General features: G+C 44.2%; 3 protein-coding genes across 6 annotated transcripts in view; 2 read left to right on the forward strand and 1 right to left on the reverse strand.

The window, feature by feature from the left end:
- Positions 1–23,129: 23,129 nt before the first annotated feature.
- Positions 23,130–58,699, reverse strand: BDH1 (3-hydroxybutyrate dehydrogenase 1). 3 transcript variants are annotated; one of them, XM_068281147.1, is made up of 7 exons: positions 58,615–58,699; positions 46,010–46,155; positions 33,571–33,637; positions 33,368–33,475; positions 31,662–31,803; positions 29,154–29,306; positions 23,130–25,913 (listed from the first exon to the last, which is right to left on the reverse strand). In XM_068281147.1, the coding sequence occupies exons 2-7, from the start codon at positions 46,081–46,083 to the stop codon at positions 25,444–25,446; spliced, it is 1,014 nt and encodes a 337-aa protein (XP_068137248.1). In that variant the 5' UTR covers positions 46,084–46,155; positions 58,615–58,699; the 3' UTR covers positions 23,130–25,443. The 3 variants fall into 3 exon arrangements, with proteins under 3 accessions (XP_068137248.1, XP_068137249.1, XP_068137247.1); XM_068281148.1 differs by lacking the exon at positions 58,615–58,699 and adding an exon at positions 56,446–56,528; XM_068281146.1 differs by lacking the exon at positions 58,615–58,699 and adding an exon at positions 46,249–46,391.
- Positions 58,612–84,640, forward strand: LOC137571660 (D-beta-hydroxybutyrate dehydrogenase, mitochondrial-like). The gene is made up of 5 exons (XM_068281145.1): positions 58,612–59,012; positions 63,509–63,619; positions 75,230–75,374; positions 79,403–79,555; positions 83,449–84,640. Exons 1-5 carry the CDS (start codon positions 58,797–58,799, stop codon positions 83,916–83,918), a joined length of 1,095 nt encoding a protein of 364 aa, XP_068137246.1. The 5' UTR covers positions 58,612–58,796; the 3' UTR covers positions 83,919–84,640.
- Positions 84,641–100,656: 16,016 nt separating this feature from the next.
- Positions 100,657–144,179, forward strand: part of PPP1R2 (protein phosphatase 1 regulatory inhibitor subunit 2) — a 60,195-nt gene continuing 16,672 nt past the window's right edge. The window contains exons 1-5 of one of the 2 annotated variants that reach the window (XM_068281149.1): positions 100,657–100,895; positions 108,538–108,645; positions 110,361–110,444; positions 125,648–125,739; positions 128,030–128,194. In XM_068281149.1, coding sequence (XP_068137250.1) covers positions 100,777–100,895; positions 108,538–108,645; positions 110,361–110,444; positions 125,648–125,739; positions 128,030–128,194 — 568 coding nt within the window. In that variant the 5' untranslated portion in view covers positions 100,657–100,776. The remainder of the gene's footprint in view (positions 100,896–108,537; positions 108,646–110,360; positions 110,445–125,647; positions 125,740–128,029; positions 128,195–144,179) is intronic. The other variant, XM_068281151.1, reaches the window with a different exon arrangement.

A 144,179-nucleotide genomic window follows, 5' to 3' on the forward strand; every position in this document is an offset into this window, starting at 1 on the left:
CTGTGTGTGACAGGTGCACATTGTAATACCCATCACTGCACATACCTACTACCTGTTGTTCACTTCAGTGCACCCACCTACCTACATGAGCGCACACAGTGTCACTGTGACTGCTCAGTACCTGTGCGTGTGTGACAGGTGCACATTTGTAATACCTATCACTGCATATACCTACTACCTGTTGTGTTCAGTGCACCCACCTACCTACATGAGCGCACGCAGTGTCACTGTGCCTGTCCGGTACCTGTCTGTGTGTGACAGGTGCACATTGTAATACCCATCACTGCATATACATTCCTGTTGTGTTCAGTGCACCCACCTACCTACGTGAGCGCACGCAGTGTCACTGTGCCTGTCCGGTACCTGTCTGTGTGTGACAGGTGCACATTGTAATACCCATCACTGCATATACATTCCTGTTGTGTTCAGTGCACCCACCTACCTACGTGAGCGCACGCAGTGTCACTGTGCCTGTCCGGTACCTGTGTGTGTGTGACAGGTGCACATTGTAAAACCCATTACTGCATATACTTACTACCTGTTGTTCACTTCAGTGCACCCACCTACCTACGTGAGCGCACGCAGTGTCGCTGTGCCTGCTCGGTACCTGTGTGTGTGTGACAGGTGCACATGTGTAATACCCATCACTGCATATACCTTCCTGTTGTGTTCAGTGCACCCACCTACCTACGTGAGTGCACGCAGTGTGATATACCACTCCGTACATACCTGTTAACTGCACCTGTGTGACTGCACATTGTATTAGTCAAGTCAGTGTATACCTTTCACTTCATCCCCCCTGATATGGACAAAACAGACAAAACAAGTAGAGGCAGAGGTAGAGGCAGACCCAGAGGAAGGCCACCCGGCAGGTCTGTGCCAGGTCGTGCTGATGTGATTTCGTGCGGCCCTGGACCAAAGTACAGTGCTCAGAAGCAGGCATGTCCCATCAACTCCCAAGATTGTCAGGACTTGGTTGACTATTTAACACAGAACATCTCATCTTCCGCAGCCACCAGCGCTACTCCAAGTATCACATCCACTACATTTGACAGTTCGCAGGAGTTATTTGGTGTGGAAATCACTGATGCACAGCCATTATTGTTACAACCAGATGAAGGCGCTAAGCAAGTTACACCACCTCATATGTCTGAGTTAGGCGACACTATGGACGTAACGTGTGAGGAGGAGGATGATGAAGTACCTGCTGTTGGTGCAGTTTTGGAGGTGTCTGAGGCCAGCAAAGCTGGGCAGGATGATTATGATAATGACGATGATACGGATGCCACGTATGTTCCCAATAGAGGAGATGAACAGGGGATAGTTCAGAGGGGGAGTCAGAGAGGAGTAGGAGGAGATGAGTCCTGATAGAAGCAAGGGGAGCTCGTCATCAGAAATAGCTGGTGGCAATGTCTGGCACCATGTATTGCCACCTATGTACAGCAAGCCAACATGCCCTTCAACGTCAGCTGCTGATGCCACCATAGTGCCATCACCCCAGGGGGGCTCAGTGGTTTGGAAATTTTTTAGTGTATCTGCCGTAGATCAGAGCAATGCCATCTGTTCTCTCTGCCTCCAAAAATGGAGCCATGGAAAGGCCAACACCCACGTAGGGACAACTGCCTTACGAAGGCACATGGAGAAAAGGCACAAACTGCAATGGGAAGAGCACCTGAGCAAAAGCAGCACACAAAAGAAAAGCCACCCTCCCTCTACTCTTCCTCCTTCAGGTGCATCATCTTCAGCCGTTTTCTCCATTGCACCTTCACAGCCACCCTCCTCCACTCCGCCTCTGACCTTGAGCGGTTCCTGCTCCTCTGCCCACAGCAGCCAGGTGTCTGTGAAGGAAATCTTTGAGCGGAAGAAGCCAATTTCTGCCAGTCACCCCCTTGCCCGGCGTCTGACAGCTGGCTTGGCGGAACTGTTAGCTCGCCATCTGTTACCATGCCAGCTGGTGGACTCTGAGGCCTTCCGTACACTTGTGGCCATTGGGACACCGCCAGGGCCGGATTTTTACTCTTTACCGCCCTAGGCCCACTATCTCCAGCCGCCCCATGATTACAGTGAGGTTAAAGGAGTCATCAGGGAAAATAATGTAAAATGAGTGCTATTTACCGGGGCCTTCCTCCAGCCCCAAGCTCCCAGCATGTCCCTCGCCGCAGCTCCGCCCGCAGCCATTCGCCGCAGCTCCCTCCCGGTCCGCGGCGATGACGTCAGAGCGACCTTCAGGTCGCTCTGTACTGAGCCTACGCAAGCGGCGCTGTCAATCACCGCCACGTGGGCCGGAGTGGACAGCGCAGGTGCTCCGGCCCACATGGCGGTGATTGACAGTGCGCAGTACAGAGCGACCTGGAGGTTGTTCTGACGTCATCGCCGGGGACCGGGAGGGAGCTGCAGCGAACGGCTGCGGGGACAGCTGCGGCGAGGGACGTGCTGGGAGATTGGGTCTGGAGGAAGCCCCGGTAAGTAGCGCTTATTTTACATTATTTTCCCTGATGACTCCATTAAGATAGGGTTATCCGACATAGGGAAGGGGGTGGTTAGGTATACTCATAGATCAGACATATCTAAAGTTAGGCAAAGGTAACATAAATATGCTTAGTGGAGATTAGGGCCACATTCACAGTGGTGTGTTACGGTGTATAGTAATAGCACCACCTATGTTCAAATTGTGGCAGGTGCATTGCGGTATACAGTAACAGGTTGCGGTACTGTAACATACTGCATGCAGTGTGTTACTACTAAATGCTTGCAATCACAGTAACAGTGATGCATGCTTTTAATTGACTGTATACTTCAATGTATCCGACACAAGGCTAGCCTAACATGCAGCACCGCTGTCCCGATCTGTTGCATTCCTGCTGTCACAGGAAATGCAATGTCCATTGTGAATGTGGCCTAAAAGTTAGGCCCTTTGGCAAGCTTGGTTAAGGCTACAAATTTGAGAATAGAATTACGGCGGATTAGGACTCAGTGACATGTGGCTATGTAGTCTGTAATATACTGCAGAAGATGTTAGTGTTATATAAATAAATAATAATAATATGGTAGGACATTAGACTATGTTGATGGTAGGATTAGATTGTGAGCTCCTCTGAGGACAGTCAGTGACATGACTATGTACTCTGTAAAGTGCTGCAGAAGATGTCAGTGCTATAGAAATACATAATAATATGGGAGGACATTAGACTATGACTATGGTGGAGATTAGATTGTGAGCTCCTCTGAGGACAGTCAGTGACATGACTATGCACTCTGTAAAGTGTTGCAGAATATGTCAATGCTATATAAATAAAAATAATAAAAATAATATGGTAGGACTAAATCTATGGTAGGGATTAGATTGTGAGCTCCTCTAAGGACAATCAGTGACATGACTATGTACTCTGTAAAGTGCTGCAGAGGATGTCAGTGCTGTATAAATACATAATAACAATTAAGGCCCATACACATGTCGGATTTTCGTGAAGGACGGGTCGTTTGAACGTCCCGTCGTTCAGTCGTTCGCCCGCCAAATCGGGCGTGTGTACAGACTGTCGTTCATGTGATAAGACTGAGTTTGAGCGATCCGCCCGGTGGATCGCTCAAACTCTGTCTTATCACGCGAACGGCAGTCTTTACACACGCCCGATTTGGCGGGCGAACGACTGAACGACGGGACGTTCAAACGACCCGTCCTTCACGAAAATCCGACATGTGTATGGGCCTTAAAGGGGTTCTGCGGGGGTTGTGGAAGAGAAAAACGGACACTTACCTTGGGCTTCTATCAGCCCCGTGCAGCGGTAATGTCCCACGCCGTCCTCCTCCCATCTGCCGTTCTCCGCCGCCGGCCCCGGTCTAAGCGGCATGGGATCCAACTGCGGCTGCGCTAGAGTGGCCGCGCACCCGCTCGCTTCCGCCTGCGTCATCGGAAGCTTACTGCGCAAGCGCAGTACAAGGCTCCGTTGTACTGCGCCTGCACAGTAAGCCCCAGATGACGCGAGCGAAGGCACGGCAATGCGCATTATTCGTCTGTATGTCAGACGAATAATAGCCCGGTGCCGGCTGCAGGGAACGGCGGATGGGAGCAGGACGTCGTGGGACATTACCGCTGCACGGGGCTGATAGAAGCCCAAGGTAAGTGGCAGTTTTTCTCTTTCACAACCCCCGCAGAACCCCTTTAAGACTATAACTATGGTAAGATTAGATTGTGTGCTCCTCTGAGGACAGTCAGAGACATGACTATGTACTCTGTAAAGTGCTGCAGAAGATGTCAGGACTATATAAATACATAATAATAATAATATGGTAGGACATTACACTATGACTATGGACAAGCAGTGACATGACTATGTACTTGTAAAATTTGAGGGATTTACAGACTGTAAGATAGAGAATAGAAAAGAGAGCACTAGATGACAGAGAGGGGAAAGGAAAATACAGCATGTGATGGGGAGGAAAGTTTAGAGAGAGAAGGAGAAAAAGAATTGCAGTTTCAGCTGTAGAGTTTATGTTGGACATGCAGGGGGAAGAAAACAGTCATTAATCAGCAGCAGCCCCCATCCCTCCTCCTCCCTCCTGTAGGTTAACTTATCTTTATTGCAGCTGATAGTAGATAACGTTATAAGTACTGCTGCTACTTGCCTGTGATAGCTTTTCCTGTAATTACCACCGATAGCAGCTCCTGCAGTGTGAATTGAATCTCCCGGCAGAGGCTGTGTGACAAGCAGCCCAGAGAGGAAGGGGCGGGGCTGCAGAACACACAGCTCCCTACAGGGAGAGAGAGGAGAGGGGGGAGGACTCGGGGAGCGACAGGCTGCAGTCATACACGTCACTGTAAACAGCCTGCAGCGTCATCACCTCCCACTGCCTCCTTACACATCCCCGACCCTGTCCGTGGCCGCCCTCAGCTATGTGTGGCAAACTCAGAAGCAGGGCGGCCGCGGATCGGTCTGGCTGGCTGCACAGGACACTATCCAAAGCACACAGACAGGACTATACTGCAGTCAAGCAGTCTCTGCAAGGGTGAAATTCGCCCTTGCTCTTTCAGGCGCCCTAGGCCCCAGCCTATGTTGGCTAGGCTGAAATCCGGCCCTGGACACCGCAGTGGAAGATGCCAGACCGCAATTATTTCTCTAAAACGGCGATACCCAAACTTTACTGTGAAGTTGAGAGGCAAGTGGTGTCATCTCTGGCACACAGCGTTGGGTCAAGGGTCCACCTGACCACGGATGCCTGGTCTGCCAAGCACGGTCAGGGCAGGTACATTAATTACACAGCCCATTGGGTCAACTTGGTGACCGATGGCAAGCAGGGAGTACGTGGCTGTGCAGCGGACCAACTTGTGACACCTCCAAGTCCTGCAGGCAGGCCTCCTGCCACCTCCTCTCCTCCTGCTACATCCTCTTCGCTGTCGTCATCCTCCTCCTCCTTGGCTGAGTGGCAGTTCAACTCTACTGGTGCTGCGATCTCCTCTCCAGCTACACAGCCCCAGCTCCCCAGGGCCTATGCTGCATTCCATCTTAGACATGTCTTGCCTCAAAGCGGAGAGTCACACTGGAGCAGCTCTCCTGGCTGCTCTTAACAAACAGGTGGATCAGTGGCTGACCCTGCACCAGCTGGAGATCGGCAACATGGTGTGTGACAATGGCAGAAATCTCATTTCCGCTTTGAATTTGGGAAAGCTGACACATGTACCCTGCATGGCACATGTGCTGAATCTAGTAATTCAAAGATTTGTGTCAAAGTATCCAGGCTTAGAGGACGTCCTGAAGCAGGCCAGAAAGTTGTGTGGGCATTTCAGGCGGTCTTACACGGCCATGGCACGCTTTGCGGACATTCATTCAGAGAAACAAGTTGCCAGTGAGACGCCTGATTTGCGACAGCCCGACTCGCTGGAATTCGACCCTCCTTATGTTCTCTCGCCTGCTAGAACAGGAGAAAGTCGTCACCCAGCACCTCTACAACTACAGTAAAAGGACACAGTATGGGGAGGTGGGGATGTTCTGGCCCAACAACTGGACACTCATGCGAAATGCATGCAGGCTCATGCGGCCGTTTGAGGAGGTGACCAACCTGGTGAGTCGCAGTGAGGGCACCATCAGCGACTTGATCCTGTACGCTTACTTCCTGGAGTGTGCCGTGCGTAGAGTGGTGGATCAAGCTGTGGAGGAGCGTGAACAGGAACAGTTATGGGAGGAAGCATTGTGGGATAAATTCTCATCAGAACCAGATGTTTCCTCAACACCGGCGGCAGCACAGAGGGGGGGAGGAGGAAGAGTCGTGTGGGGAAGAGGAGTCAGACTCGGATGATGAGGAAGGTGTTTCTTTGGAGGAGGAGGCGGCAGCAGAAGAACAACCGCTGCAGGCGTCGCAGGGGGCTTGTGCTGCTCAACGTTCCTGTGTTATTGTTCGTGGCTGGGGGGAGGAGGAGGACTTTCCTGACGTCACTGAGGAAGAGCAAGAGGAGATGTATAGTACGTCTGGATCCAACTTTGTGCAGATGGCATCTTTCATGCTGTCCAGCCTGTTGAGGGACTCCCGTATATAAAACTCAAGGGGAATGAGCTGTACTGGGTGGCCACGCTACTAGACCCTCGGTATAGGCACAAAGTGGCGGACATGTTACGAACTCACCTGAAGGCAGAAAGGATGCAGCACTTGCAGAGCAAGCTGGCAACTATGCTTTACAATGCGTTTAAGGGTGACATCACAGCACAACGCAATAAAGGTACCACTGCCAGTAATCCTTCTCCCATGTCCACGCAGGCAAGGAAAGGACACTCCAGCGATCTCATGGTGATGTCGGACATGCGGACATTCTTTAGTCAAACACCTCACCTTAGTCCTTCCGGATCCACCCTCCACCAATGCCTAGACCGGCAGGTAGCCCGACTACCTGGCCTTAAGTGTGGATGTAGACACTGTGAGCAGCGATGAACCCTTGGACTACTGGGTGTGCAGGCTTGACCTGTGGCTAGAGCTGTCCCAATTTGCCATCCAACTTCAGTCTTGCCCTGCCTCAAGCATCCTGTCAGAAAGGACCTTCAGCGCAGCTGGAGGCATTTTCACTGAGAAGAGAAGTCACAAAAGTGTTCAGTATCTCACCTTTATCAAAATGAATGAGGCATGGATCCTGGAGGGCTACTGCCGCCCCAAGACTAAGTCAGTCCCCACACACAGCATCTTTGCCTGCACGCCGTGTGACTGCCTGTCCCAAGACTAAGTTGCTCCCCACAGACCACCTCTGCCCGCAGGCTGCTTGACTGCCTTCTCCGCCACTACCACCAGGGTCCAGGACTCCAGGTGGATTGCTGAATTTTTAAGGCCGCTGCTAGCAGTGGCCGCTATAATAATTTTTCTGGTGCATTTACATGCCTGCCTAATTTTTCTGGCTGCACTGCAGCTGCAACAACAAAACAAAAGGCATGTACATGTCCCCTTCGTGATCATTACCTTGCCGCGGTGAAGGGGCTTGCGTATCACAATGAAGCAATGGCCAACGGCTATATGAGTGTCTCGGTGGGGGGGGGCACACCCAAGATAATAAGGTCGTTGCTTCATTGTGGACAGACCAAATTTGATCAGCTGGACAGTCACTGTTGTTCTATCATTGAGCTACCACAGCCCGGCGACCATATGGGCTTGAAAACCGCCACGGCCTGCACTCTCGCCATGGTGCGCACCAGTCTAGCATGGCCGTCAAGCAAGGGGCTTGATTCACAAAGCGGTGCTAACAGTTAGCACGCTGGTGAAAAGCCCTTTATCACGCCTAAACTCAGTTTAGGCGTGATAAGTTTAGGTGTGATAAGTTTAGGCGTGATAAGTTTAGGTGTGATAAGTTTAGGCGTGATAACTATAGCACCAACTGGGTTAGCACCGCAGTGCACAGCTGATCAAAAGTTTTGCGCTAGCAAAGTCTGGTGCACTTCGCATAGAGTTTAATGGCGCTGCTTTGCGTTCGGGACTTTGTGCGTAATCTAAACTTATCACGCCTAAACTTAAACTAGCTTTTCACCAGCGTGGTGCAATGGTTATCACGCCTAAAGTATCTAACTGGGTTAGCACCGCTTTGTGAATCGAGCCCAAGGAGTTTTAAAGCACTTTAGGCCTGTAATTTAGCATTTCATGTGTTTTCTGCCCTTAAAACGTTGCTTTGCATCAAATCCAGATTTTTCCCTGGGACTTTTGGCATGTATCCCACTCCGCCACGCCCCCCCCCCCCCCCCCCCCCAAGTCTTAGACCCCTTGAAGCATATTTTCCATCACTTTTGTGGCCAGCATAAATGTTTCTAGTTTTCAAAGTTCGCCTCCCCATTGAAGTCTATTGCAGCTCGCGAAAGTTCACGCGAACCGAACTTTTGCAGGAGTTCGCAAACCGAAAATCGGAAGTTCGGGCCATCTCTAATTCTGGATGCAGAAAACTGACTCCAATGAATGCCTATAGGAAATCTGCATCAGAAAAATCACATTTAGTGGGAACGAGCCCATAGGCATTCATTAGAGTCAGTTTTTCTGCATCCAGAATCCGCGTGTAGTAGAAACAGGCCTTTTAAGGACCACTATTGCAAAAAAAGTAGGCAGTTAAAATCTGACAGAACCGACAGGTTTTGGGCCAATCCATCTCTTCTTGGGGGATTCTCAGGGTTTTCTTCGTTTTCAACAGTATTTCCTGAACAGCAGTTGCAAATTCTAAGGGCCCGTTTCCACTAGCGTGAATCCGCATGTGTTGTCTGCATGTGGATTCGAATAGCCAATACAAGTGGATGGGCCTGTTTCCACTTGTCAGGAAAACTGGGCGTTTTTCTGTGCAGGAATAATCTGCATGGTAGACCCCTCAGAAATTGCTTGCCGCATGGAACGCGTGTGACTTGCGTACAATGTATTTAATAAGGAAATCATTCGCCTTTTCGTTTACATTTTTTCATACAAAAATGCGTGGAAAAAGACATTTTTTCTAAAATCCTTTTTCTTCCTCTTGCCTGCTTGATCTTTATTTAAAAACGCCTGGCAGACACTGCAGCCATGGGGCTTGATTCACAAAGCGGTGCAAAGTGTTTGCACGCCAGTGAAAAGCCCCTTATCACGCCTAAACTCACTTTAGGCATGAAAAACTGAGCCCCGCACGCAAACTTTGCGCGCACCGGCGTGCGCGCGAACCGCACCTCGCTACGCGCGCAAACAAGGCTCACCGCGTGATGCAGCTGTTACGTCCAACTCACGCGATGTGAACTTGTGACTAAAATGGCACCTGCTTCTGCGTTGACTTCGCGCGTTAAGCAGTGCGGGCGCGCGCGCGATCGCCACTACGCGCGATGGCCAGTACGCGCCGCGCATGCGCAATCAATTAATGATGTTAATGCAATAACGTAGGTAACATCTAACAGGTGTTTTTGGCCTTTATAAGCTTGCCTTATGAGGAGAGGATTCAGAATCGTTTGTGATTGAGCAAGTAAGTACTGTTTGATGTTGTGCCTTCGATTTTGTTCCAAGGTGAAATGGTAGTTTAGTAACATATTTGTTTGTGTCAATGTGAATGAATGTGTCTTTTTATTATGAGTTGAAGTGAGTTGACTATGATGTCCTGAGGGGTCCCTCTGCTCATGGGCCCCTGATAGTGTGAATGCCTTGAGCATTGGTAGGTAAAAAAATGTCCTGTATGTGCAGTGTTAGTTAGTAAAATGTTGTTATGAATGAATGTGTCTTTTTATTATGAGTTGAAGTGAGTTGACTATGATGTCCTGAGGGGTCCCTCTGCTCATGGGCCCCTGATAGTGTGAATGCCTTGAGCATTGGTAGGTAAAAAATGTCCTGTATGTGCAGTGTTAGTTAGTAAAATGTTGTTATTGTTATTTCCTTTCCAATTGCATTTGCAGATGGAGCCTTTTGGTTGTTGGTTGAACGAGGCTCGGACTGTTGACCGCATATGCCGCTATAATCAGCGCAGGAGACAGATTCCACGTCTCATCCCGGAACGCATTGATGTTGCGTTGCTTATAGACAGAGAACTGCTGAGGCTGACAAGGCTGAACAGGGCAGCCTTTGATGAGCTGTATGCTCGTTTGGAGACCTATCTCAGGCCATTAACATCTCGAAGTCATGCTGTGAGTGGGCAAACTAAGTTGTTTGTCTGCCTGCAGTTCCTGGCCAATGGGAGCTTTCAACGGCTGGGTGGCTTTGCCTGTGGGGTGTCCCAGTCCACCATGAGCAGGGTTATATCCCAGTTCCTGATGGGCATGCGGCGGATAAGCAGACAGTTTATCCACTTTCCTCGGTCCCGTGCCTAATGGGATGCAGTCAAAGTGGCATTTTACCATCTTGCCCAAATGCCCAATGTCATCGGGGCCATTGACTGCACCCATGTTGCACTTGTTCCTCCAAGTGCCGATGAATACATGTATCGGAACCGGAAGTTTGGCCATTCGTTGAATGTCCAAGTAGTGTGTGGCCCTGACATGGAAGTATTCTCTGTTGTCGCTAAATTCCCTGGTTCGTGTCATGATGCCCATATTTTGCGTGAATCTGGCCTTTTTAATTTTTTTCATGCGTTTTATCATGAAGGCGGCTGGTTGCTTGGTAAGTTTAGCCTTTTTTTTTTTTTTTTTGGTTTGGAGTTTTGCATTTGTCATAGATATATATGTATGTCTAATGTTGCCCTAATAATTTGTTTTGTTTGTATTACATTCAAGGTGATGCAGGATATCCTTGCCTGCCCTGGCTTCTGACACCTCTTGGCCATCCAAGCAATAATGCGGAAGAGGCCTATAACAGAGCACATGTGCGTACCCGTTCTGTTATAGAGCGTTGTTTTGGGCACTTAAAAACGCGTTTCCGCTGCCTTGACAACAGTGGAGGTGCGTTGTTATACAAACCACAGAAGGTCATTGACATTATAGTGGCCTGCTGTGTGTTACATAACATTTGCATTAAACAAAACCTCCCTGGCTACAGGCTTCCACACACACCCTTATCAGTGCAATCCGATGACTTTGATGATGTCGAGGAGCCAGATGAGGCTGGCAATGTAGTGCGTGGAAGAGTCATTGTAGACTTTTTTGAGTGATTTTTTTTTTTGTTTTTTTTGTTTTGCTCCCTTTTTTGCAGCGTAGAGTAAATATTTGGACTATCAATAGTACGCTGGACATAGGCTTGCAATGCTGTTGTCCATGTATATTGTGGCCTACACGTGTATTTGTCACAAATTACTGCATAATGTATGTCATTTGCACAGTGCATGCCATTGCATGTGTCCATTGGGCAGTGTCAGGTAATGTCTACCTGTATTGGAACGACCGCCACTAGCGCAACGCTCCCTGCCCGCGGGCGATCCACATACAAATCACGCACGCCGCAATAGACGCCACCAAAATAATTGGTGTTGCAAAATGGATTGCCAGGTGCCTTTTGCACAAACTATTAGCACCAGAATAAATCACAGTGATCGCACAGTTGGACACTGTCCAACTGTGTGATCACTGGGATTGATTCTGCTCGCAATAGTTATTGCAAAAGGCACCTGGCAATGCATTTTGCGGCACGAAAAACGCCGTTGCAGGCTGCACTTTTACTACAAGGTGCAGACTTACATGTAATGCAACGTGGCCAGTGTGAACAGGCCACGTGTTACATTGTTGTGCCTTACAGGCTGCCCTAACGTGCGCCTGTAACGTCCCTGGGTGCAAGCAGCCTAAGGGCTGGAACCCACAGGAGTGCTTTTGGCAGCGTTTTGGCAGCGCTGCGATACGCTACCGCTTTGCCAAAACGCTGGGCTAATGTTAATGGATGGGGCAACTTCCACAGGAGCGTTTGCGTTTCCCAGAAACGCAAACGCAGGACCTGCAGCATTTTGGGAGCGTTAGCGCTTCAATGTAAAGTATTGAAACGCTAGCGGAAACGCTCAGCAAAACCTAAACTGAGCGGTTTTGCTAGCGTTTTGCGGTTGAGCACACTGTAAAAAAATGAAAAATAATTCACAGGACCAATCAGGATAAAAACGCAAAATGCTACGCACCCGCTGAGGAAAAAAATACAATGTTGCAAAACGCGACCGAAAACGCGCATGAATGCGCTTGCAAACCGCTCAGACAAAATGCTAGCGGTTGCATTTTGCGTTTGCTGATTTCAGTGGGTTCCAGGAAGGGCTCGTTTCCACTATCGCGAATCTGCATGCGTCCAACGCATGCAGATTCGCACATGTCATGCAAGTGAATGGACCTATTTCCACTGTAGCGTTTGCGTGGTGCGTTTTTATGAGGGGTGAAAAAACGCACAAAAGAGCCAACGAATTCGCCTGCTAGTGGAATGCATGCGAATCGCCGCTAATGTATTTAATAGGGAAATCGCATGCGTAATCGCGTAAAATAATGCGTAAAAAACGAACCTGCATGCGATTTCTTCTGCGGTGGAATCCAGGCGATTCCGCACCGCTACAGTGGAAACTAGCCATAAACGGGCCCTAAGTAGCTAATTATTATCTCTGTATGTTTACCTTTAATTTTTACTCGAGCCTCTCCTGTGCTGTGTGCATTATGCGCGTATAGCGCAGAGCGGTATGCGCGTATAGCGCAGAGTGGTATGCGCGCACCGTGTGCGTGCGGCGTTCCGTGACATGTGCATAGCGCACTACGTGCTACGCGCGCGTTGGCGCCCTTAGGACACAGGAAGTGACAGGAAGTGACTCATCTGGTGAGAGGGAACCTGACTGAACAGGCATCATGGTGCAACATTTCACCAGGCGTGAGCGAGTCTATTTGGCCACTGTAAGTATCTGAGTTTGTGCTTGTGTATTACATGTATCTGTTGTCTTGCCTGTATGTATATATGTCTGTATGTAGTTGTTTGTTGTTGTTTCTTCATTACTGTATATCAGGGTGTGGTTCCAACCTGCCTCTATCACAGACTGTTGTTTTCGTAAATGTTGACATGTCTCTAGATCTGATTGATGATATTGACTGTCTGCATTCTACATTTTGATCAGTGTCAATTTCAGCCGCATGTTTTTTATCACAGTATTATAAATGTGTTGGTTTATTAAGTTGTCATGTGCTAATGCTGGAAAATGTCTTGTGCTGTTATGTGGCATTGGGGAAGCAGAAGATTCTTTTAACAATGTTATTTGTAGTACTTAAAGGGCCAGTGCACAGTAAATGTTTTTTGATGGAAAAGTGTTGTATTGAAAGGCTAATTATGTGGAAGTGGTTAATGGTTTGTCCTTTGTGAAATGGTTTGTTCCCATGAGTGGTGTTACCCTTTGAGCACCAGAGCATTTTTCACCTTTCTGTGTTACTTCCATTCAATCGTTTACAACTTTAGCTTTACTTTTCGCAATGAAATGAACTATATCTTGTTTTTTTCACCAGCAAATAGGGTTTTTGGAGGTGTGACATTATGGCAATAATAATTGCTTTTTTAGTATATGTTGTAATGGGAAATGTAACGAAAATGTGTGTCCAAATAGTTTGGCCCTGATTAGGCCAAATATAGTAGTTTAAACAAGCATGGTACTGTATTTAAAGGGACTCCGAGCAGTGCATAAACTATGGAAAGATGAATATCATGTAAAGCTCTCTTTCTCCTTGTTTTAATGATATATATACACCGCTGCCCTATGCCTTTTATGTTTGGCTATTTTCCCGATTGAAATTGCCGCGGCACCAATTTGGCTTGCAAATATAGAGACAACTAAAAGGCGTAGAATGACAATTTCGGTGTCGTCTGAAAGTGGAGAAAGCGAGCTTTACAATCATACCCATCTTGCCATAGTGATCTTGTATTACAGAGGGCCACATTTTCTCAAAGTCAGCAGCTACATTCAGCGGAAAATGTCGCCCTGTGTAATTTTAAGTATGGAAAGATGGGTATCATTTTAAAGGTCTTTTTTTACTCTTTCTGCCGAAACCTCAATCGACATTGTATGCCTTTTCGTTTTCTCTATCTTCGGCAACAAAATTGGGGCCGCCCAAATTTCAATACCAAAAATAGTCTAAACTAAAAGGCGTAGGGCGGTGGTTTATATATCATTGCAAAGAGGAGAAAGAGAGCTTTCAAATTATATGCATTTTTCCATAGGCTATGCCCTGCTCGGAGTCCCTTTAAAGACCCCGAAATTTATGTGCACATTTGTCCCGGCTCTAAACCAGTGATCTTGATCACAATGTTTGATCCAAATATTGCATGTGGTAATTAAGGAGAATGTTTTCCCATGTGGCCTCCATCCCTATTTCCAAGTGCATAGTTTTGTAAGTAACAGTGTTATACCCTCTTGACAGAACATTTTTCAACATTCACTCCCTAAGGTATTTTTGTAATTTAATTTGTTTATTTGGTCATATGAAATCATAACATTTGGGGAAGTGTGTGAGGGAATTAGTGAATGTTTGTGTGTCACCAAAAAAATATTGGTATGTGCAAAATGCTTTAGGGTGTGGTTGGACTATTTGCCCACAAGATGTCCACACTAACTTTGGGTTGATGCGCCCTGCAAGCGTTCTTAAGTACGCTTGCAGGAAGTAGTACGATGCTGAGCATAATTTTTTAATGTCACAATTATTGCACTGCTTCTCATAGAAGCAGCGCATCATTGCAAGGGTTACATCAACGACAGGTAATAGTTTCCCACGTTCATTGATCTCCAGCTCACCAGGCAGTGTGCATGTGAGTGTTCCCATGAGCGCGTGGGAGCGCGGGAAGTAGGGATTTCTCCATCCCTGTTGGTGAAAGGATAGAAAAATGCCCTGAAAAAGACCAACACCGGGGGGTGACGTGTTTAATTAGCTGCTGACCTTGTTGATGCAGGAATGCAATGTAGCTGGGTATTTTGCACACACTGTAAGGATGTGTCAACAACTTGGTGAAACATTTGTCAATGGCACAGACCACACAATTTCCACACCATGGTATGTCGAGTTGCTGAAGGCAAGGGTTTCTAACCCATTACATTAATACTTATGCCCCTGAAGCGACCTTTAGAGGAATGTATGTGTGTGTGAGAAGGTCTTGAGGCCACTTAGGCAATTAAGTCACTGAGGGCCCCACCACCACAAACCTATTCTCCCTTGGTGTCCTGTGTTGGTAATGATGTTTGTGACTAGTAGCCTGATCGTAGTAATACTGTGGCGACAGATCACCATACCCACCTTGTACTGATGACTTGGGTTAGATTTGTGAAGTGTTATTTAGCCACTAATAGTTTGTATGTATTGGGTGTGGGCGCTGGTAATGGCACGCTTGCAGCAGCCAACATAACTCCTTATCTAGGTTACTGTATCAATGGCAAGCTAACACTGAGAAAAGGTCCTCAATTAAATATGAGGAATTGGTTGTTTGTGGGTAATGTTTGTGTAACTAAACAAAACTTCCAGTCTTTTCTCAAACAGACGGGGTGACATTTGTGGAAATGTATGTATTAACTTCACCGATTACCATTATTTGCATTAGCAAACATAAAGGATCCCCAAAGTCTCATGTCAAACATGTGTAATGTACAGTGTGTAGCATACACTCAACAATGCTGTGTTTGATGTTGTCATTCTGTGCTAGAAACATTTTTGGTTTGGTAAGTGGCTCACTCATTTCAGACTCAGACAGCAAGTGAGAGTTGCCTCACTGCAAGGAAAAAAATATTAACTACTTACTAACCAGATAATGAGTTTTAATCAAATACATTAAATTATAGTTATTAACAATCAAATCAGTGTCAGTACAGACTCAGGAGTGAGTCACCCACTTAAAATACCACATATGTCACTCTTTCAGACACAGAAAGCGATAAGGAACACAGTATAGTTGTTTTTTTGTGTGCTACCCACTGTCCATACACATGTCTATCTCAGCATCTCACTTCGGCTATACTTTAATTAGAAATGCTAATTTAATCCCAATCTTGTTTCTCTTACAGACACTCCTCCGTACAAACTATGACGGGCTGACGGACATGTACGCCAAAAGGCGTGTCATGGAGGAGCTGCAGAGCGAGCTCCGCCAGCACTTCCGGGGCCACCACACCATTACCCAGATCCAACGGAGGTGGTCCGACATGAAGAGGAGGGAGCGGACCTTCGTCCGAGAAGTCCGCCGGGAGCATGTTCCTGGTAAGTAATGTATATGAACGATCTGCATTATGATGGATGGCCGCTGGCAATATAAATATGTAATTTACAGGTCCATATGTAATTATTGTGTGTGCCATGCTTTGTGTGTTTATGTGCCCCAAATTGTGGACCGAAGGAGCCTCAATGCATATTGCAGGGGTACCTTAAGTAGGTTTTATGTGGGCTCATTACCTCCAGCACAGGAACGAGCATGCATCTCTATTAGCATTAAAGTGATGTTGAAACCTATGTTTGGTAGACTGTTGTGTAAGAAATGGAGAATATTCGTTATAGGCCACGCAGATCCCTTCATGGCTTGGACACACCATTGCATTTAACCATTAAATAGCACTACAGATATAGCAGCGAGTGTTTGTGTGATTGGCCATACACCAGTACTACAGGTGTGTTCTCTGCAGCATCATTCTCAAAACATAACTTGCTTTGTCGGAAGAAACAAATTAATTCACACACATACATGTGCATTTATAAAGCAAAGTAACAGTGGGAAACGTTATAGGCGAGGTTTGATTGATGGCTTCGCGCATGCTGCAAGATGTTGGGCCGTCTTGCTTGATCGGATGCACAGCGGTAACAGCGTGCAATTTTGGGATGATCGACGAATGCGACAAAACCCTCAGCACTGTCCCACCTAATGTGAACTGCCATGCCCAGTGCATGTTATACATTACCTCTCCACCACCTCCACTTGTCCCCACACCATTCTACATACTTGTGCACCCCACACGGTTGCCTAGTAAGGGCGTCAGACGTCATACACACGGGCACGCTACTAGGCAACCACATGGCGAGCGTGTATGTAGGACAGAGTGTGCCTGGATCCAGCAGGGATAAGTGGAGGCCGTGGACAGGTAATGTATAACTTGCACTGGGGGGGGGGGAGGGGGGCACTTAACATTATGGGGAAAGTGTTGGGGCGGTGAGACAGTCAGATGCGGCATCACAATCGGCCTGCAGTGTATGGGCAACCGACAGATCTCTCTCTAATCAGTTTCGATTAGAGAGACATTTGTCTCTTGGTCGAATCTGCCCATCATCACTAGATGTATGGCTGGCTTTATCTCTGGATAGTGTACTGGTTAAGGACTCTGACGCTGGAGACCTGGGTTTGTATCTCAGCTCTTTCTGTTCAGTAAGCCAGCGCCTATTCAGGTAGGTGCTGGCTTACTGAACAGGAAGAGCTGAGATACAAACCCAGGTCTCCAGCGTCAGAGCCCTTAACCAGTACACTATCCAGCCAGTGTGCAAGCTCTGGAGTTCAATTCAAGTTACTTCAACCTCCATTTCATCTTCAGCAACTAGAGTATCTATAGACTTGTCACTAACTGTCCCTCAGATTCAGTAATTTTAGATCTCCAGAAAGCGCCATGGAGAATGAAGCCCTAGTGGCGCAAGACACAGTAATCCTTAAATCAATCTCTCTGCTAAATTGGAATGTTAAAGTAAACCAGAGATCAAAAAATATACAGAATCAATACTTACCAAAGGGTTCCTCCAGCCCCATAAGCATGTGCGAGTCCCTCCACATCCTCCCACGGTCTGCCATTCAGCCCTGCTAACTGGTTCAATGGCGTCAATCCAAGCCTACTGTGCATGCTCGGGAGGTCCACGCATTCACAGAAGACCCAGACTGGACCCGACTGAGCCAGTTACCGGAGCTGATTGTGGCTGAACGGTAGACTGCAGGATGACGGCAAGGGCCTCACATGCACTTATGGGGCTGGAGGAAGCCCCGAGTAAGTATCTATTCTTTATATTGTTTGATCTCTGGTACACTTTAAAGTAAAGTGAGAGATGACCTATCTGGTCATTTAGGTCCACCATGATGATTTAGGTTTTATATACAGTTTGAAGCAAGAGATGACATGATCAGGGTGCTTGGGTAAAGAAAAAACAGATACCCTGCATCATGCTTCCTACAGCGAAAGCTTTGGATAGCACTAGGTCAGTCTGGATCCTTGCCTTCTGTTCTACCTGTGCTAGGGTAGAGATACATGGAGTATTCACATCCAACATCTGACATGGGTACAGGCGCACCATTACACTAATGACGTTATGGCAATGCACAAAGGTAATGACCATTATGGCGGATTGGATCTTTAAGATCCCCGATGACTCCCGCGCACAGTGTCACAGTCGCTAGAAGTCTCATTTGTGTCCGTCGTGTACCTGACGGCAGGTGGATGGATCAGGGAATGTTAGGCTGCCAGAGGACCTCGCTGTGATCCATCTTCCTGCATCAAGTGAGTATTCAGCTTTACACATCAACAGAGTAAGTTAAGTGTGCCCTCTCTCACCTCAGCCTCTCAAGAGCCCTAATTTTAAATGTTAACATACATTCCTACAGGGACAGTGTTATTTTTACTTATAAAGAGGCTGTTCTATTGCTCCCTCTGTCCCGTGTGACTTCCATGAAATGTGTGTGCACTTGGTGACATCATTGCACAGTGAGTACTTTCATGTTTCCCTCCGCACCAATCAGAGAACAGGCAACTGTGCCATGGTGCAAGAGTGGTGGGGCTGTTCTAACTGGTAGATATCATTAGTATGGTAAAACACAGCGCAGATGAATAGATGTTCTTCAGATGTAGTATATCGACTTGTTCACCATCTGTATAACCACTCAGAGTGCAAAAGACACAACAGGGATGCTCTCAGCGGTAGATTCATTGCCAGGTGGCGCAGATCCTGAATACACAGCAACCGCCACAATAAGGTGCCTTATCTGAAGATCCCTTCACTGTGAATCTGTAAATGTTTAGCAAACAAGCCACTTACAGGTCCACTACTATCTTTCACAGACAAATCAAGAAATATGGTGGTCAGAACTTTATTTTAGCTGCTGAATTGTTTTATTCCTTTATTTGTTAATAAATGATAGCCACCTACAATTTCATGTGTATGCCTTTTGGTTCCAATTAGAAAGAGTCAAATCATCCACCAAAGACAAGCACAATAAAGACAAGTTAAATTGGATACATATTTCATCATAGATGTCAGGTACAGCAGCCTTACCGGCAGGACCCCGGGGATTTCACACTAGACTAGGATTATTATTATTACCATTGTATTGATTATTACTGTGTATGACCTTTTGCCTGTACCTGTGATTACTCTCTGCCTCACGATTTTGTACCTTTGCCTATCTGATCTGCTACCGACTCCTGCCTGAATACTTACTACGATTTTGCCTAACGATTCTGTACCGATATATGACCGATCTGTTACTGACTCTGACCGTACGACCACTCTCTGCTAAAGTGATAGCCCCTGTCACTAGGGCTATCACTCTCCTCTGTTCCGGAAAATATACTGTGCACCTCAAACACGTGTGATCACACTCTTGAATAAAATAGTGACTTTTGTGCTGAAAAGAGCTAGTACTGATCAGCAGACTCATTACTGATCATTACATAACAAAAGACCAAAATCACTATGGAGGCCTTATGCCAGCAGGTCCAGGCTTTAACTACAGCTGTCGAACAGTTGAATAATACTGTCACCTCACAACATGCTCAGATCAATCTCCTGTCTGATGCTGTACGCAACTTGCAGGGGCCTGCATCAGCATTGCCTCCCTCTCGTGTAGCTAAACCTAAGATGGCACTCCCAGAGAGGTTTTCAGGTCACAGATCAGATTTCAGAAATTTTAGGAACAGGTGTATGTCATATTTTGAAATGAGACCATTTTCGTCAGGCACAGTAACCCAGAGAGTAACGTTAATAAAAACCTTACTTCATGGTGATTCACAGACCAGGGCCTATAGTCTGCCTAATGGACATGAAGCTCTGACGTCTGTTCAGGCATTTTTTGACGCCATGGCTGTTATATATGAGGATCCAGATATAGCAGCCACAGCAGAGAGAAAGTTAAAAAAATCTTCGTCAAGGTCATAATACGGTGGAAGACTTCGCGTCTGAATTTAGAAAGTGGACTATGTCGTCCAGGTGGGAGCAGTTTGCGCTGTTAGATCGGTTTCTTACGGGGTTGGCTGATTCCGTTGCTGACGTCATGATCAGCCACCCTGAGCTGAAAACACTTGATGAGGCTATTTCACTAGCTATTAAGATTGACCGGAGAATTTGGTTTCACAGTCAGGGCAGGTCTCATGTTTCTCCTAGACTTACTTTCGCCAATTCCTCATTCTCCTCTAGTTCGGATGAACCTATGCAAAAAGGCCATTCCAGGTTGTCAGAGACTGAGAAGGCTAGGAGAAGGAAAGAGGGTCTCTGCTTGTACTGTGGGAAAAAAGGTCATCTGATTCAAAACTGTAGTAAGAAGTCGGAAAACTTCTCCGCCTAGGTGTAGTAGGAGGTAGAGGCCTGCGTGGGTCCACTTTTTCATACCCGCACCCGACCCACGACCCGCTTTTTGGTGAATTTTATACCCGCAACCCGACCTGCACCCGCAGAACCGCTACCCACACCCGACCCGCAGGCCCGCTACGCTACCCGCTTTTTTTACATTTTCTTGTAAAGTGCACATTTAAAGTAACATTGGGAGCTGTAAAGTTAACAAAACCTATTTTTATACTCAAACCAAAGCTAAAGAAGGTTTTTAGCTTGCTTTCACTACCCGCTACTCGCAGACCGCTACCCGCAACCCTACCCGCACCCGCAACTCGCTACCCGCACCCGACCCGCAGTTTAAATCAATTCGGGTACCCGAACCCGACCCGCATTTCGCGTTACCCGCGGGTACCCGACCCGCTGCAGGCCTCTAGTAGCAGGTACTACCCTAGGCGAACTTGTTTTACCTCCAAAGGATGCTAAATTATTACTACCAGTTTCTATCACATGGGAGAATCAAGTGTATTGTACTCAAGCTTTTGTAGATTCAGGCTCGGCGGCTAATTTCATTGATTTAGATTTGGCCTCCAGTTCTTCCCATGGAAAGGCAAATCTATGTTACTGCTATCAGTGATTCCCCTCTGCAGAACAAGCAGCCCCTCTCTCAAACTCCTCTCCTCATTTGTCACATGGGAGTTCTGCATAGGGAAGAAATTCAATTTTATGTGTTAAATATGTCTTCCTCCATGATTGTTCTCGGTCTACCCTGGTTGCGCAAGCATTCTCCCAGAATAGAACGGAACACAGGGCAACTTCTAGCCTGGTCTCCCACTTGTCAGGAACGGTGTTTGGAAAAAATTACCTTGTGTTCCACTGAGATTCAGCTTAAAGGCATACCTCCCCAGTACAGTGTCTACGCTGATGTGTTTCGCCCTAGCTCTGCTGATAAACTCCCGCCTCATAGGGAGTTCGATTGTCCTATTGATTCAAGATCCGGTACTATGCCTCCCAGAGGCCATTTATACAATCTCTGGTCCTGAGCAAATTGCCATGAAGGATTACATTAAGGAGAACCTTGAGAAAGGTTTCATCCGTCCATCTAACTCACCAGCAGGGGCCGGATTCTTTTTTGCTCAGGAAAAAGATGGAGGACTTCGTCCCTGCATCGATTATAGAGCTCTAAACAAAATCACTGTTCCGAATCGGTACCCACTGCCCTTAACTGTTGATCTCTTCTCCCAGGTTACTGGAGCTCGAGTCTTTTCCAAACTCGACCTCAGAGGGGCATACAATTTGATTCGCATTAAACAAGGGGATGAATGGAAGACGGCCTTTAATACGCCTGATGGCCATTATGAGTACTTGGTCATGCCTTTCGGCCTGTGTAATGCTCCAGCGGTGTTCCAGGAATTAGTCAATGAGATCTTTAGGGAAGTACTGGGTCGCTTTGTAGTCGTCTATCTGGACGATATTTTGATTTTCTCCAAAGATCTCACTGAACACAGGGAGCATGTCAAATATGTATTGAATAAATTAAGACAAAACTGCTTGTATGCAAAACTTGAAAAGTGCTTATTTGAGGTCTCTGAAGTGTCCTTCCTAGGTTATATTATTTCTACCTCTGGTCTATCCATGGACCCCAAAAAAATGTCAGCTGTTTTGGAGTGGCCTCAACCCTCTGGTTTGAAGGCACTTCAAAGATTTCTTGGCTTTACCAACTATTACAGAAAATGTATTAAGGGTTTCTCCACTGTCGTCGCCCCCCCCCCCCCCCCCCCTCACCAATCTGACCAAAAAGGGGGCAGATACGTATAATTGGTTTGAAGAAGCATGTGCTGCTTTTTCTTGACTAAAGACACTTTTTTGTGCCGCTCCTATTCTCCGGCATGTGGATGTGACTCTACCATTTATCATAGAGGTAGATGCTTCAGAGATAGGAGTGGGGGCAGTTCTGTCCCAACATTCAGGGCTGCAGGGACGATTGCATTACCACGTCGGTGGACAGCAGCACGAACACCGCTTCCGCACCTGATGTCACAGAGGCGTCTTCCGCGCCCTCTCAGACGCATCACGCTTCCTCCAGCAGGACAGGGCTCTCAGCAGTGCATCAGTCTAGGTCCGCACGCTCGGAGCGACAGGACCTTTATACACTTAAGAGAAGGATCAGCTGATCTGTCGATCAGCTGACATCAGGCTGCTGGCTTTGTCAGGCTGGTCTGGGAAGGCAGTTTGGATTTGCCTGTCTGCATTTAAGCTTGGCCATGTCAGTAGCTCTTTGTCTGTTGTTGCGAATACTTCACTGTGCTAGCGCTCAGACCTTAGTCAGATCCGTGTGTGCTTTGATCCGGCAGGACCCCGGCGATTTCACACTAGACTAGGATTATTATTATTACCATTGTATTGATTATTACTGTGTATGACCTTTTGCCTGTACCTCTGATTACTCTCTGCCTCACAATTCTGTATCTTTGCCTATCTGATCTGCTACCGACTCCTGCCTGAATACTTACTACGATTTTGCCTAACGATTCTGTACCGATATATGACCGATCTGTTACCGACTCTGACCGTATGACCACTCTCTGCTAAAGTGATAGTCCCTGTCACTAGGGCTATCACTCTCCTCTGTTCCGGAAAATATACTGTGCACCTCAAACATGTGTGATCACACTCTTGAATAAAATAGTGACTTTTGTGCTGAAAAGAGCTAGTACTGATCAACAGACTCATTACTGATCATTACAATAGACCTAAGATTATGTAACTTTTAATTGCACAAAAGAAAAAAAAATAATGTTAATATTTAAACATCATTACAAAAAGTTATAAATACACCCAAAAATGTACCAAACCTAGGCAATATGTAATATGTTATTGAATTTACAAGAAAGCTATTTTAGTGGAAGCCCACCAGCATTCTGTTTGTAGGTTTCGATTTAGCAAGAATTATATTAGGCAATTTCTGTATGAATCTTGATCATGCCAATAAAGCTATCTTTGATTTGATCAGAATCATTGTACTGTTAATTGTTGTCTGTGTTCTCTTTAAGGAAATGTCACATCACTTGCTATTCCAGTAGCCATTTCATTGCTGCCTGTATGTATAGGAGACATTTTTATACCTTCCTCTCCTTATTACACCACAGTAAATAGGGTGTGTGTGTGTGGGGGGGGGGGGGGGGGGTTCCCTTATGTGACCCCACACAGTAATAAAAGCCAGACAGGTAATAATCCTCTTTGTTATGTACTGATTGTCTGACAAGCTCATAGTAAACCAGAACTCCTCGGAGTCTGCAAGGCTCGGTTCCCACTTAAGCAGATGGAAAATGGGCATCCGCTCCATTAATTTTGCATCCGCTCTGTGCCCACCTATCCGAAACAATCGCCGCTCACCTGTCCTGCTGCTGATCACCGATGCTTGGTCCCTCTCTGTACTCAGCCTAGAGGCTGGCAGAAGCATGGGGCTCTCCATGGCTGCATTAGACCAATTCTCTCTGGCAACAGGGAGAATTTTCATTGTTACATCATGAACCGATTAAAATTCTCCTTGTTATTGAGGATTCCCATTGGTCTTTTGCAGCCCAATGGAGATCCCCATGTTACCGATTCACTGCTGGATGCATAGCCCTGGGCAGATGCATAACCACCATAGGTTATATGGGGAACGCATCCGCCTGCCCGGGATTATCGCTCATTGCACAGAAGTGCGGTCTGCTTACTGCAATGGATCACGCAGACCTGTTGCAGAGTGACAAGTGTGAACGGCTCCTTTTTATCAAATAGGATCCATTCACTGTCCGTTTAGCGATTAGCGGAGAACAGACAAGTGGGAACACAGCCTAAGGGGCTGAAAGGATCAAAAAGCATTCTTATTAAAATGCTATGTAAAGCAGAATGTTGCCATCTTTTTGCATTTTTATGTACAAGATAGTTTTGTCTGAGGTTAGACTATAAGGACTTGTGCACAATCCTTTCAGCTGCATTTAAAATGTGTTTGCACTGAAGTTTTCAGGCACAGCATGTTCAGTTGAGCTGCACTTGGATTTTGTGCTTGCCACAGCAGGCGTGGTATGGTTTCATATTGTGTTTGTGCTGTCTTCTCAATGTCTTCTATGTATAAAATATTGATCATTTTCTCAGCACTGAGATCTAAAATAACAGTATGAAAAAAATAATGCAGCTGTGGCTACAATGCTTGTCTCATGATGTGGTCAGGCACACATCTAAAGTGAGGTAGGTAGGTGCTCTATTTGTTACCAAGACACATTGGACAGACTTGAAGTTATTTCTATTTCTCTTAACATTATTAATGTGGCTTGGATTGAAAAGCAGACCTGAAATACTGCCAGATTGTTATTTAGAAAAAACAATAACACAACCCTACACCAATGATCACCCAGTGGCACACACAATTATCTTAAGGCCCGTTCAGATCACAAATGCGGATGGCCATGCGTGCGGAACGCGTGCGGACCGGAACGCGTACGAACGCATGGCCATCCGCGTTTGTGTGCATTGCGTGGCTGATCCCATCACTGAAAAGTGAATGGGACAGCCACGCGTTTTAGCAAAATCTGCGTGCAGCATGCGTTCCCTGACCGCACAGGTCCGGAACGCATGGAGTGTGAACATCAGACATTGCACTCTATGCAATGTCTGATGTCGTGCGTGTCGGCCACCTGCACGCGTTTCCAAAACGCGGCTGGAAACGCGTGCAGTGTGAACGGGCCCTTACTGTATCATCTGCTATGTTCTGCCATTCTATGGAAGTGGTTGGACAGGAGAATGCATATACAGTAGTTGAGGTATAAGCCAATTATCACTAGATCTCTTTTTAGCAAAACTATCACAGGGAAAACACTAAATATATTGAGAGAAGATAGACAATTCCTGTCTTCCATTTATAAGCTGCATATAGCCAGACATAGGTACTTTTTTCCCACAACCAAAGTCACAGAACAATGATGCAGCATACTGACTATTGGTGACAATGTAAAGTGAGGTAGTAATGCTGCTGATAAAATCGGCTATTCGTATTACAGATCACATCAATCTAGCAATCTCCCTAATAAATGTAAATCCTATCAGATATAGCAGCAGGCATGTGTGTCATGATCTGCATCCTGAGCCACCAATAGTAATCCATGGGATGGTAGCGGGTATATGGCGTTGGAGCAGTCAGGGCATGGGAAACGGAGTTAAGGACAGGCGAGGTATCTGTTGCACCGCTATTACAGTAAGTGTTCATTCTCGCAACCTTCTCTTCAAAATATTTTCTCCCATAGTCATTTTTCACAGCATCCGATAATTCATCCCACATCTTATCAGCAATAGCCTTGATCCTTTCTGGGCTGTACAGGCTAGTGGCCACAATGAAATTCCCTGGTTCAACCACGCTGACCTTCACTCCCATTGGGTGCATCTCATAGCGCAGGCAGTCAGAGAAGGCTTCCACCCCAAACTTAGTGATGCAGTAAGGAGAACGGGCAGGGTTAGCCATGCGGCCCAGCATGCTGCTGATATTCACTACACGACCTGAGGAGAGGCATAACACAACTAAATTATTATTTGTGCAGATATACAGTACATCAGTACCAAATATGCAAGATTATGTTGGTCACTACCCACACAGAATATAAACTATAATAACTGATTTGCCATTAGATGTATGCATTCACTTCCATAACACTTGAAAGTACAAAGTCAATACCTCTTTCTGTGTTGCATGGCAACTACTGGGGGATATTAAGTAGGGTCTAGCTATTTTATATGGTGACAGGATCTTCATAATTCAGCTAGATGGAACATGGAACTACATAAGTAGATTATAATCAGCAATGTTGTCCCTGAGCTATTTTGGAATGAAGGCTAATATAAGCTGTGAATGGGGTTCTCACTCCGGTTGCCCTTTTAATAGATTTTCATCAGAGTCAATGTTCTATTGAATCTCACATCTAATCTATTGAGTGCATGGTATGTGTCCATTTTGACAGCTTGGAACGGAACTCAGCAGTGACAGCTTCCTGACCTCACCTGAGTCAAACATACTACAAAGAGTTGCGGAATCTGCAGTATTGTGGACACATCTGCAGAGTTGAAGAGAACCCAAGATGAAAATAAACTGATGAGATAAATAATTGTATTTATGCTCCTACTCCTAAAAATGATTTATTTTTTTTAATATCCTATGGTTTTATTTTATATTTGACCCCCTGCCGACCACTCCACGCCAAGTGGCAAAAACGCGGCGGCAGCCCTAGGACCATTCAACGCCAATTGGCGTGAAGTCCTTAGGTGGGACTTTGCAAAAGATCACGTGCTAGGAGACTGTTAGACGGCAAAACTGCCGTCTATTTACATGGTACAGCGCTGCGATTTACGGCAGCGCTGTACTGAGGACAGTCGTGTCACTCGGCTGTCCCCTGTGGAGACTCATAGAGCATTCCCCTCTCATAGGCTGATGCCTATGAGAGAGTATCGCTAGGATTGGCTGTCAGGGGGTGGGAGGGAGGGGTTAAAAAAAAAAGCAAAATGTAATTAAAAAAAACAACAACAACAGATAAACAAACATGCTGGCAGGGATCAGAGCCCACCAACAGAGCTTTCCCCAAAAACGGGAGGGGGAAAAATCACTTGTGGGCTGAGTTGTACAGCCCTGCAGCGAGCCCTTAAAGCTGCAGTAACCTGAATTGTAACAAATAGCCTGGTTACTGGAGGGTGGTGGGTGTAAACCTACGGTTCTGAAGTGGTTAAACATTTACAAAGTAGATTGAATGTTTTGTTGCCTTTGCTCAGTGCCAGTCTAACAAGTGTCCCAGAGTTAGAAAAAGGTCAATAGTTCATCCATTTTATCTTTCTCTGCTTTCAGAAATTGTATTCTGCAAGGAAAAATGTTATGGCTGTAATTTGCTTATCAGTGATATTTACTATATTCCCGACAAAGTACCACAAAGCAGAAGCTGTCACTACCATGCCTAAAAATTAACCCTTTCAGGCAGCAAAATAGATGTAAAATAGCCTGGTTATTAACCACCCTGGCGTTCTATTGATTGCGCCAGGGTGGCTGCGCAGCACTATTTTTAAAAAAAATCATGTAGCTAGCCTAGCGCTAGCTACATGATAGCCGCTGAGCAGCGGCATCCCCCCACCCCTTCCGATCGCCTCCGGCGATCAGAGCAAACAGGAAATCCCGTTCAGAACGGGATTTCCTGTTTGGCTTCCCCGTCACCATGGCAACGATCGTGATGACGTCATCGACGTTGTGACGTCAGAGGGAGTCCCAATCCACCCCTCAGTGCTGCCTGACACTAATTGGCCAGGCTGCGCACTGGTTCTCGGGTGGGGGGGCTTGGGGCACTGTTACGCGGCGGGTAGCGGCGCTTCGGAGGCGGCGATCGTCCCCAACACGCAGCTAGCAAAGAGCTAGCTGCGTGTTTTAAAACAAAAATTATGAAAATTGGCCCACCAGGGCCAGAGCAATCCAGCACGGCGGTCATACAGCTAAGCTGGTTAATATGTTTTGCGCTATACATACACGTTTATCTCATCATGTCACATATCGCCTTGGGTACCTTATCAAGACTCTTTCTGCCTAATAACAGACAATACTATAATAAGACCAGATAAACGGAATAATTTGTGTTTTTCAATGACATTCAGCCCTGCAGAAGCTCATTAGTATCTTGCTGAATTGCTAATTTTCCAAGTTCAGCTGAATACAGACTCAAAGGCCACTAGAATGTTACTGTAATGTCTGCTGGTGCACGCCAGTGGCGGAATGCCAAGACCCGAGCTGTGGTTCCTGCTTCCGGGTCTCGGCAAGCCGCTGACGGCCCTGGAGCGCAGGAGACTTCTCAAACCTCATTGGTCAGCCTGAGGATGCGTTCTCAGTACGCAATACGCCGATGTAAACATTAGCCACGTTTTGCCTGCATGTCAGCTAACTAGCTGACACGCGGATCTGTAATTGGTTTATGTTCAATTCTGCTTTGTGTTGATTGGTTAGCTCTAGTATTTAAACTTAGGCAGCGCCTCCAGTCATCGCCCGTGATAGCATTACCTGTGGCTTGTTGCTGGGTATGCGCTCTCTTCCTGATTGATTCCTGTTGCCAATTACTGCTTGTATCCTGACCTCGCTAACCTCTAAATGATTCCTGTTGCCGACTATTGCCTTGTGTCCTGACAACGCTAAACTCTGATTGATTCCTGTTGCCGACTACTGCCCGATACCTGAACTTTGCTTGCTGGCTTCCTGGATTGACCTATGTTTGGACATGGACTTGCATGAACGCTGCCAGTACTGACCTCAGCTTCCCTTGACTACGCTATCTCTGGAGAGTATATCTGGACTGCCTTGTCACTCTGGGACATCTGTCTCTGCAGCCATCTGACTCATTCGTCTGGATTGCCTTATCCCCTGGGCCTCAGGTGCCTATATACATATATGCTTTTGAATACTGTGCCCGTTGCATTGCTAAGTTACTGGGTTCTGTTGGTGGATTACTATCTGTCAGTCTGTATGCTACATCTACCTGCAGGGTGTATTGTAGTATTGTGTTAAAAAGGAGCTTGGTGCAGGTGTTACTGGCTGGGCTATAGGTCAGTCATATGGACATACAGCCTGACCTATAGTCATTGACCAGACATGCCTGACAGTTACTTTGCAACATTGTTCAATTAAACTATGGTCCTATAGCTGGGCTACACAATTGTCAATGCAGTACTTTTAAACATACAGAAGTAGGATAGCCAGCTAAAAGACTACAGTGGTCTTACCTTTGGCCCTGCGGATGAGAGGGAGACAGGCCTTGGTAACCCTAACTGTCCCCCACAGGTTCACTTCAGCTACTTCCTTGTAGGTGTTCATACTTGTGAACTCCACTTCTCCAAATGTTGATATTCCAGCATTGTTAACAACGCCCCATAAACCTTAAGAAAAACAAAAATAGTGCTGCATTCATAACACATTTATTTTGTGTCTATAAAAGCAATTGAAGCATTAAAATTAACCTGAAATTCCCCTGCACTAATTGAGGAGATAGCGTCTGTATTAACAGCTGAATTATGTAGCCCTTGCAATGGATTTTTTGTACATTAAGCTCCCATTAGTCCCCAGCTGATCATTATTTGTGCCTGCAGTTATAGGCTGCAGGGCCGTATTTGTGGGCAGGACTTATAGGCCCGGGACTAGGGTGGATTCTGGGGAGGGGTGGGTTAAAATAGAGGCAGTTAGCCTGCCAAACAGCATCCCAACAATCGCCCGTGCCAGCTCCCACAATAATGGCCATGTTTCTCCGCATCCCCCCCCCCCCCTTCCTGCTTTGCTTTGAATACAGCCGTGCATGGGGCTTTACCAAAATTGGAGGCTCCGGAAAGCCTGGCCAAGGGCAACAGTGCAACCCTTTGTATCTTCACTTCCTCCTTGCCTATCGGTAATTTGGAGGGGTGGGGATATAGGAGTTGATTCATTGAAAAGCACTTTAGCCTCTGAAGCTGGTAGGAAATGAAACCAGCTGAGGCGTATGCTCTGCCTTTCTAGATGCACATTCTCCACATAGCTGTAATGTGTTGCTGCACTCCCCAGCTTCTTGTGTAATCACTCACGCTGTCATTCCTCTTCTCCCACTGTTAACACTGGCATCTGCTATAACGACTGACGTTCCCCAGCACTTCCTCCTCAGTAATAGTGGTGGGGGTGACCAATGGAATCCCTGGGAAGAGGTGCAGACCTCCATGAAAGAAAAAGTACAACTCTTCTGGGCAGGGAGGGAGGCAGACAGGACAGCACACTGCTCAGTTGCTGGTAAGAAGGAAATGATGTGTCTGTCATAAGCTTCAGTAAATGTTCAGTGTTCCCCAGCCTGTTTTTATATATAATAAATACATGCACACTAGTCCCTTGACACTATTAAATAACTGGTCATTGCCCAGGCTTTTTTCTTTTTTATTCTGAGCCATTCACATAACATGCACCTGGTACAAATGCATTTGCAGTTCAGTCCTTCACAACTGCAAACCAGTGTGTGACCCTCTCCACCGCTGACTCCATCTTCCTACATTCAGTAAGCAGCACAACCAGTGGGAGGTGAGATCTAAACTCTCCTGATCTTCACTGCAGCGAGGCCCTTTAATGCTGCATACTTTTGTATACCTTCAAGGTGTTCTTGCAGGTCATGTGACATAGAGGTATGCTGCAGCATAGTGCCCTACTGCAGTAATGAGGAGTGTGGACCTGACCCACCACTCAGTTATTGAAAATAGAACACTCTGCTGTTTTACACTGCAATTTTATCTGACCTGCAGCTACAGGGCGGTACTGGTTGGGGGTCCCCTTGGGATGCGAGAGAGAGAGGTGCCCTCTTCTCCCTCGCAGAAGCAGCTCTGCCCCGAACATTTTAGAAAGTTCGATGGAGCAGGAGGAAGGGGTTCAAAACAGGTAAAATTGAACTATAGACAATAGTCAGTCTATATATTTTGCCAGGAGCCCACTAAAAAATTCTGATCAAGTGTGGTTGGCCGGGGGAGGGTGTGGGGTAGTACTGGTCATTGATGACAGCAGGCATTTAGTGGTAAAAAATATATATCTTCAGCCCTGATAGGGTGATGCCATCTTCCCCATCAACACAAAGGCTGCAACATGGTCAGAATTGGGAATGGAGCAAGGATAATGCTGCTAAAATCCTCAACCTGCCCCACAAAGGGGAACATCCAATGCTCAGCTGGGCTTCAATGAAGGAAGCAGCAGATGCATATGGGTAAGTAAGGCTGCTCCTAGTGCAGTTCGGGTGTGCTTTAGAATAATGTAAAAACGATATCAGTGAAACGTATAAACGTTGAAGATGTGGAAGCATTTCTGTGCTGTGATAGAGCTGGTGTACAGTTTTATTAAAATGTTGTTTACATTACACAATAAAATATTTCCAGATAACTTCCTGTATGCTGGTTAATGATGGAGATATTATTCTTATGTATTTTAATATTGCTGGCAACTTCCACAGCACTTCACACAGTCCATATCCAAGTCACCAACCACCTGTGAGAGGAGCTCACAACCTAATCCAGGCACTTATCTAAGGCCAACTGAGAGGGACCGATTCATTTACCTACATGGGGAAACCAGGGTGCCCACACAAACATGAGGAGAACCAACACACCCCATGCAGATAGTGTCCAGGCTAGGAATAGAGCATGGAACTCTGGTAATGTCCGGCAAGAGTGCAAAAACAACATCACCACCACAAATGACACACAGAAGCAGGAAACAACAAACTGAATTAGATTTACCTTTTTCGGGGTCTTTTAAATTTTCCTTAACAGTTTCTAATGCTGTATCTATCTCATCTTGTTCCACCACATTCAGTTGGACGGTCTTCATCCTGTCACTCTTCATGCTGTCCAACTCTTTCACACCAGAGCCTCCCTTGTCCTGTAAAGGTGAAGTAGTCAGCATGTACTTCCCAAAAATAGCAGTGGAGTCGCCATGTGCACAAATCATTAATTTATTGCAATCTCTTCAAACAAACACTTTTCGGACACCTTGCTATGTGTAGTGACTGACGATTGTGGCAAGATGTTTATTGCTGCTGGTGAAGTTGGGTACAAGATATTGTCAAATGTTAGATCACCAGTAATAGCTCCACATCTGACAATCCCCTCCCTCTCCATACCTAACACTAATCTCTGGCCCTGCTACCTTATCATCACCTTTCACTAACCTGTCCCTGCTACCTTATCGCCTAACACTATCCTCCCTCTCTACACTTAACTGTAACTTTTCTCCCCACTATTTTATCAACTAACACTAACCCTCGGAGTTTGGTTTTATTATGGCTTAACCAGTTTCTATTTCTCAATGCTAAAATTCCGTGCCTGACGCTATCTGAGTTTGGCTACACAATAGCCAATCTCATAACCACTGTGGGAGCTCCGACACCCAAACGAAGTACCTGGTACTCTATAGCCGCAAATTTGCATTGCAGTGTATGGAGGTGCCGATCAGCAACTAGTGCCACAGTGCCAAAACCACCTGCTTCATGTCAAAATGGCTATAAACAGACGTAAATACATCTGAAAATGTATTCAAACTGTAAAAATGAAAAGAAAAAAAAAACTTCCAGGATTTAAAGCCTTTTAACTACTGAAGGCTTGAAAATTGTAACTACTAAAATCTTCTGTTCAAATTCTTTCATGTATAATAAATAATGCAATTACTATTACAGTAGGGATGTCACACAGGGAAATTGCAATTTTCCCAGACACAAATGCAGGAAAAACACAGCAGGATCTACATTTGGCTGTGTAAAGACTTTCAGCAAAATAGCATTGTGTTTGCAGTGTTAGGGCTGGGACCCACTAGAAGCACTTTTGCAGTGCTTGAGATCACTGGCGATCAGCAAAGCCCTAGTCCAGTAGATCCCTATGGGGATGGTCCCACTAGCAGTGTTGCGATCATGGAGCGAAAAACGCTGCTTGTAGCATTTTGGGAGTGATCTCACCAGTGGCTACAGTAGCCAAATCTTGCTTGCTCTGGGAAACATGGTAAAATCGCTTCACTTCCACAGTGTGCAAAATCCTGGGCTCTTTGCGATTATCGCAAAGCGCCCATAGTGGGTCCCAGCACTAAAAGAACCCGTTTTCACTTGGGAAATGATGCAAGTGCAGCTACCTAGCCGCATTGCGTCACTTCTGCTTTGCAGTTACGTCACTTCCGCATCTCCCGATGCGGAAGTGACTGGAGGAGATGGGACGCGGATGCGGCTGTGCTAGAATCTGCAGCATGCTGCAGATTCTTGAATCTCTCCGCATAACCAGCATGCAATAGAAACTGTTTTATTGGCATGCATTGGTTACAGTTCGGCCGCGGTGCAATGCGGCTATGTAGCATACAGTGTAAACGGGCCCTAAAGAGTTATTTTATATATTAGATTTTTTATTTTTACTTTAAATTACATTTCAAAACTTTCTGTGTAACCCTAAACTTAACCTCTTACCTTAAGTAGACATCCAGCAAATACTGTGAACCCTTTATCATGCAGATCCCTAGCCAGTGAAAACCCAAATCCTGAGTCACATCCTGTGATAAGCACAGCTTTATTGCCCTGTACAGTTAAAACAAAATGTTACTGTAAGTAGACATATTATGGGAAGGGTAATAATAAAAATAACAGTACAGAATAAGGCAAATAGGACATACTGCATCTGGAGGACTTGTGTAAGATCGACTTGCAACTGAGGAAGCAGCTGAGGTTAACCTTAAAATCCTAAATAGAATAGAATGACATAAAGAGTATTGTTACATGGAATCATGCATGTGTTAGTCTGGCATATATGCACATGTGGCTTTGTCCTGTAACATAATTTACTGATCTAGACATGCCATGTGCTGTGAGTCCTAGGGGAGAACAGCCCTGAACAAATGATTTGTTTATTCAATTCCAGCTACAGTAAATTCTTTGATTGCAAGTAACTTGGTTTGCAAGCGCAAGTAAAACATTTTAAGAAATGTTGATTTGATAAGCAAGCCACGTCTTGATATATACAAACACAGAACGTGAGAGCGTGTGCTTGCGTCACATCATCACAACTGAGTCAATCAGGGGTGCCTCTAGTCATTTTGTCACTCCAGGCGAGAAAACCTGTGGTGCCCCCCCCAAGCCCCTCCCGCCCAGGAAAATAATCATAATGCAGCATCGTTTCACCAGAAAATAATCATAATGCGGCAGTGTTTCATCAGAAAATAATAGTAATTATCGTAATTCAGAATCGTAATTCACCAGAAAATAATCGTAATGTGGCAGTGTTTCACCAGAAAATACACTTATTGCAGCAGCAGTTCACCGGAAAATATTCGTAAGGTGGCAGCGTTTCACCAGAAAATACACTTATTGCAGCAGCATTTCACCAGAAATTAATCATAGGGCAGCAGCGTTTCACCAGAAAATAATCGTAATGGGGCAGCGTTGTCAGAAAATAATCGTAATGTGGAAACGTTTCACCAGAAAATACACGTAATCCAAGCAGAGGGAAAGAGTAGACAGGGAGAGGCAGCATAAGATGTAAGAGGTGGGTAGAGGAACAGAGAGGGGGAGGGATAGACAGCATAAGATGGAAAAGGGTGCAGAGAAACAGAGGGGAGAGGGAGAGACAGCATAAGATGTAATGCTGGGAATACACGTTAAGTTTTTACTTTAGATAGATGGGTTCGATAGATATATTCCAACCTGTTGGATCTGGTCGATTCTACTTTCGTTTCGATTCTCCTCATTCAAGTGAATGTAATTGATAAGAAAAGATAAGGAATCGAGAGGGGAATCGAGCAGTGAATCGAGAGTAGAATCGATCGAAAGCGAAAACGACGGCAAAAACTAACGCAAAAACGCATCGTGTATTCCCAGCATAAGAGAGTGCAGAGGAACAGATAGGGGTAGAGACAGCATAAGATGGAAGAGGGGGCAGAGGAACAGAGAGGGGAGAGGGAGAGACAGCACAGCACTAAAGCACAGGTTTACAGCTTTACCAGTCTACAGCCTAACCAGCTTTCAAAGAAAACTCTCAAAAGAGCAGGGCACATTCTAGCAGTTATAACAGTACTGGGAGTCTGCACACAGGACAGGAAGTGTTCTTAGCAGCCTGCCTGCATACCTTCTCTTCTGCCTGTGCATGCAGCTTATCATCTCTGGAGTAGTGATGGGTCGTTCGCGAACGAGCCGGCTCTAAGAGCCGGCTCTTTGCTGCGAACGACAAGAGCCGGTTCTCAGTTTTGAAAGAGCCGATGCCTCAGCCGCCCCAAAGAGCTCTGCTTTGCTCTGCAATAAAGGGCGCTGAGGCATGTTGGGAGATGTAGTCCTCCTCTTGCAGCTTGTAGGAGTGTATGGGGCAGAGCAGAGCAGTAGCAGGAGGGATTGCCCCAGTCAGAGAAGCAGTCTGGAATTGTCATGGAGATGGGGGCGGGGCTTTTACTCCGATTCTGAGTGGTGTTTAGTGATATTTAATGAAGAGCCGATTCAGAGCCGATTCAGAAGAGTCGATTCTCTGAAAAGAGACAGAATTCCCATCACTACTCTGGAGCAGAAACTTCCCTTCTCCCGGGCTGTGTTGCTGTCTTGTGCGGGGGCGGGGCTCCAACAAGGACACATCACATTCTTCTCTCTGTGACTGCATCTGTCCCCTGGCTGTCTCGCTCCAGTGTCTGTGTGCAGCCAGTGACACAGGTGGGGGGTCAGACTGTCGGGGGCATAAGCTGGCTGGCCGCTGGCTCCTGGTTTGACTGGCGTGGGGCGGAGTTAAAGGCTGGGCCACACGGGATAAACACTTTACCTGTGTGGCTACTGAGAAGAAGGGGCACGGCTTTAAAGAAGGAGCCTGGCAGAGAAGAGCAGTATTGATTGCTCTATTGGCTGGGGAGAAGTGGAGGTGGAGGCACTGCTGAGCACATGGTAGCGTGCCGAGCACCGGGGACTGAGTCGGGAGGTAATATAATATAAAAAAAAAAAAAAAACATGGTCACAGTAGCAACGGTGGGGGAATGCGCCTCACCACCTCATGGCGCCTCACCACCTCATGGCGCCCCAGGCAACCGCCTATACTTGACTGGTGGGTGAGACGCCCCTGGAGTCAATGCTTCTTCTCAGAAGGTAGCAATAGCCATAGTAGCTGCTATGGGGCCCTGGAGCAGAGGGAGCCCTGCTGGTACTTGATGTATTCACTATTAATTTTAATGTGTTCCCCCACCCAGACCTTGTCTCAGACTATAAGCAGTGTTGATTGCATGAGAATGTAAATTGACTTATTAACTCATCCACAGGGTAGGGGAAGGTGGTATTGCTAAAGAGTGCCTAAATCTGTGGGCCGCATGAAAGTTTTGCTATGGGGCCCCATGATCTCTAGCTACACCACTGGTTCTTCTCCCTTTACCAATGCAGGATTGTAATAATTTGAGTCTAAGGACTGTTCAATGTCACATTTCTGTGGAATCCCAAAAAGTAGGCAACAGCAACTGTAAGTTCCTTGGGTTCCTTGGTAAAGCCATACATTAGAAGGTTTGTGTGAGCAGATGGCAATGATTCTGTTAGTTATAGTGAAAGTCTTTTTTACATTTTTACTTTACACGGTACAGTATTTTGTATTAAAGGGAACCTTATCCCAGAAGAAAAGAAAAAAAAAAGTTTCACTTACCTGGGGCTTCCACCAGCCCCCTGCAGACGTGGAACAGCCCTCCTGTGCCCTCGTGCAACCTCAATTGTGCTCCCATTCCTGTGGCTGTCCTGCGCATGTGCACTATGCGCACTAGTACCTAGTACGCGTACTGCGCAGGGCGGCCACAGGGACGGGAGCGCAATCGAGGACGCGGGCGGCCAGGGCTGCACAGGCTCGGCAACTGGCCAGTCACCGAAAACGAAACTGAGCCACGGCGGGGGACCGGATGATCGGTGAGTGACGTTGTGGGCACAGGATGTCTGCGGGGGGCTGGTGGAAGCCCCAGGTAAGTGAAACTTTTTCCAGGTTTTCTTTAAAGGGACTCTGAGCACCTCTCATGGGTATGCCTTTAAAGAGACTCCGACCAGCACTGCAAAGTACTTAAAGATGCATACCAAAATCGTGGCTGCCATCTTGGCTATGTTATAACTTCCGGGTCACTCCTGTCTTCACTGTTAGCGAAGTGCATCACTGAATGAAGCAGTAAGAGGAAGTAACATACATGGCCATTGCAAGAGGCTCCTCCAGAGGGGTCATAGCACGACTTTGTTGGAAGTGGTCTGGCTTAAAGGCATACCCATGAAAGGTGCTCGGAGTCCCTTTAACCACTTCGCCGCTGAGGGGTTTTACCCCCTGACCACCAGAGCAATTTTCACCTTTCAGCGCTCCTTCCATTCATTCGTCTATAACTTTATTATTACTTATCCCAATGACATGAACTATATCTTGTTTTTTTCGCCACCAATTAGGCTTTCTTTAGGTGGGACATTATGCCAAGAATTATTTTTTTCTAAATGTGTTTTAATGGGAAAATAGGAAAAATGTGGGGAAAAAAATAATTATTTTTCAGTTTTCGGCCATTATAGTTTTTAAATAATGCATGCTACTGTAATTAAAACCCATGAAACGTATTTGCCCTTTTGTCCCGGTTATAAAACCATTTAAATTATGTCCCTATCACAATGTTTGGCGCCAATATTTTATTTGGAAATAAAGGTGCATTTTTTTCAGTTTTACGTCCATCCCTAATTACAAGCCCATAGTTTATAAAGTAACAGTGTTATACCCTCTTGACATAAATATTTAAAAAGTTCAGTCCCTAAGGTAACTATTTATGTATTTTTTTTAATTGTAAATTTTTTAATTTTTTTTTAATTACAAAAAAAAAAAAAAATGGGGAGTGTGGGAGGTAATGAGTTAATTTTATGTGTAAAAGTCATTTATTTGTATGTGAAAAATGTGTAGGGTGTAGTTTACTATTTGGCCACAAGATGGCCACAGTAACTTTTTGTTTTAATGCGACCTCCAAGCTTCCTTCCGGAAGCTTGGAGGAAGAATAAGGAGGCTGGACACATGAGTTTTTTCTCACAATGATCGCGCTGCCCATAGGAGAGCAGCTGATCATTGCGGGGCTTAGATCAACGAACGGGAATGGATTTTCCCGTTCATTGATCTCTGGGCGAGCGGGCGGCGGCGGTTTTACTAGCGGCGGGCGGCGTGTTTACGAGCGGGAGCGCGGGCAGCGTCGGGAACGCGGAAAGTACGTGTTTCTCCGTCCCTGGTTTTTAAAGGATGGAAAAAGGGGCGGAGAAATACGTACGCGCGGGGGTAAAGTGGTTAAATATTCTTCTATAAATGTTTTTGGACTGTGGAACAAATCAACTGAGTTTCCATTAATCCTTATGTGAAAATTTGCTTTGATATGAGTGGATTAAAAGCATGTTTCCAGAGCGCATTATGCTCACAAACCAAGGTTCCACTGTAAAGCCAAAACATTGTGAGTATTGAACGAGGTGTTAGAGGTTTACTGCTATTTGTATTCCAGCGGAGGAAAATTTCTGCCTCTGATCATTACAAACAGAAATAAAAAAGGTAAAGGAGCTTTAACATGAACATGAATAGCTATTCAGCCTGTGCTGTATGCATGAATAGTGAAGCATGCATGTATTCATTTATTAGTGTACAGAGAGAAGGAAGATGACCATGAAAATCAAGCTACAAGGGAATACAATAGAGATCAACTGGAAAAAAAACACGTGGCTGTTCATTTTTCCCGATATTGGTCAGTTGTACAGTCATCTATTGTGATGATAAACAATTAGTTATATTTGGTCTGTCAGCGGCTCCCCCCGCCCCCCACACGCTAGATGGTTCTCGACTAGCTGCCTCAGTTAAAAATCCGAGTGTGTATGACAGCCCTGATGCATCGCAGAGGGATATGCCCAGCAAGATCATATTGTCAGAGTACAGGCTGCAGCTATCGCTCTGCTCCTTAGCCCTCCCGCCTTGATGTGCACTGGCACTGCGCTGTCATTCCTTCACCTCCCCCCCTCACCGCACTTACAAAGTTGTCCGATTCTATGCAATTCAATTATAAGGAGCTAAGATACAGGGTTAGACATATTCTAGACACAGACATTTCCCTACATCTGAGTATGTAACTCAGTTTATACCCTCCTTAAAGTATATCTGAGACATTTCATAGACCTCTAATTATACTTACCTGGGGCTTCCTCCATGTGGTCTATAGCCTCCCTCGCCATCCTCTCTTCTGACGGGATGTGATTGGCCAGATTAGTGCTGGTGATATTAGGAGAACGGAGCGGCCAGAGAGGATGATGAGGGAGCCCACACACAACATGGGGTTGGAGGAAGCCAGAGGCAAGTATAAATACAGCACTAGTCAGAGTCTCAGGTATACTTTAATTAGCTTGTAAAATACCTGGTCAGGAGCTAAGACACTTGCTGTATCACATGCTTTTATTGCTATGGAGTGCAATCTTCTGCAAGAGATCCAGTCTGGCCTGCCCCATTCCAATCTGAATAGCAGGATGATGCAAACTGGTCAGCACTTCAGTCCGCATAGACTAAAACTCAGACCTTGTACTCCCCTACTTCTAGCCGAATGATTAAAAGTTTAAATATAACCTGAACTGAAAATGAAAAGTCAAAATAACTATACACAGATCATACTTACCTCTTGTGTAGTCTACTCCTTAATCTCTTTCTCCTCTCCTGCATCCCATTTGTCCACTCTGGCCTACCACCCCTCACAAGTGCTCTAAACCCGCAGATGAACTCTGGTCCCCTACCTTTCGTGTCCCTACCTCTCCCTCTAGATTGTAAGCCTTTGGGCAGGGTCCTCCTACTTTTGTGTCCTACCTGATCATGAACCTCCATTACTGTGCACCCATGCTATGCATTTGAGTGAACCTAAATTGCCTAACTCCATGCTCCATCCAGTTACTGTTTAATCATTACCTTGTACTCATACTGTGCTGCGTGATCTGTTTTTTCTTGTATTCCTGTATTGTCATATTGCTGTATGTCACCCCTAACTATTGTCTGTAACCTAAACTAATGTCAAGCGCTGCGTAATAAGTTGGCGTTTTATAAATACAATAAATAAAATAAATAATTCTCCATCCTCCATTTTAAAAATGGCCATTACCCCATAACAGCTTCCTGATCAGCACACTGTTAAACTGTAATATCACCTACTTGAGCCATAGAGAAACATGGATATTACCTGGCACATTCAGTTGTAACTGAGAGCTGCTGATATATAACGGACAGCAACTGGTATATTTCAGTTCTGACAAAATATTGTCAGAACTGGAAGGGATCACTGTAAGAAGAAAATGGTGAGCTTCTGAGAAGAACTAACAGTGAGGTTAGCATGTAATATTCATTTGCAGCTACATCATGTGTTTACTTTAAATAACTTTACTCGCTTCAGGTTCCCTTTAAGAAAGGATTCTAAGCTGCAGAACCCATATTTCACACAAAATGGTAACATCTGAGCACCCTGATTATTAAGTTGTTAGATGCTGTCTTTAGATCGGTACCAGAAAATTTTACAAAGGTGAGTGTTCAATTACATGGTTCATTTCCTAAAAATAACAAAAGGTTATCCATTATCTGCTCCCTCATACATCTACTGATTGTTGCCAGGTAAGATGAACTTTGGTTTGTACATTTTGTTTTTATCAACTCAACATCCACACCAGAAAGCATTCAAAACACATCATATAAAAGTCAACACATCTGAAGGCAAAGTCAGATGGGCATGTAATTACTTAAAAGCTGAACTTATCAGGACAAAGCAAATTATAATAGTAGCCAGAGTGACAAGTTAATATAAAAAGTGACGGCTATAACACCATTCTTTGTGGGACTTTAATGCGTTTGCATTGTATCACGGCCATCTTCCTGCCAGATGTTGATCTAGCTGGTGAGTTGGTCCATTAGGAGTAATCATATGGATCCCAAAATAGGAAGAATTATACAGAACTACATTTCTCAGCATGCAGTAAAGAACGTGTGATTTGCTGAGGCTGAAAGGGTGATATTAGTGCCAGTGACATGGGTGAAACAAGGAAATAGTTTGCACACTTGTGTGTTTGGCTACACAGTTCACTGACTATTCATATTCAATTTTCTGCACAAGAGATAGGCTGTGGCTTCAAATCCCCAATTTCTGACCATGGATTCAGCTACTGCAGGTATTTTACATCTGTGTGGATGGGGTGTACAGGTGCAAGCAAACGCAACAAAAATACACAGTTTTACATAAAAAATACAGAGCGGGGCCATACGTAATGTTATAATTTGATCAAGATGGATGTTTTAAGAATTAAACAAACTCAGTTTTAGGCTCCCTGCACACTGCAAATCCATTTTCCGATTCCATTTCCGATTTTGATTTGCAATTCTGATTTTCCCTGAATGCAATCAACAAAAAAAGGAGTCAAAAACGCAGCATGCAGTAACGATTAAAAGTCGGAATCGGATGTAAAAAACGATTAAAAATTGGAATCGGAAACGCATGCAGTGTGCAGGGAGTCTTAAGTTTAGGTGAATTACCAAGATCAGTTTCACCTGTACTTTGTGGCACATTTTCAATTGCAGAGTGCAAAAAATGATTTTAAACAGAAGATGAAAAATGATCTCCTAGGAGAAATCGCAGGAGAAAATGTTAATTGCATATGGGCCCAGGGATATTTAAAATGTAAAACTGCTACTATATGCAATTACAGTTCCTCTTTAAAGAGGAGCTGTTAGGTATAGGGTCTCAGAGAAAATAAACATATATATCAGTAGCTAAACATTGGCTGTACTTACATTACATATGCATTTCACTGTCCACGTTTGGATTTCACAGAATCTTTATATAGTATTTGCAGAGAATGATGCTCCTGACAGCTCATGGCAGGTTCCATGTTTGTCTGTCTCCTATGAAGCCAAATGTGTCGTCATGTCCTGCCTGCTTCCTGATGAATCACTCACACAAAAGATCGGTAATGTAAAACACTACTGTGCAGTGAATATTAATTAGCCATGTGGCTAGGAACAATAGCGGACTCCTGCAGTGTACTCTGCAAGGAGTTTTTTCAGTGCTGTGGGCTGCTGCTTTTGTAACACGAGCCCTGTAACTTATCACTAGCAGCCGAGGGGAGGGCCCCAGAATGCTTTGCTGCATGGTATGCGGCTCTCAGCTTCTTAAGAGCTTGGGTCTAACATCCTTGCTGATAAGCACACATCAAAACGAAGAGAGATTTTTAACTTAAGTATTGCCTTTTTGGCTTCCTTCTAAACTGTTTAACACAGGAGAATAGAGGTTTAAATTAGCTTTTGCAGCCTGACAGTTACTCTTTAAAGCCTCTGTCCACCCTCAAAATTTTTTTGTAAATAGTTCCCTCCTCTTTCCCACTAATCTTACCAAGCAAGCTATATAGCAGTTACATCAATACTTTTGCTTTGTGGTCTTTCCGATTGTTAACTTGTCTTTCATTTAGGAACTCTGGCTCTTATTCAATACACTTTTTCTCCTATGTTTTTGTCTAGGTGTTATTTCCACGCCTTATTAATTAAATGCCTTTTAAGCTGCCAGTAAGCAATAAATTACTCAAAATAACTGTAACAGATTTTTTTTTCACCTACCATTTGGTATTTTTTCAATTGCTGAGTGCAGAAAAGTTGTTTTAAACAGAAGATGAAACATTATCTCCTAGGAGAAAAAGTGAATTGAACAAGGGCCTCTGACAGCTGAGTTATCCAAACTCCACAATCTTGCTGGTGGTGCCACCACTGTCACTGATACCCATGAGAGAGGAGCTGAGAGGCAGCTGGGTCATGCTCCCACAGCAGGGAGGGCTGGTGAATAGCACAGCTTAAGTGAGCCTGCGCTGAAGTGTTTTATTCTATACTGACTCAATAGCACAGCTTGGCCATGCCTCTCCTCCAGAGGGCAGTGCAGCTTGGCAGCAGTCAGGCTGGAGGAGCGCAGAAGCAAGGGTTTTTATACTAATTCACATCCTTTGCAAGACTGGTGAAAAGCGGAAGAGAGGGGTATCTGTAAAACATTTGTGGGTTGGCAGGGATTTGAATAATATAGCATCAGCTCAGTATAGGTTTCATTGGGAGTTTCTATGGTAGTTTCCATGAATCTGGAGGAAAATCGTCCACTTACATAATTACAGTGTACACATTTTTCTGACACCGAAAGCCCTGGTCTACAATTAGGTGATGGGGCTTGGTGACTTTCACTGAAATCTATTGTAATGTGATTTATCCCTTGTACAGAATCAGTCCAGCCCATTTATTGAATTATGTCATTAACCAAACATTTTACTTTCAAGAATTATCTGTAGTTATTTCGAGCACAGTATTGCTTGCTTAAAACAGAAGGCAATTATCATTCTAACATGCTTCCAATAGTATATCACTTTGGGAGAGTGGGCAGAGGGTGCAAGTTATTGCCACATATTGAAGAGTCATTTATTTTGCAAGGTTAGCAGTCAGTTCTGGGAGGTGATGTACAGAAAAATGGGCAAGCATAAGATAAGACCAACTATGACAAGGTCCAAATTCTGTAATTCTAGAAGACTGGGTGAGAGCATTTCCAAAATGCCATGACTTGTGAGGTGTTCCCTGTTCCTAGTGGATGCTATGTACTAAAAGTGGTTCGGGTAAGGAAAACTGTTAAGTCAGTTACAGGATTATGACGCATGTGGGGAGTAAGGACTAGCCAGTCTGGTCCAATCCTATGTAAGTGCTACTGAAGGCCCTGACCTCTAGTGAAAGCATCTACAAGGGGGTAAGAAATAAGGGGGTCTTGCTTGATGAATAAAGTTTTATTTGGCCTCTAAATTCCCCACATTCAATCTGATAAAACTAAATAAAAAATACATTGCATTAAAGCCAGAATTATTTGCATCTCATAGACCATCTCAAGTCACAGCTATTCTTCCTGCCCAATAACCTGCTTCATGCTTTGTCTGTACATAGCTCCCCAGATCATCCACCAGGCAACCTAGGCAGGTGTCAAGGGGCCCGCCAGCCACCTTCACTAACCCATCTCCACTTCAGCTTACCTAAAAGTCCACAAGGGCTCCCAAATCTACTACCTTGCCTAGGGCCCCACTACATCTTAATCCATCTCAGTTGCTCCCCCTCTCATTCCAACAACTGCAATAGCAATGATTGTCCAGGACCAGAATTACAATGTGTGACAGAAGTGCAGTACAGTGCCCTTAGGGTTATGAGATTATGCATACATTTAGGCTGTTTTCACAGTGGGAAGTTGCAGGCGCACATTAGAACAGCCTGTAACGCATCCCAACTCACAGTAATGAAAAATCAATGGGCTGTTCACAGTGCCCACGTTGTGTTACAGTGTAATGCTGGACATTCAAAGAAAGTGCAGCATGCTGTGCGTTATATGTGGTTTTAGCTGCGTTAGACTGTTTGCACATGCTCAGTAAGGGGAGAGTCCGCTATTGTTCCTAGCCAAATGGCTAATTAATATTCACTGCACTGTAGTGTTGTCCAGATCATGAACAATTCGGATCTTTTTTGTGAGTCGAATCATCCGGATCATCACAATGAAGGATTCGGTTCACAGTGGATGTCTGGAAGGAACAGGAACTGCAGCTTCTGTGCACAAGCACAATCTTCCTGCTGCATCTCTCCCTTCCCCATCAGCACCCATGTGCAGGAAGTGCCTGCTGTTGGGGCACCTGACAAGGCCCAGGGTATGTGAACCAGTGAATTCAGGTAAGGTGTAGTTTCAAATCAATTCATGTTGTTGCTATACTGTATATATGGGTGTGAACTTGAACTGAACCGGACCTGAATACAAAGGTCCATGTTATACAGCATCTACAGCTGACCGCCAGTCATGTTAAACTGATGCTGAACTACCATCACACAGAACTGAAATTCCTAGGCACATGAGCCCTAAAGGTAACTTATTTCACAACAATGTCAGCACTGTATACATGCATAATAATAACAGTAACAATCGTTGCTGCATTGGTTTGCTTTCTTTGGGAATTATCCAATTAGGGTTAGAAGATGGCATTCAGAAGGACGACCCTGGAAAAAACGTTTTACTTTATATACTGCTACAATGACACACAGAAATATGCTATCATTTCCATTTTTTGTAACAATTCTACTCCAAATGTTCCAACCATCTGCTATCTATCATGCCCTGATAATAGGCTTTCATGCACAAGGAATGTGAAGAATTTGAAAACAGAACAGCTTTTCTCCTTTTGAAGCAGCCTGAAATTGGTTGAAAGAGAGTGTGTGTGAATGTGTGTATTATCATTATTATATATTTATATAGCGCATGCTTATTCCACAGCACTTTACAGAGTCCATAGTGATGTCACTAATAGTTCTTCAGAAGAGCTCACAATCTACCAGTAATCCCTACAAAAATCTACTTTTAAAATTTTGAAACATAACATAAAACTGTGTGATATTTAAAAAAAAAGGTAATTTTTTAGGATTGATGCAATTGTTTATCTCATCAGCTTATTTTCACCTCGGGTTCCCCTTAACTGCGACAGGGGAGATCAGCCATACTGGGGAACAATTGTGCACCGGAACAATAATTTTGCCCAAGGCAAATAGTCCATTTTCCATAGACATAAATGCAGCATGACCAACCAACCACTGAAAAGTTAGGAGCAGCTTAACATTTCAAAAGTCTGTGGATTATTTTATTAATCTATAGGCTGCCCTCGCTCCTATTTCAACTACTATTACAATAATTCTTTAAATTACAAAACAAACAGCTATTCTATTACATACAACATTAATTATTATTATTTTTTTTGGGGGGGGGGGGGGGGGGGGTGAAGTCAGTAACACCCTTATACCACATACACACACCAACATTAGTTAATTTTTTTGAGGGGGGTGAAGTCAGTAACACCCCTATAACACACACACACACACACACACACACACACACACACACACACACACACACACACACACACACACACACCTGTACAGATGGAAAGGAAGTAAGAAGTATAGTAATGACCTACCATAATCAAGGACAAACTATTTAAACATGTGGTGGTCACAAGCTGTGAAACGAATGTTGTTTAGAATGATGTTCTCTACAGAAAGCATACCTCATATGACAAGCATAGTCATTGAATTGCAGTGTCCTTGTTAAGACGTGGAAGCAAGTCCTGGCAGCCAGCATTGCTGTTCTATGTCAGCTCCAATTCACTGTGACTTCTTTCTCTTCTACGTCAGCTCCAATTCACCTTGACTTCTATAACAGAAAAGAACCAGACTCTCCTTTATTTGATCTGGAAATAGTTCCTGACCTCTGATATATATACTGTATTGTGAAAAATTCAGTTACATATAAAATCTTCAGCACTTTGAGATTATGTTAACAGTGGTTATCTGGTGCAACCCAGATTACAGGATTTTCCCTGACACTTCTGTACTGCAGGAAAGAATTAATTCCCTGGAGCAAAGCATCAAAATCTTGCTTGCCCCACTGCTCACAGACAGGTTGTGGGAAACCTCTTGTGCACTCTGTGCGCATGCATGTGACAATAACATCTGAATTGCATAATAATCAGTCTAGTTCAGTAGACATGAAGCTGGAAACTCTGTACCAGACCAATCAGTGTTTTATGCAGTGCTAATTTCACTGCACACCACCCTTGTTTGTACGCTGACATGTCAGGTGTTCAGAGGCCTTGCTGTTCAGAGTCCCAAAGGTAACTATGTATCTATTTTTTTAAATACAGTTGTTTCTTGTTTATGAGACATTACTGCAGCCAAATAGACCAGCAGGACTGCCAGGCAACTGGTATTGTTTAAAAGGAAACAAATATGGCACCCTCCACATCCCTCTCACTTCAGGTGCTTTAAACCCTAGTTCACTCTCCTAGAGTTTTCATTATAAGTAAAGGTGAACAGAAGACTATCCCAATACTCCAATGTTCATATTTGATCTAGCTATTGCAGAGAAATATTACCTTTGGAAAAGTCAATGATGTGATCGAGGATCCATTCAAAAAAGCTTTCATTTGCAAGGACAGTGTGTAGGCAGCAGCTCTCTGCTGAGCACAGAGCCACTACACCCACCTCATTCGCCTACTGCGTACAGAACAAAGGTACATACATAAATAATACATAAATAATACTAAAAGGGCCATTTATGTACAGGTGTCCACCAAGTCTAAACAGTTGTAATGTCCAAGCTTTAAAGCCTCATCTACACGTGTAGATGAGGCGGCGCTCCGGTGGCTCGATTAGCCGCCGGATCGCCTCTTCCGCGTCCCCGCTCGCGCGCCGGAATCAATACCCGCTCGATTCCCGCTCGTCCCTGCGCCGCGCCGCTTATCTTCCGCTCGATTCCCTGCCATTGTCCCCTCGCGGGGAGCGAGCAGGGAATCGGCAGTGGGGAGATCCGTCCTGTCGGATCTTATCAATGGAGCCGCATCAGCGGCTCGATTGATAAGGAACATCGCGGCTGCATTTACGCGTGTAGATGCGGCTTTAAAGACATTGACCCCAGATTGCACTGTTCTCCTCCTTATCCTGCCCACCAGAAGCCGCTCCATCATACTCTGCTGGTTGTTCCTCCCCCTTCCCTTACAGTAGCTGAGCAAGGTGTCTTTACAGGACTTGGCATCCCCAAGTGATCGAGTCCCCATTACTTCAAGTGACAACAATTGTGTGTGTGTGTGTGTGTGTGTGTGTGTATGCATCTTAAAGGGGACTAAGAACCTTTTTTCCCTAGAATTTTTCCTGGTTTCCAATAGCTATAGATGCTGCCATGTCCCCCCTTCTCTCCTAGCTGTTCTTATTTACAAAAGTCAAGATGGTATCTTCACATCTTCCTGGATAAACTCTTTCCTTCCATTTCCATGGCAGCATTACTACGGGTTAATCCCGCCCCTTTAACCCCTGCAGGACATGTCAGTATAAATTTCAAGACCTGCCCCCATGAAGGTGCTTTTTTTTCCTGTCCTCCTGCAGGACTGTCATTTTGTTAAATGTCAGTTATTTTTTTTTTTCTTTTTCTCTTTCGTTCCATTTTTTCTTTTTGCCCTACCTGCTGTTTTCTTGACAGCCAGCCACGCTAGTGTCTCCAGGCGTGAAGCCCTCGCGGTTTGGTTTTAAATAAACCTAGGCGAGCGGTATCCCCTCTTTCTGGCTGGTCTTTCTGGGGATCCTCTTTGTCGGCAGCCGCGCTGTAAAGCAGCGCTTATCTGGATTGGGCAGCAGAGACTATGCGGAAGGTGCGCTCCACGCCGGAGCGCTGGATGTTCCGGCGGAAGTGACGTTGGGTGTCGCTCTGTCCGGGGGGCGGGTCAGAGGAGCCTCTTAGGTCGGGAAGAGGACGCCGACCAGCGCCATAACGGAGCCTCAGCCCGCCGTGTGCAGCCGCTACAGCTGACCGCCCCACACAGCGCAACCAGCGCACAGCGCAGGACCCGGCCAGACCCTCGTGCAAGAGCAAGGTATACCTCCCTAGGGAGGTCCTGTGCAATGTCTAACAGACATGTGTAACTGCTTTACGGGGATTGTGTGGTGACTGTGAATTGCCTCTTCTTGCAGGCAGAATCTTGAAATAGAGCAAGGGGGATATTTATTTCGCGCATTCAGGACATCCACTCAGGCTTTGGAGATGTATGCAAAATTTATTTTTCTCTTTCTTTCTGCCCTCTCTCTCTCTCTCTTCTCAGTTTCTCTCAGTAGAATCAGTTACAATTATGGTATCCTATCTTTCAGTCAGCGGGGATTTAACTAAGAAGATGGAGGAGTCCTCTGCTGCCCAAAAAACAGACCAGCCAAATCGTAATAGGTAGGGCACGGATTTGTTTGATTTGGAAAGTAATTACTTTTATTTATTTTTTTTGAATTTTTTACGGAGACATGAATAAACTAACAGAAATCATTATTTCTGTTTTTTTTTCATACAGTCTCTCACAACCAGAAGATAATCCCTCCACCTCCGGGAAAGCTCCCTCCTCAAGATCAAGCAAATCACATAGAGATCCTAAGTCCCATCCACAACAGCCCAGGGCAAAACCATGCTGGGCGTGCGGACAGCAACCGATGCCAGGAAAATTAGTTTGCGTGGATTGTTTTTACTCCATTCCTATGGAGGAAGAACCTGTACAAGACATAACTGCGCTAGTTAAAGAGATAGTTCAGCAATCCTTAGCAGAACAGGCTACGTCTTCAGCTTCATATAGCAGGCAGCAGACAGACTTGGATCATGGGGAGGACACTGACACACCAGAGGAGGAGGATGGCTTAGCGGTTGGGTTTGACTTCTCACTAGTAACACCCTTTGTGAAGTCAGTTCGAGAGGCGATCCAGTGGGAAGAGCTGGAGGAGCCCCCTACAAAGAAACGCTTCTTTCCACACCTTAAAAAGAAGCCTGTAATGTTTCCAGTAATGGAGGAAATTTCGGAACTCATATTAGACGAATGGGCAAAACCCGAAAGGAAAGTGTCCATGGGTAATCGTTTTTCAAAACTATACCCTATGGAAGGGGACATTATCACGCAGCTAGATACCCCCCCCCCCCCCACAGTGGATGCATCTGTTATACGCCTTGCTAAACACATCACACTGCCATTGGAGGACGCGGTCTCATTTAAAGAACCCCTTGAGAGGAAGGTAGATAATGATCTTAGGAAAATTTATTCTTCTATTGGTGGGGCTTGTAAGCCAGCCATAGCCCTCACTTCGGTTTCCAGAGCACTGAGAACCTGGACTGACAACCTAGACGGTGCAATTAGATCAGACGTGGACAGAAAGACTCTTTCCCTGGCACTGGAGGAATTTCGTCTAGCTGCGGACTTCATCAGTGAGGCCGCAATTGATGTGATCAGAGGTATTTCTAAGGGAATGTTACTAACAGTGACAGCGAAGCGAGCACTATGGTTGAGACCCTGGAATGCTGATCAGAACTCCAAATCATCTTGGTGTAAGTTTCCCTATGATGGCAAGAACTTGTTCGGCAACAAGATGGATACAGCCATATCCAGAGTCACTGGCGGGAGATCAGGGCTACTACCCCAGGACAGACGACAAAGGAAACAAAGACCTGGCGAGAGAAGGCAGTTTCAAAGTAGAACAAGAGACTATAGAGCATCTAACCGGGGACAGTCCTTTCGGAAAAATTGGCAGGGAACCCAATCCTCATTATCAAAGTTCAATAGACAAAAGAACTCTAGTTCATCCAGTCAGCCTGCAAAGACCTTCTGAGGAAATGCCCGCCCAGCTGGAGCCGGTGGGGGGCCGACTCCAGTACTTTGTAAAACTGTGGGCGGAGAAGATTTCAGACCCATGGGTCATAAATACACTAAGGTGGGGACACTCATGGACGTTCAAGAAAGAACCCCCTGCATCAAATTTCAAAGAGACCAATATTCCCAAGACATCCCACAGAGCAGAGGTCCTAGAAGGATATGTACAGGAACTTCTACAGAAGAAGGCAATTATAGAGGTGCAAGGATTGGAGAGATTCAGCGGAGTATACTCCCCTCTATTTTTTGTAACGAAAAGATCGGGACAGTTGAGACCAGTTCTCGACCTACGTTTCTTAAAGGGAACCTTAACTGAACGGGGGGTAAAGAGTTTCACTTACCTGGGGCTATTACCAGCCCCCTGCAGCAGTCCTGTGCCCTCGGAGCCGCTGTGGAATCCTCCGGTCCCCCACTGTCACTTAGTTTCGTTTTTGACGACTCACCAGTCGCCGGCCGCCATGCGTATTATTTTACGCATTCACAAATGCAATTAGCGCTATTGCGGACCGCAACGCGTATAAAAATAATTGCATTGGTGAATGCGTCCAATAATACGCATGGCGGCCGGCGACTGGTGAGTCGTCAAAAACGAAACTAAGTGACAGCGGGGGACCAGAGGATTCCAGAGCGGCGCCGAGGGCACAGGACTGCTGCAGGGGGTTGGTAATAGCCCCAGGTAAGTGAAACTCTTTACCCCCCGTTCAGTTAAGGTTCCCTTTAAACAAACATATCACACAAGACAGGTTCAAGATGGAATCTTTACAGACCATACTACCTTCAATACAGCTAAAAGACTGGTTAATATCGGTAGACTTAGCCGACGCGTACCTACACATACCGATCCACAAATCATTCCAGAGATATCTACGATTCGCTGTGGGCAAAAGTCATTACCAATTCCAAGTGTTGCCATTCGGCATATGCACCGCTCCCCGGACTTTCACAAAGATACTGATTACGCTCATAGCGCTTCTTCGACAAGAGGGGGTCCATGTGCATCACTACTTGGACGACATCCTTCTAGTAGCACCTACAAGAACCTTACTACTGCAGCACAGGTCACAACTTCTACACACGTTGAGCAGGTTTGGATGGTTAACCTCCCTAGCGGTATGGACAGAAATGTCCGTTCAAAAAAACATGCTGTGAACAGTATAAACATGCATACACATCAATACTTTCCTGCACTGTATACTAGACCCTTGCTTGACACATTTTGGCAAGTTACAGGAAAAAAAAAGTTTTAAAAATAAATTTTATCACTGTTTGCACAGAAATCCTGGGGAAATTGAACGCTGGGTAGGTTAATAAACTGGGAGAAAAGCAAACTTCAACCCACACAGAAGATCATTTTCCTAGGAGCGGAGCTGGACGCGATTCAGAATGCGGTCAGCCTACCACAGGACAAGCTGGAAGCAATAGTTTGCAGGACCACGGATATGCAAAAAAGAGGACATATCTCAGCAAGAGACTGCCTCGCAATGATCGGAACTTTCGCGCCACTATTCCGATGGTGAAGTGGGCCAGGTGGAATATGAGGGGGTTCCAGAAAGGTTTCTTAGATCAATGGAATGGCTTAGATTACCAACAAAACATTTGCCTCTTGCCAGAGATGAAGGAAGAACTCTCCTGGTGGAGAAACAGAACAAACTTACAGAACCATCACAACTTACTGATCGAAGCACCGCTGGTCATAACAACAGATGCAAGCTGCTGGGGTTGGGGAGCACATACAGGCCATCAATATGCCCAAGGAAGATGGAAAGCGGAGGATTCTCAGCTTCCAGCCAATGTCCTAGAGATGCGGGCAGCCTACAAAGCTCTCATAGCTTTCGCCGAGACAATCAGGGGCAAGGGAGTTCTGCTCAAGATGGACAACACTACTGCAATAGCATACTTTCAGAATCAGGGGGTACGCGGAGTCATACCCTGTTGACAGAATTGGAGCCAATTATGAACTGGGCGCAGAAATATCTATTATATCTACATGCCATCCATATTCCTGGGGTGAGGAACGTGACGGCGGACTCCCTGAGCCGCCGGTGGCTGGACAGCAAAGAATGGAGCCTCAAGGAGGAGATCTTTCATCTAATTTGCAGCACTTGGGGGAAACCGCAAGTAGACCTGATGGCGACTCCCGAGAACACCAAATGTCCTCAGTTCTTTTCACGCTACAAGTTTCCGGAAGCGATAGCATGGGATGCACTGTCAAACCCATGGCCTTTCAGAATGGCATATATTTACCCACCAGCACAGATGATCCACAGGGTGTTGAGAAAGATACAGCAGGAGAGAATAGTAGTACTAGCAGTGCTCCCGTACTGGCCTCGCAGACCATGGTTCCCGCTCCTACAGAAGTTGTCGACATCACCACCAATTCTACTCCCCTGTCCGAGGGATCTCCTATCACAGAACGGTATGTTACACCCACACCCGCAACTGCTCCGTTTAACGGCGTGGAGACTGAGAGGAACAGATTAACCTCATTAGGATGCTCAGCTGAAGTTGTAGGGACACTTTTGAAAGCGCGTAAGGCCTTCACGAATTCTACATATCACAGAACATGGAATCGTTTCCTGAGTTTTCTGGAACAGAGACACGTAACATTGAACTCGGTCAAAGTAACTACTATACTGGAATTCCTTCAGGCGGGGCTTAACCTAGGTTTGAGCCTTAGCACATTGAAAACGCAAGTATCAGCAATATCAGCCCCAACACAGAAGCGATGGGCTCTAGAGCCACTCCTAATTCAGTTTATGCAAGCTACCACTAAGCTAAGACCTCCAAGGAAGGTTGGGTACCCACAGTGGAATCTGCCATTAGTGCTGAAGGGGATTATAAAAGAACCGTTTGAACCGTTATCAGGCTGCAATCTATTTAACCTAACCTTGAAGGTCGTCTTTCTAACAGCCATAACTTCAGCAAGGAGAATCTCAGAGCTACAAGCCTTAAGTTGTGAGGGCCCTCATACACAATTCTTTCCAGATAGGGTGTGTCTCAGACCAATTGACCAGTTCGTGCCTAAAGTCGCCACGTCGTACCATTTCAATCAGGAATGGAACCTGCCTGCTTTCCAAGATCCAACTCTGGATACACCGGAGTCCCTTAATATTCCAGAGCTGTTGAAAAAGTACATAGAGATCATGAAGGACATAAGGAAAACGAAGAGACTATTCGTTATTCCGACTGGTTACAGAAGAGGGGAACCAGCAACCACAAGAACGATTGCCAGTTGGTTGGTGAGGACTATTAGAATGGCTTACAGGAACATGGGAGAAGAACCACCGGAAGAGATATCAGCGCACTCGACGAGATCCATCGCAACGTCATGGGCGGCGTTCACAAAGGTCTCCCCGGAGGTCATCTGTAGAGCCGCCAACTGGTCTTCAGTGAATACCTTTATTTCCCATTATAAGATAGACCCAGGAGCGTTGACAACGCTCCAGTTCGGCAAGGAGATACTTTCCGCAGTAAAAGTGAATGTAACCTAAGCTAAAGTATACGTGGGTCGAGTGGAGTAACTCGGCACAACCATATGTATTCAAGCATTGTATTAAAGTCTACTAGCAGCAAAGACCTGTTGTCCCTCCCTTATTTCTTGTATATTTAAAATCCCCGTAGTAATGCTGCCATGGAAATGGAAGGAAAACGGAAAATTGTATACTTACCTACCGGTAATTTTCCTTTCCTTCCAATGTCCATGGCAGCATACGGAGCGCCCACCCGGTAGCTACAGTTTCAAAGGGGACTATCAAAAAAAGCACCTTCATGGGGGCAGGTCTTGAAATTTATACTGACATGTCCTGCAGGGGTTAAAGGGGCGGGATTAACCCGTAGTAATGCTGCCATGGACATTGGAAGGAAAGGAAAATTACCGGTAGGTAAGTATACAATTTTCCGTTTTGAAGCAGTTGTCCTAATTACCCACCCCCTCGGTTGCTGAAAGGTATTGTTTACTTTTGCTAATGTGTGCAATAAAACAATTAAATTAGTCCCTAGCTGCCTGAAACCTCTGCAGTTGAGAAGGCCAGCTGAAGTAGGCTAATAAAACCTCTGCTAACTTTTAAATGTAGAAATAAAAGGTAAAATGGAAGTTTTTTTTAATAACGAGACACATTGTTGGCATGCATTTTTAATGCGCTATTGAAATGCCCTGGGTACTAAAAATGGTGCTTGGTTCACTTTAAGTCTTTGTGGCCAGCACAGCACGTATAGCAGATACTTTATCATTATGAGGCCCTGCAGTAGCTGCAGTGATGGCCACATAGATGTTATATCTTCTCACCAGTAAAGCTGTCTCCACAATACAACTGCATGGTGATTTTAATAGGAAGTTGAGATATACGTCAGCCAGATAAATTGGATATGTTTACTGCATCTTATGAATCTAAAAAACAGCTATAAACAAATAAGGACATGTTGACTGATGTTTTATTGACTGATTAGATATATACACATTCTTTACTGCATTAAGTGAGGGGAGAGTGCATAAAGGTTGAATTTACCAGTGGCACACAATCGATGTTTCTGTAGCTTTGTACTGCATTGGGCAGTGTGATCGATATTTGATCCGTTAATTATAATAATAAAAAGGACCAATACAAAGCTGTTGGCAAGCCTGTCAACTCACTGTACACATTTTTGGCACTAGGATCATGCTATCGTCATTGAGGAAGTTTGTTTGTAAATAAAGGAAATTCTGACATTTCCCCATGAGGGGATGGAGTAATCCAGTAAAAGGTTCACAGCCGTCAGATTAATACTACCTGCTGTGAGCCACAGCTCCAGGGAGTGCTTTTGAAAATAATAAAGGGAATTTTGAAAACCCTTCATGAGGAGATGGACCAGTACAGAGCTGCTAGATTCAGATAACTGGCTTCCTCTAAATTGGCCCTAGACACCGTTGGACATATGACCATGGTAGGGTCACTAGATCAGAGGCGGACAAAGCCAACGTTGGGCCCTTGTGCAGAATAAATGAAGCGGGCCCCATGTGAGTGGGCGTGGTCATAAACGATCATGGTTGGATCCAAACAATGCCGATAAAAGTACAAGAACCTAGGTCACATCCTGTAGGTACAGTATTAAACTTGTATATGCCTGAAGCACAAGTTATTATCACGGTTTCTCTTGAGTTTCAGAGAGAAATACGTGGAGAAACGTCTAGGATAATCAGGCCCTAACTGGTGCAATTGCATGGGCCCTAGAGGAAATGGGGCCCCTGTGCGGCTGCACGGCCCTATGTCTGCCTCTGCACTAGACTACAACTGTGGTAGGGAATATATTGTGAGCCCCTTTGAGGGACAGTTAGTGACAAGACTATATTTATTTTATTCAAGTATTTATATAGTGCCAACATATTACGCAGCGCCAGTGGCGTACCTAGGGCATTTGACACCCGGTGCTGGGTATTATAACCCCCCCCCCCCCCAAAAAAAAAGTAAAGGGGCAAAAAATGGGTGGTGCTATAACATGCGGCGCCGCGGCAGAAAAATGGGCGTGGCCATGACCGGATGAGGGCGGAGCTAACTGTAATTTGACGTGAACCCGGGTGAAAATACACGTAATGTGTGCAGATTTGCCCAGAGAATACGTTCAATCATGTCTGCAGATTTGCCCAGAGAATACGTTCAATCATGTCTGCAGATTTGCCCAGAGAATACGTTCAATCATGTCGGCAGATTTGCCCAGAAAATACATGCAATCATGTCGGCAGATTTGCCCAGAAAATACATGCAATCATGTCGGCAGATTTGCCCAGAAAATACATGCAATCATGTCGGCAGATTTGCCCAGAAAATACATGCAATCATGTCGGCAGATTTGCCCAGAGAATACGTTCAATCATGTCGGCAGATTTGCCCAGAGAATACGTTCAATCATGTCGGCAGATTTGCCCAGAGAATACGTTCAATCATGTCGGCAGATTTGCCCAGAGAATACATGTCGGCAGATTTGCCCAGAGAATACATTCAATCATGTCTGCAGATTTGCCCAGAGAATACGTTCAATCATGTCGGCAGATTTGCCCAGAAAATCCATGCAATCATGTCGGCAGATTTGCCCAGAAAATACATGCAATCATGTCGGCAGATTTGCCCAGAGAATACGTTCAATCATGTCGGCAGATTTGCCCAGAAAATACATGCAATCGTGTGGCAGACCTGTCCAGAAAACACTTCAATCGTGTAGCAGACCTGGCCAGAACATAAATGCTACCCCTGGCTGCTAATATAAATTAAAAAGAAAAAAAAAAAAAAAAAAACACATTTACTCACCTGCAGCAGAGCTTCTGTTCCAGCCTCCGTCCAGTGCGCAGCTCCCACGATCCTCTGCAGCCAGCAACTCCTAAAGTCTCCAGAGCAGGGCTTCGGACATTTTACTATAGCCCTGCTCTGCCGCTGCGGTGAACTGATACGGCGTCTATTAGATGCCGAAAGTCAGTTCACGCTGGGGGGTGCTTGGAGAATTTTAAGGGGTGCTTCAGCACCCAAAGCACCCCCCCCCCCGTGCCGCCACTGCCCCCAGTATAGGTAGCTAGCAGTTGCCCCCAGTATAGGTAGCTAGTTGCCCCCAGTGAAGGTAGTATAGTTGCCCCAATATAGCTAGTATAGTTGCCCCCAGGATAGGCAGCATAGCTGCTGCCCCCAATGTAGGTAGTGTTGCTGCCCCCAGTGTAGTTTGTATAGTGGCCCCCGTACAGCTGCCCTCCAGTATAGCTAGTATAGTGGCCCCCATAGTTGCCCCAGTATAGCTAGTATAGTGGCCCACAGTTTAGATAGTATAGTTGCCTCCATTGTAGCTGGTATGGTGCCCCCCCCCCAGTATAGGTAATATAGTGGCCCCCATAGATGCCCCCAGTGTAGCTAGTATAGTGCCCCCCCCTCCCCGTTTAGCTGCCCCCAGTATAGTGGCCCCCAGCTAGTATAGTGGCCCCCAGTTTAGGTAGTATAGTGCTCCTCCCCCCCCCCCCCGTGTAGCTAGAAGGAGGGGTGACAGCAGGGATAGGGGCGGGGAGGGGGAAATATCCCCCCCTCCCTCACCTGGGTCCCCTCCTTTTGCCTCTCTTCTCCCCCCAAAAATGCGGGCAGCGGGCCGGTGGCAGTGGGCAGCGAGCAGGTGAGTGCGGAGTATACTCACGTTACTTCCGCGTATCAGCCTGGAATGCTGCGTCGCAGTCACGTGCCTCTACTGCGCCTCCAATGATTGGAGGCGCAGAAGAGGCACGTGACGGTGACGCAGCGTTCCAGGCTGATACGCGGAAGTAACGTGAGTATATACTCCGCGCTCGCCTGCTCGCTGCCCACTGCCACCGGCCCTCTACCCGCATTTTTGGGGGGAGAAGAGAGGCAGAAGGAGGGGACCCAGGTGAGGGAGGGGGGGATATTTCCCCCTCCCCGCCGCTATCCCTGCTGTCACCCCTCCTCTTAGCGCTGCTCTTCGCCTCCTTAGTCAGGTGTAGGGGGGTCGTGGTGACACCCCCCTGGCTGACTGGTACCCGGTGCGCCCCGCCCCCCTGCGCCCTTAGGTAGAAACGCTACTGCGCAGCGCTGTACAGAGTTTATTGTCTTGTCACTAACTGTCCCTCAGAGGGGCTCACAATCTAGCCCCTACCATAGTCATATGTCTATATAATGTAGTGTATGTATCATAGTCTAGGGGGAAGCCAATTAACTTATCTGTATGATTTTGGGATGTGGGAGGAAACAGGAGTGCCCATAGAAAACCCATGCAGACACGGGGAGAACATACAAACTCTTTGCAGATGTTGACCTGGCTGGGATTCGAACCGGGGACCCAGCATTGCAAGGCAAGAGCACTAACCACTATGCCACCGTGCTGCCCTATATACTCTGTAAAGTGCTGCTGTAGATATCAGCACTATATACATATTAAAAAATAATAATTGCATTGTCCACAACAGGTGCAGGCAAAGTACCCTAAAAATGACTGCCTTTCCCAACTGAAACCAATCAAGGATTCAAGGGTTCCTTGGTTTAACCAAGTTTTGATAAATCAATGTTTTTATCAAATCTGATGTCTCATTAATAAAAATCGTATATCCCTTCAGGAGTAGATTATGCGCGATTTCTGGTTGCTAGGAAGTTCTGCTGCTAGTCTGAGCAACCTCTATTGGCGCTGGAGAGACACAGTGCCTGAATCCTCTGATGAATGAATCCCTCGCATCCCGCCACGTAGTGATTCCTCCACATGTCCACTGCTGGACCACTACTACTGCTGCTGGCTCGTACCCTGTGCACAGGAACAGATGCTGGACTTGCCATCCTTCTATGACAACGACTGTCTATTACTAGCAACAGTGTAGCGAGTACAGTCAGGCATATGTTCCATGAAGCATATGTTGCTCTAAAATGTTGCAAAGTGTATATTATATTATTTATGCAAATATTACAATGGGATTGGGATAGATGGGTTCTCTTACAAACCTGGCCGTCCCCCGTCTTGAGAATGAACCTGCCCTTGACTTTCCAGTAGCGGGTGTGAGTTTTGCGAGGAGGGGGGCAGCGTTCTCCCTCGGAAGTGGTATACAGTCTCCCGGCTCCTCCTCCATCCATATACAATAGCAGCAGGAGTCAGAGAGGCTGCATGTGTGGAGGAATCCGGAGGAATGGTTCTGCCTGTAGTTAGCCGCAGCACGGTGCTTCTGGTGCTCCTGTCTCTTGTCCTCACCTTGGCTCTGGGCTTCGCCCTGCCTGAGATCCTGAAGCTGTTCTTTAGGGCACTGGGGTTCCCCACTGACAATGCGTCACATGCCATTGTCCTGCTGTACTTTGTATCTGTGCTGTGTATGCTTATTCCAGCCATTCCCCGAGGCACACTACCAGTGAGTACAACCAGCTTGCTTCTACGGTGGACACACACAAAATATTGACTGTGACCTTGTGTTGTGTAGAAATGTAACTTGTGGAGAAATCGTATACAATTGTATATAAGTGTAATGATACTTCTATGAAAAATCAACAAACAGAATTGTGTAGTGAAAGTTTGTTGAACTGTGTGGTGATGTGTGTTATATGGTTCTGAGTATTTATCAATTACCTGAAATTAAGTATTTTATTCCTTACTGGTACATGTGGGAGCTGGGTGGATTGCCAAATAGTGATGCCAGCTTTCAATTAATCACTATCATCTAGAGCTGGAACCCAATAGAGCGTTTTTGTGGATGTTTAGGGATCGCTAGCGATTTCCATAAATGCTTTGCCAATGTAAGTGGACTGATTCCAATGAAGCAATTGCGATTACGGGAATCACAATCGCAGGACATTCAGCATTTTGGGAGCGTTTGCACTCCAATGTAAAGTATTGAAGCGCTGGCAAATCGCTAATGAATTGCAACACATAGCGATTTGTGTGTGATTTTGAATTGCTGCAAACTAAAAAAATAAATAATAATAATAATTTGAAACTACCAATCAGAATTGAAATTGCTAATTGCAAATCACAATCGCTGGCTAAAGGCTTACACTTTTTTTTAAAATCACTACCAAAATTGCTGGCAAATGCTCATGAAACCGCTTACAAGACGGTAATTAAAAATGCCAGCGATTGCCATTTGCGACTTGTAGTCGGTTACAGGCCTTAGGCTCTTTTGACACTATAGTGTCCCTTACTTTGCAGCGCAACAAACAATATAGGTAATTGTATCTAAGTGCAATGCAATTATATTTCAATGTGGCCTGTCACACTGGTAGTTGTGCAGTGCGATAAGTGTAGAACAACATACTGCCTGCACTACTCTAATGAGCAACGCACATGGTGCAAGAATAAGGGCAACGCAATGCAACCGAAAAGACGAACTGCATGTTGCGGCTGCGGAGGGACCATACAGTGAGGCATACGGTACAATGAAAGTATGTCTCCCACTGAAAAAGCACGCGTTTCTCAATTTATGCACGACAACCCACCTTCTCGGGAGCACTCTGCACATGTGCACTACGTCACAGCTAAGTAGTGCGCAGGCAAGGAGCGCTCCCTGCCACGCAATCAAAGCGCACGTAGGCAGGCAGTGCTTACGCAGTCATCACCGACCCTCCTGCATGAAAACAGAGGGCAACAGAGGAGAACGGGAGGAGCGGTGGGCATGAGGAGAGCCCACCACACTTGCCTGCTCCCCCAGTTTTTAATTCTTTTATGGGCTAGTGTATTCTTTAAAAGAAACATCAGGCAATTAAAAAAGCAGATCTACTTACCTGGGGCTTCCTCCAGCCCTTGGCAGCTTATGAGTCCCTCACTGCAGCTCCACTCCCAGTCGGTCTCCTTGAGTTCCCTCCGTTGCAGACACCGACCCGGCAAGGTCGACGGCTTCTGCTCCTGAGTGAGCTTGGCTACGCGCAATTGCGCTCACATGGCCGAAAGGGCGCAGAACACTCCCGGGCACAGGAGTGCGACAGGCGTGGCCCTGCGCAGGTGTAGAAGCTGCCAACCTTGTCAGGTTGATGTCTGCAACGTAGACGAAAAACGCTCAGAAATCCTGACAAGTGGAAACAGTCCCATCCACTTGTATTGTCTATGCGAATCTGCATGCAGGAAACGCATGCAAATTCGCTCTAGTGGAAACGGGCTCTAAGGGGAGCTGGTACACACTAGACTCATTAAATAGTGTGGTGGCATGAGAAAATATCTGATTGCGTCAATATGTAGGCTGGTATTGCTTTGGTTTAAGAGCTCCATGCTGTCTGACTCCATTTTGGCAAAGTCAGCATGAGTTGGGACAAGGTAATAAAAGGGGATTGCGAAGGAGTGGGAGCCAACTTGTTTAATCTTTAATGAAAATGTAAAAGTTCAGTAAGTACTTTTGAAAATAAATAAAACCTTGAGAATCCCCCATGAAGAAATGGACTAGTCCTAAACTTGTCAGATCTGTAAGAATTTTTCTGCCTACTGTAAGTGAAAGCAACATGGAAGAAAATACTTCTATAGTGCATTTTACTCTGGGAGAAATGTACTTCTTATAAGCATGCTTACACGTATGTTTGTATTTTTTCCGATAGTGGTCCTTTAACTATGAGTAAGCAAAAGCAATAAAAGCAGTAATCCCCTCTGTTGCTAAGGAACACTCCGCTCTTCCATTGCAGCTTGTGTGCTACTAGGCAATAAAACACAAAGCTGATATTTTCACATAGCAGCCAATGGAAACATTGATGTTTTCTAAATGGATCAGTTTTGTATGAGAATTGCTATGATGTGCAGTCACACAAAAACCAAAAATCCACACCACCTCCATGAGATCGCAGTTGCTTCATTGATCCATAAAACAACATAGAGCAATGGTAGCAGGAAGAACTGCATGGTTGCTACAGTTCACTGTTTCAGGCTATTGCCCTTTCTGAAGCCTCCCACAGCAAAATAACCCGCAGCAACTAATCAAAACTAGCATTTTATTTTGCATCAATAAAACTTTAGCGCTAAAGGTACTTCCTTCCTCCAACAACACCCTTCAAAGTGCAGGCTTACCAGCTTTTAGTGAGACCCAGATTATAAGGTCTGAAGCATATGTATATATATGCCACCACGATCACCATTTTTTGTTTCTGTCTTCTATACTGATATGTCCAGCCTCCTTCCTCAGCAAATAGACATTCCCAGCATTTGCATGACAAATGAATAAAGATCTAAGTGTACTCCATTTAAAAGTACAAAACATTTATTCAATAAAACAGTGTATACAGAATACTCACTCCTGGGCCCTTTTGAAAGGGACCCACAGCAGTAAAGCGCATATAATCAATCAATACGTGGGGTGCCGCTTTCCCATCCACCAAACTCCGCTCGACCAGGTTTCGCAATAGCGTCATCAGGAGCTCGGAGAATCGAGTGGTGAAGAAGCTGGCATTTAAATATTTGTATTTGTATGTATTTAAATGCCGGCTTCTTAGCGCTTTAGCGCTAAAGTTTTATTGATGCGAAATTTTATGGAGTCTATTTGAGGACTTTTAACTTGGCATGCTTTATGGGACTTGTTCTGATCTAAGAAGGACATTTATATTTCTCTTGCGCGGATATATTGCTCATTCAAATAGCATTTTATTTTATCAGTCTACATACAGTCTTGTAAAAGACGAATTGAAAGTCAAGGGAACCTGCAAGCAGCAAGTCAATGAGTAAGCTAGAAATATTGTCCAGGAAATGTGTCTGTGGATAAATAAATCCAAGTTAGGAATTTATGCAAAGATACATTTACACCCCCATATGAATTTCCTGCTTTTTATCTTTGGTGGGACAGTTGCGTTATGGGAGTTGCATTGTGTACCCTGTCAAAACAGGATAGCAATGGAGGAGAAAAGTTACATTGTGCGGTGTATGTGTGTTGTGAAGCATACAGTACATGAAAAGTATGCTACACTGCAACTTTCCCAGGCACATTATACGGTACACAGCATGCATTATTTCAAGGGGGTTCCGCTAAAGGCGTAACTAGACTTAATAGGGCCTCCCTGTAAAAATAACAGCATGGGGCCTTTTTGGTCCACGAACCCCATGAGGATCACGTGATCCGAAGTAAGCAAATTGCAGCAGGTAGTGTTCTGCTGTGAAGCCACATCTGGAAGCAGGAAAAAAATTACATATGCTCCCGCTACTTGCTACTCTGCATGGGAGGAGGAAGCGGCAGGAATGTTTTTATTCTGAGTGAACGGGGAGGTTTTTTGCTATTTGGCTGCACTTGTGGTTGGGGAGAGGGAGCAGGGCCCTCAAAGCCTCCGGGCCCCCCTGCAATGGCAGGGGTCTCGGGTGATTGTTACGCCTTGGGTTTCGCCGCACCTCACTGCCAGCTCGCATGCAATTTTGTAGTGAATCGCACCACAATTCCTCGGTGTGAATGTAGCCTTAGTGGTGTGCAGAATGGTGAGGTTTCCATCAGCCAGCTATTTTAAAGCACAGCGATCTGAGAGACATTCTGGAGAAAATCAGAAAACACTCCAAGTGAAATGCGAAGGAGGGCCTGGAGCGGAGATATCATCGAAGCTTAATGAATCACTGAAATACGGCACAGCTATCTAGACATTTACATTAGAACAGGGGTTGTGTTTAACAATATTAATTGCTTACTAATAGGTGTGGTCAATGAGATGAAAATAATTGTTGATGCCGAACACTGCAAATACTTTTTGCAAATTTAAGCAGCTTGAAAATGGACCGCTTGAATCCTACCTTAGCTTCATGTGCTCGGTCCATTTTCAAGTTACATAAATTTGCATAATTCGCCATCAACTCAGAATAATTAGCATCTCACTGACCATTGCTACTTACTAATTGTGTCAAGTGCAGGTCTCAGATATGTCATTTGTAAGATTCACATCCATTTCTTTTATCTTCATCCAGGTAGAGGGGAAGGCAGTTCTCATCACAGGCTGTGACACAGGTTTTGGATTAGCCTCGGCAAAGCACCTACACAAATTGGGATTTACCGTGTTTGCAGGTTGTTTATTAAAGGTAAGTACTATAAAATAGTACCTGTTCAGTACTGTGGACAGCTTCCCTCTGGTCTGCTATGATTGATCAAGATCTAGCATAGACCCCGCAGGAATGGAGACAGTGATGAGTGGCACTGATTGGCATTGAGGCCTAGCTGACACAAGTTAAAAGAATTAGACTTGGGATTGATAGTTACAGTAACTTCTTGTAGTAATTTGCTTCATTCTAAATCACTGGCTTTAAATTACGTCATTGTCAACAAGGTACTAAGCCAAAACCTGGATATTACGCAAAAGAGCAGGAAAAGAGAAAAAAAAAACATATTCTTCTACTCAGGAAGGTTCTCTCTTGGCATACTTTTCAGCCCTGATGTGACTGTAGTGAAGATTATTAGCCATGTATTCCAAAACTGGCACCAGTCTCGTCCCTTTCAGTACTCGACTATATGGTAAGGAGGCAGCTATGATAGATTGGGCCACTGCTCAATTTCCATAGCTGTGACCTGGAAGCTAGGGTGCATGGACTTTGAAGAATGGAGACACTTGTCAAGGCCTTTTCCCAACATTCGTACAGCCTAGTGGGCATGCTGGTCAGAGAAGGATTAAGAAGAAATGGGGCCCTAGGCAAGACAGAAGTTTTTGCCCACCGCAAATGGTCACCTAGCTTTTTTTTTTGTAAGATGTGATGTAAGCTAGCATCCACCAGGCCCATAGACTCTCTCCAGGTCCTAGGCAACTGCCTAGGATTGCCTTGTGGATGATATGCCTCTGATGCTGGTGTATCCCAAAGTTAGCTCCTTCATCTTCAGTAAAAAGCCTTGGCTGACTATTATGCTACTCATACCAGAATACTCCATGTTCATATTTCCTTCTCAACTCTTAAGTGGACAATTTAAAATGTTAATTTTACTTCTTTGGAATCACTCAGGGCTTGTTTCCACTGTTGCGACGCGATTTCGCCGGCATTCCGACGCTTGTAAAAACGCATGCGGATGCGTTTCCACATGCGTTTTTACCCGCGATTTCGCGTGCGATTTCGCATGGCAGGGTGCCATGCGAAATTAACCATGACACTGCCAGGGCAAAATAAAATTGAAAAAGGTGCGAAATCGCACGCGAAATCGCGGGTAAAAACGCATGTAACAAACGCATGCGTTTTTACTATTAAATACATTAGCGGCGATTCGCATGCATTCCACTCGCAGGTGAATTCATTGGCTCTTTTGTGCGTTTTTTTACCGCTGAAAAAAACGCACCTCAACAACGCTACAGTGGAAACAGGCCCATCCACTTGCATTACATGTGCGAATCCGCATGCATTGGACGCATGCGGATTCGCGATAGTGGGAACGAGCCCTCAGTGCTTCTGACCAGAGATGGTGAATGAGATACAGATAATTCTGACTTTGCATGCAAATGCCATGCAGATTATAACAACAACAAATAACATTTGTAAAGCACTTTTCTCCCATAGGACTCATAAGCATGGCTCAGACCAATAACTGGTTGATTGGTAAATCGTGGAACAGATGAAGAATTCTTTAAGTCCAGAAATGCCAGGCTAAATAGGTGGCCTTTCAGTCTGGATTTAAATAATTCCAGGGAAGGGACTGTCTTACCTGGGTATGGTACGGAGTTCCAAAGAGTAGGGGCAGCATGACAGAAATCTGTCTCCAAAGGTTTTGAGGTGCACTCTGGGAGTGACCAAGTTTATGGAACCTGCTGATCTGAGGTTGTGAGAGTTGTGGTGCAGCTTCAGCAAGTCCTTCATGTATCCAGGGCCCAAATTGTGCAGTGATTTGAATGTCAGCAGTCCAATCTTGAAGAGTATTCTCAATTTTACTGGTAGCCAGTGCAGTGAGCGAAGGATCAGTGTAATGTGACAGTGACGAGGCTGGTTTGTTAGCAATCTGGCAGCAGCATTCTGCACTAATTGCAGGCGGTGCAGGTCCTTGTTTGGGAGGCCAGCATAAAGGGCATTGCAGTAGTCCAGCCGTGATGTGATGAAGGCGTGAACTAGAGTTGGAAGATCCTCTGGGGGAATCAGATGTTTAATTTTGCAATGTTCTTCAGATGAAAGTAGGAAGATTTGACTACGGCCGAAATTTGGTTTCTGACACTCAATTCCCCATCAATTAGCATACCAAGGCTGCGCACAGGGTTGGAGCTGTTTATGTCTGAATGCCCAATTCTAATTGGTGTTGATTTAGGATAGAGCTGTGTTGTTGGCGAGTACTGGCTTCGGACAACAAGGACCTCATTTTTGTCAGCCTTCGGTTTCAACCAGTTGTCATTCATCCACGCCTGTAGCTCAGCTAGGCAAGAATATATTTTTGGAGTAGGGTCTGTTCCACCAGGTTTGAAGGATAGTTATAGCTGCGTGTCATAGGCATATTGGAACTGAACAAATACAGATAGTGCATTCGATTACTGCAGTTCCATGCTGCAGACAATTTGCAATGAAATGATTTGCATCTCATTGACCATCTTTACTTTTGACTCAGACAGTGACAGCTGAAATCAGTCCGTGTCTCCCCAGGTCAGCAGATTTTTTTACTTTTTTCATGAGTTGTGATGTGTATTCAGAACTGTCAGTTTCCTTTGCCTTACAATGAGCAATAACTTCCCTAGGCTAACTGGAATTCGCATGGTGCTAATCAGATTCAGAAGGTTAGGGTCTTTTCTCACTGTGCACATTGCGTTGGATACCATGGCATTACTGCCGAAAAGTCCCACCACAAGTTTTACATGCAGACTGACTATGCCTTGAAGTATATACAGTAGAATTCCTTTTTAGTAGACTCCAAGGGACCAGGCAAAGTAGTTTCTTATATCACAAGTTTACTATATCAGAAATGGTTATACTCAAGCACATAAAGTATACTATAGTACTGAGTCTTTATTCAGTTAACCACATGATGACCCAGCCTTTACCCCCCCCCCCCCCCTTAAAGAGAGTTTACTATATCAGAAATGGTTATACTCAAGCACATAAAGTATACTATAGTACTGAGTCTTTATTCAGTTAACCACTTGATGACCCAGCCTTTACCCCCCCCCCCTTAAAGAGGACCTGTACTGAGTAAAAATATTTAAAATGAACACATGAGGTAACTTCAAATGAACATTACATAGTTACCTCACCATCAGTTCCTCTCAGAAGCTCACCATTTTCTTCTGACAATAATCCCTTCCAGTTCTGACAATATTTTGTCAGATCTGAAATATATCAGTTGCTGTCAGTAAAATATCAGTTGCTGTCAGTTATAGCTGAGAGGAAAACTGATGTACCATGTAATGTCCATGTTTCCCTATGGTTCAAGTGGGCGATGTTACAGTTTAACTGTGTGCTGACCAGAAAGCTGTTATGGGCAATGGCCATTTTCAAAATGGAGGACGGAAAATTCCCTTGATCACAGTGAACAAACAGGACGCGGGGCAGGAGAAAGACACTGAGGAGTAGACTACATGGAAGGTAAGTATGACTTATTTTGACTTTTAATTCTCAGTTCAGGTTTTCTTTAAGGACCAGCGCTATTTTTTGTGATCTGTGCTGGGTGGGCTCTGCAGCCCCCACCACAGATCAGCTGGCACGCAGATCGCCCCCCTTTTTTCCCCCCTATGGGGATGATGTGCAGGGGGGGGTCTGATCGCTCCTCCTGGCTGGCATGTTGCGGGGGGCACCTCAAAGCCCCCCTCCGCGGCGAAATTCCCCCCTCCCTCTCCTCCCTCTCACCCCTGATGATCCGGGCTGCACAGGACGCTATCCGTCCTGTGCAGCCAGTGACAGGCTGTCCGCTGTCACATGGCGGCGATCCCCGGCGATCTGCCTTACGGCGCTGCTACGCAGCAGCGCCCTACAATGTAAACAAAGGAGACAAATGTCTCCTACGTTTACATTTAGTCTGCGAGCCGCAATCAGCGGCTCACAGGCTATTCACGGAGACCCGCTCCGTGATCTAACTGGAAACGGCCGCTCGCGCGAGCGGCCTTTCCTGATTAATTAGGGAGGCACCTGGCGACGCAGATCTGCGTCGCTGGTCCTCCAGCTACCACTTTACCGCCGCACGGTATGAGTGTGCGGTCGGCAAGTGGTTAATAATTGGGAGTCCAAGCTAGATCAAAATGCACAGTGCTCAATATGCATGGATTTGCATTCAATAATCAGGCAACAGTTTGCACAGGTAGCATAGGTCTTACCAGTTAATGCAGATACAGTATGCATAGTATGCTCCTCTGTACACATTTCTGTGTAGCCTGGATTATACTGTAGTGTTGTAGCCATGTACAAGCAAGTCACAGATGATAGGCAAATTCCTTCAGTAATCAGTCAGCAGTTTATGTAGGAAGCATAGGTCTAACAGGCCAGTGCTTATGAGGTAATCCACGCAGGACTAGAGTAATGTAGAAATAGTGAGCTACAAGTGGCTGCCAGCCCGCCCAGCAACCACGGCTCATGGGTCTCCCGACTGATCTATGACGCAGGCGCACGCCCACTTTTCACAGAATACAGAAGGAGCCAAAAAACAGGTTTACTATAACAGAAGTTATTATATCAGAGGTTACTATACCAGGAGTTACTCCCATATACTTACAATGGGGCTTGGCTGGAACCTGGACATTTAGTTTACTATACCTAAATGTTTACTATATCAGAGTTTACTATAACGAGATTATGCTGTAGTATAAAAAAAACTGTGCTTCATTGCCACTGTAAATGTGCACATTGCCCGGTAAAAGCACAGCGTGCAGTGTGTTTCCCCATCTGACCTGCCACATCGCACTGAATGTGAAAGCACCCCAGGTATTTCATTGCATACAGTTGCTGGACACAGTGTGACAGGACCCTTTGTGTAAGTTCACAGTGGGGCGTTACCGTGCAACATAAGTCTATGCAACATTTAGAGTGCATCTGGTGTGCTCCAATGGACTAACGTGCCCCACAGAGCTTCACAGTATTAGAGTCACTGAAGATTATTTCTGTATGCTGGATGTGCTGGGCACAGTCCTCCATAGTAATGTCCACAGTGAGAACTGTTCTCTGTAAATGTCATTTTCTTTATATAAAACATGAAATAATGAAAAAAAGCATTTGTATAGCTATTTGCTAGTAATTACCGGAAATATATGCGGCATTTAGAATTTTTAGTTAACTTTGATAGTTGTCCTTTAAAATGTTAATATACTTTTATACAGTTGTATGGCATTTCAGTATTTTCTATTTTGTTTAATAAAAAAAATGTTGTTAAAAAAAATAAATGGGTGGCTGAACCAGGGCTTTAAGAAGAGAGCCCAGGATTCTGCGTAGTCACTAATATGTGCATTGTGCTTTGCATTCAGTTAGCGAAAACTGCAGACTTCTGATCAGTCTGAAGAGTAAAATCCTGGGGCAAGGAAAGAGAAAAAGGAGCTTTGTGAGACTGCTGGCCTGGTAATGAGTAGCAGCCTTGTAAATAGCTAAACTGATCTGGATTAACCTTTTCCCTTTCGTTTTATTTGTTCAATGTGGCCTTTCCGTCTGTAAACCTTGTATAAGCTTACATTATAATTCACAGTTCACAAAAAACACAACATTTTCTAATCTCTGAAATGAATAAAATAAATAAAAATAAAGCATGAAGTTTGTAGTAAGGTAAGTTAAACGGGGTAGCCCACAGCAGGCGATAAACAGAAGCATGCCTTATCAACATATGAATAAGAGACACAATATCATCTCCTCTCTATGCACCCTAAGTATTCTTTACTAGTAGTACACGGATTGAATATGTATTCTAAAATATAATATATATATATATATATATATATATATATATATATATAGCAAAGAGTTGCAGCACACTTGCTCTTGTTTATTGAAGCTCAATAAACAAGAGCAAGTGTGCTGCAAAACTTTGCTTTATTTCTATATGTCCTTGTTGGAATTGGGCCACCCCAGTTGCGTGCATACACAGACGAATTGGATTGTGACAACTGCTGATCCCTCTGGACTATATGTGTGTGTGTGTGTGTGTGTATAAAAATATAAGAGGTAGATAACATATATGGTAAATCCTGCCCTACAAAGTAGTCCATTCGTTATAGCTTTAAAATAAACTTTTATTTTAAAGCTATAACGAATGGACTACTTTGTAAGGCAGGATTTACCATTTATGTTATCTACCTTTCACATTTTTATACATATATATATTTCAGAATACATATTCAATCCGTGTACTACTACTAAAGCATGGTGAAAACTAGATATTTGCAGTATAGAATTGGAACTAATGATTAGTTACTTGACTGCTGATTTATTAGTCAAGCTGACAAAAGATATCTCTGAGCTAGAGACCCAAATGAGATGCAGATAATTGTAGCTTGCATGATTGCTGAATTTGAGCCAATCAAATACACTTCCTGTCAGTTTTGAAACATTGAAATTACAAATTGTGTACTTAATTATTGTAAATGACTATCATATACATTACAAATGGTTGGCTGATCTTGAGCCACTAAGATTTACTTATTTGAGCAGATCACCAATGAGTGCTTTGTTTGTTGTAGATGCTTATGACAGTCTTGTGTGCCCTGAAGAAGGGACCTGCGAGCCCTAAATGTTGGCAGACTGTCTGCATCAACAAAGTTCTTGAAAACTGAGGAAGTGCCAGCCTTACTGTACGGTTTATCAGTCTTCTAGACTTTATGTATTGACTTCTTCTACTACTCTTACCTGGTTGATGTTTTGGGGTCTATTTGTCTAGGTTCAGCTTCTTGTGGAATGGGGGGGGGGGGTTTCATTCACACTATGGGCTTGATTCACTAAACTGTGACAACTCATAGCACGGCCGCACCAGCGTTTTTGTGCGCAATCGCAAATTTCCGCATGTAATACTTCATTTCTGCGTGCAATCGCGAATTAAATTAGCGATTGCGTAAATTTCAATAAATGTTGTCTTTAAAAAATTCGCGATTGCGTGTGAAAATTTGCGAAAATGCTAGCGCGGTCGTGCTATGAGTTACCACGAGTGAATCAAGCCCTGTGTGTGTTGTTTGTACATTGCTACTGTGTATGTATGTTCACATCTCTCCCTTGCAATAGACTGCGTCATCCTGATGCACATTTTAAAGTGCATTTCTAGATAGCATGTGTGGCAGCTTTTATGGTGGTTAGCTTCAGCTTATAAGCTGTTTTCATTTTGGTCCTCTCCTCCTTTTGCCATTTTTCTCTTGTCGGTACTCAGCATTCATGTCCCTTTAATTTCCTATCAGTTTAGTGCCTGGTGGTGGTCCCAGTAAACTAGCCATTTCCACCCTCGACACCTGGTGCTCGGTGTGCATTCCATGGCTGGGATGTATCTGCTTGTTCAGGCAACTCGGGGCAGAAGTGGCAGCTGAGCCTTTTTTGGCCCTGGCTACAGCATAGAAACTGGTGTAGTGCATAAGGGGTCATCTAGGAGAGGTGCTTGGTGTTATTTGGCTGTTTTTTTTCACTTGCAACCTGGGATGTCACAGGTAAAAGTACTTTTAAAGGCACAGCCACCTGTATATTACCTTACAGAAAGAGCAAATATAAAAGGGCATATTTTGCTGCATCTTAAGGGCATACTCGCTACTATTCTTGGCAGTTACTCCGTAGTTCTCACAATCTTAATATTAATCACCATCTTTTTCATCTCTACAGTACATTGGACAATTCATGAAGGACAACACTGTGCCAGATACAGAACAAATTAAAGTTAATAGGTAAGAGTTTAAGAGGTAAGTGACCTCAATAAGAAAGGAACATTGGACAGGAAGTGTTCTTCCAGAAACTTGAGGTCTTCAAGCTGCAGATCACGTTCCTGGTCAAGAAGTTGCTGAAGGAGCAATTTAAGCCACAGAAGATCAAGTTCACATCCAAGAAGCCACATTTCCACGCCTTGTTATATGTGTGGAAATAGAATCATCCCTTCAAAATTGATCTGCAAAACATGTTTTGGCTACATGGCACAAGATTCATATTCACAACCAATAGACGTTTTCTCTTTTAATCAAGCAAGCAGTAGAAGAATATGTGGACAGCTACATGGCAAATATATAATTTCGACCAATCTCCCAAGGAAATTTTCAGGCAATACTGAATGTCAAGTCGGATATAAGTGACGCAGAAAAAGATGATACTGGCTGATTTTGCTTTGGTTTGCATAAAATTTCATCTAGTGGGAAGAGGACACTGACACTCAGAGAACAAAGTTTAAGATCAAATCATTATTTAGACAACATCTTACTTTTGCTGAAAGATTACAATAACATTTTTCTTCATCAAGAATTACTTATAAACACCCTGATAGGTGTGGCAGGTTATTCAACTTGGAAAAAACAAATGGCTCTCACTCGACCCAATATTTTAGAGGCACAGTTACAGACACTTCACAATGCAGTCCACCTACTAAGTCAAAAGTAACCACTATGAGATCCAAAGTTGAGATCCAAACTGCATACCTTTACGAAGGTTACAGGTGAGCTTCAGTCTTTAGCTTCTGGGAATACTTGCTTCTACAATTCAGCCATGAGGTGAGCACACTGGCACATACACCCATTTAAGTTGGGTTTTCTCTGTCAATGGAAAGGGTCAAATAGTGCCAGTGGGTAACACTAACCTTTCCAATGATGAAGAGTCTCCTATATTGGTAAGTGGACAGTGAAAAACCGAAACAACTACCAATCAGTAAGTTCCGATATTAATAGCCTCAAATATAAGCAAATATATAAATACTGCATTAATGAAATATAAAATATATAAAACACTGTTTTTTTCAAATAGTGCAAAAAATAAAGTGGGCACATTGTCTGGAAACTCTAACACAGGGAAAATAGCAATTTCCTTCAGAAGAGGTTATGGTGTATGTATTAGAACTTTGAATCCACCTTGTAGCTATAAAATTCTTGTACATTCCAAGTCCATACAACGTCATGGCAGATTTCCTCACTTGCAAGTTGTAGGACAATACCAAATCATTCCTGAGCCAAGAAGACTTTCAATTAGTATTCAATTTGTGAAGACTCCCAAAAATAGACTTCATGGCAAGCATTCACAACACAAAATGTAAACGTTTTTATTTCAAGAACATGTATGCCTCTGTCAGAAGCACAGGATGATTTGACATTCCTCTGCAAATTTTGTTTTTGGATGTTTATTCCCCTAGTACCACTGCTATTCAGACGCAAGGTACAATATCTCACCCAAGTCCATAAAAATTACATGATGGCATAGAGGTTGAATGGAAGAATCCTTGAGATCTAGGCTAGAGATCAGAACCTGCAAACTCCACTGAAAGAAAGAACCACAACGAATACTATTTAGTGTAACAATCTGATAAAAAGTTTTTTTGTATTTGCAGAGCAAAGCATATTTATGACCCTTTTGCCACAATTATAGCTAGTACTTGATTTTTTTCAAGCAGGCTTGGAGATAAACTACCAGTGCATACCCTGGTGGTACAAATATCAGCAATATCTATTCTGATTACCGTCAGGCATCTCAAACTTTGCTTGTTCAATTCATTAAAGCAGCTAACAAAATTAGACCACTATAAATTATGAAGTATCCTTTTAATCCAGGGGAACATGCAGAATATGGGATCTCACTTTGACAACACCCTTCCTTGTTGCCATTTCTTCAGCAAGAAGAGTTAATAAATAACCAGCCTTAGGTCACCATAAACCTTACTTGACTTTCTTTCCAGACAGGATAGTTCTTACCCTTTCCACAAAGTGGCTTTCACCTTCAACCAGAACTGGACATTACTAGCTTTCACACACACAGATTGATCTATCCTACATTCTTTAGATGAAGGCATATGTTTATGTGATTAAACTTAAAAAAAGACCACTTTTTAGACATTCTGTCACAACACAGGAAGGTCTAGCTGGTCTCAGCAATCTCATCCTGGCTTGTCCAAACTATTAATGCTTCCAACAGGGCTACTAACTGATCTCCCTGAATAACTGATGTTGCATTCTGCAAGAGGGATATTAGCGTCATAGAAGAAGATAAATTATTTTTTGGGGACAATCTAATTTACTCATATCTTACTAAGCTCTTAAAACATAGCTTTTATTTAGCACTCTAAAAATGTTTGCAGGAAAAACACATCTTTAATAGTCCCACAAATGACAATGTTTAAAAACCATTGGCGCACTAGTTCCTTTCAAACGCATTGTGTGACATATGTTTTGTTGTCAAAAAAAATACTTCCTGAGGGTTTTCAATATGAAAAAAAACCCTTCCTCAAAGGCTCCTGCCACTTCACAAATGCACCACTTTTATAAGAATTAAAACCTGACACTATAGATCAACTCAAAAAAAGCCTCTGCATGAAGACATGACGAGTAAGGAAACGACAGTCGTCATACTGTATATCCACTATTGTCCAAGTCCTGTATAGGACACCGGAGGGCGGTCACCGTCTCCCGCTATTGCAGTGAAAATCTTCCATGTGTGTCATCTGTCATCTACCATGCAAACTTCAGTGACAGGGGCTGTTTTTGCCAAAGTGGCAAACGTCAGGCAGACGCCCAAGTCTTAAAGCTCTGAGATGGCGAACAGCTGGCAGCCCACAGGGTGCAGACAGCCGGGGAGTCAGATGAGCCTGGCCGACGTGCTGGAGTGGGGGTGACCTGGTTCCCTGGGCAGCAGCTGGCGTGCGGAGCAGAGGTGGCCCGGCTCCCTTGGTAGCAGCAGCAACCGCAAGTGTCCTGTCCAGCATGGAGGGATGGAGGTGGACCGGCTCCTTGGGCAGCAGCGGCTGAGTCATAATGGTGCCCTGGCTGGCTAGTGTCTGGAGTCCCTTCTGAATGCAGGCGGCGGTGCATGGGTCGTGGTCCCGTCCATGTAGGTAGCGGCCATGCAGCTGATCCGGCCCACAAAATGGTGCCCTGGTGTCCAATGGCCGGTATGCCCTGCATCCCCAGGAAAGAAAGAGCACTCCACTCTCCATGGAGTAGGGAGAGAAGGACCGGAGCCTGGTGTGCCGTGGCTTCCTTCTACAGCTCCATCTTTGTCCAGGGGAACACACTAGTGCAGTCACAACATTCAGGTTCTGCATGTGATGTTTTAAGGAGCCCACAGCAAACTCCTTAAGTTACACCTGAACTGGGACAAAAAAAGTATTTTGCTTACCTGGGACTTCTTTTAGCCCCAGTAGTTTTTGAAGCCCCTCAGTATTTTCGACATCCCCTCTGTCATCTTTTTTGTCCCAGTTCAGCCCCAGAGGTTTATACCCTCCTAGTTCCTTTAAACCTTATTTACACTATGCATGTTATTTAATGTGAATATTAAAACATACACTTTATGTAATAGCCTGGTCAGTTTCTATGCTATGTGTGCAGTTTTGTGTGTGTTATTCAGAAACATGCTGCAGACAGAGAGTTAAACAAACACATTTTATTGCAATGCAGAGATGTGAATATGCCATTAAATTGTATGGGCACTAACACCTTGAAGTGACTACACAACACAATGTGCCTAGTATGAAAGGTTTGTAGTTTGGATAAATGTTTCTGATGGCATCTTGCTATTTATACATTTGTTTAGTCATATTTATTTCTTTGCATGTACATGATATGTTCTTCAGCAAAGTCAAAGCATGTTATTCTGCAATACTTTCAGGACAAGAATGGTGAAGGTGCTCAGGAACTGGAAAATTTCCAGAGTGACCGCATGAACGTACTTCAGATGAATGTGTGCAGTGATGAGGAAATTGCTCAAGCTGTGGAATTGGTCAAGAAACACCTTGAAGACTCAGGGAAGGGTGGTCAGTACATCGACAACAATGTTTTATGTGCAACTTAAATTTTTCTACACAAGTGTGCTTTGGAATTGCACCCATTTATGGAAGAATTTGAGGTGTGGTTTACATGAAACTGCGTTTAATGCTTGCATTGACGACATTTCTTGCTGACTTTTTCCTAATATAGGATTAATATATTGCTTTAGTTTCCCGTACTGTGACTGCCTTGGCATTGTGACAAAACACACATATTGCATGTAAATAAAAGCTGCAGTGCAGCCTGTGGTATGCAGTGAGTTACACAGTAGATGAGTGCATGGGAATATTTAGGTGGGTAAAACAGTGACGAGTAATTCTCCATTTTTCCTATTACCACAACTTTACAGCCAATTCCATCAGCATGCATTTGATTACCATGGATTTACCACTGTCTGCACCCCAGTGCACACCTCTTCTCTATTCTTCCGATTCTGAATTATTGTGGATTTATCCCCATCCCTGTTCCCACCTCTACTCCATTCTCTATAACGGCTGTGCTATCTCCATACACACCAGGCCTTGGCACTTGCTAGGGATGAGAATGCTGCTGAAGGAGAGTGTGTAGCTGTGACATCCCAGTTCACTGTGTCTGTATGGTACCCCTAATTTTGAATGCTGCCCTGTCCACCAAAAATGTATCTAAAGGTGCCCATTAACAGTACAGTGTTTAGTGAGCAATCATATTTTTGATAAGATTATTCTGATTGTATTGTATGAAAACAAAGAAGCTGATGGGCTCAATTGATCCTGAACAATGATTTCCTTAAAAAACGAGTCAACTGGCATGTTGGATTTTTCATAGATATGATTACAAATATGATCGTAAGTTGGCTTCACTAATGCTGTAGATCGATGAAGTACGATCTTTTGATTCAGTGGAAAATATGATTGTTTGCACCATTAATGGGCTCCTTAAAGAGACACTGAAGCGAAGATATAATGATTTGTATGTGTAGTACTACAGAAATAAAACATTATGAGCAGAGACATAAATCAGTTGTTAGCTCTATGCAAAAAAGCCATTAAGCTGGACTACTTTCAAAGTAGCAGAGAGGTCTGTCTTCTGAAGTTTATTATCTCAGCTGTCACTCAAGGATTTTCTTTTTCTCTGCCAGAGGACAGGTCAATAGTTCACAAGACTGCTCTGTAAAACATTTAGAATGCTAAATAGTGTGGAAACTGCAAATATTCAATAGTGATGCAATGTTTTAAAAAACACTATATAACTGAAAATAAAAATATGACAATATTTTCTTTGCTACTAATCTTTAAGTAATTATCCGTACTACACAACCAATTCATTATAACCTATTTTTTTCCCTTCATTGTCTCTTTAAGGCCTCTTGCACACTACATGCGATTCTGATTTGCGGTTCTTAATCGATTTTAACATGCGATTCCAATGTACGATTTTTAATCTGTTCTGCATGCTGCGTTTTTTCTGCGTTTTTCTTTTGATAGCATCCAGGTAAAATCGGAATCGCAAATTCGAATTGCAGTGAGCAGGAAGCCTCAGAGTGTTAAAAATAATGTCTATCAAGATTAATGTCACAATGGAAAACACACCTTTTCTAAATAGGATTTTCAAAGCTGGGAATATTATCATATACAATGACAACTCTGTATATGTTGTTTATAAACTGGTCAAGTGAGATGACTGACCAGAATGTTTGCCACTGTAGATTCCGCAGGATTCTGACATAATCTGTCCTCGGGCAAACAGCAAGGCTTGCAGCGTTGCACCATAGGATAATGGTTTAGGGCTTGTTGTAAGGCCTGACAGATCCCCTGCTTTCTTAATCAGTCCTAATGCCCCAATCTCTTCTGCAATCTTCACCCTGTGTGGCGTGTCCCAGCTCAGCTATAGGAAGACCGATACAGTACATCGTCCCTCAGTTACACCCAGGCCTTAAAGTGCAGAAAGCAAAGTTACTACCAGAACTCACTTGACAGGAACCAGACAAGAATGGTTGAACAGTCCATGATCATACATGTGAATCAGATGACTATCAAACAAGGGGTTAAAGCAAAAAGGAAGTCCAGACAAGCCAATGGTCATACACAGAAAATTCAATCCAATCATCTGACCAAAGGGATAATCTGAAGAGTAGTCTAAATACAGGCAAGGGTCAGACTGGCAGCAATCAATAGAGAAGTCAACGTTCAGGCAAGGTAATAACAAGGATCAATCAGATATCGCACCCAGCAGCTAGCTCAAGCAACTAACGCTAACATGGGCAACGTGTGGCAGGCATTTCCACATAGAGAAGGGGTAAAAAGTGGTTGTTAGCCTGGTAACCACAACAACTCATAAATTCAAATAGAGCAGGCACCTATAAGTATAGAATAACATTTTTAATTTAGAAAATTTTTATCCTTTCCCTTTTTTTTGCCCTTCCGAAGTTTTAAGCACTATTTTTTGGCAGCTGGCCAACACCCCTATTTCAATAAGTTAACAGATAACCGGAAAATAATATTATTTGCATTACAGCTGCGAGGACAAAATAGGTTATCTTAAACCACAAATGATGCAACAGCTTATCAGCCTTAAAACAAGGGTTTTGTGAAGAAGTCAGTTTATCTCCCTAGGAGGCAGGCAGTGTTTTCATTAGCAGAAATATTTTGACAGTCCTCCAGAACATATAAACAAGGGAAAACCATATTCAAAGATAAATTAATATAACTAAAGCCTTGTATACACAGATTAGCTGAATTGCTTTGCAGAGCGTAGGCTTAGGGCATTGTTTTCCTTCTCACCCACTTGCACTGTGCTAGGTTGTCGTTCCCCTCAGTAGCAACAAACCATGTCGATATTCCTGCGCATGACTGTGCTCGTGTGTTCGTGTGTGTGTGTGTGTGTGTGTGTGTGTGTGTGTATATATATGTGTGTGTGTATATATGTGTGTGTGTGTGTGTGTGTGTGTGTGTGTGTATATGAGGCTTTGGGGATGCTTTTATTTGACACATCCAGGAGTTGCCCTTAAAAAGCTTGCGTGAAAAGTGACCACTGAATGTTTCATGAGGGCCAAAGAAACTACACAGGTGATTATCAGTGCCATGCTGCAGAGTTACTCACCTCTTGGGATTGCCTCTTCCAACAGCTTGAGGATAAATTATCGGAAACCTACTTGCACTGCCTCAGAATTGCTACAAAATTAAGCTCCCATAATGCAGCACAAATATAGTAGAATGTTTTTAGTGTATTTTAAGTAAACCTGAGAGCAGGAATCAGAAAGATTTTATACTTACTTAGGGCTCCATCCAGCCCCTCCCGGGTGGCTCTGTTCGGCTGCAATCACCCCAGTAATCTGGCTCAGTAGTATTAGTTGGGGTCTTCTGCGCATGCACAGGTGGCAGCGCATGCACAGAAGACCCCAACTGACACGACTGAACCAGTTACCGGGGCTGATTGCGGCCGAACAGAGCCGCAGAGCCGAAAAAACGAATTGCGTTTGAAATGCGCAACAAACAGATTTCTCATATTGAACAACAATTGTCGGCACATATGTAGCCAAAAAGCAACAATGAGTGACCGACGTTGGGCATTTTGCATGATCCATCCGATGGATTAACTCAATCAACTGTTAAATGAGTTGGTGGTGAATTGGTCGTTTGCGATATTGGGGTGCAGAAACGACAAGTCTTTCATATAGCATTGACGTAAGTCATTTCCATGATGTTGGTTGTCCGTTTTTGGTGACTTTTGTGGGGCGTGCGTATGGATATTTACTAAGAAACCAGCGCCCACTGCCTTTAATCTGTTCCCAACTCTTCATATGCCTACAAAGAGTGTGCCTAGGACCACTTAAAGGAATCTGCAGGCTTGTAAAGTTGACAAACACTTCCAGTAATGCACTGGGTTATTTAAATCCACAGCTACCCTGCAGATAAGACTACTACTTTTCACAATACAAATCAAAGTCACACTTGAAATATTGTGCTTGGAGTTTCGTTTTATAGTTGCTACTACAAAAGCTCAGCCCTTACATCACTTCATTTATTTCCTTTTGTAGGTCTGTGGGGCTTGGTCAATAATGCTGGCGTTGCTGCATTTGGAGAAGTAGAGTTTACAACCCTTCACACATATAAAGAAACAGCTGAAGTAAATTTGTGGGGAACTGTTAGAGTGACAAAGGCTTTCTTGCCACTCATACGTCGTTGTAAAGGTAAGTTCTGGATGTTCTTCAATAAGAGTGAACATTTGCTTCTCCCATGCTGTATTTGCTGTGGATCTGGATGATTTAAAGCTTATCTATAGTCTATACAGTATTGTGAAAGAGTGTCTTTTGCTATAGAAAGGATGGTTATACTGTAAAATTATAAACAGATTAAAGCTGGCCATACACGTATTGATTTTTATTGGCAGATTCAATCAGCATGATTGAATCTGCTAATTATCTGTAATGCAATGATCAATTTGCTTCAAAAATGTATCGAAATTATGATCAGACGGTAAATTTCATTAGATTGGACACGACGGTAGATCAATGGCTGGGAGATGTAAACACATTAATGGAATACAGAGCATCTGGAAAGTATTTACAGCACACCATTTTTTTCACATTTTTGTTATGTTACAGCCTTATTCCAAAATGGATTAAATTCATTTTTCCCTCCGAATTCAACACACAACACCCTATAATGACAACTTAAAAAAAGTTTACTTGAGGTTTTGGAAAATGTATTAAAAATAAAAAAATTGAGAAAGGACTTGTACAGAAGTATTCACAACCTTTGCCATGATGCTCAAAATTGAGCTTAGGTGCATCCCGTTTCCCCTGATCATCCTTGAGATGTTTCTGCAGGATTCCTGCAGCTGTTTCAGGACTTTTTTGACTGTGGCCATCTTGTGGCCAAATAGTAAACTACACCCACATACATTTTTTAAATTACATTACATTATTTTACATTTAAAATTATTTGTTTCCCTCCCACACCAAAAATTACCAAAATACATAAAAAAAATAAAAAATAAAAATAAAAAAGTACAATTAAAAAACAAAACAACATAAATAGTTACCTAAGGATCTGAACTTTTTAAATATACATGTCAAGAGAGTATCTTATTATATTTTTTAAAATTTTTAAGCTTGTAAATAGTGATGGACGCAAATTGAAAAAATGCACCTTTATTTCTAAATAAAATATCGGCACCATAAATTGTGATAGGGACATAACGTAATAACCGGGACAAATGGGCAAATAAAATGAGTTTTAATTACGGTAGCATGTATTAATTTTAAACTATAATGGCCAAAAACTGAGAAATAATGATTTTTTCCATTTCTTTCTTAATCTTCCTGTTAAAATGGATTTAGAAAAAAAATAATTCTTAGCAAAATATACTACCCAAAGAAAGCCGAATTAGTGGCGGGAAAAACAAGATATAGATCAATTAATTGTGATAAGTAGCGATAAAGTTATTGGCTAATGAATGGGAGGTGAACGTTGCTCGGGTGCATACGATTTTCGACACTGTAGGCTGAAGTGGTTAAATGTTTGTATTTTGTTTCACATAGTATTTAACCATGACATTTGGAAAAGCTTTTTTAAACTTACAACTTTCTTTAGATTGCTTTGAAACTAACTTAAATAATGACTTTAATTTCACAATATGTGTTTCTGGTAGCATAGTGAGACATTGTATAAAATCAGACTGCTTCTGTACAGTACCTCTCTACAACACATGCAGTGAAATTAGCAAGTGATCTCTTTGTGAGCTGAATGAAAGGGTTGTATTTTAATCATCTTGGTTGGAAATAAAAGGCTGGTGGGAGTAACGTATTTCATTGTAAAAGGTAGGCTTGTATCAGAAAGTGGACTATCTCTAGAAATAGAATTTCTGCTGAAATAAAAGGACTTTAAGCTCTCCCTAGTTGAGGCTTTGCAGGATTTAAAGGATTAATTTATTCTTACATTGTTTTATAAATGATTGTGTGATAACGTAGTGATTCAAGCCAAGACTAAACACATTTGCATCTAGGATTGCATTTTTGCAAGGGTATTTGAACTCATCAATAAGATAGCAGTGGGAAGCCACTTACAGAACTGTATTGAGCAAAATATAGAACTGGCTCCTCAATCATGTGTACTAGAAGTTCTAAAAGAAGTACAAAAAGAATTGAACTTTATCCCAATCAGTAGCTGATTGCCATTTCCCCATGAGAAATAGTTTTATTGTACAAATTAAGCACATTTTTTAATTGTATTATTTTCACTGCAGTTCTTAAATTGAACCTAAATTGAAACAAACAGAACCTAAATTGAAACAAACAAACAAAAATTCACCTGGGGCTTCTACTAGCCTCCTGCTGCCTTCCTGTGCCCACTCCATCACATATCGATTCTCCGGGGTTTCGTACTTGCTGACTGGCCAGTTGATAGCCACTGCGCTCCTCGGTCACGTGATCGAGCATGCGCAGTACAAGATTTTAACGGGAGCTTGATTGAGGACATGCGCGGCCAGGGCCGTGCAGGTGCAGTGGCCATCCACATAGCTGAGTCGGCAAGAACAAAACTTAGTGGGAGCAGGGGACCGGAGACTCGTTCTGTGAGGGTACAGGCACAGGGCGGCTGCAGGGGGCTGGTAGAAGCCCCAGGTAAGTTAAACTTTGTTTTTGTTTGTTTCAGTTTAGGTTCCCTTTAAACTTTTAAGTTTAACTTGACAATTGAATGGAGCCAGTATTTAATACTCTACATGCATGACCATATGGCTTTGTGAGTATGATGAAAGTGTACCTGAAACTTGTAGGGCAGCCCTGTCTTCACAGTACAGAGGAGCAGAACCTGCTAGACCTATGGCAGCAGGCCAGGCTTGTGATTGAAGGTGGGCAATAAAGTAGGTGAAGTTTGTATATTACCTTCTTATGCCAGCTGTGGTTTAGTGGACATTTCTGTTATTTTTTTATGTTAGGCTCACTTTAACGTGATAGATTGTAGCAGGAGGCACATGGTCAGTTGGCCAATTAGCGCATTCTACAAGCAGTCCCCCACTTACAAATAGGTAACGGTGAAGGTTTTTGTTCTTACAAGAGTTCTCTTAAAGCTGAACTAATCTCACCACATATGCAACTCCACATATACGATTTCTTGAATAAGTACCTTGCGCTCCTTGTACCAAGAAAATACATAGCAGTGCAAATGTAAGTTTTGATTTGAAGCTTAAGCGTTTCACTGCCATTTTGCCTGGGCTGTTAACATAATGATGCCTATAGGATGCTGCTGATTCAGATAGACAGTGGGAGAGAACTTCACCATCTGTTAACACTAGATTTCTCTCCAGGCATGTAACTGAGTCAGCAAGCATAATCATGAGAACACTGCTCAGGGAAAATGGAAGGAATACTTTTTGGCTCCAAAACCAAAAATGTATTTTGCATTGCTGTTTATTTACCATTACAGGGCGCACAAGGGCTTCATTTTAGACCAGGAGTGTCAAACTCAAATACAAATTGGACCGACATTGAACACTGGGGCCTAGTCGCGGGCCAACAATGTCAGCCGCCTCATAAAGTTCCCTGGTGTCTAATGGTCCCCCTACAACTCCTATACAGTTCTCTGGTGTCTTGTGATCCTGCTCCCTACCCTATACAGATCCCTAGTATTTAATGCTTTCCCCTACCTCCCTCATATGACTTCCCTGGTGATCTAGGACTTCACTTCCAATATAGCTTTTCTGGTGGTCTAGAGTGGGCCAAATATAATGCAAGGTGGGGAAACAACTTGAGGGCCAAATTTAGGGGCTCTGAGGGCCAGATTTGGCCCGCGGGCCAGAGTTTGACATTTATGTTTTAGACAAAGGGTATGTGATAGTACAACTTTCCCCTTTATGATCCCTATTAAAGTTTGCCCCTCATTTATCTTTTCACAGCGTATTTACTTCAAAATATCTCGCTCAGGGCTTTTTACTTACCAATAATGTTTTTGTTTATTTTTATTGGCCATCAAGAGTGTTGTGATAAAAAAAATAAAATTTAAAAATTGACACGGTTAGAATAATTGCATGACTTATTTGTTCCTTAAATTACATGGTTTTTTTTTTGTCTTATTGGTTTTTCAGGTCGAGTAGTTTGTATCTCAAGCATGCTAGGAAGAATGGGCAGCCCATTGCGATCTAGCTACTGTATTACAAAATATGGTGTAGAGGCCTTTTCTGACTGCCTGAGAATGGAAATGTACAAGTGGGGTGTGAAGGTCATCCTTATTGAACCTGGAAACTTTATAGCTGCCACTGGGATATTCACCAGAGAAGGAGTGGAAAGACGTGGGGAAGAAATGTGGGAGCAGGCCTCAGAAATCGTACGTGACGATTATGGCAAAGTTCATTTCTCTCAACAGCTTGCCAAAATGAAATCTTTTGTAAATGCTGGGATGAGGACTATGTCTCCTGTTCTCTCTGCAATCACTGATGCACTAAGCTCTAAATACCCATATACACGGTACAATCCCAGTGACACCTATGTTTGGATAAAGGTGCAGCTTATGTCTCATCTTCCTGCTGCCGTTGCAGATTTCATTTATGTCCGCTGAAGAACCGCTGGGTAAAAATGCTGAGAAAAATCATTTCAAATTTTAAATGTGCAATTTTAGATAAATCTACTTGTCTCTGTCTCTATGTTGTCACATTCAGGAAGCTCAGCACAAAGGCTATACCGGCTGGCACATTCTATTACCAGTTTATTTGTTTTTTCTTAAAACTACCATCAATTGTAATAGGGGTTGCCCCTTGAAAGCCCTATTCCTGACCACTGTCACCGCTTAGAAAAGAAAATGTAATTGTCCACCATTCCAGGTCACACGATCCTCAACCCCTTCCACTACACCAAGCCTCCACTGTTTCTCCCATGCCCTGTCTTTTTTCCTCCAGTCTCCACCCTCCAGTTCAGGCTCCGCCTGTTCACCTGTACAGGTGTCTATCTGGCTGGTTCCTCCTCTTATCTCCACTTACTGACATGGGCAATCAAAACCTCCCTGCTGTTCATAGCTGTCTCTACCCATCTACTAGTTTAGATAGATTGCCTTGTTTTTACATACTATTGGCTGGTGTTTAAAATATGACTGGCAGTTATACAGTGTGATGTGTGAGAGAGGAGGAAGGTGTACAGTGTAATGAGTAAGTGTAACTGAATTGGTTGCAGGGTGTAAGTTAAGTTTAGGGTTTGTACAATGTAATGTGCACACATGTAATCTGGGGGAGGTTGAATGTTTTGTGGCATGTGCAGTGTAAATCTATAAAAAGATGCTACATTTTCCTCAACCGATACTATTATTTGTGATCATCTCAGGCTAAAATCCTACATGCATACAGGTTTTCCCCAATATTGTTTGTGATCCGTCGTGCCTGATCATTAAGTGATACACACTGATTGGTTTGTGCTTTCCGGTCAGCCTGCTACTCATACATAGAACAGGAAACTCACCTATAGCTGAGCTGCATGCAGGGGCGTAACAATAGACCCTGCAAGGGATGCCTCCGCAGGGGGGCCCAGAAGCCACAGGGGGGCCGTGGGGGGGAAAGTTTGAGAGACTGACAGCTAAGGGCATGGAGAGAAAAAACGTATTCTGCTCTCGCACCATTGTTATATTGACTTCATGTGTCCACCACACAGATAAGGAATCATACTCACTTTGGAATTTGTACACTGTCCCTGCTCCATAGGGTTCGTAAAAAAAACATCTGTCTCTCACTGCTGCAAAGTTTTGATGACTTCATGTCTAACCTTACAAACAAAGGAGTCACATTTTGAAAGAAAAGTTGATGACTTTCCCTTTTCAGCAATCACTCTGAAAAGATTCCAAGATTGTTATCACACACAGGATAATGACCTTATGGCTCTGATTACTTTTACAACACAGTGGAGTGGACATTGATGTCTTACTTGGCGCTTTGTGTGCGCCAGGAGAAAAGCGCGATATAAATGTTCTGTGTTTGTCTGTGTTTGTTACTGTTGCTGCTTCATTGAGAGCTTTTTGTCTCATACTGAGTCCAAGTTCTTGTAATAACAGTATCAATCAGTGACATTCTGAATGTTTTGCCAAAGTTACAGTAAATACTATATCTTATGTTCAGCATGTCATTGTTGTTCCTCCATATAGCATGTGCTCTCATGTAGTAATATAATAAGGCTGTCTGTGTATGTATGTACTGGGAGCAGAGCTGCAACGAGGAACTTGTTGGCTGCAAGGGGCTAGAGAAAGCCCCAGGTAAGTAGCTCTAGGGGTAGCATAGATTGCCTGACATTTCCTTTAAAGGGAACCTAAACTGAGAGGGATATGGATCTTTCCTTTTAAACAATACCAGTTGCTTGGCAGCCCTGCTGACCTCTTTAGCCGCGGTAGTGGCTGAATCACACACCTGAAACAAGCATGCAGCTAATCCAGTCTGACCTCAGTCAGAGCACCTGATCTACATGGTTGTTCAGGGGCTGTGGCTAAAAGTATTAGAGAAACAGGATCAGCAAGAGAGTCAGGAAACTGGTATTATTTTAAAAGGAAAAATACATATCCTCAGTTTAGGTTCCCTTTAAGTGTAAGTGTTTTTATCTGCATGGGGAAAACACATTGGTCCTCAGTTTTTCTGTGCAGAAAGCGAGGGTGGTGGGGGGGCCCCATCCAAAGTTTCGCAGGGGGGCCCAGTGATGTCTAGTTACACCCCTGGCTGCATGTCTGTAAAGCAGTAGTACCCAGACCTGTATTATTAAGTAGCAAATAGTGCACACTTGTATGATTTCCCCACAGGTCAGCGATATAGTTCAGCATTCCTACAGATTCTTCAAGGAAAATGGTGACAAGCTAAGCACTTCTGTGATTCAGCATTAAAACTTTTATTGGCAATGGCTAAAAGTACTGTATTTTAACGTATGGGAACTTAGAGCCAGTTCACACAGGCATTCGGGAGTGTCGTTTACTGCTGGGATGGATGCCTGCATTGAGATGAATGGGAGTAGTCATCTCCATGTGTTCACCGGCGTTTGCTCGAACATAGCGGTCGATCATAATTTCGCAGATGCTGTGTGTTGCAACCTGCAGGGCTCAAAACACAATGGAAGGATGGGAACCGATTCTGGACACTTCTGCTCAGTTGCAGAAAAGCATTTAGCATTGGCCTAACGTGCTGCCCACCGAAGCCCATGTGAACTGCCCTTTATTGCTTTAATGTGTGTAAGTTAATGATTGAGAGTTTTATATTACTGTGTGAAAGTTGCAGTATGTATATGAGTATGGTTGTTGTCACTTCCTGGGGTGCAGTGTAGGGTGTGAAAGGCCTGGTGCACACAGTACTAAGTCATTCCAATCCATTTTATGATTGGTGCTTGAAAGGTTGAAAGGGCCAGAACAACAGTTTTACAAGCAAGTTCTAGTCGGTTCCTGTATTGTTCGATAGCCCATTAACCCTGATACACACTAGAATGTGCTGAAACAATCAGTGTTTACCAGCACATCCAACTGTCCAATCACTGATTAAAACAGTTATTTATCATTCATTACAGGATAAAGCAACATACACACGCTAAATTAAACTCGGCTGTGGCAGTTGATAAAGACGCCTCAGCCAAGAATCTAGTGTGAATCCAGTGTATGTATTGTGGCTTCCCAATTTCTCCTAAAGATACAGCATGTGGGATTTTAAGCGATCCCTGACGCCTAAGTACCCCCAAGTACATTGTTCTCCCCACTTACCCCGCCAGGTAAATAATTAACCACTTCAAGTTCTGGGGTTTTACCGCTTAACGTTCCTGAAAATGTTGGCATATCAGCCGTGTCACTATTGATACAGCAATAACTTTTATTACCTACTAGTAGACCTAAGCCTGTTTAAAAATGGGCTCTAGGTCTGTGTTTCTGGGCGCGCCCCCGCCGCCGTGCGCACCCGCCTGCTCACCCTAGGCCCTAGGCTTTCTTTGGGTAATATTTTTTCCAAGTGTTTTTTACTTTCACAGGGACTTTGAGGAAAATTACCGGTAGGCATAAATGTAAAATTATGCAATTTTTCATGTTTCCCCCTTCCGAATTTTTACATGGCAAGTGTAGAACACCTCAAAAGACATTACTTGGCTCGTCCTGATTAAAACGATACCATGCGTTCCATATTTCATCACTAGTTGGGCATGTAACGCACCATTGTGGGCAGCCTATGCGTCTGTAGCGAATGCATGCGATCGCTAGGGTGCACTGTTTGGGGACCCCAGTACTGTATAGATGCATTGCTAGGCAACAACATTTTTGATGCAAATATATATATATATATATATATATATATATATATATATATATATATATATATATATATATATAGCCGAGCTATATCCGAGCCGAGCTGTCACCTTAGTGATCCCATACGATCTCTACGGGCAGCAGCCATTACAGATGTCCATGAATCTTAAGGCTAAGTATAGGTGACACAAGAGGTTAATTAGGTAGGGGTTAACACTTAATGAAAAAAACAAAAACACTTTATTTTTTAAAATGTTCAGTTTAAAAAAACAAAAAACTTATTTTTTTTTTGTAACTTTTTTTTGTGTGTGAATGATTGCTGGGTGCAGCAATCATTCACTATTGGATGCATGCACAAGCACGAGCAGTGGGGCGTGCTCGGCTTTTAGTGTTGGACATGAGTCTAACATCCAGGAACCTCTACAGTAGCGAGTTTAGATGTGAGAATCACGTCCAGGAACCTTTAGAGTAACGAGTTTAGATGTGAGTCTCACGTCCAGGAACCTTTAGAGTAGCGAGTTTAGATGTCAGACTCACGTCCAGGAACCTCTAGAGTAGCGAGTTTAATAATAATGGCAGTATTTGTATAGCGCCTTTCTCCTGTCGGACTCAAAGCGCTTGCGAGGCAGCCACTAGAGCGCACTCAGTAGGCAGTAGCAGTGTTAAGGAGACTTGCCCAAGAAACTCCTTACTGAAATAGGTGCTGGCTTACTGAACAGGAAGAGCCGAGATTTGAACCCAGATCTCCTGTGTCAGAGGCAGAACCCTTAACCATTACACTATCCAGCCACTTAGATGTGAGTCTTACGTCCAGGAACCTTTAGGGCTCATTTCCACTTGCACGGCCTGCGTCTGCGAGACACACGCCGGCACTGAGCGGGTGGGCGGGATCTCAGGAGAATCTCATGAGGCGTGCCATGCACAGCTATGAGAATCGCAGCTTCCGCCGCGAATTCTGTGGGGGGTTCTGGCCGAATCGCTACCGCAAGCGATTCGGCCAGCGGCGCCATTCTCCACTATGGCAGAGTTTCCCCGTGCGATTCATGTGCGGGGAAACTCTGCGGAATCGCTGCGGTTTCCGCCACAGTGGAAATGGGCCCTGAGAGTAGCGAGTTTAGATGTGAGACTCGCGTCCAGGAACCTTAAAGGAACTCAGAGCTGAACTATAAACAAAAGATTTATTTATACCTGGGGCTTCCTCCAGCCCCATCCGCTCGGATCGCTCCCACGCAGATGTCCTGCGCTGGCTGCAGCTTCGGGAACTGGGTCCTGTCACTGCCGTCAGTCGGCTCTAGTCTACGCACGAGAAGTGCGCCCTCTACGTATCTCTCCAGCAGCTGCTGACGGCAGTGATGGGACCCAGTTCCTAAAGCTGCAGACAGCGGTGGACGGCGGCATGGGAGCGATCCGAGCGGATAGGCTGGTGGAAGCCCCAGGTATGTATAAATCTTTTTTTATAATTCAGCTCTGGTACACTTTAAGTGGTTAAGAAATCATTCATCAGATCCAAATATAAAATTTGGATCTGATGAATGATTTCATTTACTTGATGGATTATCTTAGAACCAGGTAGTGGCTGAATAGAGTACTGGTTAAGGGCTCTGCCTTTGACATGGGAGACCAGGGTTCGAATCCTGGCTAGGTCAAGTACTCAAAATTCAGTAAGGAGTTCAAGGCAAGGCTCCCTAACACTGCAGGGTGGCCTCTTGAGCGCGTCCCAGTGGCTGCAGCTCTTGAGCGCTTTGAGTCCGACAGGAGAAAAGCGCTATACAAATGTTCGGATTATTATTATTATTATTATTATTATATAAGCAAATTCTGCAAACCTGTTGGAAAAAAACCCAATAATGGTTGTTAAGTGATCAGGCATGCTGTAAATTGATCAGGATCAGTTTCCAGCGGGCCAGCCCATGTGAACCAGCCCTAATAATTAGTTGGTGCATTTTTTAAGGGAGTGCAAGGTCTAAAGTTACACCCCTGACATTCATTGCCATTTCCCAAATCCAGATGTCATGGGCGATGTGCCTTACCAGCTTAAGTTTACAATTACATTTTTTTGCAAGAGCCACCTTCTACTATTGTCATAAATTCTTGTTTATGCAGAGAAACTATGATCTCTATCTTGTTTTAAGCTGACTATATATGGTTAAATATGCCTGCAATGTATTTGTGTGCAATTTCAAGATTTGATGTCCTTGAAATTAACTCTTCCCCTCCTGTTTTCTCCCACACCTCTGTTCCTCTTTGATTGGCCAATATTTTTCATGCTGAGACAATGCACTTTCTATTGCAGAGCAGGGTGGGAGTGCCTGGACTAGGAGGAGGGCGGGCAATGCATACACAATCAGGCAGAGGAGTGTAAGTGAGAAAATAACATTAGGATTGGCTTCAAGATAGACACAGTTAAAATGGAGAATCCTACGAAGGATTTTCTCTTTTTTTTTACTATAGAAAAATCACTAAATCAAAATGTGGACAGTGCAATACATATGTTATGTAAGTAGAGCAAGTATTTATCAACTTATATATGTGTTTTTTTTCTGAGATAGTATGACTGACAGCTCCTCTTTAAGGGGATACATATGGCAGCATCCCTATACTTTTCGCTTCAGGTTTCCTTTAAGAGCACTACATGAAGAGCTGGGCCCTGATTAAGATTACTGTTTTTAATGAAATACATTTTCAAACCCTAGCAAGCAAAGAAGTACTTAAGGTGATGATGATGATGTTATCCATTCAGTCATATCCGACTCTTGGGGATTGTATGGGTTAGCTCTCTCCATGCTGTATGATCTTGTACCATTTCTGCCAGAGCCTTAAAGAGACTCTGTAACATCAGAAACATCCCCTGGGGGGTACTCACCTCGGGTGGGGGAAGCCTCCGGATCCTAATGAGGCTTCCCACGCCGTCCTCTGTCCCACGGAGGTCTCGCTGCAGCCCTCCAAACAGCCGGCGACAGACCCGACTGTCAAATCAATATTTACCTTTGCAGGCTCCAGCGGGGGCGCTGTGGCTGCTTTCGGCTCGGAAATGCCCGATCTCCGTCGGGTCCGCTCTACTGCGCAGGCGCCGGAGACTTGCGCCTGCGCAGTAGAGCAGACCCGATGGCGACCGGGTATTTCCGCCTACTTCGGAGCCGACAGCCACCAGAGCGCCTGCGCAGGAGCCGGGAAGGTAAATATTCACATCGTCGCTGTACGGAGGGCTGCAGCGAGACCCCTGAGGGACCGAGGACGGCGTGGGAAGCCTCATTAGGATCCGGAGGCTTTCCCCACCCGAGGTGAGTACCCCCCAGGGGACGTTTTGACGTTACAGATCCTCTTTAAAGGAAACCAGAGAGGAATAATTAAGTTATTTATACATACCTGGGGCTTCCCGCAGCTGCAGAAACCCTAATCGCTCCCACGCCGAGGTCCTCAGCTTCCTCCGTTCGCCGGTGCGGGTCCCATCCTTCCAGGGGGCGTGGCCAGCCTACGCCAGTGAAGTGTGCTGTGAGGAATAATTAAAAGTTATTTATACATACCTGGGGCTTCCCGCAGCTGCAGAAACCCTAATTGCTCCCATGCCGAGGTCCTCAGCTTCCTCTGTTCGTCGGTGCGGGTCCCGTCCTTCCAGGGGGCGTGGCCAGCCTACGCCAGTGAAGTGCGCTGTTTGCGTATCTCTCCAGCAGCCGCTGGAGAGGTACGCAAGGAGCGCACTTCAGCTACGATTGACTGGCCAGTCGGGCTGAAGTGACGGGACCCGCACCGGCGAACGGAGGAAGCTGAGGACCGCAGCGTGGGAGCGATTAGGGTTTCTGCAGCTGCGGGAAGCCCCAGGTATGTATAAATAACTTTTAATTATTACTCTCTGGTTCTCTTGTCAGCTTTGATGGTGTCAAGCCAACGCGTCCTCTGGTGGCCTTGTCGCCTTTTGCCACCTAGTACTTAAAGTAAGTTGCCGCAAATTAACCTAAATCTGGTATTACTTTTCGTATCTACTTTTTTGTACTTTTAAATTTGCCTGGTGCTGAAAATGAGATGAAAAAAAAACTTTTGTGAGAAAACTCAGGAGAAAAGATAAATGAGTCAGGGCCCTTGATGTCTGATTTGGAGCTCTTCCCTGTCCTCTCTGCAGTCCACAAACCTTCTATAGAATCTCAGCTATCAGCAAGTGTCTTAGGTTACCCAAAGGTTGGCAACCTCAATGACAAGAAAAGCTACTCTTGTAAATCACAGTATGGGGACCAAGGAGCAAGAGTGCTTTGAAAGATGACCTGCAATAGTAGCAATGAGTAGACTTATTACTCAGTAAGAGTTGGCCAACAGGGTGGATAGTCAGATGGGCAGAGGTTCAGCAAAAAGATAAGTAGTTAGAAAGGTAGAAATTTGCTAACAAGGCAGGTAGATGGGCTGAGATTTTGCAATAAAGCAGATAGTCAAATTGAATTTTGGCAGCAAGATGGGACAGGTAGAGATTCAGCAACAAGGTAGTTAACCTCAAAAAACAAGTGTCAAGGTCACAGTAGAAAAGAACAGAACACACTATGCTTAGTTGCAGTTTCACAGCAAATTTTAGTGGTGCTCCTGGCATATATATAGGCCATAAATATGCATGCATGTGTGACTTCTCACACATGCAAATGTCATAAAGCCTTTTGGTGTAAACTTGCGTTCAATGATGTGCACATATGTGCCCTAAAACAACCCCATACCTGAGGTCACATTTTGAGTGATCTCATTGGTTTATACAGCAGAGCTAAGAATGAGGAGTTAAAGCCTTACTCCAGTGTAAGCCTGAGTTTGTAAAGACTTTCTGACCATTCTGGAAAGAGATTTGATCATCTACAAATGTTGAGAACCCTGAATGGTTTGCTTTAAAATGACCTGTAGTAGCTTTGCTACAATCTGTTTACCGGAAACCACAGGGCTAGAGTTTGCAGTGTGTGGAGATGCCACCACAACGATAGACAATCAGTTTTATTATATATGTTCATGCTTTTTCATAAAAATGTTTTAAATTATAAATGCCGCCATACAATACATTAAAACCTGAAAATGTATATAGAGCCATATAGAAGTCTGCAAAATATCGCACTCAAAATTTTACTTTAGAAACTGTAACATTCATTGTAAGTCAGTCGGTTAATATGTGAATTATCTAAGGTGATTTAGGGCTCGTTTCCACTATCGCGAATCTGCATGCGTCCAACGCATGCAGATTCGCACATGGTATGCAAGTGGGTGGGCCTGTTTCCACTGTAGCGTTGGTGATGTGCGTTTTTTTCAGCGGTAAAAAAACGCACAAAAGAGCCAACGATTTCGCCTGCGTCGGGAATCCGTGCGAATCGCCGCTAATGTATTTAATAGTAAAAACGCATGCGTTTGTTACATGCGTTTTTACCCGCGATTTCGCGTGCGATTTCGCACCTTTTTCAACTTTATTTAGCCCTGGCAGTGTCATGGTTAATTTCGCATGGCACCCTGCCATGCGAAATCGCATGCGAAATCGCGGGTAAAAACGCATGCGGAAACGCATCTGCATGCGTTTTTACAAGCGTCGGAATGCGGCCGAAATCGCGTCGCAACAGTGGGAACGAGCCCTTAGACACATTTCTCTTACATAGGATCCTTTTGCAGATAGTGTAATTGAAATCTGTCACCTTGTGCAATTGACTCTTGTGAAATTGTGAAAATAAAAACAAAATTTGTAATCAGAAATGAACTATATATTTTTCGCTGCTTTATGTATATCGGTGACTTTTTAAAAAGCTTTGCTGCATCAGGGAATCTGTTTACTTCATATATCCACTCAGGTTAATAAAGATAACACAATTTGGATTCACTGATTTGTGAAGTGAACTAAAGTTCTCTGACCTAGCAATCTTTAGCAGATCACCCCAGTAATTTGTGACTATATTATGATGTTTCAAATAAATCTTTTTGACTTTCTTAAAAAAAATAAAAAAAAATGATATGTTTATACCAGTTCACCAAAGGTCCATAAAGATGATGTCAGAGATGTCAATAAAATATAAATATATTTGAAAGAAATCTGTTAGTTGCGTATTCATGTGCATAGCAATACATAATAGGCAAATTATCTGTATGATTTATTAAAGAAAAAACAAATCTCATCAGATATTCTATCCACTATCCTATCCAGCTGTGTAGATGTGGGAAGCAGGAAAATGTGCCAGTGAACATGGGTCCCTCCCCCAGGTAAGCTATCCAACCCATATGACTTTCAGCATTTGGATGGCACCTTGTGAGGTCAAGCATCTCTGTACACTGGTGGGAGGACAAGTGGCTGTTCTTCATGTCATTGCCCCCTAAAAAAGGTGTAGGGTGATAGGCACAGGGAACCATGGGCTTGGCATATTTAAATGCCTCGTGAAGGATTTCCAATGGTCCAGATCAATGAGGACTCTGCGGTAAATTAAAATAAACTACAGAGAATTCCCATTAGAGTGTTTGCTCCCCTGGCAAGGTACCCTACCCTAGTGTTGAAAGCCATGTGGATTCCTTGGCCTAATGCGTTGGGGAGAGGGGAGTACATCCTGGCCTTTCTTGCTGTTCTTGATATTACTATTTCAGGTTGCTGTGATATTTTCATTAACATTTCTAGTTAAATATATGGTTATAAATTAGCATTACCTGCTATTTGCTTGCAGTTGCACCAGCCATCTCGTGTGGGGTCTGAGCACATAGACAGTGGTCACAGTCATAGCAAGCAATGAATAAACTGTTCAGTTTAATATTGCTGGAGGTAAATTTGGAGCGCATCATAAGCTCAAATACTCCATTCACAATCAATACAGATTTGTAGACGTCTCTTATCACTTTACATTCCCAACAGGCGAGGGCCTGTTCATCTGTATGTGAGACCCTAGAAGTCACTGGCATTGGTGATAGCTAGCTGAAGAATGATATTTTACATAGCTTTCCTGCTGCTTCTTGCCACAAGACATACAGAAAGTTCTGTAAGCAAAAACAAACTTCTAGCCTGTATTTTGTTCAGAGATAACTACATATAGTCAATGAGATGCAAATAATTCTGTGCTTGCATGCAAATTGTTTGCATTTTGGAATTGGGCCAATCAGAATGGACAGGTATTGAGCATTTGATTAGACCAGTTCCAAGCTGCATACAATCTACATTAAATTTACATGCAATATGTTGGGGTCCTTTTGACTCCTAGCTTTCGCTCTCTCTTTGAGGCTAATTATCCTCCTTTATTCTCTACACTCTCTGAATACCTCAAAGATTGGTCAAACTATAAAATTAGCTGGTTGGGTAGGAATTTAGCTTGTAAAATGATCCTTCTGCGAAGCTATTGTACTATTTTAGAACACTCCCTGTTCCACTCCTTAGGAAACAACTCACCCAAATCCATGCCCAATTTACCAGATTTATCTGGGATAATAAACCACCTAGAATCCGCTCTAATGTTTTATATCAACACAAATTCTCTAGGGCAGGGGTCAGGAACTTTTTTAGCTGAGAGAGCCATAAACGTCACATATTTTAAAATGTAATTCCGTGAGAGCCATACAATATATTTCAAACTGGGACAGTAGGGCTCACGTCCCTGTTGCCTTGGTGATGTGTATACAGTTGATCCGCCAGGCAGTGTCAGACACGTCTTCAGCTTCTTTTGGGTTTCAGCAACATCAGCAATTTCCCAGAGAACCAGACAGGAGAAATACTGACTAACTGCTTGTACAGTTAGCTAGCGGACTTGGGGGTTGATTCACTAGAACAAGATCCCCGCACTTTGGTCCAGTAGGCAATTAAAGTGTGGGTATCTCATCCTACAAAGTCACTGGACCTGACAGGGTCCAGGGTGGGACAGTTGGAGCAGCCATTGTTCGTTTTGGGGGAGTGTGAGTAAGTTAGTAGTGCATGCCACAGCAGTAGCGTGCCTACTTTGAAAATGTTACTTGCGATGCCACACTAAGCTGTGCTGCTTGAGCAGTGTAGCTTAGTGAAACAACCCCTACTGATTTGTCTGTGAGCCAGATGTGGCCATCAAAAGAGCCACATCTGGCTCCCCAGCCGTAGGTTCCTTACTCCTTCTCTATGGGCATTAGTATGGCTAATTTATGGGCTTATTATGTAGCTGCTCGTACCTCACAACTATTGGATTGGAGCCCGGTCTCTGACCCTCCTCTATGGTGTCAATTGGAGATGAACTCGATTGAGCCTTAATCATCATTTCACTTGGCCCCTATTACCTCAACACGAGTATCATTTTGGGGAAATTTAGAGACTCTGCAACACCCTGTACCCTCTCTGCAACACCCTCTGCAACACGGTGCACACCGGCCTCGAATGAAGCATACACCCTGCGAAGCGATCGTAAGGCCGTGCACCCTCTGGCGCCCACAGCTGCCTCCCCACCACGCAGGAATAGCATGGACTCTAATACGTATTGTTGCAACTTTTGATCTACATTTGAAATGACTCAAGTTTACATGCATTGCTTCTACTTTGCACTGCTGCACTTTGTACCATTTGTTGCTACCATTAAACTGTAGTGCCAGACTTTTCTTGCCTCCTGGATCCTCTGGATAATCAAATAGTTTCCCGTGTCCTCCCTGCCCCCACCGTTGCCACACTTGGACCCTCAGAACATATCAGACAAGAGCTTGTTGGATATATTTTTTCTGAAGCCACTCATCCGCAAACAGCTCTGTGCGACTCCCCTAATATGTGGCCATACTCTCATGAGCACAGTACGGCCAGACTCATACATGAAAAGGAGCATAGACACGAACTTCCAGAGGGTCCTGGGCAGCGGCAGTGGTCTGGAGGAGAAGGTGGGAAACCTTTGGATGATTCAGAGGCTTCCCTTTTCTAAGGTATCTAATTTTTTTGTATTCATACGCCTTGGCTTCTCTTTAAACTTAATAAAGAAGCTGTTCACTGTTCCTTTGTGTGATCTTTATTGCAGCCAACACACAGCCTTGGTTGGACCTAAGTGACTGCTCTCTCAAACAATGTCTCAACTTTTTCCCAGTTCTCCCACTTTGTGAGCATTCAAACAACTTTGTGATGTGGCAAAGGACCCTTAGCCCACTAGGCCCACTAGGATTTAGTATACACCCTCATGAAATGGTGATTTTAGCGACAAAAAATGTATTTTACATCTCTTTTCAGTTTTGCTCTGTTTACCGTTTGTAGCGGTGGTGTTAAAAGAGGTAGAAAAAGCTGTGAAACTTTGTATACACTTTAAAGTATACCAAGAATAAAAAACAGAGCCTGTATTCTAAGGCTCTCTGTTAATCCTGCCAGGATTGGCAAGTGTCAGCGGCAATAACCCGCTTGCCCATAAATGAGGTCTAAAACACCGCCACCTCCATGGGCAAAACCACCATGGTATTTTTTTTTTTGTAGTCTTTCTAAGCTGTGGCCAACCCCACCTGGGTCGCCTCAGCCTACCCCCAGCTCAGCAGCCATGGTCTAATAGGCAGCTGCCACGCTTGGGGTGGGCTGTGGCAACGCAGGCAGGGGTGGCCACAGCTTAGAAAGATTTCAGATAAACATGGCCAAGGCAGTCTGGTGCTGGAGGAGGTGGAGTTTTAGACTTTTAATAATTTACTAGAAAGCGGATGAGTTACTGCCGTTTATACCAGCCAATCCTTGCAGCTCTTATACAGAGGTCTACAATTAGAGCTCTTTCACTCTTACTGTATGTATTTATAATCTTGTTTCTCTTTAAGAAGTCTACATTTTGGGACAAATTAAAATGTATGCCAGACTTGCTACTTCCTAATATTTGCAATCATGAATATTTGTTATAATACAATAGAAGTTGTATTATGGTTTATTGATAATTAGCCACACTATTAAATAAGTAAAAAGTATGGTCTTTCCAACCCAGTCCCTTGTGTTTTGTCACAATGAACAATATCATTGCATGCCATGTGATGCAATTATATTTCTATGGTACATTCAGAGTAGATGTGGTACGGCAGGTCCCATCGGAATAATGCACAGCATGCTATGCATTTACCCGACAATATTCACATTTACAGTGGCAGTAAAGCATACTTTCATAGTACTGTATGCTTCACTGTTTGGTTGTATCACATTCACACAACTAACACAGTATACGACTTTTCACCACACATGATGTGCATATTGTGAAAGGAACTTTAGGAATATATAATTCCAGCAATGGCCTTATTCCATTGGTCCATTTTCAAGATGCATACATTTCTAAAAAAAAAAAAAAAAATTCATAAAAATCAGCAGTATCTCGGAATTATTTACCTCTCATTGGCTATCCCTGGTAGAAATAAACGTTTACACCCCCAGCAACCCTCTGCCCTCCAGCAATCTGTAGATGATACATTGGGCTCTATTCACAATGAGTTACCGCATAAGTTAATTTAGGTAGTGATAAATACCGCCCAAAATATCTCCATTTTGAAATTCACAATTTTTTTTCTCTCCCTAAATTACCTCATGCGGTAAAAGTAAGGGTAAAAGTGTGGTAATTACCTCAAAATGTATCTCCAATTTGAGATTCTCAATTCAATAGTTGGTGTTAATTAAGGATTTTTTTTTCACCTACAAATGGTAGATGATAATTTTCACTTCTCTGCTGTTGGCCTTTAGAATGGAGCCTTTTGAGCTTTGTTTGCTTGAGTTTATGTCAATTTTACACAGAAGACAGAGAAGTCAGACCTTGTACAGTCTTGTAGATGATTTAATAGATGCCGAGGAGGACATTTCTCTCTGCTCTAAAAGATAAGCAACAGCATAATAACCTTTAAAGAAAAACATTTCTTTGTTACAGCTGATACAAATCCAGCAAAAAAATCTCCAGTGTATGTACTTCCTGCTTTCATGGAAGCAGACATAGGGCCCTTTTCCACTAGTGGCGTTTGCGATGCTGAATCGCAAAATCACAAACCGCTAGTGATTTGTTAAATCGCTACGGTTTGCATGTTCACATGGGAATAGCGGTAGGCAAGTTCCACTACCGCGATTTGTTTATTTGTCAAACGCGATCGCGCCGCGGAGTGATCTTTGCCGCGATTTTGCTATGCAGTACAGTGCATAGCAAAATCGTGAACGCAATCGCCGGAGGTTTCCTGCATTTTTGCGATTCAGCAATCGCTAGCTAGTGGAAAAGGGCACATAGGGTAACATCCTTTGTGTACAAATTAGCTGCTCTGCTGAGGCAGCCAGCTGGCACAGCTGAGAGCTCAAATTACAGTTGAAATTATTCACAGATGAGGGGAAATTAGACAGGCTAAATTATATACATTCTGGGTGCATTTCTATGTTTTCCTTCTGTCCTGCACAAGAGTTGAGGTTCCACTTTAAAGTGATCCTTAAAGGACTTACGAGGCCAGTATAGTGAAAAAAAGTGAATTACCTCCTTAACCTTGTACGGCACGGAGGACGCCGTCCGCGCCCTCCGTGCCGATCCGCCGGGTCCCCCCGCTCGTCAGCCCCCCCGGGATGGCTCCCGACCCCACGGCCGGGTCGGGCTCCCCTGCCTCTCCTAAAATGGCCGCTCGCTTTGGCCGCGGCTGCGCAGTCCGCACAGCCGCGAGTGCGGCTGCGCAGCTCTAGGGCCAACCTCCCCGATCCACGCTACGTAGGCGTCCTCCGTGCCGTACAAGGTTAAGGAGGTAATTCACTTTTTTTTTACTATACTGGCCTCGTAAGTCCTTTAAGTAAAAAAAAAAAAAGACTTTTACTCACCTGGGGCTTCCAATAGCCCCCTGCAGCTGTCCGGTGCCCTCGCTGTGTCCCTCCGATCCTCTTGTCCCCGCCGGCAGCCACTTCCAGTTTCGCCATCAGGAGCCGACAGGCTAGGAATGCGAGTGATTCTTTGCGTTCCCACCCACAATTGCGCCCTCTATGCTGCTATAGCAAACATATAGTAGCATAGAGGGCGATATTGTGGCTGGGAACGCGAAGAATCACTCGCGTTCCCAGCCTGTCGGCTCCTGACGGCGAAACCGGAAGTGGCTGCCGGCGGGGACAGGAGGATCGGAGGGACACGGCGAGGGCACCGGACAGCTGCAGGGGGCTATTGGAAGGACCAGGTGAGTAAAAGTCATTTTTTTTTTACTTAAGGATCACTTTAAATGTGACAGGCTTCCCTGGGTCGTCTCTGTGTAATGGGTGGCAAAAAAAGCTTTATTTATGTGCATATTACAGATAAGACTTGGCCTCGATTCATAAAGCATTCCCGCATTCGGAAATGCTGAAAACTGCTCACTTTACCGACCACACAGCAAAATCTGTATTCATAAAGGCTTTTTCCGCATGAAAAGCCGACATTCGCGAGCAGAGTGATGAATCACCGCCTTGCGCGGTGATTATCATAGCAAAAGTAACAAGTAGTCAATTCATAAAGATTAGAGGTAGCGGTATGCGGACGGGTATTACCGCTACCTCTGATGTGGCGAGAAGTGTGCGGAATACAGTGCAGTGAATGGGACAGACCTCCCAAGCAGCTGCAGAGAGAACACCGCACGGAGGGACTCTGCCTGCTTCTCCTGTTTCCGCATGTCTCCCGACAGCCTAACGCCTGCCTACAGCGGAGTATCTCTGCACGCCTGTCACAACTAGCAAAATTTTTATGAATTACCACCCTGAAGGCGGAAATACCGACAGCGGTGTTTCCCCGCTCGACGTTACCTTACCGACAGCACCTTTATGAATCGAGGCCTTACTGACAGTTTTATCACCTGTTTATCACCTGTTTTACCGCACTTTTATCAAACATTTATCACACTCGGTAAATTTTTTGTGAATATTCAAAAAAATCGGTAACACTGGAGGTAATTTTTCACCCAAAAAAGAGTTATTGCACATGTTATTGTGAATAGAGCCCATTGATGGGAAGAGCACGATCCTTTTCTGTTTATTGTTTGCAATTTGTAACTTGTAGCATCTCTCCTTCTCTCTTCGTACTCGGCTATGGCCTCTGTTGCATGCATAGACACTAGATGGCGCCGTAACCACTGCTATCAGTATAGACAGCGTCATGGTTTCCATGGCAGGCAGGAAGCTTTCGTCCTGTCCTTCTAGAGCCTGCTGTCATACCGGATGTTACGCAAGGCAGCTGCTGCTGATGACGTAGCGGGCGGTGACAGAGTGGGAAAGCGGCCGGTGAAGGCTGAGAGCGGGTGATTTTCCCGGTACTCTGCTCCGGGACACAAGATGGAGGAACCGACGCAGAGGCCGATCAAAGGCATCCTGAAGAACAAGGGCTCGCAGCAGAGCGGACTCTGTGTGCTCAGCAAGGAGGAACTCGCCCTGGACAGAGATGAAGACCAGAGGTGGGAGGAGGGCTGCGAACATGCCACAGTTACATACCCTTCATGTTTACATGGCATGCCTGTCACATGGGGAGGAAAGATGGGGACACGCCTCCCCTGGGTGCACCATTACGGCCTGATGCAGCTTTCTGCAGTGTCCCCCTTTACACTTAACCAGCTGCTCTCAGTTATAACTGAAAAAAAACTGATTTTCAAAGTAATGTCCATATTTTCCTTTGGCTCAGTTCCCACGACGCATTTTAACTGAAATCTGTTTCACAATGCACTTTTATCGCAAAACCGCGTACTAACGCATACCAATGCAGTGAATGTAAAAGGGCCCTTGGGGGCCTGAGAGCCCTTTTACACTTAATGCATTGGTATGTGTTAGTACGCGTTGGTGCACGGTTTTTCCATAGCAGTGCAATGTGAAAAAGCTTTCAGTTAAAACGCGTTAAGTGTAAACAGTGCCATAAGAAAACATGGACACTACTTTGAAAATCAGTTGACCTTTTAGTTATAACTGAGTGCAACTGAGTCAGTGTAAATGGGTCCTTAGCCATAATACTTAATTTGATGCAGCACCAGCCATTGATGCAGCATCAACAATTGACCAAAAATGAATTGAACACACAGCAATCAATGTTATTTTTGTAGCTAGAATTTCAGGCCCAGGACACTATCTGCATAGCATTTGTATGGTTTTCCATGTTGCCTGGGTTTAAGCACTGTGGTTGGCATTAGTCTACTTGAGGAGACCCAGCAGGAAACTCATAGGGAAATTCAGCTAATGTGGTTGGGTGGACGGCACCCTCTCAAATTGCTAGGTTTCCATTAGATTGTAGTAAAATACGCCACACTATTTGGCCAATTACAATGCTTTGTGCTATAATAGGGTGCTTTGATTAGAGAACTGTTCCCTACAGGGCTGTAGAGTCGGTACAAAAATCTTCCGACTCCTCAGTTTATGAAATCACGACTCCGACTCCGGGTACCCAAAATGGCTCCGACTCCTTAGTCTAATACTTAACAGGGATGTGGATTTTGTACAAAAATCAGCCACTTCCGACTCCTCAGTTTATGAAATCACGACTCCGGGTGCCCAAAATTGCCCCGACTCCGACTCCACAGCCCTGGTTCCTTATGAGGTTTCCTACTGGCTCCCCTACACTAGATTAGCACCTTGTGGTTTTCTTAAACACATGCATATTTTCAACAATCATGTTAGTGGAATTGCTCTGAAGTTTCCTTATGGGACCCCTAAATTAGACTAGCACCCACAAATTTGCTTCCCATTAAATTGGCCTTAAGCGCTGTCCACACACTAGATGAATCCAGTGTGTGTGTACAGCAGCCCCTGACTCTCTTGGCCATTTGTCAGGCAACATTTCTTGTATGTGTGTGTGAGGCTTTAGACCAGGGGTCCCCAAACGTTTTCGATTAAGGGACGGGTGAACATACTTCAAACGAATGGGGGGCCGGAGTATACATAATACTGTGTAATGTAGAAAACATTACATTGAACCTAGGTAGTGTCAACTATTACCTGTGTACACGTGCAGCCCTTTTGTCTCCCATTTAACCAAAGCAGATATTATGCCCCCAATACAGCATGTGCAAATAGTAAAAATCCTCTTTAGGCCGGACAGTAAAGCATACTCAGGGAGCACCTGCCATCCAATTGGACAGCAGTGTCACCTGATATGGAATTGGATTGGAAGCCAGCGAATGACTGCTCGCTGGCTTCCCTGTGGATTGATTGTATCAGCAGTGCTATTCTATATGCTAGACAAAAATATTTAAAGATGCAGTGGACCACATCTATAAGTGCCGTGCAGTGAAAATGTCAGCACCATCTAAATGCATACTGTGGAGCATGCAATCGGGAGGAAGGTGTAGTGGTTTGCGGATATCAGGGATGAGCAACTTATCAAATCCATATGAAATCCGGATGAGTTTCATCCGGATAATTAATGCAGCTGAGGGGGTGGGTGTTAAACTTACCCAGCAGCCTTCTTCTTTCATCCATCCCATAGTGCCTCCCACGCTGCGTTCCAAGCTGCGGTCACATGACAACAAACACTTCCTTCCGGGTTGGAGGATGTGTTTGTAGTCACGTGATGCGGCTTGGAACGCAGCGTGGGAGGCGCCGTGGGATGGGTGAAAGAAGAAGGCTGCTGGGTAAGTTTAACCCCCACCCACCCGCTCAGCTGCATTAATTATCCTGGTATGCACATGCAAGTTTTATTGGCCAATGACTGGCCAATTTTACCAGCTCTATGTAGTATGAGAGCCAACACATTTTGAATACTATAAACAGATTGTGTAGCTAAGTTCTCTTGCTTAATAGAAATGGTAAAATTAAAAAAAAATTTGGATGTGTGTACCAAACTTTAGTCTAAGACGGTATTGTAAAATGTGCTGATAAATTGTATTTTTAACTGTTTTTCTATCATTTGGCTTGTGCTGTTTAGACAAAATTTCTCAGCTTTAAGCTCAGTTAGTCACCCATCCAGGACATGGTTTATTTATGTTGTGTACATATTGTAAATAGTTTGTACAGCACAATTAAAGCTTGGTGGTGCTGACAGAGATTGTGTCTCCAGACTTGACTGGTGGTGCTGACCAGGGCTGTGGAGTCGGAGTCGTGGAGTCGGGCAATTTTGGGTGCCTGGAGTCGGAGTCGGGAAAAAATGCTCCGACTCCTAATGAATTTGTAACTGTAATTAAAATAGAAAATATGATAAAATGTTCTATTTCTCAGATAATAGTCATTAAAAATAATGTATATATACAGTAATAGCTGTGCTTAGTCCACAAAAATGAAATAAACCAATCAAAATGAGTTACTTGTGCTGCTTCAATAAAGCAGTCCCCGTATTTTTAAGGTCAGATATACATATCTGATTGTGACTGTATATATGATGTGTACACAGGAATCTCTTATATATACTAAATAACATCTATGCTGTAAGAATAAAGCCTGATGTGTAGCTGTGTCACTAATAGAGATGGTCAACAAGATGGAAATAATTCTGCATTGATGCTCATTTATGCAAATGTATGCACTCCCTTTGCTGATGAAATCAAATAATTTGATATGTTGTTAAAATTTGGTTTGGTGACTACAAATTAAAGGGTAACTGAGACGGATGAAAAGTAAAGTTTTATAGTTTTATACATACCTGGGGCTTCCTCCAGCCCCCTTCAGGCTAATCAGTCCCTCGCTGTCCTCCACCACCCGGATCTGGTAATTCAGCTAGTCAGCGCTGTCCGGCCGCATGCCGCTCCCACAACCAGGAACATTCTGCACCTGCGCAATAGTGCTGCACAGGTGTAGTATGCTCCTGGCGGCAGAGTGTGTGCATGCGCACTACGCCCGACTGGCTCAAGTACCTGGACTCATAGCAGAAGATCCAGGTGGTGGAGGAGGACAACGAGGGACTGATTTTCCTGAAGGCGGCTGGAGGAAGCCCCAGGTATGTATAAAACTTTAATTTCATCTGTCTCAGGTTTACTTTGTTACACAGTAGTACTATACTTTACATATGCACTTTCCACAGAGCTGCAGGGAATCCACTGAGAATGCTGTGCACATTGAACACAGAGGTGTTGTCTGTTTACAATCTCCTCATTCCCCTGCAGAGTACCTGCACATCATTTTTACATGTACCCACACTTACATTGCCTAGGGCCTGATAGTTGTTCTTTGTTCCGGTTTGTACCTTTTACAAGTACTCTTACCAAGGACTAGTTTTAGTCTAAAGGGAATAAATATAGTAGTCTACATATCCTTCTCACTTCAGTTGTCTTGTAAAATTCCTAAGCGTTGGCAGTTAAGAGACGAATTTCATGTGTCATACTTTTAATCAACAAAATTGTAATATGCAAATTAGAGGAGTCGGAGTCGGTGGAATCCTAAACTGAGGAGTCGGAGTCGGTGGATTTTTGGACCGACTCCACAGCCCTGGTGCTGACAGAGATTGTGTCTCCAGACTTGCCTGGTGGTGCTGACAGAGATTGTGTCTTCAGACTTGCCTGGTGGTGCTGACAGAGATTGTGTCTTCAGACTTGCCTGGTGGTGCTGACAGAGATTGTGTCTCCAGATTTGCCTGGTGGTGCTGACAGAGATTGTGTCTCCAGACTTGCTTGCCTTTCTGCCTATCGCAGAAGTCAAAAGCAGCGGCTACTTATCCCCTTTCTTACAAATTGTGGTATGTGTACAGTTTCTGGGTTCAGTGTAATGCCTAGTACACGCACCATACAATTTTCTGTTAAGGTGCCCATACGCTGGTCGATTTCAGCCATTGATCGATTCTATAGAATCCTGGCCGCAATAGCAGCATACGGGGCGATATACAGGCTGGGAACGCGAACAATCACTCGCGTTCCCATGCCTGTCGGCCGGTGACGGCCAAACCGGAAGTGTTCGCCGGCGGGTGCAGAGGCATCGGAGCGGAGCTGCGAGGGCACCGATCGGCTGCAGGGGGCTGAGGGAAGCCCCAGGTGAGTTCATCTCATTTTTTTTGTTTGGCTTTAGGTTCACTTTAACAGAAAATCTTACAGAAAATTGTATGGTGTGTACTAGGCATAAAGGTGCATGTACAGCATGTGTGCAAACATTGAGAACAATGAAGGACAGAATGTTTATGATATAGGTGTGGCAGCAACTGAGGCGCTTGTGCATATGTCGGCAGTAGTAGGTGGGAAAAGGTGAGGCAGGGAGTAGCAAGAGCATATGAAATTAAGAAGGTTCAGTGAGGGATCAATCATGTTTTTTGGGAAGGCTGAGGAAAGAGAAGAGGATCATGGGAGAGAGGGGAGGATGATGGTTGAGTGATGGCTCCTTCTCACTTGAACTTTTGCTCCTCCCCCACCCACAGTACTGGATCATTGTGGTAAAATGTGAGGATTGTTGGCAGTTGGTTTTAAGACTCTTTTTTTTTTTTTTATTTACTTATTTTAGTATATAGCGCCGACATATTACGCAGCGCTGTACAGAGTATATTGTCTTGCCACTAACTGTACCTCAGAGGGGCTTACAATCTAGTCCCTACTATAGTCATATGACTAAGTATGTATTGTTCAGTGCATGTATCATAGTCTAGGGCCAATTTAGTGGCCGGAGCACACCCACACAAACACGGGGGGAACATTCAAACTCCTTGCAGATATTGACCTGGCTGGGATTCGAACCAGGGACCCAGCGCTGCAAGGCGAGATCGCTAAATACTACACCACCGTACTGTAAATAGAGGTGTTCTATGTTGTGGTGTTTGTAGTGTCATTGTGTGTTGTGCTGCTGGCTGTAAGATGACTGCTAATTTTTGTTCAGTTTATTGCATTGTATAATTTTAGGTTTATTTTTGTAGCTTGATGTAATGCATGCTGCTGTGTCATTGAGCTCTGACGTTTGTGAAGTGTAAATAGGTGGTGACTGGAGGGTGTGGCATTGCCTTGATGAGACAGTACAAAATAACACTGGCCTGTCTTAAATTGTGCTGCCCAAACAAAAACATAGAAAAAGACAGTGTGTAGTGAGGTAGTTATTATTTTGGCTTTGCAGCATCCCTGTATTCTCCACAGCATGGGCAATATGCTAAAAGCATGCTGTGAACTGTCCGTCTCTGAAGATCTTACCTTCTCTCCGTGTTCAATGTGACTCTAGCTTATGACCAGGGCTGTGGAGTCGGTCCAAAAATCCACCGACTCCGACTCCTCAGTTTAGGATTCCACCGACTCCTCGACTCCGACTCCTCTAATTAGCATATTACAATTTTGTTGATTAACTGTATGTAACGTGAAATTCGTCTCCTAACTGCCAACGCTTAGGAATTTTACAAGACAACTGAAGTGAGAAGGATATGTAGACTACTATATTTATTCCCTTTGGACTTGGTAAGAGTACTTGTAAAAGGTACAGACCAGAACAAAGAACATCTATCAGGCCCTAGGCAATGTGACTGTGGGTACATGTAAGAATGAGGTGCAGGTACTCTGCAGGGGACTGAGGAGATTCTTCCTCTATTACACATTCTTCTTGCACAATCTGAACAAGGTTTATGGGTGATAGACAACACCTCTGTGTTCAATGTGCACAACATTCTCAGTGGATTCCCTGCAGCTCTGTGGGGAGTGCATATGTAGTGTATAGTACTACTGTGTAACAAAGGAAACCTGAGACAGATGAAATTAAAGTTTTATACATACCTGAGGCTTCCTCCAGCCCCCTTCAGGCTAATCAGTCCCTCGCTGTCCTCCTCCGCCACCTGGATCTTCTGCTATGAGTCCAGGTACTTGAGCCAGTCTGGTGTAGTGCGCATGCACACACTCCGCCGCCGGGAGCGTACTACACCTGCGCAGCACTATTGTGCAGGTGCAGAACGCTCCTGGCTGTGGAAGCGGCACGTAGTCAGACTGCTCTGACTGGCTGAATTACCTGGACTCATAGCAGAAGATCCAGGTGGCGGAGGAGGACAGTGAGGGACTGAATGGCCTGAAGGGGGCTGGAGGAAGCCCCAGGTATGTATAAAGCTTTTCTTTTAATTCGCCTCAGGTACCCTTTAATTCATAGTCACCAAACCAAATTTTAACAACATATCACATTATTTGATTTCATGAGCAAAGGGAGTGCGTACATTTGCATAAACCAGCATCAATGCAGAATTATTTCCATCTCATTGACCATCTCTCTTAGGGCTGGTGCACACCGAGCGGCTTTTTCAGCGTTTCTGCAGCCGCTTGCGGCTGCGGATCCGCTTGGTCAATGTATCTCAATGGGGTGGTGCACACCAGAGCGGGAGGCGTTTTGCAGAAACGAATCCTCGCGGGGTGAGGCATTTTTTGGATTTCGGATGCATTTCTGCCTCAATGTTAAGTATAGGAAAAACGCAAACCGCTCTAAACGCCTGTTCAGAGCGGTTTTGCCGGCGTTTTTGTTACAGAAGCTGTTCAGTAACAGCTTTACTGTAACAATATATGAAATCTACTACACCAAAACCGCTACACAAAACCGCAAAACGCTAGCTGAAACGCTACAGAAAAAGAAGAAAAAGCGTTTCAAAATCTGCTAGCATTTTGCGGATCTGCTAGCGGGTTTTGGTGTGCACCAGGCCTGAGTGACATGGCTACACATCAGGCTTTATACTTACAGCACAGATGTTATTTCGTATATATAAGAGATTCCTGTGTACACATCATATATACAGTCACAATCAGATATGTATATATGACTTTAAAAATACGGGGACTGCTTTATTGAAGCAGCACAAGTAACTCATTTTGATTGGTTTATTTCATTTTTGTGGACTAAGCACAGCTATTACTGTATATATATACATTATTTTTAATGACTATTATCTGAGAAATAGAACATTTTATCATATTTTCTATTTTAATTACAGTTACAAATTCATTAGGAGTCGGTACATTTTTTCCCGACTCTGACTCCAGGCACCCAAAATTGCCCGACTCTCCGACTCCACAGCCCTGCTTATGACATCCAGTGTCAGTCTGAGAATCAAGTTTTACTAAACTGCGCAGATACATCAATGTTTTCTGTTGAGCCATTTTAAATGTTTACTTAATTAGCAAGTTACTTAATACATCACACGTCAAGATGAAGCCTGGATATTGACGTTGATTTTAACTTATCTTTATTTAGTAAAAAGTCACAGAAGTGGGATGAAATGAATATTCTGGCAACGTACCATCCTTCAGACAAAGACTATGGCTTAATGAAAATAGATGAACCCAGCACCCCATATAACAGGTAATATCATATTCCATTTCTGGAACAATGTATGATTTAGATGGACAACTGTAAATATCTGGTAAAAGTGTTCTTGAGTAATATTTCAGAGCAGGGGCGTTGCTAGGATCCTAAGAGATCCGGGGCACTTTTGGGCACTCTAGCTGAAAAATGGGTGTGGCCATGGGAGGAGCCAAATTTACATGAACTTAACAGCAGTCTAAGTAGGCCTGCTCAGCCAAATGTTGGACGAAGCCCTTCTCTCCATTAGAACAAATAAAAAAGCAAAAAAAAGGCAGCATATCACATAAAAACCTGTCCACACTTGTCAGTTTTTTTTGTACATTTTCTGCATAGAAAAACAAGAGAACCAATGTTAATGAATGGGCTAGTTCACACTTGATTACATTTTTGACATGCAGAAAAAAAAATTGACAGCAATGCATCACTGCCCGACAACTCATGCAGAAAAACTGACACAGAAAACTAATAGACAAGTGTGGACCCAGCCTTAATAGGCAGTGTCACTTAAACATAACTAGGCAGAGTTACCTGGCTTCTGGTCTTTCTTTCTGCTGGGTGGGCTGGCCTGCTGCCAGATCCCTATTACATTTCATGGCCTTTCTGGGGAACCCCCCACCCCAGATGTTCCCATGGGCCTCCCATTCAGGCACCATAGAAGGACCACAGCTCCCTGCTTGCCCCCAAAGACCTCAGAGTGCCCAGCAGGACAACACAGCACCCAGTATGCCTACATAGGGGCACCCAGCATTCCCCCAATTGATGCACCACAGCTGCCAGCATGCCCACCATTGAGGCAACACAGCTAATTTTGCATAGGGAATATCTGGGGCACCCCAGAATAGATCCGGGGCACGTGCCACTGATCTTTGGGGCTAGCAACGCCCTTGTTTTAGAGGAAGTACATCTCTAACCTTCAGTCCAATGAAGGTTTCTCAGGTCATCTTTCAAGACAATACCTGAGATAACTGCCTAAACTTACTATGGAAACACAAACTACACAGGAAATTTAAACCCCACTCATCCTCCTTGCCCCTCACATTGTATATCCCACCTGCCTGGAAGCAAGTAACATTCTCTCTAAATGTTATGAATGTTCCAGTCTACAGATGTCTCCATTTTCTTTTCCCTGCGTTAGGGTACTGAATCCTATGCTTGTTCTTCTCTGTACCTAGTCAAGAACCAAATAAAAAAACAGAATGAATATACACTGGAGGGTGCGCTGTTTACACCCAATGTTCCCTTTTGTGAGCAGCAAGTGCAGTGTTCACCCCAGGCTGTTTTAGCCGGGTGCTCCACCGGGCTAGTTTTGGAGAGCACCCAGATATCAGCGGCTCACCACCTCCTATGCTGTCAGCAGAGTTGCGCACAGAACCACCGGCCCTGCATTCTGTCATCTCGCCTCACCTGGCTACTTTTTCATGCCACCAGACTGGAAATAATTTCTGGGGAGAACACAGGAGTGTCTTCTGGAGTGTTCTAGTGTTAACCTATTCTTTGGTGAAAATTGCTGGCCTCTGTGACTTCTTCTTCATATCACCCAGCATAATTATAGTGTTGATAATATTATCATACACTGCTATGTGCATTAGTTGTTGTTTTTTTATGACTACACCAACATGCTTGAAGCTTTAGCAGATATACTTGTCAGGTGGGATGGATTTGCAATCCTGCTTACTAATGCCGGATTTTCGATATTATTATTTTCCTTACAGAATGGTTGGAGATGATGACGATGAAGGAGCTATGAGTGATACAGAGTCAAATGAAGCATTAACCGCAGATATCTTGGCTCAGAAGTAAGAAATGGCAGTTTAGGCTGTCTGAACTGCTTGTGGTAACTGTGACTGTGAAAACATACTATTCCATGTGTTGTGCGGCTTATATGTATGTGTTTAGATGGGCTGGAGAAAGATTAAACCTGCCCTGTTTTAGTGTCTTAGAAGGGAAGATTTCCTTAACTTCCTCTGATAAAAAAACAGGGCTTTGCCAGGACTTTAACTCTCACAACTCTTAAGCCCAATCTACACAATACGATTCTTTGTGCGATTCGATTACGATTCTATTTACGATACGATTAAATCCGACATGTCCGATCGGGATTCGATTCAATTCGAATTGCCATTGTTTTACAATGGCAAATCGAATTGAATCGAATCCCAGTCGGACATGTCGGATTTAATCGGATCGTAAATAGAATCGTAATCGTATCGTGTAGATTGGGCTTCACCAAGAATGTGGTCTCCATGGGTTCCTATGAATAATACACTAGAGAGCCAGTGACATTACCTGTACTGGGTGTTCTACAGCAATTTTTTGCCCGAAGTCTGTGACTCACAGCTAGACCATGTAGGATTCAGGGTTTTTTTTTTTTTGTTTTTTCCACGGCTGTAGAGTCAGTCGGAGCAATTTTTGGGTACCTGGAGTTGTTGGTTTCATAAAGTCGGATGATTTTTGTACTGATCCCATAGCTTGATAGGGCTGTGGAGTTGATGAGTTGGAGTAATTTTTGGGTACCGGGAGTCGGACTGGGATGATTTTTTTTTTTTATTTTTATTTTTTTTTTTTTTTTTTGTGCCGACTCCACAATCCTGTTTTTTTTTTCTCTGCAGAATTGTCTCTTTTTGTAGACTTCTCTAATGGGTATACTAAAACGGGGTTGTCAGCTGCTACCCGCCTCAGAACTCTGCAGACTAATATGTTCTTTCTCTGCTCCCCTCAGGCAGTGAGTAAACATAATTGTTTATTAAATTGTGCAAAAACTTGTATTCCAGTCTGCATGGCATGGTCATGTGACTCGCACTGCCAGCACTTTATTATCACCTCTTCTCTCGTGCTGCCTAGGTTTCCTTAGGGCTCTTTTACACCAGAGCCTTTTTTCAGCATTTTAACGCAAAGTCTATACTTTGCGTTAACCAAAGTAAAAGGAAAGTCCATAGACTTTCATTTTACCTTTCACACCCGACGCTGCGTTTCGATGCGTTGCGGTACGACGCACCCGTGAGCTGTTTCTCGTCGGGAATCGGCGGTTTCCCGTCGGGTTAATTAATACTACCGCCGCTACTCAGCGTTGCACCGCAGATTCCCGACGACAGGCCGCAGGTTAGTCAGCGCGTGCAGGAGAACTGCTCCTGCACGTGTTAGATGTGAAAGGAGCCTTAGGGTCCTTTTACACTTAATGCGTTAATATGCATTAGAACGCATTGGTGCGTGTTTTTCCTTAGCAGTGCATTATGAAAAATCTTTCAGTTAAAACGCGTATAGAGTGAACTGTGCATGGGCATTACTTTGAAAATCAGTTGTCCTTTCAGTTATAACTGAGAGCAACTGATTAAGTGCAAAAGTGGCCTAAAGATAACATGTGCAGGAGCTGCCACTCGTTGTAAGCGGAAGGTGGTGTGGCCCAAGCTTCCACACGTTTTCATTGTCTTTTTGGAGCTTCCCAACCATAACGATGCAGAGAGGGAACCTGGTTCTGATAGGTTAGCTCTCAAAGAAGTTGGGAAGGTTCCTGCATAATTTACAAGGTTAGAGGGAATTGGGGAGAAAAAAAAAAACATTTTCTACTGGACAGATGCTGGTACTGGCTGGACAAATGCATGTATTGTATGATTGTCCACACTAAACTGGTGTTTGGTTGTGGCCCTTTAAAAACAGAAAAGGCAAACGGAAAAAGAAAATCTATATTTGCTCCATGCTGTTGTTGATATTTCTGTTCCAAGAAGAAAAACTGCAAAATCTTCCTAAAGCTTTTGTTAGCCAAAAAAATAAAAAAATTTGATTTTTTTTTTGTTTTGTTTTAGTTAAAGTGGTGCAAGTATGGCTGCTCCATGTATTTTTTTTATTTTTATTTTTTTGTCTTTGTTCAAGCACACTGGTTAGTAAAATAAGTGTACTGACACTTTTCAATGAAAAGTATCTGTCCTCTTTTCGTGGGCACATTGTGGATTCCAAAGCTGCAGAGAAAATATGGCCTGCAGCTGAAATCCTTTTAAGACACAAATACCATATAAGGTCCTGATTGAACAATGCGAGTACAATAACCTAAGGATATGTATACTGTCTAATATATTGTGCTGCCTATATTCAGCTTTATTTTTTAAAGTCTGAAGGAGTTGAACTATGCAAATAACACTTCTGAAAATTTAGAATGCATAGAGCTTCATGGCAAGCCTGGCTTTAGAAGATGTTTAATGCTAGTTCTCATTTCCATTTTTTCACAGAGGGACAGTCCCATGTACGGGAACAGATTATCTTAGAAGTTTTTTTTGGGAGATATATATAACAAATCACTTGAAAAGAGAACCTGAAGCGGTTTTTTTGGGGGGCAGATGGGACACAGAGGCATGTTCTCTGCCTCATAACATGTCTCTGAGTCGTCCTCCGCCCCTTCCCCGCCGCCGCTCTCTGCCACCTCCCCACCGCCACGCTATAGCCCCCCGAAATTGGTGACAATATTTGTCGCTATCTCGGAGGGTAAGTAGAGAAGAGGGATTCCCTGCTCAAAACGCCCCCTGGGGCATTCCAGCCGGCTTTCCAGAGCTGCCATTGGGCAGCTCTCTCTCCCTGGCCATGCCCTCTGCTGCTCCCCCGCCTCCCTGCATGCTGCTGTAAAGGCTGTCATACACTGGTCGATTGCCACCAGACTGACCAGCAGATAGATTCCTCTGTGATCGAATCTGATCAAAGAAGGATCTATTAGCTGCTTACATCGATTTCACTATGAAACTGATTCACAATCTGTGGATGTGCTGCCGACACCACCTAGCTACCCCCCCCACCCCCGCATACATTACCTGATCCAGCCAGCGCGAGTCCCCCGGTCTCCGCTGCCTCTTCTCCGCTTTCTCTTCTCCGAGCTCGCTCCAGCTTCACTTTACTTCCTGCCGGGGGAAGTTTAAACAGTAGAGGGCGCTCTGCTGTTTAATTAAACTACCCCCGACAGGAAGTAAGTGAAGCCAGCCGGAGCCCAGCGCGGAGAAGAGACGCGCCGGCGAAACAGGTAATGTATTACCGCTAGCTTCGGACATTCGAACGTCGCTATTGACGCACACTCCCGACCCACCGGCGATCGAGCGAAATCTTCCGCATGGACAGATCGACGGGAACGATCGATTTCAGATGGAAATCGAACGTTTGGTCAGCGTTTGCGCAACGATTTCACGGCAGACTCGATCACAGTGATCGAATCTGCTGTATATCGGCGAGAAATAGTAAGTGTATGTGCCTCTTAAGAGAGAGATCTCTCTCATCCATTGATAGGTTTGATGCAATGAATGTGTTTGCATGTTTGCACTATGCATGTTACAGGGCCAGAGTTAGGACACCTATGTTTACCTGGGTACTTCTGCGCAGTATAGGTGATTAAGCATAAGAATGCATTCTTCTGTGAACTAAAACCCCGGCTTTTAACTTAGCTGTAGGGATAACAGTTGTGCCTGGATGAGTAAATCTGTGAATGCATTTGTTTGAACATTTGCATGCAAGAGTGCGAAGGGTTAATAGATTTTTGCTGTTTTCTAGCCACACCCCCTTCAGCACCTGCCTTTCCTTAATAATTTATTTAATGTCCTAACTAGAGGCGATGTGCCTGGATATATGTATTTTTTCTCATCCTAGCGTCGTGATGGTTTTGGCGGCTACCTGATTCACACAGCCTCCTGGATCAGGTAGCATAATTTTTTTATTTTTTTATATGAGCCCACCTCGGGCTCTCTTTGAAGATAACCTGAGTTGGTTCAGTAGCCCTTATTTATACTTACCTGGGGCTTGCTCCAGCCCCATGAGCACTGTTGCTTCCCTTGGCCTGCTGTTCAGTCCCTCCGTTATGCCGCTATGACTCCCGGTAACCTGGGCAGTCACTGCTTCGTGCGCATGTGCGGATTGGCTGCGCCCACCCCTTGTCGCCCTCCTGTCCCCTGGAGCGTTCTGCATCTGCACAGTACGCTCCAGGGGATGGAAGCACGCGCGGCTGAGCTGCGCATTAGCAAAAGTCCATGACTGCCAGCATCTTACCGGATTACTGGGTGCCGTAGCACTAGAACAGAGGGGCTGAAGAGGACGGTGAGGGAAGCCACGGTGCTCATGGGGCTGGAGGAAGCCCCAGGTAAGTATAAATAAATGGAATCAAAGAGACTGGCAGGTACTCAGACTGTGCAGATATGTACAGGATATTCCAGTGTATAATAGTCAACCAATGAATCCACCCAAACAAAACTGTGCTCAAGACTATCCATGTGAAAATTCAAAAGGCAGAGAAAAGTCTGGCACTATAGTTTAAAGGATACCCGAACTGACATGTGACATGATGAGAAAGACATGTGTATGTACAGTGCTAAGCACACAAATAACTATGCTGTGTTCTTTTTTTTCTTTTCCTGCCTGAAAGAGTTAAATATCAGGTATGTAAGTAGCTGACTCAGTCCTGATTCAGCCAGTGTGACCCTTACTGATAAGAAATTCCGCTTTTTATCTTTCTTGCTCTCAGAAGCCATTTTCTGCTAGTAAAGTGTTTTATAGTTGCAATTTCTTATCAGTAAGGGTCACAGTGTAGTCACTTCCTGTCTGAGTCAAGACTAAGTCAGCCACTTACATACCTGATATTTAACTCTTTCAGACAGATAAAGAAAAAAAGGAACTGTACATACACATGTCTATCTCATCATGTCACATGTCACTCCAGGTATCCTTTAATGACAGCAATGTGCAGTACAAAAAAACAGCCATGTGTTGTAGCAGCAAGATGCACCAGCTTGTATGTATGAATAGCTGTTGCTTGTGTACCTTTTTATAGATCTTCAGATTACGTTAAAGTAAGTGATAGGAAAAAAAAGATAGACAATGGAAGAGAAAGAGAGACTAGTCAGTTCCAGAGGGGTGGAGCGCTGCCGGGGTCATTGGGAGTAAACATCTGACGCCAAGGGGGCCGGGTTCCTAGAAGTTTTTTAATTGGCTGTCAAAGTAAGGATTAGATACAGACCTAGGAGGAAGGACTGGAGAATTACATTTTCAGGTGCATGGAAACAGTTGAGCTGATAGAGTAAGCAGCAGAGGATGACGTATAGTAGGTGCGTAGGTTGGGGTTTGAGTAGAATCAACATGGAATATAGAAAAAGAGCATTGCTCTATCAACGTAATGTACTTGAAAATAGAGAACTGAATGCCATAAGTCCTTTTCTGTGTGCTCATTTACTCTGCATCCTGGTACACATAAACAACATTGTCTCTGGCAACTACTTCATAATACATCATTGTTGTTGACTGCCAGTGTCGGTGAGCAGAAATTGTCCAAACGCTAATTATCTTCACTGAGGGGCTGAAGCTGAGGCTAGCACATAGCTGAGTGATTAATAAAGCTACTGGTTAACTGCTAGGGTCACTTGCTAGGAACTTTATTCTTTTTTTTTTTTTTTTTTTTTTTTTTAAACCCAATTTCTGCCTCCTGGATGCTGCACCTTGATACAAAATACTTTCCATGCCATCTAAGCACAGCATCCCTGGGCGATGACCTCTCCACTTTCCACCTGGCCAGGAAGCTAGTATAATATATGTAAATTGGCAGCACGGTATATAGAGGAAGCCTTCCACTCAGATCACGAGCCTGGAGGTGCTCCCATATATGGCAGGGACAATGGCTGGTAATATTCCCCTTTTATGCATAAGGCCAGAGGGGATTTGATCAGGAGCAGCATGGCTTTCAAAGTCAGCTTGGCTTATCTTTCTGCTAAAATATAAATTCATTCTCCCAGAAGTCCTCGGGAGGTCAGACCACCCACCATTTGATCTGCCAGAACCAGAATGTGCATACCGACACAGAACGCTATAGGGCCAGTGAGCCTGTTTTGATTCTGTTATAATAAGGCACAGCTACAGAGGTACAGCGGGAATCTTCCCCCCCCCCCCCCATTCCTATCATCTGTTGTAGTTGGGCAGCATTTTGTGTTACTTAGGCTGGTTATGTTGTATTTATGATTTCTTGCTGACCATGGACTCAACTACAGGTCCTTCCTCCCAGGGTTGTGAAGTTAAGCTTCTCTACCCCTCTGTTTTGTTTTTTTACGCAACCTCTTTATATTTTTGTCCACAGTCTTGATGGTTTCAGAGGCAGCCAGTCAGGGCCACATCTGGCAAGAATGAAGTGCATGCACAGCGGACCCTGATTTCCCGCAACCCCCCCCCCCTCCCCTTTCCATGCCTCAGCGGTGGGTCATCTCAAGACAGCACAGACTGAGGGCATTGGTCTCCTCACCCCGACTGCCCTCTGCTGCTCTTTTTGAGTCTCGCTTCCTACCTAAGTCCTTGTGCTAGGTTTTACTTAAGATTTTTGATAAGGCTAATAGAATGTGGCCTTCCTTTCTTTGTTTTTATTTCAGCCTGATCAGATTCTTACATCAGAAATAGGGGGAAAGGAGTGAAAACATACAGGGAGTGCAGAATTATTAGGCAAGTGGCATTTTTGAGGAATAATTTTATTATTGAACAACAACCATGTTCTCAATGAACCCAAAAAACTCATTAATATCAAAGCTGAATATTTTTGAAAGTAGTTTTTAGTTTGTTTTTAGTTTTAGCTATTTTAGGGGGATATCTGTGTGTGCAGGTGACTATTACTGTGCATAATTATTAGGCAACTTAACAAAAAACAAATATATACCCATTTCAATTATTTATTTTTACCAGTGAAACCAATATAACATCTCAACATTCACAAATATACATTTCTGACATTCAAAAACAAAACAAAAACAAATCAGTGACCAATATAGCCACCTTTCTTTGCAAGGACACTCAAAAGCCTGCCATCCATGGATTCTGTCAGTGTTTTTATCTGTTCACCATCAACATTGCGTGCAGCAGCAACCACAGCCTCCCAGACACTGTTCAGAGAGATGTACTGTTTTCCCTCCTTGTAAATCTCACATTTTATGATGGACCACAGGTCTCAATAGGGTTCAGATCAGGTGATCAAGGAGGCCATATCATTAGTTTTTCTTCTTTTATACCCTTTCTTGCCAGCCACACTGTGGAGTATTTGGACGCGTGTGATGGAGCATTGTCCTGCATGAAAATCATGTTTTCCTTGAAGGATGCAGACTTCTTCCTGTACCACTGCTTGAAGAAGGTGTCTTCCTGGCAGTAGGACTGGGAGTTGAGCTTGACTCCATCCTCAACCCGAAAAGGCCCCACAAGCTCATCTTTGATGATACCAGCCCAAACCAGTACCCCACCTCTACCTTGCTAGCGTCTGAGTCGGACTGGAGCTCTCTGCTCTTTACCAATCCAGCCACGGGCCCATCCATCTGGCCCATCAAGACTCACTCTCATGTCATCAGTCCATAAAACCTTAGAAAAATCAGTCTTGAGATATTTCTTGGCCCAGTCTTGACGTTTCAGCTCGTCTTTCACCCTTTCTTACCTTGGGTCTCTGAGTATTGCACACCTTGTGCTTTTGGGCACTCCAGTGATGTTGCAGCTCTGAAATATGGCCAAACTGGTGGCAAATGGCATCTTGGCAGCTGCACGCATGACTTTTCTCAGTTCATGGGCAGTTATTTTGTGCCTTGGTTTTTCCTCGCGCTTCTTGAGACCCTGTTGACTATTTTGAATGAAACGCTTGATTGTTCGATGATCACGCTTCAGAAGCTTTGCAATTTTAAGAGTGCTGCATCCCTTTGCAAGATATATCAGTATTTTTTACTTTTATGAGCCTGTCAAGTCCTTCTTTTGACCCATTTTGCCAAAGGAAAGGAAGTTGCCTAATGTTATAATTTAAGTAGGCCTCAGTTATTGGGACAGAGTTTTAGGTAAAAGGCTTGTTCGCAGAATATACCTTTAAATAGAGTTTCTCGTGATGCAGGTAGAGGCAGGACAACATCACACTCTGGAGCTACCAACAGAGTGTGCCTCTGAAACAACTATACACCCGTAAAGGCTGGAAAGCCGAGAGTTGGTGGTTCTCGAAACAAGAAGTAAAAATCGAGATCAAGCCACATTTCCAGGTGACAAAGAGGGTGGGGAGAGCGGTCCCGGGGGAGGGAAAGCCAACACAGGGAACCCCATTCACACCACACGGGTCACCACAGGGAACGATATTACACAGTCCATATGCAGCCACTTATCCTCATGCTAGTTGGGTAAGTGAAGAGGTACTCTTAATTGAAAGATTGCAGAGAGTACAGTCTTCCCGACCTCAGGTACATATTGTGCCTCAGGACATAAGGGGGGAAGGGGTCTAAATCAGGACAGTTGGGGGCATATTTTGTCAGGGAGATGCTTAAAGATCCTGTGCAACTGAGATTGGACAAGGGGAGGTATATCGATTTTTCTGGAGAAGGATCTTTTGCATGGAAGCTTCAAGATGTTTGGGTGAACAAATGGAAACGGTGCAACATTCCTTTAGGCACCGCCACTTCCTTAGTTCCCACCTCAACCCGTGTCTTCCACCAGGACCTGAGAGGTCAACCTTTTTTGGTGCTAGACGGGGAGGTGAAACAAGTAGAGTTGTCCTCATGCGGGCAATTCTTGCAGAAGTACCTGCGTTGGCCGGGGCAAGTCAAATTTAGTGAAGAAGCCTGCGGGCTCAATAACGCAGAATGCGAGGCTACCATTCAAAAGATCCACCCTGAAGCCCAACCGATAGTTCCGGTGGCTGAAGGAAAGGTTTGTTTTTTTAGCATCCTGTCTAAGGACACATTCAAGGTACATGTTCATAATTGTTCCAATAAGGGGGATCTGTCAAGGGGAACATATTGGGTGAGTGGAGATCCCATATGGATCCAGTCATCCAGGTTGGATGACGTTATTTCTCAAATTGTTAAGAGAACTCTAAAGTGCAAAGTTTCACGGGTAGTTCCCGTCCTGAAAGAGAACATGACATGGGACAAAGGGGAACAGGTTTTGATCCAAGACGACCACATTTTGTTACAAAGGTTAAACAAACAGTACACTAAGTTAGAGGTAAGATTTCACCATGATCCAGGTGATCGTAACGAGGTAGAACGCACAAATAAGCAGGTGAGTTCCAGTCTGACCTGGTGGAAAAGGTTTCCGGTGATGTTCCAGGGACACTCGGACTGGGCCTCTGCAGTTCCAAAGTTCTTTCTACACCCACTGGTCGTCTGGATGGGGATGACAACTTTAGGCATCATTATCCAGGTGAGGTTGCGTGGTAAAATTACGTAAAACAAATTAACCTGCTCCAGAGATTGGTGCCTCATAAACAATCTCCTGAACCAATATTTTCAAATTAAGGGATATACAGGGTTACGGGTATAGGTTTAGTAGTACCTGTGATGGAGCTGATTGTATAAAGGCGCTCTTTTAGAAGGCACCTGGCACTGCTCCATTGAGTAACAAACACACAAGTTTCACTTTTCTGTGGTCATGCAAGTTTGTGAGTGATACGCAAGTGACACAAATGCTGAGCATGTGGTATAGAGGGACTTAGAAGTAGGGCCTCCCCAGAGAGCCTGGTTACAGGAAGACCAAGAGGTCGTGCTCTCTCTCTCTTCAAGGGGTAACCGTCTAGAGCAGAAAAGGTGTGTGAGCACGAGCATCGAAAAGTGAAACATAAAGGAAAGAAACCAGGTACTGCTGGGTTCCGAAGCTGGGATCTGCGGATCAAGCCATTTTAGCAGGGATTGTTATAATTTAAGTAGGCCTCAGTTATTGGGACTGAGTTTTAGGTAAAAGGCTTGTTTGCAGAATATACCTTTAAATAGAGTTTCTCGTGATGCAGGCAGAAGCATCTCAGTGTCTGCTTGAAGCAAATGATACAAGCAGATACTGAGAAGATGTTCCTAGTCCAAGGTCTTAGGCCTACACTGCCCCAGACAAATGGACTACGGGAACAATCAACATGGGCCATATTTATAAAACATAACATTCTTGCAACTAGGGCATAATATCTTATTGAATATTAATCGAGTAGGTGTGTGTCCTGACATCACAAGGGATCTGAACCAATCATAGATGGCTCAGATGAGGTCACATTTAACTCTTTCTGGTTCATATAAAGAGGGAGCACGGAGGGAAAAGGGTCTGCACTCTACTTTCCAGCTATCCGGCTCTCTATGCTTCCTAGTTAGAATACTAGCTTCCTGTATGTATGATGTAAATATATGTGATGTACATAGGAAAGACTATTTATACTTTGAAGAACTCAAACTGTAACACAAGATGCTTAATAAACCCCTTTGAAAGGTGAAGAAGGCTGTCTCCGCTCTATCTCCTGTATGCTGTCGCTGTGAGTTGCAGCTCTGATGAGTTGCTGGTGCCGGAGCTAAAGGTGATTTATTACACCTAATAATTATGCACACCTGATATAGGGTGTTGATGTCATTAGACCACACTCCTTCTTATTACAGAGATGCACATCACCTAATATGCTTAATTGGTAGTAGGCTTTCGAGCCTATACAGCTTGGAGTAAGACAACATGCATAAAGAGGATGATGTGGTCAAAATACTAATTTGCCTAATAATTCTGCACTCCCTGTACATCAAGTTTAAAAACCTCTACCACAAAGCATATTTCTTAAAACTGGGCTACGTGTTCAGCAAAAATGATTGCTACGCCTACTTCAAAACTATTATGTCAGTCCTTTTATCAGGCGTCCCCAACCACCGGGCCGCGGCCCACTGCTGGTCCGTTGGCAGTGTTCCGCTGGTCCACGGCGGGTCTGGCCATTCCCCCTCTCCCCCCGCGGGCGTCGCTCCTGTTACCTTATGAGCTGGCAGCTGCTTCCTTTCTTATATTCCCCCGTAGCCCCTCTCCTCTTTGCAGCATCTTCAATTACAGCATCGCGTCCCACGGCTGCTGTAAGGAAGGGAAGGAAGCAGGGCAGCGGTTCCCATGGTAACGGCGATGCGTATCGCTGCTACAGGAAGGCCGTCCCGCTTCCTTCCCTCCTTACAGCAACTGTGGGACGCGATGCTGTAATTGAAGATGCTGCAAACAGGAGAGGGGCTACGGGGGAAAGGAACATGTTCCCTTGTAGCCAATTAGCGATTTTCCCCCCCCCCCCCCCGCAGATTAATGATCACCACTGTAGCCAACAGCGTGTTCCTTCATCTCTCCCCTCCTCCGTGCACAGATTTCCTAAGAAAATGTAAATTGAGCTGCCTCTCTCACCTTACTTCGTTCCAGCGATGAGCCAGCAGCCCGAGCCTCCGATCCCCGCTCTGCACTCAGCCTAATATAATGCACTTTATTTTTATTTTTTTTCCTTTTTTCCCATTAAAATGCCTAGAAAACAAAATTGTTCTTGGGACTAAATACCCCCCATTGAAAGCCTGGTTTGTCTTGAAAAACAAAACAAAACGATATATAGATCATTTAGGTATCGTGAGTAGGGATAAAGTTATTGCTGATTGAATAGGGACATAGCTAAAACGTCAAAACTGCTCTGGTCCATAAGGAAAAAACAAGGTCTGGATGCAAAGTTGTTAACTTAGTGGTATATGCAGAGTTGTGGAGAACATAGGTAAGACTCCCCCCCCTAGTGGTGCCCGGCATATCCAGCATGGTGGAAGACCTTACTAAGACTCCCCCGAAAGACACCTAACATATCCAGCATTGTGGATGATGTGGCTCAGACGCCCTCTTATAGATTGTATGGATGAATTACCTGAAGTGATGCATTCCAAGTTGGAGTTTATAGAGGAGCAAAAATCACTTTTTTCATTGGACAAGATGTATCAACGTCTGAGTAAAGTACATGGTTTATACTGTATATTCCAGTTCATAATAACCTTAACAAAATAAGAATGGAAATATCTAGAAATGAAGAGCATTCTGCCCCAAATCCCTTCCCAAGAGATGTCCTTTTAAGGAGGAAGATTAGTAATTCTGGAATCCACTCCTAAATCAGAGCCACTCCTTTGCAACATTTCCAGAAAAACAGATTTGCACGTAAAATAATCAGGAATACTAAAGTGTCCACTGGATAAAAAGATTTTCTAATTTAAAGGGATACTGTAGGGGGTCGGGGGAAAATGAGCTGAACTTACCCGGGGCTTCTAATGGTCCCCCGCAGACATCCTGTGCCCGCGCAGCCGCTCACCGATGCTCTGGCCCCGTCTCCGGTTCACTTCTGGAATTTCTGACTTTAAAGTCAGAAAACCACTGCGCCTGCGTTGCCGTGTCCTCAATCCCGCTGATGTCATCAAGAGCGCACAGCGCAGGCCCAGTGTGGTCTGTGTCTGCGCAGTACACTCCTGGTGACATCAGCGGGAGCGAGGACACGGCAACGCAGGCGCAGTGGTTTTCTGACTTTAAAGTCAGAAATTCCAGAAGTGAACCGGAGGCGGGGCCGGAGCATTGGGGAGTGGCTGCTCCAACACAGGAAGTCTGCGGGGGACCATTAGAAGCCCCGGGTAAGTTCAGCTCATTTTCCCCACGACCCCCCTACAGTATCCCTTTAAAACAATTTAATTAGAAGAGCCTGAGAATTTTCCTCTTATAAAACTATTAACTAGCAGTTTCATCCACTGCAGTAGACATCTAAAAATATGAATAGCAATGCTTGAAAAGCATACCAGCAGGCATCCCAAGGGAAACCATACTGAGGTAATTTCATAGCTTATTTAATGCTGTAGATTTTTTTTTTAGTGGATGCTTCAGATGAATCAGACTGACAGACAGAACCACCTCTGATTAATTTCACTAGAAGAGGTGTTTGAATTAATACAAGGGAGGGGGGTGCAAGGTATCCAAGTTTTAAGGTTATACGGTGTAAAGATGAGTTTTTGTTTGGATCAAAAAGTGATAACAAAAAGAAACAAATCACAAGTAGAAAACAATGTGATAAAATAAATTGGGTTCTCACGAAAGAGCATAATCCTGTTTTATTCTTACAACTAGTAGATCAAGACGACTACTACTACTATTATTACTACTACTACTTGTAACCGCTGCCCCAAAGTCTTAGGCAGAAACTCTAGCTTTACAGGAATCTATTATGTTGCTTTTATAGAAAAGCTCTGAGGGAAGTACAGACATGTAAAAGAAGAAACTTGTGGAAATTTGGAAATTTATCCTGGCCTCTACTAACCTTTTCTACATGACAATACAATCTGTGAAAAAAATAGAGGACAAATATTTGTATCTGCTTTTTTCAGAGCGGACTGAGACCTGTAATTAGAACAAACATTGCACCTTGGGATTTGAACACAGTTCTCCAGGCCCTAACAGATTAACCTTGAAGAGATCACAGTGGAGTATCTCATTCTTAATACAGCATTCATCTTGGGCATATCTTTAGCCACAACAGTGGGAGTTCTTCAAGTTCTGTCAAGGAACCCAATTGTGTTATTACTACAGATTGGCTCATATTGACGCTGAATACTGCCTTCATAAAATGCAATCCAGATTGCTCAAGTCAAAAGAGACTTTACCTCCTTTCTGCAATAAAAAAAGACCTACGATCACACACTGTAGACGTCAAGCGATCTTTTATCAAATTCTCAAACGACAGCTGCATGGAGAAATCTGCCGTTGCTTGGTGGATTCACCAGAGTATACTATCCTGACAAGCAGTCTTACCTTTCTGAGCACAGGTGTCTGGAGCTGCTATTGAACAGGTAGTAGAAAAGCTACCTGTACTAGCAAAAAATACATTTGTAAAACATGAAAGATTTGATGTAATATTCAATGCAGATCTAGCCTTAGGAATAATAATCGTTAGCTCTTGTATCATCCTAATGGTTAACTCAAGTTTACCCTCTAAATACTGCTGTCAAGAGATTATTTGAAAAAGATGAATGTAAACTTAACTGTTCTAAGCTAAGTATAAGAACTTTTTTATTTGTCATTATCATAAATTTACCACTTATACCTTCTACAGATATAATTTCTTATATTACCTAAAAGTGTCTTAGTATACTGCCCCTTTAACCTCCTGGCGGTTCAATTTTTCCGCCAAGGAGGCTGCATTACACTTTTTTTGTAATATTTTTTTTTGTTTCATGTAGCTACCCGAGTGGTAGCTACATGAAACACCACTAAAGGGCGCATGCGTCCCTCTAGTCCGATCGCCGCCGGCAACAACAGCAAACAGGAGATTGCGTATAGAATGCGATCTCCTGTTTGGCTTCTCCTGTCGCCATAGCTACGATCGGAATGACGTCATGGACGTCAGCCGATGTCCTGACGTCAGGCGCACCCGATCCAGCCCTTTGTGCTGCCCGGGAGGGATTGGTCCGGGCTGCGCAGGGCTCTGGTGGAGGGGGCCCTCTTCCGCCGCTGCGTGCGGCCGATTGCCGATCAAGCTGTACGCGTGGCTAGCAAACTGCTAGCTGTGCGTACAGCACTTTACAGAATTTAAATCGCCCCGCCAGGGGCTGAGATATCCTCCGAGGCGGCTTACCCCGTGTCCAGCACGGGGTTACCGCTAAGGAGGTTAAAGGACCACTATCGCGAAAAATGTAACATACTTGTAAACCTATACAAATAAGAAGTATGTTTGTTCCAGAGCAAAATGAGCCATAAATTACTTGTCTCTCCTATGTTGCTTTCAGTTATAGTAGGTAATAGAAAAGTTACAGAACCAACAGGTTTTGAACTAGCCCATCTCTTCATGGGTGATTCTCAGCAAGGCATTTCTTCTTTATAAAGACATTCCCTGAAAAGAATTTATACAATGATGCTGGTCAGCTTACCTGCTCACTACACACTTTATTTTTGTCAGTTGGACGAGCAACTGCCATTCATTAAATGCTTTTGAAACTAAATAAAACCCTGAGAATCCCCATGGGGAGATGTGCTAGTTCAAAACCTGTTAGTTCTGTCAGATTTCTACTACCTATTTTAAGTGACAGCAACATAGGAGAAAAGTAATTTATGGTTCATTTTGCTCTGGAAGAATCGTACTTCCTATTTGTATGTCTTTACATGTATTTTACATTTTATGACTTTCGCAATAGTGGTTCTTTAACACAAATCTTACATTTATTATGTACATTGCTAAAGTTGTGATTTAAAAAAAGATCTGACATTTCTCTAGGCTAGCTGCAGCTGAAGGGTCAGATCCAAAATTCCTGGCTCAGGAAGAGAGCAGTGAGGAGGAAGAGGAGGAGCTGACCCCAGAAGAAAGAGGTACTGCAAAATTGTCCTTTATTTTTCATTAATAGACATAGATTGAATGTAGCCTGCACCAGACATTTTCTTTTCTTGTATTCCCTTTCAAGATAGATCACTATATATTCATACCATGATCAAATAAGGCATCTGGAAACAACGTGCATGTCATAACAATGTGCCTGCCCCAAATATGCTGCATTGTCCCCATTGCAGTAAAAATACACTTCCCATCCATCCAAATGATGTGATCTGTAAAAGCGTGTTGATGTACATCATGTGACCTGCAATAGTTTACCCACACAACATCATACCATCGCACATTATTTCCTCAACTACAGATTTACTTCCCTCCCATTGGAAGATCTGTATTGAAGAGAAGTGCAGTGGAACCTTGGTTTGCGAGCATAATTCGTTCTGGAAACATGCTTGTAATACAAAGCACCCTTACATCAAAGTGAATTTTTACATAAGGATTAATGAAAACTCAGATAAGTTCCACAAGCCAAAAACATTGGGGGGATTGGTGAGGAGGGGGGGGGGGGGTGATGACGACTTTAACAAGGAGCTTATCCAATGACAGTTGCTTTTGATTACTATTGAGGTTTTCATTGAAATGTGACATTGAAGAGTCCCTACACTCAATCCTACAGCGTCAAAGGGAGAAGAACCATCAGTTTGTTTCTAATGACATGATGATTCTATATGTACTTTCCCTGTACATCAAGACGTTGCTTATTTTATAATATATATTTTATAAAAAATGTGGCTTGTCCTGTTAAGCACTCTTACACCAAATTTCTTGCAATCCAAGGTTTTGCTGTATCTTATCACCTGATATGGTCCTAGTATGCCTTTTGCTTTGTTTTTTCCCTTTTCCTTGCATGGGCGGTCCCCCTTTACTGGGCATGTTCAATACCATGGATAGGCATGCAGGTCAGATGTTTGACTGGATTAGCTGCATGCTTGTTATAGTTGTGTGATTCAGACACTTCTGATGCATAAAAGATCAGCAAGGTGCCAAGCAACTGGAATTGTTTAAAAGGAAATAAATATTTCAGCCTCTAAATCCCTCTCACGTCAGTTGTCCATCAAGCATTGTTCAAGAAGCTGTGAGTTGTAGATGAACAGGAGCAGGTGAGGGTTTTCTATTGATAACCTTTCCCAAAATGTCAATCATGGCAGAACAGGAGTATGTGAGTCGCACCCCTAATAGTTTTGTGTGTGCCAACTAGTAGGTTAGGAAGTGTTGAGTCTCGTAATCAGATTTGGGCTAGTTTTGTGGAATGTCTTTTAACCACTTTACCCCCAGCCGTACGGATTTCTCCGTCCCTTTTTCCATCTTTTACCACCAGGGATGGAGAAATCCGTACTTCCCGCGCTTCCGCTCACTCATGCGTGCACTCCCGCTCGCATGAACGCAGCTGCCCGCTCGCCCCGAGATCAATGAACGGGAAAAACCATTCCCGTTCCTTGATCTAAGCCCCGCAATGATCCGCTGCCTCTATGAGAAGCAGCGCGATCATTGTGAAAAAAAAACAACTTTCCCAGCCTCATAGCACTTCCTGCAAGCGTCCTTTCGGACTCTTGCTGGTCGCATAAACAACATTACTGTGGCCATCTTGTGGCCAAATAGTAAAACTACACCCTAAAGCATTTTTCACATACAAATACATTAGTTTTACACAAAAAATTAACTCATTACCTCCCACACTCCCCAATTTTTTTTTTTGTAATTAATTTGTAATAAAAAAAAATAAAAACATTTACAATTAAAAAAAATACATACATAGTTACCTTAGGGACTGAACTTTTTAAATATTTATGTCAGGAGGGTAAAACACTGTTACTTTATAAACTATGGGCTTGTAATTTGGGATGGATGAAAAAAATGCACATTGTGATAGGGACATAATTTAAACGGTTTTATAGCCGGGACAAATGGGCAAATACATTTCTTGGGTTTTAATTACAGTAGCATGCATTATTTAAAAACTATAATGGCCGAAAACTGAAAAATAATGATTTTTTTCCCCATATTTTTCCTATTTTCCCATTAAAACATATTTAGAAAAAAATAATTCTTGGCATAATGTCCCACCTAAAGAAAGCCTAATTGGTGGCGGAAAAAACAAGATATAGTTCATTTCATTGTGATAAGTAATGATAAAGTTATAGGCGAATGAATGGAAGGAGCGCTGAAAGGTGAAAATTGCTCTGGTGCTCAAGGGGTAAAACCCCCTCAGTGGTGAAGTGGTTAATATCAGTGTGGCAACTGCTTTAAAAACCTTGTTTGTTTTTTACCTAGAAAAGAAAAAGGAGTTTGAAATGAAAAGAAAATTTCACTACAATGAAGGAATGAACATAAGGCTGGGCAGGCAGTTAATAGCAACAGAACTTGGAGGAGATGATGAAGATGAGGAAGATGAAGATGAGGAAATGCAAGATATAACAGACACAGATGCTAATGATGGTGAGATTCTAGAAATGATTGTCTTGTTTAATCTTAAAGAGAACCCGAGCCTCTGTTGCTATCCCAAACCCCACTAAGGTCCCCCTGCACTCTGCAATCCCTCATAAATCACAGCCACGCTGCTGACAAACAGCTTGTCAGAGCTGGCTGTGTTTATCTCTATAGTGTCAGTCTGCTGCTCTCCCCGCCTCCTGCAGAACTCCGGTCCCCGCCTGCATCCCTTCCCTCCCTGCTGATTGGAGGGAAGGGATGTGGCAGGGACCGGAGCTATGCAGTAGGCGGGGGAGCAGCCGAGACTGACACTACAGATGTAAACACAGCCTCACAGCACGGCTGTGATTTATGGGGGATTGCAGAGTGCAGGGGGACCTTAGGGGGTTTGGGATAGCAACAGAGGCTGGGCTGTATAGGCAGATCCAGCCTCTGTATGCAGATAACATTCTTTAAACACACCTCGGGTTCTCTTTAAAATTCCACCAGGTGTGTGTGTTGGGGGGGGGGGGGGGGGGTGGCTATTGTGGATTACCACCTTTTACATTGTGCATATTCAAACAGAATATTTCTATGAAGGTTGTCCTTTATTCAGGTATGTTGCTTCTGCTTCTGTTATCTGTTCCAGCACGCAGAGGTGCACAAATATTTTTACAAGTGCTTGGCCCAACCTAGAAGGGCGAAGTTTGCTGTCCACTTACACCTCAAGTAGGAAACGCTTACTTACTTGAGAATGGTGAGGTAAACTGTTTGGCAAGAGGGGTGGAGAGCCATCCATAAACAGTGGAGGGGCATTCAACACCGTTTGTCACCAACACTGTTTTATCCTGTGTGTCAGTATATTTTGTGGTCTGTACTCAACTTTTCCAGTTGCACTCAAACAGTTAAGATCTCTTTTAATATGGTATGTTGGCTAGTGTCAGACCAGCAGTATCCATCCTGCGGGTCAAACATGGCCCACTAAATCTTTTTTTTCTAGAACCCCCTGAAGCTTTAAATACTGTAAAACTGCTTGTGGCCTGCCGGCCATTGCTGCTCTGCCTCCGCCTTTGCCCTCCCGTAGGTAATCCCATAGTAATTACTATAGGACTACAAATAAAATGTCCGCCAGAGTCCTCATTTGCACACATTTTTCATATGGACATTTTTGTTTTGTAGTCCTATAATAGCTGCTGTAGGGCTACCAAACAGGGTGGCAGGAGTCCCAATCAAGGAAGAGGAACAGATTGAGTGAGTGAAGGAAGGTGTGTGTAGGTGTGAGGATTCTGAGAAATCTGAACACTGAGATACACAGCACGGTGGGGGGCAGCACGGTGGCGTAGTGGCAGCGCTGGGTCCCTGGTTCGAATCCCAGCCAGGGCACTATCTGCAAAGAGTTTGTATGTTCTCTCCGTGTCTGCGTGGGTTTCCTCCGGGCACTCCGGTTTCCTCCCACATTCCAAAAACATACGGATAAGTTAATTGGCTCCCCCTAAAAATTGGCCCTAGACTACAGTACTTACACTACATAATATAGACATATGGCAATGGTAGGGATTAGATTGTGAGCTCCTTTGAGGGACAGTTAGTGACAAGGTAAATATATACACTGTACAGCGCTGCGTAATATGTCGGCGCTATATAAATACTAAATAATAATAATAATAATACACACGAAGAGGCATTTATATTTATTAGCAATTTTAGATTAATTGTGAGATAAAGATATTAAAGAATGGATTGTGAAAGTAACTATAAATGCTATTTATTAATGACCCTAGAATTTTCTTTATAAAGATGGTCCAGATGTATGTTTGCTGTAGGCTAATGATCAGGACTAGTTGTTATTTTTAGCATTCAGCATTTGGATGTGTCCTTTTGGCATATCATCTGTCGTAAAAGGGTTCCTATTCCTGTGCTCTCAAATTTGTATGGCTGTCAGACAATCTGAAAGACAATACAGAGCTAACTGCTTTCTGCCGAACAATGCATTGAAGTCGAATGTCAGTAGCTATTTATCTTGTGCAGCATATATACATCTCCCATTCATTATAGCTACCTTCCTGGAAGCAGATGGAGATTATTTTTCAATGTAGCAAATTAATTATCCTTATTAACAGAAAAGAAAAATGTTATTTTTCCCTTCAAGCGGGATTGTCACCATAAAAATCAAATTTCAACAGCAATTGGTCTGAGTATAGTAAGCGATAACGATGCTAATCGTGCAATCAAAACTTTTTCTGCTGTTATGATTTGGCGTTATCACATATTTCAGGAACACTGGCCCTTTAGTAGTCAGTGCCAAACAGTTGCATGCTGGGGGTTCTTTTTATCTATAATACATTCCTCCACTTCCATTTATTTCCCTGCCTAGCTGCTTATCTGAAACACGATCCCCTGCTCACTTGTGTTAACAAGCAAGGCTGAGGTAACTCAACAAGTGGAGGAGAAAAGAAAAAAAGCAAAGGGCAGAAATGACATCAGGATTTAGCCCAAACTGTGGGCAAAAGACATGGCCCCCACCAGGAACAGAATTCTCTTCATTTACTATATAACATTCGCTGAAATAAAGATGTGGACAGTACAATACATGTATTATGTAAGTAGATCAAGTATTTATCTACATATATGTGTTTTTTTTCCCTGGTATAGTATGGCTAATCCTACTGCTTTAAAATTCCTCTTAAAGGATACCACAGCGCAACGACAACGGTAAAATAAATGCTGCTATGCGTAGGGAAAAAATAGGACATACCGCTCGGTTCCCACAGCTGCTGGTACCTGCCGACTCTCCTGACCCGGACATACTGCACTGCGCATGCGCAGTATGTCCTATAATCCCAGCGCGGAGGGGGACTAAGTTGGGATGGACGGGGGAAGCGGGCACTTTCAAAGTGCCCGCTTCCTTTGTCCATCCCAACTTACTCCCCCTCCGCTCTCTCACCAAATCGCTGCTCCCAGCGCAACTACAGCTAGCATGTCACGCTAGCTTTATTAGTGGAGCGCACACGCTGGGAAGGGAGTAGGAGGGGGAGTGTCCGTTCTTCTGCCATCATGATGCCATGCCAGAAGTTAAGATTATAGCAGGGCTGTGGAGTCTGAGTCGTGGAGTCGGGCAATTTTGGGTGCCTGGAGTCGGGGAAAAAATGCTCCGACTCCTAATGAATTTGTAACTGTAATTAAAATAGAAAATATGATAAAATGTTCTATTTCTCAGATAATAGTCATTAAAAATAATGTATATATACAGTATATATACAGTAATAGCTGTGCTTAGTCCACAAAAATGAAATAAACCAATCAAAATGAGTTACTTGTGCTGCTTCAATAAAGCAGTCCCCGTATTTTTAAGGTCAGATATACATATCTGATTGTGACTGTATATGTGATGTGTACACAGGAAGCTCTTATATATACTAAATAACATCTATGCTGTAAGAATAAAGCCTGATGTGTAGCCATGTCACTAATAGAGATGGTCAATGAGAGGGAAATAATTCTGCATTGATGCTGATTTATGCAAATGTACGCACTCCCTTTGCTCATGAAATCAAAACATTTGATATGTTGTTAAAATTTGGTTTGGGGACTACAAATTAAAGGGTACCTGAGACAGATGAAAAGTAAAGTTTTATACATACCTGGGGCTTCCTCCAGCCCCCTTCAGGCTAATCAGTCCCTCGCTGTCCTCCACCACCCGGATCTTCTGCTATGAGTCCTGGTAATTCAGCCAGTCAGCGCTGTCCGGCCAAATGCCGCTCCCACAGCCAGGAACATTCTGCGCCTGCGCAATAGTGCTGCACAGGTGTAGTATGCTCCTGGCGGCGGAGTGTGTGCATGCGCACTACACCCAACTGGCTCAATTACCTGGACTCATAGCAGAAGATCCAGGTAGTGGAGGAGGACAACGAGGGACTGATTATCCTGAAGGCGGCTGGAGGAAGCCCCAGGTATGTATAAAACTTTAATTTCATCTGTCTCAGGTTTACTTTGTTACACAGTAGTACTAAACTCTACATATGCACTCCCCACAGAGGTGCAGGGAATCCACTGAGAATGCTGTGCACATTGAACACAGAGGTGTTGTCTGTCACCCATAAACCTTGTTCAGATTGTGCATCGCTCTAGAGATGGCTTCTGCTGATGACGCGCATTGCAGAAGCCATCACTAGAGCGATGAGACAGGAGACCACAGGGCTGCGATCCCGGGAGCCGCTGATACAGTAAGACTGCGGCGGCTATTTGGATATCGGGGGCACCGTACACGCAATCGGGGAGGGTGGCTGAAACGAGCGGGGGCTGGAGCATAATTGCGGGGAGGGTGGCTGAAACGAGCGGGGGCTGGAGCATAATTGCGGGGAGGGTAGAGCACTTTTGCGGGAGCGGACACAAGCAGGCAGGGGCACGAGTCAGCGGACCACACGGGGGAACCAGGAACACATAGGGGCAGCACAATCACACAGCAGGTAGTTACATGCAGGGAATCCCCGACGTAGCGGCGGTTCGTATCGGCGGGTGTTCGTAAGTCGGGGATTCCCTGCATTTGCCGTATAAGACGCAGGGGCTTTTCTCCTCATTTTTGGAGGAGAAAAAGTGCGTCTTATACGGCGGAAAATACGGTATGTAACATGAAATTCGTCTCTTAACTGCCAACGCTTAGGAAGTTTACAAGACAACTGAAGTGAGAAGGATATGTAGACTACTATATTTATTCCCTTTAGACTAAAACTAGTCCTGGTAAGAGTACTTGTAAAAGGTACAAACCGGAACAAAGAACATCTATCAGGCCCTAGGCAATGTAACTGTGGGTACATGTAAGAATGATGTGCAGGTACTCTGCAGGGGATTGAGGAGATTCTTACTCTATTGCACATTCTTCATGCACATTCTGAACAAGGTTTATGGGTGACAACCAACACCTCTGTGTTCAATGTGCACAGCATTCTCAGTGGATTCCCTGCACCTCTGTGGGGAGTGCATATGTAGAGTTTAGTACTACTGTGTAACAAAGTAAACCTGAGACAGATGAAATTAAAGTTTTATACATACCTGGGGCTTCCTCCAGCCGCCTTCAGGATAATCAGTCCCTCGCTGTCCTCCACCACCCGGATCTTCTGCTATGAGTCCTGGTAATTCAGCCAGTCAGCGCTGTCCGGCCAAATGCCGCTCCCACAGCCAGGAACATTCTGCGCCTGCGCAATAGTGCTGCACAGGTGTAGTATGCTCCTGGCGGCGGAGTGTGTGCATGCGCACTACACCCAACTGGCTCAATTACCTGGACTCATAGCAGAAGATCCAGGTAGTGGAGGAGGACAACGAGGGACTGATTATCCTGAAGGCGGCTGGAGGAAGCCCCAGGTATGTATAAAACTTTAATTTCATCTGTCTCAGGTTTACTTTGTTACACAGTAGTACTAAACTCTACATATGCACTCCCCACAGAGGTGCAGGGAATTCACTGAGAATGCTGTGCACATTGAACACAGAGGTGTTGTCTGTCACCCATAAACCTTGTTCAGATTGTGCATGAAGAATGTGCAATAGAGTAAGAATCTCCTCATTCCCCTGCAGAGTACCTGCACATCATTCTTACATGTACCCACAGTTACATTGCCTAGGGCCTGATAGATGTTCTTTGTTCCGGTTTGTACCTTTTACAAGTACTCTTACCAGGACTAGTTTTAGTCTAAAGGGAATAAATATAGTAGTCTACATATCCTTCTCACTTCAGTTGTCTTGTAAACTTCCTAAGCGTTGGCAGTTAAGAGACGAATTTCATGTTACATACGGTACTTTTAATCAACAAAATTGTAATATGCAAATTAGTGGAGTCGGAGTCGAGGAGTCGGAGTCGGTGGAACCCTAAACTGAGGAGTCTGAGTCGGTGGATTTTTGGACCGACTCCACAGCCCTGGATTATAGGACATACTGCGCATGCGCAGCGCAGTATGTCCGGGTCAGGAGAGTCTGCCGGTACCGGCAGCTGTGAGAACCGAGCGGGGGCCGACGGCAGGGAGCGAGGGAATCGGTGAGTATGTCCTTTTTTCCCTATGCATTGCAGCATTTATTTTACCACAGCCTGTGGGCTGTGGTATCCTTTAACCACTTGCCGACCGCCTACTACTAATTGGCGGCGGCAAAGTGGCACCCCCAGGACCGCATAACGTCGATTGGTGGCGGCACCTTGGGGAGGGGATTGCGGGCGATCGCACGCGGATGTGTTCGCGATCGCCGGCATTAGGCTGCGCCCACCTGTGACCTCAACCCACCGGCCAGTTAGCAGCGTCTGCGGGTTGTAAATTTTTAAATGGGCTAATAGAAAGTGTATACACTTTGTTAGGTAAACAAAGTGTATTATACAGGCTGCCTCCTCCCCTGGTGGTCACAGTGACCGATCGACAACCATAGTGGACGACAGCACTGTACACACGCTCACAGCACCCCCCGATCACCCCCTCAGACCACAGTTTGCACCCAATCACCCCCCTAACCACCCATCAATCACTCCCTGTTACTATCTTGTCAACGCTATCCTTTAGATCAGGTCCTAAACTGCCCCCTGGGGGCTCCTGATCACCACCCACAACCTCAGATCCTCCCCAGACCTCCCCCCCCCATGTACTGTATACATCTATTCTCCCCTGTAATCACCCACTGATCACCTGTCAATCACCCATCAATCACCACCTGTCACTGCCGCCCATCAGATCAGACCCTAGCCTGCCCCTTGCGGACATCTGATCACCCACACCCTCAGATCGCCCGCAGACTCACCCTCAGATCACCTCCCAAGTGCATCGTTTACATATGTTCTCCCCTCTAATCACCAATCAATCACCCCCTGTCACCACCTGTCACTGCTACCCATCAGATCAGACCCTAATTTGCCCCTTGCGGGCACCCAAACACCCGCCCACACTCTCCGATCGCCCTCAGACCCCCTCTGGTCAACTCGCCAGTGCATTATTTACATCTGTTCTCCCCTCTAATCACCCATTGATCACCCATCAATCACCCCCTGTCACGACCTGTCACTGCTACCCATCAGATCAAACCCTAATCTGCCCCTTGCGGGCACCCAATCACCCCCCCTTGATCACCTCGCCAGTGCATTGCTTGTCTCCCCTGTAATTACCTACTGATCACCTATCAATCACCCCGTCAACACCTGTCTAGGGCTATGGAGTTGGAGTCGAGGAGTCGGGGCAATTTTGGGCACCCGGAGTTGGAGTCGTTGATTTCATAAACTGAGGAGTCTGAGTCGGATGATTTTTGTAAAAAATCCACAGCCCTGTTAAGTATTAGACTAAGAAGTCGGAGTCAGGGCCATTTTGGGTACCCGGAGTCGGAGTTGGAGTCATGGTTCCATAAACTGGGGAGTCGGAAGATTTTTGTACCGACTCCACACCTGCCTGTCACTGCGGGCTCCTGATCACCCCCCCCCCCTTCCATTAGATCCCCCTCTAATCACTCCCCCCTACCATTGTGTACCTCTAATCTACTGTCTGTAATGCTTGATTGTGCTTTGATTGGCTCCGATTGTCTCAATTGCTCTGTGATTGACTTTGATTGTCCCACGATTGGTTTTTGATTGTACCATGATTGTCTTAGATTGCCCCGTGATTGTCTTAGATTGCCCCGTGATTGTCTTAGATTGCCCCGTGATTGTCTTAGATTGCCCCGTGATTGGTTTTCAATTGTCCCGTGATTGGCTTCGATTGCCCCGTGATTGGCTTTGATTGCGCTGATTGGCTGTGATTGCCGTCTGATTGCCTCTAATCACTCTTATTGGCTCTAATTGTGTTGTAATTGCCTTGATTGCCCTCTGATTGGCTTTGATTGTCTGTGATTGTTTCTGATTGCCCCCATTGCTGTCTGATTGCCCCCTGATCACCCCCCCACCCCCATCACTATCCTAGTGATCTAAAAACAGTGATTAGTGAAAACTGTCACTTTTTTAGTATCACTAGTGTTAACAGTTAGGCCAGTTAATTAGTCGCTGATTAGCGTCATCACTGTCGCTAATCAGCATTGGTACTATATAGTATCTGTAAGAGATCATTACTGATCGCAGTCAGATCTATATTAGGGTCACTAGGATCCACTAAAAACACAGTGTTTGCCTGATCAGGCCTGATCGTTCGCCTGCACTTGCGTTCAGCCCGCCTCACCGCAGTGACAGAATTTTTTTTTCTGATCACTGCAAAAAACACTGTACAATAGCTGTGGCACTGTAAAGATCAGTTTTGATTTATTTATTTATTCATTTATTTTATCAAAACTCAGTGACCACAGCTTTCTACTCCACAAGTATTTCTTTTTGCTAGCTAGGTGCTCTTTTTCCTGGGTAGTCTCAGAGGAATACCCCCTTAACTTAGCAGTTCACCATGGCAAGAAAGGGGTATTACTATGATGAGGTGTACAGGTACATGGCCCAGTTGGGTGAGGGCGATTGCCATGACTCATTTGACGAATCTTCTGGGTCAGAGTTCGAACCTGTAGAGAGCAGTGGCTCGCTGACCGATAGCGCTGACGAGGTTGAGGTCCCGGCTAGAGCCAGGCATACCACACCCCATGTCACTGGACCGCAGGTGGCGCAGGATCTGCCTCAAGGGCAGCAGAGTGGTGCTAGCGCTGGTCTGAGGTTTCATGGTGAGGCATACACCAGCAGCGCAGCATCTCCTGGACCTAGCACCAGTACTTCCGTAGACCCTGGTGAAGTGGTGAGCACCAGAATGGAAGTTAAAACTGGTTTGGTGGCACGTGCATTAAGACCCGAGACGCATCAAGCAAGAAAATGGGCCCGTACTACCCATAGTCTTTCAGAGGTGCTGGCAAATCCCAATTGGCAATCCCCTGGTTCCGCTGCACCCGTACTGTCCCCTTTCACCCGCCAGGCTGGAGTCCAGGTGGAGGCAGATAATCTAGGATCGGCCCTAGAGTTTTTCATCTGTTCTTTACTGAGGATCTCTACGACTTAATTGTGGCTGAGACCAACCGTTATGCCACACAATACATCACTGACAACCCGGATAGGTACTATGCCCAGCCTTTCCGGTGGAAACCACTCTAGGTTTCCGAACTTAAAACTTTTTTGGGGCTTTCTCCTTAACATGGGTCTAGTCAAACTGAATGTATTGCAGTCTTATTGGTCTACGCACCCAATACATCACCTGCCCATGTTCTCTGCCGCCATGTCCAGGACACTATTTGAGATGATCCTGCGCTTCCTGCACTTTAATGACAGCACAACCTGTCATGAAAGTGACCACCCTGCTTATGACCGGCTCCCCAAATTCGGCCCCTCATAGACCACCTGTCATCAAAATTTGCAGATGCTTATACCCCTGAACAGAACATCTGCGTAGACGAGTCCCTCATACATTGTACCGGGTGCCTTGGCATCAAACCCCACATCCCAAGCAAGCGCGCCCGGTATGGGGTGAAACTGTATAAGCTCTGTGAAAGGGCCACACGGCTATACTTATGGTTTTAGGGTCTATGAGGGAAAAGACTCAAAATTGGAGCCGGTCGGATGCCCTGACTACCTGGGAAGCAGCGGCAAGATTGTGTGGAACTTGGTGTCACCTTTGTTCCAGAAGGGGTACCATCTTTATGTGGACAACTTTTACACAAGTGTGGCCCTCTATCAGCATTTAAAGATAGAAGGAATCCACTGCTGTGGCACCGTGCGGCCTAGTCGCCGGGGCTTCCCCCAATGGCTCGTTATTACCCGGCTTGAACGGGGGGGAGAGGGATGCCTTGTGTACCGATGACCTGCTCGTGGTGAAATGGAAGGACAAGAGGGACGTTTACCTTCTGTCCACCATTCACACAGACACGACAGTGCAAATTCAACGGGCAACTGAGGTCACCTAAAAAAAAAACCTTGCCGTCCACAACTATAATGCTAACATAGGAAGGGTGGACTTCAATGACCAGATGTTAGGGCCCTATTTAGTTTCCCGCAAAACCAGACACTGGTATAAAAAAGTGTATGTTTATCTAATTCAATTGGCTATTTACAACAGCTTTGTTCTCTACAGTAAGGCTGGGAGAACTGGATCTTTCCTTACATTCCAGGAAGCGATCGTTACGGAACTCCTGTATCCAGGAGGTGTCGTGGCCCAAACCCCAAAATGTAGTTAGCCGGCTACATGAAGGGCACTACGCCTTTCCCATTCCGAGTACCTCAAATCAACGCACCCCAAGAAAATGTTGTCGTGTCTGCAGCAGGGATGGAATAAGGCGTGACACCACTGTTTACTGTCCCACCTGTCCTAACCAGCCTGGCCTATGCCTAGGGGAGTGTTTCCAGAGGTATCATGAACAGATACCCTTATAGAGAGTAGGGAACTCCAGACATAGTAGTAGACACACAAGGGTCTCTGTGCTATTTCACACTGGCGCAATGAGTTAGGGAAAATTGCCTAGCGAAAGTCACACTTTGCGGTACCCCCCTACGCCGGAAGTGCTTGACTTAACGCTAGTGCATGCCTACGTTACTGCGTGGCTTCTGATGCAATTTGGGTCAGCTCGGAAGTCATGTTAGTCTACGGCGACGTTGTTAAGTACTAGGCCGAATGCGATTACTAGGTCGAATCAGACTTGCGGTATTCCCTGAAGATCTGTTGTAGGCGATGCGGTGCGCCTTCCCCTCTCTTTTTTTTTTTTTTTTTTTTTATTCCACCTTTTTTGGCAGATATTTTTTTCATTCACATTGATTGATTGTTTGACGTTAATTTTTCCTTTCAGCCCAGAGTGCATTACCCGTATGCCCAATATAAGGAGTATAGCAGAAACTCCTAATACTGGCCATACATGTAGTAAATTGCGGAGACCCTAAAATGCCAGGACAGACCCCACGAATGATGCCATTTTGGAAAGAAGACACCTCAAAGTATTCTGTGAGGTGCATGGTAAGTTCATAGATTTTATTTTTTGTCATTTTCCACTAACTTATGACAAAAAAATTTTTCTATGAACTCACCATGCCCCTCATGGAATACCTTGGGGTTTGCTCTTTCCAAAATAGGGTCATTTGTGGGGTTTGTTAACTGTCCTGGCATGTGGTATCGCCGTACTCAGGAGAAGTAGTATAATGTGTTTTGGGGTGTATTTTTACACATACCCATGCTGGGTGGGAGAAATATCTCTGTAAATGGACAATTGTGTGTAAAAAAATAAATAAATAAATTCTCATTTACAGAGATATTTCTCCCACCCAGCATGGGTAGCTGTAAAAATACACCCCAAAACACATTATACTATTTCTCCTAAGTACGGCGATACCACATATGTGACACTTTTTTGCAGCCTAACTGTGCTAAGGGGCCCAAAGTCCTCTGAGCACCTTTAGGCTTTACAGGGGTGCTTACAATTTAGCACCCCCCAAAATGCGAGGACAGTAAACACACTCCACAAATGACCCAATTTTGGAAAGTAGACACCCCAAAGTATTCAGAGAGGGACATGGTGAGTCCGTGGCAGATTTAATTTTTTTTTTTTTTTTTTTTTTGTCACAAGGTGCCATTTTCTGCTAACTTGTGACAAAAAAATAAAATCTATGAACTCACCATGCCTCTTAGTGAATACTTTGGGATGTCTTCTTTCCAAAATGGGGTCATTTGGGGGGTATTTATGCAATCCTGGAATTCTAGCACCTCATGAAACATGACAGGTGCTCAGAAAAGTCAGAGATGCTTCAAACTGGGGAAATTCACTTTTTGCACCATAGTTTGTAAACGCTATAACTTTTACCCAAACAAAAAAAATCCAATAAGTGTCTATTTATTGATCAAAGACATGTAGCACAATAAATTTAGATAAAAATGTATATAGAAATTTTACTTTATTTGAAAAATGTCAGCACAGAAAGCTAAAAAAAAAATCATTTTTTTTTTTATTTTTTTTACAATTTTTATTTTTTTTATGAACATAATAAAAACTAAAAATCCCAGCAGCAATCAAATAGCACCAAAAGAAAGCTGTATTGGTGACAAGAAAAGGAGGTAAAATTCATTTAGATAGTAGGTTGTATGACCGAGCAATAAACCGTTAAAGCTGCAGTGATCTGAATGGAAAAAAAAAGTGTCTGGTCCATTAAAGCGGATCCGAGATGAAAAACTAACTATAACAAGTAACTTGTCTATATATCTTATGTACAGTTTAGGATGGTTTAAACAGCAAATCTGTCTGCATACTGCTTTAATAGAATATGATTATTTCTTCCTGTGATACAATGACAGCAGCCATGTTTTTTGTAAACATTACACAGAGGCAGTCTTATCTGCACCATCAGCACTCAGACTGAAAAATACCTAATCCCCCCTCCTCCTCCCCTCTGCCTCTGAAATCTCTGGCTAGTAATACCTTCCCCTCCTCCTGCCCAGACTGAGCTCCCATGAGCCCTTGCTACTGCCAAGGCTCTCTGAAAACTGTGGGTAGGGCTTATTTAGTTTATAGGGAATTAGAGTATTAAAACAACAACAACAAAAAATATTTGGCTTGAGGAATGCCCCATAAACTATAGGAAAGGAACACAATTATGCAATGAGTAAAAGTTCATCTCGGATCCACTTTAGGGGGTTTTAAGACTGCAATCCTTAAGTGGTTAAAGCATACGTTTGAGGTTTTTTTTTAAAAAACTGGAACACAGACAGTAATAACTTGACTTAAAGGGAACCTAAACTGAGAAGGATATGGATTTTTCTTTTAAAATAATACCAGTTGCCTGAATCGCCTGCTGATCCTGTGTGTCTAATACTTTTAGCGACACCCCTGCAACAAGCATGCAGATCAGGTGCTCTTACTGAAGTCAGACTGGATTAGCTGCATGCTTGTTTCAGGGTGTGATTCAGCCACTATTGCAGCCACAGAGATCAGCTGGACTGCCAGGCAACTGGTATTGTTTAACAGGAAACATCCATATCACTCTCAGTTAAGGTTCCCTTTAAAGGATCCGGGAAACAAAAAAAAAAAACAAGATCTACTTACCTGGGGCTTCCTCCAGCCCCTGGCAGCCTATCTGTCTCTCGCCTCAGCTTCGGTGTACGTGGATCCCCTCCATTGCAGATGCTGACCTCGACAGATCGGGATCTACTGCGGAAGCGCACAGCTGTGCTGCTCGTGATTGCGCTCCTGTAGCAGAGACCATTCTGTGCTGGCGCAGTGGTTCTGTGCCTGTGCAGAACGCTCCAGGCTACGTGAGCGCGATCTCGAGTGGCTTACTTGTGCAGGCACAGTAGATCCTGATCTGGTGAGGTCGGCATCTGCAATGGAGGGGATCCACGTACACCGAAGCTGAGGCTAGAGACAGGCTGCCAGGGGCTGGAGGAAGCCCCAGGTAAGTAGATCTTGGGTTTTTTTTTTTTTGATCCTCAGATCCTTTAAGTTATTACTGTCTGTGTTCCCATTTTAAAAATGTTCTTTTACATGTTGTCCCTGGTTCATGCAACACCAGGACAGAATGTATTGTGTTTCCATCATTTGCCACCAAAACAGTGTTTAGGTATATTAGTGAGGAAACCTCTTGGGCTCCATTCACACTATTTTACTGCATGAACATTTCTAATGGATACCACTGCGATCATATGCATGAAGAATCATGCTTTTTCAGCAGCAATACAATACTTTTCAGTGTAACTCGTGTGGCATGGGGGGGAGAAATCAGTATGCTGCTGATGTTATTTTCTCTGCACACAAATAAATGCACTTACATAAGCTGCCAGATTTAGGCTACTTTCCCACCAACACGTTGCGTTTTAGGGGACGTTATGGTCGCATAACGTGCCCCTAACGCAACGCATGGTGGTGTTGAAGTTGGACGTCAGATTGAGCTGCGTTATGCAGCTCTCAAAGCAGCCGCTCCAGGTTAGTGATAGGAAGTCCGGATCTTTTTAAGTATTCGGATCATTTGAATCGGATCATTGAAAAGATCCGGATCTTTGAACCGAATCATTTGAATCATTTTACTAGGGAAGCAGACTGGGGGTGAAATGACTAGCAGGACAGGACTTTCCCTGCACTGTATATTCTGTATGTTCCTGTTTCTTCCAGACAGACATCCACTGTGAACCGAACATTGTGATGATCCGGATGATTCGACTCACAAAAAATATACGGATCATATGAACAATTCGTTCATGATCCGGACAACACTACAGTCCCACCACGAGTCACCACAGTGCAGTGAATATTAATTAGCCATGTGGCTGGCCACGGAGGAGGAGGGCAGACCTCCTCCTCCAACATTACTGAGCATGTGCAAACAGTCTAACACTGCTTAGCCGAGTATAATGTACAGCATGCAGCACTTTGTTTAAACGTGCTGTGAGTTAGGCTGCGTTACTGGCTGCTGTAACGTGGGACTTTAACGTCCCACTGTAAAACCAGCCTTAAGGTAAATAAGAAAACCGTACAGTGTAAATGGGGGGGCTGTGGTGGCATATGTCAAAGGCAGGGTTGTTTTGAGAGATTTTGGCAGTCTTGTTAGTCTTGTTATATCTTGGTCCCAAAATGGAAACATTCTCTGCAAAATCAGACAGCAGTAAAAACCTGACAAATTTTGCGTTTTTGAAAACCATGAGAAAAGATGCCCTATCTAAAGACATACGTAAAAATAAGTAATTCGTCACATCCCAATATGATGCAAACATATATAATTTTATTAAGGACTATCCAACCAACACAATATGTTAAAAACAATTAAAACCTCTAAATCCAAATGCTTCCAGAGGCCTCCATAGAAGCAGCCGCATGCTGCGAATGCGCAAGGCGCCATCCTCCTTCTCCCCACATGCAGCGGTGATCTTATCTGGGTAAGCATTATGCAGCACTTTTCTTGAACAATTGTATTGAACAATATAACATGTACGTTATTATTATTATTATTATTATTTAGGATTTATATAGCGCCAACATATTACGCAGCGCTGTACAGTGTGTATCTCTCTCTCTCTCTCTCTCTCTCTCTCTATCTATATCTATATATATATATATATATATATCTATATATATATATATATATCTATCTATATATATCTATCTATATATATATATATATATATCTCTATATCTTGTCACTAACTGTCCCTCAAAGGAGCTCACAATCTAATCCCTACCATTGCCATGTGTCTATCTTATGAAGTGTAAGTACTGTAGTCTAGGGCCAATTTTAGAGGGAGCCAATTAACTTATCTGTATGTTTTTGGAATGTGGGAGGAAACCGAAATGTGCCCGGAGGAAACCCACGCAGACACGGAGAGAACATACAAACTCTTTGCAGATAGTGCCCTGGCTGGGATTTGAACCAGGGACCCAGCGCTGCAAGGCGAGAGAGCTAACCACTACGCCACCGTGCTGCCCAACACTAGCACTTTAGCAACTATCGGCACAGTCCACTGTTTACACAGGTTTTGCACATCATTGTATGTATTGATTGTATTAGCACAGTGCACTTTTTCACAGGACATTAGGTCACATTGTTTTTGATAATTTTTAGGATTTTTTTTTTTACTTTTTTAGACACTTTTTTGCAATATTTTTTCTGAGTGGTGTGCAATATATGCTATTTCTTGCACATGATCAGTGATCTCCATTCACTTTCAAACACAAACATTTTCACTTTTTTGTCCTGCTGCTGTAGGGATTTCCAATGGATTTAGAAGGCGGTTTTAATTGTTTTTAACATATTGTGTTGGTTGGATAGTCCTTAATAAAATAATATATGTTTGCATCATATTGGGATGTGACGACTTACTTCTTTTTACCTATGTCTTTAGATAGGGCATCTTTTCTCATGGTTTTCAGTTGCAATATTTAGCCCTTTTGAGACACATTATCATGTGTGATGTTTTTGCTCCAATAGCAGTGATATTGAAATCTTGCGTTTTTGGCGTAGTCCCCATTCCCTAAACCCCCCTCCCCCGAGAAACAAACAAACAAACAAAAAAGCAGGCCAGCTTCTTTACCTAATTTTGTATTCGGGGCTGTAACGTAATGACAAGGCTATGTG

This window comes from Hyperolius riggenbachi, chromosome 4 (assembly GCF_040937935.1).
Source record: "Hyperolius riggenbachi isolate aHypRig1 chromosome 4, aHypRig1.pri, whole genome shotgun sequence".
NCBI classification, from domain to species: Eukaryota; Metazoa; Chordata; class Amphibia; order Anura; family Hyperoliidae; genus Hyperolius; species Hyperolius riggenbachi.

Coding starts and splice junctions, on each gene's coding strand:
- BDH1 (XM_068281147.1), bottom strand. CDS start 46,083: ATGCTGGCTGCCAGGACTTGCTTCCACGTCTTAACAAGGACACTGCAA. Junction 33,638..46,009: donor GACTATGCTTGTCATATGAG/GTATGCTTTCTG, acceptor TATTCTATTTAG/GATTTTAAGGTTAACCTCAG. Junction 25,914..29,153: donor TCTCATCCGCAGGGCCAAAG/GTAAGACCACTG, acceptor GCCTCTCCTCAG/GTCGTGTAGTGAATATCAGC.
- LOC137571660 (XM_068281145.1), top strand. CDS start 58,797: ATGGTTCTGCCTGTAGTTAGCCGCAGCACGGTGCTTCTGGTGCTCCTG. Junction 59,013..63,508: donor TTCCCCGAGGCACACTACCA/GTGAGTACAACC, acceptor ATCTTCATCCAG/GTAGAGGGGAAGGCAGTTCT. Junction 75,375..79,402: donor TGAAGACTCAGGGAAGGGTG/GTCAGTACATCG, acceptor TTCCTTTTGTAG/GTCTGTGGGGCTTGGTCAAT.